This window comes from Mytilus californianus, unplaced genomic scaffold (genome assembly GCF_021869535.1).
Source record: "Mytilus californianus isolate M0D057914Y unplaced genomic scaffold, xbMytCali1.0.p SCAF_5, whole genome shotgun sequence".
NCBI classification, from domain to species: Eukaryota; Metazoa; Mollusca; class Bivalvia; order Mytilida; family Mytilidae; genus Mytilus; species Mytilus californianus.
This window is the reverse complement of record NW_026262701.1, coordinates 116,588,976-116,719,120: the sequence shown is the minus strand read 5'-3', so window position 1 is coordinate 116,719,120 and position 130,145 is coordinate 116,588,976. Positions and strand designations below refer to the sequence as shown.

The 130,145-nt window shown below is 32.8% G+C and overlaps 1 protein-coding gene across 9 annotated transcripts; it reads right to left on the bottom strand.

Annotated features, from left to right (window-relative positions):
* Positions 1–10,825: 10,825 nt before the first annotated feature.
* On the bottom strand, positions 10,826–116,457 carry LOC127700776 (kinesin-like protein KIF15). 9 transcript variants are annotated; one of them, XM_052204427.1, is made up of 7 exons: positions 116,399–116,451; positions 111,771–111,860; positions 106,104–106,337; positions 100,674–101,758; positions 17,515–17,681; positions 16,233–16,557; positions 10,826–12,992 (listed from the first exon to the last, which is right to left on the bottom strand). In XM_052204427.1, exons 3-7 carry the CDS (start codon positions 106,313–106,315, stop codon positions 12,799–12,801), a joined length of 1,983 nt encoding a protein of 660 aa, XP_052060387.1. In that variant the 5' UTR covers positions 106,316–106,337; positions 111,771–111,860; positions 116,399–116,451; the 3' UTR covers positions 10,826–12,798. The 9 variants fall into 9 exon arrangements, 6 of the variants coding, with proteins under 6 accessions (XP_052060387.1, XP_052060388.1, XP_052060385.1 ...); XM_052204428.1 differs by lacking the exon at positions 100,674–101,758 and adding an exon at positions 24,850–25,934; XM_052204425.1 differs by lacking the exons at positions 100,674–101,758; positions 106,104–106,337; positions 111,771–111,860; positions 116,399–116,451 and adding exons at positions 24,850–25,934; positions 27,275–27,524; positions 45,167–45,269; positions 55,989–56,024.
* Positions 116,458–130,145: the final 13,688 nt, after the last annotated feature.

The window sequence follows — 130,145 nt, the reverse complement described above, 5'->3', positions numbered from 1 at the left end:
CATGTTGATTTTAAGTCCTGGATATTAAATGTAAATAGAAACGAAAATATAAAATTAAATGAATTTTAAAACACATAGAAATAAAGTCTAAATTTTCAAAATTGAGAATTTTATATTAAAGTCCAAAATATTAAACTGAAGCTGCATTTTCCCTAGTCACAGTAATAGAAAATGAGGTCAAGGTCAAATAAAACCGGCCAGACTGACATGTACATCATAAAATATTTCCATATACCAAATATGGTTGACCTTTTGCATATAGTATTAGAAAAAAAGACCAAAACTCAAAAATTTAACACTGACCACTGAACCATGATAAATGAGGTCAAGGTCAGAAGACACCTGCCAGCTAGACATGTACACCTTACAATCATTCCATACACCAAATATAGTAGACCTATTGCATACAGTATAAGAAAAACAGACCAAAACACAAGAACTTAACACTGATCAATGAACCGTGAAAATGAGGTCAAGGTCAAATGAAACCTGCGCGACTGCATATAGATCATAAAATATTTCCATACACCAAAAATAGTTGACCTATTGAATATAGTATTAGAAAAAAAGAACAAAACTAAAGAACTTAACATTGACCACTGAACCATGAAAATGAGGTCAAGGTCAGATGACACCTGCCAGCTAGACATGTACACCTTACAATCATTCCATACACCAAATATAGTAGACCTATTGCATACAGTACAAGAAAAACAGACCAAAACACAAAAAACTTAACTATAACCACTTAACCATGAAAATGAGGTCAAGGTCAGATGACACCTGCCAGTTGGACATGTACACCTTACAGTCCTTCCATACACCGAATATACTAGACCTATTGCTTATAGTATCTGAGATATGGACTTGACCACCAAAACTTAACCTTGTTCACTGATCCATGAAATGAGGTCGAGGTCAAGAGAAAACTGTCTGACAGGCATGAGGACCTTGCAAGGTACGCACATACCAAATATAGTTATCCTATTACTTATAATAAGAGAGAATTTAACATTACAAAAAATCTTAACTTTTTTTTCAAGTAGTCACTGAACCATGAAAATGAGGTCAAGGACACTGGACATGTGACTGACGGAAACTTCGTAACATGAGGCATCCATATACAAAGTATGAAGCATCCAGGTCTTCCACCTTCTAAAATATAAAGCTTTTAAGAAGTTAGCTAACTCTGCCGGATCACTATCCCTATGTCGAGCTTTCTGCAACAAAAGTTGTAGGCTCGACAAAAAATTAGGTCAATGCAAATTGACATATGACAGATGGAAACTTCATTAAACAAGGCATCTGCATACAAGGTATGAAGCATCCAGGTCTTATGAACCTTCTGAAATATATAGCTTTAAACTAAAAGTTGACGACTTTGCCGCCGCCGGATAGTAATCCCTATTTCTAGATTTTTACGACTTTCGTAGCAGGCGAGACAAAAATGAGGACAAGGTTATGAGAACATATCAAATTGAAATGTACACCATACAAAGTTCCAATCTTATTATTTTACATTAATAAATATTTAAACATTCTTGGGCAGTCTTTTGACCATATCAAGAATGAGAACAAGTTAGTGTGAAATGAACATAAATCTGCATTGGTATAAGATAAACATACTGCTTTAGATTTTGCTCTTGGACATGCAACTTGGAGCACATATCAACCAAACCAGACCATCTTTTGATTAACTCTCAGCTGACAATTGTTTGCTCTGAAGCCTCGAAGCAACAGAAGTATGCGACGACTAAAGAAGTGGATATAAATACAGGCATTGATGAGCAAGAATACAAACAAGAGGCTCACAATGCTTGTTTCCCTAACCTGGTATTTCTTCATAAAATCGATACAATACAATTCTTGGACTAATGTATATTGGTCCCAGATCTATTACAGTTTTTAAGATGTAAGGTGAAAAGTAAAACATTAAAATTAATAAAAAAAAACAAAAAAACAATCAATTAACTCCCTATAAGGTTTATTATAGGTACCCCATATTTAAGAACTTTTTCTTTTGTTATCTAAAAATTCTCTATCTTCTATAGTGTCTGCAAAAAACACCAAATGGAGTAAAATCTTAATTCAAGTGCAAAAAAACTACTACCAGGAATCAACTGATGTTTTTGGTCCTGTTGACTCATTGGTAGATCATGTCCTGGTGCTCATTTTTGTTATTTATATTTTCTGTATCTGATATAGTTACAACACAAAACAAGAGTGCACACGCTGAAATGTCTCGCCTTCTTTACTAATCATTTATATTATGTTGATAGTCCTAAATATAAAGCTTTATTACAACTGTCACATAAACTTAACATTAACCAAGTAAACTAAACATTGACCAATGAACCATGAAAATGAGGTCAAGGTCAGATGAACCATGCTAGGCAGGCATGTACAGCTAACAATTCTTCCATACAACAAATAGAGTTGACCTATTGCTTATAGTTTAAGAAAAACAGACCAAAACACAAAAACTTAACACTGAGCAATGAACCTTGAAAATGAGGTCAAGGTCAAATAAAACCTGCGTGACTGCCAAATAGATCATAAAATATTTCTATACACCAAATATAGTTGAACTATTGCATATAGTATAAGAAAAAAAGACCAAAACTCAAAAACTTAACTTTGACCACTGAACCATGAAAATAAGGTCAAGGTCAGATGACACCTGCCCGCTAGACATGTACACCTTACAATCATTCCATACACCAAATAAAGTAGACCTATGGCATACAGTATAAGAAAAACAGACCAAAACACAAAAACTTAACTATAACCACTGAACCATGAAAATGAGGTCAAGGTCAGATGACACCTGCCAGTTGGACATGTACACCTTACAGTCCTTCCATACACCGAATATACTAGACCTATTGCTTATAGTATCTGAGATATGGACTTGACCACCAAAACTTAACCTTGTTCACTGATCCATGAAATGAGGTCAAGGTCAAGTGAAAACTGTCTGACGGGCATGAGGACCTTGCAAGGTACGCACATACCAAATATAGTTGAACTATTGCACATAGTATTAGAAAAAAAGACCAAAACTCAAAAACTTAACTTTGACCACTGAACCATGAAAATGAGGTCAAGGTCAAATGACACCTGCCCGCTAGACATGTACACCTTACAATTATTCCATACACCAAATATAGTAGACCTATGGCATACAGTATAAGAAAAACAGACCAAAACACAAAAACTTAACTATAACCACTGAACCATGAAAATGAGGTCAAGGTCAGATGACACCTGCCAGTTGGACATGTACACCTTACAGTCCTTCCATACACCGAATATACTAGACCTATTGCTTATACTATCTGAGATATGGACTTGACCACCAAAACTTAACCTTGTTCACTGATCCATGAAATGAGGTCGAGGTCAAGTGAAAACTGTCTGACGGGCATGAGGACCTTGCAAGGTACGCACATACCAAATATAGTTATCTTATTACTTATAATAAGAGAGAATCTAACATTACAAAAAATCTTAACTTTTTTTTCAAGTAGTCACTGAACCATGAAAATGAGGTCAAGGACATTGGACATGTGACTGACGGAAACTTCGTAACATGAGGCATCCATATACAAAGTATGAAGCCTCCAGACCTTCCACCTTCTAAAATATAAAGCTTTTAAGAAGTTAGCTAACGCTGCCGCCGCCGCAGCCGTAGCCGCCGCCGGATCGCTATCCCTATGTCGAGCTTTCTGCGACAAAAGTCGCAGGCTCGACAAAAATGGGTAAAAATCTTCATTTAAGGTAATTACTCCTATTAGAAGTCAACTGATCATTTCTGCTACAAACAATTTCTATATATCTACCATAGTTTCTGCAAAATAAAACAACACAAAATGGGTAAAAATCATCATTAAAAGGTTGTAACTCCCAATCAAAAGTCGAAAAATAATTTCGTCCATTTGACTTATTTGGCGATCTTAATGTGATGATCGTTTTCGCTACAAATAGTTTCTCTCTATAGCGTCCTTAACTAAAACACCAAAAAAGCTAAAAGAAGACAATCCAGGGCAATAACTTCTGTAAGAAGTCAATTGATGACTTCAGCCATGCTGATTAATTGTAGATTTTCAAATCGTGCTGGTCATTTTTGCTTTTTTACAATTTCTCTCCATCTATTATCATGATTATAGATTTCAAGATTATAGCAAAAGTTTCAAAAATAACTAAAAATCTGCATTTGAGGGCAATAACTTCTATAAGGAGTTGTCTGACAGTTTTGATCTATTTGCACACACAGTAAATCTTGACATATCAAACATTTATGCATCTGCAAGATTTTCTCTATCAATAACAGTTTTCAAAATTACAGAAAATATTTGCATTTTTTAGCTCTTGACCAACAGTTGGTATGAGTTTTTCTCATTGTGGAAGGCTGTACACTAGTGACCTAAAATTGCTTTTATCTTTGTCATTTGAACTCTGCTGGATACAGTTGTCTCATTGGCAATCATACCACATCTTCTTATTTTCATATAGGAGATAACTTGGTTTGGTAACAACGTTTCTGCTATGAATTGTTTAAATTCTAATGTTTAAGGAAAAAAATTAAACAAGAATATATTCCCCACTCGCACTGTCACACTTCCTTGTTCTGTGAACCTTGAAATCTAGTCAAAACCTTAATGTCATATAATTCAACAATTTCATACCATACTGACCATGTGTACTAAGTTTCAAGGAAATGAGATTACAGCTTCAATGTAAAACTACATTAACCAAATATTTCAACCCGAAAATGTACTGGTTTCACACTATAATATTTCTATGTTCAGTGAACAATAAAATTGGGATCAAAACGGTAATCTAGTATATAAGTTTAAAAAGTTCATATCATGAACATGTGTACTACCGGTAAGTTTCAAGTTGCTGTGACAACAGCTTCATGATTCATGATTCTTGACATACCAACAGAATAATGGATGGACGAAATATCAGACAGCGACAAGGAGTTTTAATCAGCAAAAATCAGTTAAGCTAAAACTTGATAAATGGAGTACCTGACTTTCTTTCAACATTGTTTCGAATGATAGGTGAAACAAACATACACAAATAACTAAATTTAATGGTAATCATACAAACATAAAACATAAGACATAAGACATCAGACAAATAAAACAATATAAATAAGCTGCCTATAAGTTTTAAATGGGAAGACTGTTGAGACATCTTTGATGAAGACAACATCAGATAATTATTATGCTTCATTTATATATTAGAATGCATTTCAAAGTGAATGATTGTCACTTTTTGGCAAGATGGAAGACAAGTTTATAGTTACTGAGGAGGGTAGACAAGTCACTGTAGGTGAAAGACAAGATAATATTCACTGTAAACTACCCTGTATATTAAAATAAAATTTTGAAATTTTGTCATGTTATCCATTGATATTAAGATAAGAATGTCTCTGTAATTTTTTAAATAGTACTTTTGACATACAAAAAGTAGAGTGCAATCCTGCTTGGCATATAAGATTGGACATTTTCTTGTCAGCTTACAACATCCATTTTTTCAATAAACATGATGAAATGAAAGAGATATCAGCCTGAAGTATGTTTAACCCCGCCATATTCTTTATGTGCCTGTCCCAAGTCAGGAGCCTGTAATTCAGCGGTTGTCATTGGTTCATGTCTGTCTTATTTGTTTTTTTTTCGTAAATTGTTTTGTTATAAATTAGGCCTTTAGTTTTCTCAATTGAATTGTTTCATATTTTTCATGTCAGAGTCTTTTATAGCTGACCATACAGTATAGGCTTTTCTCATTGTTGAAGGCCGTATGGTTGCCTATAATTACTTACATCCACTTCATTTGAACTTTGGTGGATAGTTGTCTCATAGGCAATCATACCACATCTTCTTATTTTCATATTGGTTTGTTTAATACTTCATATATCTAAACATGCTAAAAATTACAAAACAAAAGCCCAAACTTAAATTAAGTTTTTCTGTTTTTATCATTAATGATAACTGTACCATTATATACTGAAGTTAAGTGGAATCCTGGGACTGTTTTAAATGGCTGTTGCAGATTCAAAGTAAAAATAGACACCAGTATAAATGAATAAACAAATAAACACAATTACCACTTCTTCTTGTGGGTACAAAAGCAATCAATATACTAAGGGATATATAAAATAATTAAAAAAAAAGTCTTGTAAACATTAATAACTAATTAGGTATAAATATAAAATGTAAAAAAATCATGGCACATAAAAGATAACATCTGGTTTGTTACAATAATTTGATTGAAGCTCTTTATGCTGTAGATGCAAGTTATTTACATAGGTTAGACATTAACAGACCTAATTCTGAATATTGATCTGAACATTTGGGTCTGCATATTTTTTCATGAATTTTAATCATGGTTGAAGCATTTTAAGCTTCATTTTTTTTTCTTCTTCAAACTGTTAATTTTTTTACAATTAAGCCTGTACCTATTCTTGTATTTGCCAAGAAAAGGAGACACTTGCACACATGCGTAATGCGTAATGAATATCGTCATGTTCGGCTCAAAGTTCTGTTCTTACGAAATGAAATAGAAAGCTTTTATTTAAGGATATAAATTATCAATAGCCTTTGATGAAAAGTTGTTTCATAATAAAGTCAATGGTCTGTTCTTGGTCTGACAATATTTTCTGTCAGCAGTCAACACAGGACAAAATGATAAGCGATCATTAAACTGATATCCTCAGGAGCATAAATAAGTTATTCATGAGCCCTGTGGATTATCATACAATACTGAGCGGCAGTTTCATTACCAGACAAGAATTGCAATCAAATTTATAACCTTTGTAATAAAAAAATACAATTTTTAACAAAAGGGCTTTGATTTGTAAAAATAAATAATTGGAACTAGCAAAAAATTAAAATAGATATTCCATCCAAATAAATTCTGATAATAATAATTCAGTATAATTATTATTTCCAAGAGGCATAACTCTTTTAATAATTATTGATTGGCACTGTTTTTTTTTAATAACTTGTCCAAGATATTGCTGATATAACACAATGATATTAGTTTCATAAAAATCCGGCAAGAATTGTACACATGAGAGCGCTAACCATGCAATTTTACAAATAATTAATATTTCCAAGTGACTCTTAAAATTGTTGATCGGCACTGATTTTCAAACTTCTCTGAGATATTGCTGATATAAACCTATGATATAAGACGGCTGGATGCCTGGTTTTTCTATATCCGTGCAAGGCGTCACGCTAGGGACAATAAAAAGGTCTTTAGTAAATATGTATTTTATTGTCAGTATTATCCTTTTTAATTTCTCAAGTGTTTTTTGTTTGTTTCATAAAGAGTTTTGGTTTTTGGTAGTCTCTGTTAAATTGATTAAACACCCTGAAGATATTCCTCACAATTTAGTGTGCCTGATGTATTGTATATATACAAGACAATATGTGTAACTCTAGATATCTTCAGTTTTAGCTTCATGGTGTTGTTGTTAAACACAGACCCCACAACTTTCATTAATATTTATATCCTCTAAGTCAGTAATATGTATCAAGATATATAAATGATCAAAATGAGACTAAGCTCAGGAGATTCGATAGCAACAAGTTTATCAGGTCCCGACTTGCCTAGCTTGGTATAATGATTGAAATTTCAAACTATCAGCAAATAGGAAGTAGCTGTACGTCAGATCTAAAAATTGCTTTCACAATTTAGCTCAACATTATCAAGCTCCAGACCAAATATACAGTAATTTGTTTTCCATAGAAAAGGAATGACAAACAGTGGCAAGCAGTTACTAGGTATGCATTCACCAAAGGCATGTAAAAAATAATAATTTTTTTAACACTTTTACCATGTATATGTATAACTAAAAATTTAGCTCTATTCAATGTAAATGAACAGTGTTACTAGACAGTTTAAAAAAGGTGACATGAATAGAAAAACATCATAAACAAACATTCCATAAAACAAACACAAAAGTATGTACAAATTCGAAAGTCTAACAATATACATCTTCTATCAGAAATCAACATAAAAACTCATAACAGACAAAACAAGAAAGAAAATAGTTAACATACCTTTAAACCCTGTAAATCGAAAAATGAAACTCCATCAAAACACTCTATATTTCCAATTAGAAGCTACAATGAGTATGTTGCACTCACCAATATTCTAAGCAAAACATTTGTCTAAACAAGGAATTATTTGAATCTGGAATCATAGACTAATTCATTTTGAATTCTGGAAAATTAATAAGAAATGTATAACGAAAACTAACATAAATAAATAGGGTGCATGGCTAATGGGGGTAAGTTAGTTCATATTATAGGATTAAACGCCTTTTAAAAGGAATTTATTGGTGTATAAACTCGACCAATTCACTCACAAACAAATAAAAGTCTGAAGGACTTTTATGATATGTTTGTGAGTGACTTGGTACAGTTTATACACCAATAAATTCCTTTAAATAGGCATTTAATCCTTATAACTCTTTAAAATTGGAGATAAGGAATTTATTTTTCCACACTCGTAACCTCTATCACACGTAAATTGTATATTTGTGTCATTGAATAGGCCTGGCGCATGAATATATATGTTGGTTCTTCTTCTTCTTCTTCTTCCGCCGCTTTTAAATTTGAACTTGTCCGCACCCGTTCTCCATAACCACTTGTCAGATTAACTTTGGGTTTCACAATATGTTAGACTAACATGTCTAGTGGTGCAATCAGGGTTTTGTTTGTACAATGGGGTTTATAAAGGGGTACTTTGAGGGGCAAAAAGAAAGGAGAGTTTTACTATAGAACCCTATGGGATTTTATTTTTTAAAATTTTCAAATGATTATAAATTGAAAACTGTTTGTGATAGACACAATATTTTTAATTGAAAATGTTCTAAATGGTAAAGCACATTAAATGAAATACAGGGTTAGACCCCAGGGGTCACCCCCACCCCCTGCCATTTAAGAAAGTTCTAATATCTTGTAAATGGTCGAGATCCCCACCCCTAAACCATATATATTCTGGTTTGTCATGCGAAGATGGTTTGAATGATATACAGGGTTAGTCCCAAGGGGTCATCCTGACCCCCTGCCATTTGAGAAAATTCTAATATCTTGTAAATGGTCGAGATCCCCACCCTTAAACCATATATATTCTGGTTTGTCATGATAAAGCACATCAAATGAAAAACAGGGTTAGTCCCCAGGGGTCACCCCCACCCCCTGCCATTAAAGAAAGTTCTAATATCTTGTAAATGGTCGAGATCCCCACCCCTAAACCATATATATTCTGGTTTGTCATGATAAAGCACATCAAATGAAATACAGGGTTAGTCCCCAGGGGTCACCCCCACCCCCTGCCATTTAAGAAAGTTCTAATATCTTGTAAGTGGTCAAGATCCCCACCCCTAAACCATATATATTCTGGTTTGTCATGCAAAGATGGTTTGAATGATATACAGAGTTAGTCCCCAGGGGTCATCGCGACCCCCTGCCATTTGAGAAAGTTCTAATATCTTGTAAATGGTCGAGATCCCCACCCCTAAACCATATATATTCTGGTTTGTCATGATAAAGCACATCAAATGAAATACAGGGTTAGTCCCCAGGGGTCACCCCCACCCCTTGCCATTTAAGAAAGTTCTAATATCTTGTAAGTGGTCAAGATCCCCACCCCTAAACCATATATATTCTGGTTTGTCATGCTAAGATGGTTTGAATGATAAACAGGGTTAGTCCACAGGGGTCACCCCCACCCCCTGCCATTTAAGAAAGTTCTAATATCTTGTAAATGGTCGAGATCCCCACCCCTAAACCATATATATTCTGGCTTGTCATGCTAAGATGGTTTGAATGATATACAGGGTTAGTCCCCAGGGGTCATCCCGACCCCTGTTATTATAGAAAGTTCTAATATCTTGTAAATGGTCAAGATCCCCACCCCTAAGCCATATATATTCCTGTACATCATGTCTCGAACATTTGAATGACGTATACGGTCAGTCCCCAGGGGTTCCCCCAACCCCCAATGTTCTAATATCTTGTAAATGGTCGAGATCCCCACCCCTAAACCATACATATTCTGGTTTTTCATGCCAAGATGATTTGAATGATATACAGGGTTAGTCCCCAGCCATCACTAATTGGAATTACGAATTATGAGAGCTTCGTTTGGGAGACTTCGTAACAGCATCCTGTTACAATCATTTCTTGTTTTTTGGTGATATATATACATTATACATATAGACCCATATTGAGACCTATTTTTTTTTTTTTTTTTTTTTTTAACATTAACAAATTCTTTATTGCACTAGTATCTAGTTGTTAACAACTGCCCTATATAGTACAACCATTATATTTAGGTTTATCCCTGTGTGTTAATCGTCAAATGAACCAGGGGATTGACTTGACGAAATTATATATTCTTCATTGTTAGAATAGTTTACCTTTGCATTTTACATTCATTTTGCGGATATCTGTTTTCTCCGTTTACGGTTTGTTATTTACAGTGATTTATTTATAAACCCTACAACACGTACGTGACTTTCCATTGGAAAAATTTTGTCTATCATATTCTATCAAGGTAAGTTTCTAATATAATTAGTGTGCCACTATGATTAAGATGACTTAATGTATGATGTTCTTCTATGTGTATATATATATATATGTATTTGAAATGTCTTCAATCTTTGATATTATTCTAAATAACGTTCAATGAAACGAAAGTAGATATTTCAACATGTTTGATTTCTTCAAAATTGAAAATAATATAGGATTAAACGCCTTTTTAAAGGAATTTATTAATGTATAAACTCGTCCAATTCACTCACAAACAAATAAAAGTCCGAAGGACTTTTATGATATGTTTGTGAGTGACTTGGTACAGTTTATACACCAATAAATTCCTTTAAATAGGCATTTAATCCTTATAACTCTTTAAAATTGGAGATAAGGAATTTATTTTTCCACACTCGTAACCTCTATCACACATTAATTGTATATTTGTGTCATTGAATAGCCCTGGCGCATGAATATATTTGTTGGTTAACGCAAAAATATGTACTCCATGAAATTTGCAATCTGATAAAAAAATAAACTACAAAAACTCTTATTATCATTCAAACGAATGTTGTGTTTATTATTTAATTTAACGATTAACGCGAAGTGAAAATAAATTTTGTTAACATTGATCCTGATTGTGTCATTATCGCCGCCATCTTGTTTACATTGGTTACAAAAAGAAGTTCGGTCATGCAATGTCGTCTATCGAAAAATATACAACGTAAAGAACAATTACCTGAAGTCCTCTCAACCAACCATATCAACATATTCCCTAATATGCAAATCATATAAGAATTATACTGATTTATCAGTGAAAGTAAAATTGACCTTAGCCATGCACACCTATTTAGTTGGGTTAGTTTTCATCATACATTTCTCATCAATTTTCCAGAATTCAAAATTATTCCAGATTCAAATAATTTCTCGTTTCTAGATTAAAACAAATGCATCACAGCAATCATATCATGGTAAATATCACAGGGATCATTTTGGTCAAATAAGAAAATATTTTGCTGAGCAGTAATTGATTTCATGAATTTCCCATACAGTCAAAAGAAAATTCTCTTTGCTATGGTAGCCATATTGAATTTAGGCATAATCTCTTATTGAAATTCTGAGTATATAAGTTGAATCATATATTTCATAAAAATCTATGGACGGTCAGGAGATCAACAAACATACCATATTATGACATATGGTTATCATTTCTTTGTTGGCATCTAACTTTGTCTATGTCAAGGTAGCACAATATTTTAAAAGGAGTATATGAAAGCCCCGTGAATTATCATTGATGTAAAATTTAACGATTTTGGATTCACTAATAGTTTGATTTTTCTTTTCATTGGTTTTCTTACTGTTATTGGGGCTTCATATTATATTATATCAAATTATAAATTACTTAGTACTGTGTCACTCACCTTGGTCTATGTGCATATTCAACAAAAGACACTCTCTAATATTGTAGACGAGAATAGAATTCATGACAAAAATCTCTGTTTTGTTGATCTTGTAGTGCTAATCATTTGGTCTGTTTAGTTTCTCTCTATCTTCTTTAGTTTTTGCTCAAAACACAAAAGAGGGTAAAAAAAATTCTCATTAAAGGGCAATCACTCCTATTAAGTGACAGTCTACAGTCGGTCATTGGACACATTTTTGAAACTACCGTAGATACCCCAATGATGATTGTGGCCAAGTTTGGTTAAATTTGGTCCAGTAGTTTCAAAGATAAAGATTTTTGTAAAAGTTAACGGACGACGACGCACGCCAAGTGATGAGAAAAGCTCACTTGGTTCTCTGGGCCAGGTGAGCTAAAAAGGAAAGGTCAGATTATTGAATCCAACATTGATATTTTTTTTTGTATAAACAATATCTTGTTAGCGCTCTTTGAATACATATGTAATTCTTTCATCATTGAAAGTTCTGAACACATAAATTTTTTTCAACATAACTGTCTGCACTACATTTGTACCTTCTCTCCTTGTGAAACAGTGAACTCCTCATAAAACATTATACAGTAACAGTTATATGTCTCTCTGCTCCAGTTGTTCAAGTATAAAATGTTCTGAAACTTGTTTATCTGGATTGAATGTTATCATCAGTGACTTTGCTCCTTCATCATCTACCATACATGTAATATAAATATTTCACCTCAAATCAAGCATTTAAATGCTGGTGTAACAAACTGAGGGCAGATACTTCATCAACAAAATTTACGCAACAGGTTGCAGCTATGATCTAATTAAGCAATAGCCTGTGCTACCTTCTCTCGCTGTGTGATGGTGAACTTCTCGTGGCATGTAATAACTCTATTTCTCTGCTCAAGTTGTTTGAGCTCAAAATGTTCCGCTACTGTAGTTAACTGTGGATTGTACAGACACCCTGCCATTAGTGTTTCTGATCCTTCATCACCAACGTATATCACAAACACATCGGCTGTAAACAAAATTCAGTAAAATCAATAAAATATGATTAAAGAAGATGTGAGGTAAATGTCTATCAGAGAGCAAACCAAAGACCATGAATGAAACATGTGCAGCACCTGTATAGGAGTAGGGATTCACTGAGATATAGTGAAACCTTTGTCATAAATTTCATAATAATCCTATAAGGATGGAGACTTGAGATCACTTACATTGCAATTTTCCATATAATTTATATTTCCAAGGGGCATAACTCCTTTCAAAGTAGTTGTTTGGAACTAATCTTCAAATTTTACGGAGACATTGCTGATATAAACCTGATATAAATTTCATAAAAATCTGAGAATGGTAAGCATGAGAGCTCTTGCAAGACTGGACAGACTGATACCCAGTAATTCTATTATACTCTCACCACGTTTTAGGGGAACAGTAAAATCTTCTATGGGTGTTAGTTTTCAGAGCCATATGTTACTTATAATTACAAAATAAAAATATTATAGGCAATTATTATTCCCTGACCCTGTTGAGAGATATCAAATGTCATGTATGTTGGACTCAAAAGATAACTGAAAACGATGAGGCAGAAAATCAAAGACCATGAAGTTTAGCCCACAGATCTTTTTGTTTGTGTAATAGACTGTTCAAACAAATACAGTTCATGTTAATATTCAATCCTTTTTTACAATATTAAAAATTCCACGCCCTGGATATACAGAAGATGGTCAAAGTTTTCTGTTAAAATGAAAGAAATCATTCTGATAAATCTACTGTTTCCACAAATATGTCACTTTTTGTGACGTTGATCCATTCATGTGACGCACAGTTTATATATCGTTTGTGGTGTCCTGGTGTGCTGTCGTAAATTCATGGGAGGTGTCCGTTGTTATTCTGCAGTTTACATGTTGCAATGTACTATTTTATCATTTATATATGTATTTCTCTGTGCTGAGTGTTCTTGCGTTTGTTTGTACTGTATTCCTGTCACGTAGTGTAATTTTAACATTGCCATATAAGCGGGAGGTTTGGCTAGCCATAAAACCAGGTTCAACCCACCATTTTTTCTTAAAATGTCCTGAGAATATGGCAGTTGTTATCTTAAGTCCGTTTCTATGTATGTTGGTGTTTGCTTTTGTTGTTCCCCTCTTATAGTTGATGTGTTTCCCTTGGTTTCAGTTTGTTTTTGCTTAATCGAATTATGACTATTGAACAGCGGTATACTACTGTTGCCTTCTTTATCCATTTGAATGGTAACTAATATATCATTAATCAGATTTTAAAAATGGTTAATATCTAATTTGATATACATTATAATTATCAATACCATAGCTTTTTTGTTTTTAATAAGAGCAAAAATTACTCATATAAGAGGTCATCTTTGGATAAAACCAATTAACACCAATGTGAAATATTTGCTCAATGTTGAAGGCCCTAAGGTGACCTATATTTGTTAACTTATGTCATTTGGTCTCTGGTAGATTGTTGTCTCATTGACAATCATACCACATCTTCTTATTTTTACACGTATGGCTGACAAAATATTTAAAAGCTGTTAACATTATATCAGTATCTAACCTACCTCCAATTTTACGACAGGCCCGTTCTGTTAATATTATATCAGTATCTGACCTACCTCCCATTTAACGACAGGCCCGTTCTGTTAACATTATATCAGAATCTAACATACCTCCCATTTTATGGCAGGCCTGTTCTGTTAACATTATATCAGTATCTGACCTACCTCCCATTTTACGACAGGCCCGTTCTGTTAACATTATATCAGTATCTGACCTACCTCCCATTTTACGACTAGCCCGTTCTGTTAACATTATATCAGTATCTGACCTACCTCCCATTTTACGACAGGCCTGTACTGTTAACATTATATCAGTATCTGACCTACCTCCCATTTTACGACAGGCCCGTTCTGTTAACATTATATCAGTATCTAACCTACCTCCCACTTTAAGACAGGCCTGTACTGTTAACATTATATCAGTACCTAAGCTACCTCCCATTTTAAGACAGGCCTGTACTGTTAACATTATATCAGTATCTGACCTACCTCCCACTTTAAGACAGGCCTGTACTGTTAACATTATATCAGTACCTAAGCTACCTCCCATTTTAAGACAGGCCTGTACTGTTAACATTATATCAGTATCTGACCTACCTCCCATTTTACGACAGGCCCGTTCTGTTAACATTATATCAGTATCTAACCTACCTCCCACTTTAAGACAGGCCTGTACTGTTAACATTATATCAGTACCTAAGCTACCTCCCATTTTAAGACAGGCCCCTTCTGTTAACATTATATCAGTATCTAACCTACCTCCCATTTTACAACAGGCCCGTTCTGTTAACATTATATCAGTATCTAACCTACCTCCCATTTTACGACAGGCCTGTTCTGTTAACATTATATCAGTATCTAAGCTACCTCCCATTTTAAGACAGGCCCCTTCTGTTACCATTATATCAGTATCTAACCTACCTCCCATTTTACGACAGGCCCGTTCTGTTAACATTATATCAGTATCTAACCTACCTCCCATTTCACGACAGGTCCGTTCTGTTAACATTATATCAGTATCTAAGCTACCTCCCATTTTACGACAGGCCCGTTCTGTTAACATTATATCAGTATCTAACCTACCTCCCATTTTACGACAGGCCCGTTCTGTTAACATTATATCAGTATCTAACCTACCTCCCATTTTACGACAGGCCCGTTCTGTTAACATTATATCAGTATCTAACCTACTTCCCATTTTACGACAGGCCCGTACTGTTAACATTATATCAGTATCTAACCTACCTCCCATTTTACGACAGGCCCGTACTGTTAACATTATATCAGTATCTAACCTACCTCCTATTTTACGACAGGCCCGTTCTGTTAACATTATATCAGTATCTTACCTACCTCCCATTTTACAACAGGCCCGTTCTGTTAACATTATATCAGTATCTAACCTACCTCCCATTTTACGACAGGCCCTTACTGTTAACATTATATCAGTATCTAAACCTACCTCCTATTTTACGACAGGCCCGTTCTGTTAACATTATATCAGTATCTAACCTACCTCCTATTTTACGACAGGCCTGTTCTGTTAACATTATATCAGTATCAAACCTACCTCCCATTTTACAGCAGGCCCGTTCTGTTAACATTATATCAGTACATCTAACCTACCTCCCTTTTTACGACTAGCCCGTTCTGTTAACATTATATCAGTATCTAACCTACCTCCGATTTTACGACAGGCCTGTACTGTTAATAGTTTGATATCTTCTTCATCTTCACCTGGGGTCTCTAAAATCACATCTTTTTGATTGTGGTCCACAAATACCAATAGGACTTTACAGCGGGGTATATTCAACACACTTTTATCATTGGTTACCACGAAATCTGCTTCGTCCATTTTTTTAATCCTCAGTCGACCCTCCACACTAGGTCTTGTTATTCTTCTATGTTTGTTGTGTGTTTCTTGACTGAAACTAATTACACAGAACTTGTTCCCAAGTTCCTCTGGTTGTGTTCTCTTTATTTGCTCAACAATACTAAGTGACTCCTGAAAATGATATTTTTGACTATTATGGCTCTTAGCATGAAAAGTTAAAACATTCTGCTCCTGATTTGAATTCATATGATATCAGGATGATCAGTTTTAAAATCTTCGGATCTTTATTGTCAACAATAAGTAAAACCCATACCACATAAACTGTTGACACAGAGATATGTCTTGCCTATAGGCATAAAATTCAGTAAAAGACAATCTGATGGACAGCAACATTGCTTATTATTAATTCAGTCACTGGACCATGATCTAGTGGGCAGGGCCACAAAATGGTCGACAAACTGAGATGTACTGACAGTGATGTTACTTTAGAGAAAATATCTCTGTTTATTGTAAGTAATTCCTATCAATATAACTTAAACAAATAAACTTAACATTGAAAACTGCTAATTAATTCAAAGTTACTGGACCAAGTTCTAGGGGCAGGGCGTCAAAATAGTCATAAAACTGATGCGACTGATAGTAATGCAACTTCATACAAAACATCATTGATCTAATTACAAGTAGATCCTATCAAACTAACTAATGCAGAATACTTAACATTGAAAATTGCTAATCAATTCAAAGTCAAGTGGACCCCGTCTTAGAGAGCAGGGCCTCAAAATAGTTGTCAAACTGATATGTACTGATAGTAATGCAACTTTCTATTAAATATCAATGATCTATCACAAGCACTTCCTATCAAACTAACTTAAGCAGAAAACTTAATAATTGTTGAAGCTGGAGCTGTCGCTGAAAAAAGCAATCCCTATGTCGAGCTTTCCGCAACTTAAAAGGCATCAAAATGACCTGATATTGTAGCACATTTGTAACAACATTCACATAAATGTCTGGTGATTTATCAATTTGTTGACTTCTTCTGGCCAAATAAGGCTTTCATTCTTATGTTTTCTTTTTGCACCTGTCAGTGAGTGTTATTTATCTTATAAGATATAAAAATAGTGTACTCACATATTGCAAAGATGGTTTATCCTTGTTTTCTGTTAGATATTGTATTTTTTTATCCATTTCATCAATCTTGTTCTTTCTGTTGTAAAACTGACCACCACATATGGACAAAACAAGTAGGACAAAAACAACAGCCATTCTCTGTACCAGTACCCATTTGTCTTCAATATCTAAATGAAAACGTATTCATAAATTTAAATACACATTTTTCTGAATTATCATGATTATAATGAAACGCATTATAGACAACTCAAGGCAAATCAGCAAATATTGATTATTCACACAATAAGGAGCTTGTGTCTCTAATGTGTGCATCTTCAACAACAGACACTTTTAATAAAGAGCTGTGCCATGAGCACATGATATGCCAATCGCTTTTTCAACAAATTAAGTTCCATTACTCCTCAATGTCATATCAGAAATTTATTAAAAAAAACTTATGGGAGCTTATCTTAATAGATATAAACCAGTCACTAAAGTTTCATGAAAACTGCTAAAAGCATTTTTGAGTTATTGTCCAAAAACGGGAAAATCCCCCCCCCCCCCCCCCCCCCCCACACTTTTTTTTATGAATAAAATCCAAAACTCGGAAACATAAATCTAAGATTTATAAAAATTAAAAAAGTGCTTACATCAATAGATATTAACAATTACCCAAAGTTTCATCTAAATTGGTTAAAGCGCTTTTGAGTTATCGTCTAACATGATGATGAGGGACAGACAGACAACGGTTTACTATAAACAGGTGTATAAAAAGCAAATTGAGATAAAAAAGAAAAAAAAAGGAATTTAATGAGAGAATTTTTGCATATATATATAGATTCTACCACTGCATCGAGTGTGATACGATATTTATCCACTCAAGACAGTAAAATTTTCAAATTTAAAACGCGAGGCTCGCCGAGCGTTTTAAATATTTAAAATTTAACTGTCGAGAGTGGATAAATATCGTATTACACGAGATTTGGTGGTGGAATCTGTTTCTCTAATGATTTTCTAACAATATGCAGGCAAATTTATTCCTTCTTTTCAAATGATCTGCAAAAAGATGTGTTCTTTCTATGTGACGTCATCAGACATGGTCGCCTTTTTTCATGCCGTCACAGTAGGAAATTCAGAGGAAAGCAAGAAAATTCGACGTCATAATCGGATTTTAACCAATGATGAACTGAGATCAAACGAACCACACGTTGATTAAATTTTTTTTATACAATGGGTGCAGAAAGGGATAAATTGACGAAGAATTAGAGAAATATATATATCTTGATTTCATATTATGAGTAAGACTTTGTTGAAGCAATGATGTGAAAAATTGGTTGGTTTCTAAGAATTTTCTATTTTATTTTTTTCAAAAAAAGATGTTCCTCATCCGTCAGTATTAAACAGCTGCCCAAAAAGCACATGACACTCTCTTGTACATATTGAAAAGGTTGCAAGAATAAATTGGGATATTTCGAAGACATTTAATCATTAGGAAATAAAAAGACTCTGTAATAAAAACGTTCATGACTGAGGACACCCTCTTATTAAATCAAACAGTTTGTTATGTTTACAAATTCCAACAATAATGTAACGTTTATACTAAATCCACTTATTATAAGCAGCACAGGGATGCATGCTTAAGAGCCCCTGCTAGTACAACTATTCTGACATTTCAGGGAAAATACAAATGGGAGACTATTTATATTTTGTTATTTTGCAACACTTTGAATTTATGATAACTATAATTTTGTGAAATAAATAAATATATATATATATACGAAATTACACAACTATTTGTATTTTAAGTAAAATTTGAATATGTTATCTTTTCCATGCCAAATGGTCAATTAAAGAGCTTGAAATTATCATATTCATAGCCCATTATTGTTATTTAAATTAATTGCACCAGTTAAATGATCACACGTGCAGAAATGAATTGTGGGATGTTGTTATGTAGTTAATAAACTGTTATCACAGAGATATGTGTCGCCTTTTTGTAATTTTGATAATGCAAATGTTGATATTAAAATAGCAATACTTTAACATGTAAGTTATGCAAATACTCAATGTCAATGAACCATGACTGAAGGTACATGGCTAAACAATCTCCATGGAATGAGATGTGCAAATGCTAATACAACTGCATACCAAATACCATTGACTTATTATAAGTCGTTCCCTTTAAACAGACCTAAACACAAACATTAGCTTGTAAACTATGTAAAAGTTTCAAAGTCAATGGACCATTATCAGGGGTTGGGCTATATAATCTCCATGGAAACGATACTTGCAAATGCCAATAAATTTGCATACCAAATATCATTGACTTACATGACTTAACATTAGCAGTTCATCTTAAACTATCTAATCACAAACTAATACATGTAAACTAAGCAAAAGTTTCAAAGTAAATAGACCATGACTGAGGGGGCGGGGCCAAATATTCTCCATGGAAATGAGATGTGCTAATGCTTATACAACTGAACACAAATTAACATTGGCCTACCACTAATGGTTCCCCTTGAACTGACCTAATCACAAACTTATACATGTTAACTTAGCAAAATTTTCAAAGTCTATAGACCATGACCAAGGGGGCGGAGCCAAATAATTTCCATGAAAATGAGATATGCCAATGCTTATACAACTGCATACCAAATATCATTGACCTACCACTAGTGGTTCCCCATAAATTGACCTAATCACAAACTAATACATGTAAACTTAGCAAAATTTTCAAAGTCTATAGACCATGACTAAGGGGGCGGAGCCAAATAATCTCCATGGAAATGATATATGCCAATGCTTATACAACTGAATACCAAATATCATTTACCTACCGCTAGTGGTTCCCCATAAATTGACCTAATCACAAACTAATACATCATGTACATGTAAACTATGAAAAGTTTCAGAGTCAATAGACCTTGACTGAGGGGCGGGGCCAAATAATCTCCATGGTAATGAGATGTTCCAATGCTAATACAACTGATTACTAAATATCATTGACCTACCACTAGTGGTTCACCATGAACTAGACCTTATCACAAACTAATACATTGTTGACATCACCGCCGCCGGAAACAGCATAACTATGTCTCGCTTTTTGACTCCGTCAAGGCGAGACAAAAATGTGAAGGAGACTAATGGTGGTGAGTAAAAAATTATTGAATCTAAATGTATGTATGAAATTATAATGTTCATCTTTAATTTAATAACGCATAATTAATTATCTAGCAGAAAAAGTTTGTAATGTTTGAACATAAGTCATCACTTAATTAACGTCTAATACATGAAAGCAAAAACTTGATTTTAGTGTTTAACCATATCAAATATATATGAACTTGACAGTTGATATTTGACAACGTTCCTATATTTCTAAATTAATCATTTTGTAGTTTCAAACTAATACACCATTTATAGTATCAATAATTTCTGTGTTTTACACCACCTTTCATATTCATACTCAGGATATCCCAAGTCAAAGTGGACAGCAGTTCTTAAGCAGTTTATTAGCATTCACAGTTCTTACTTGACAGCTGTTCTTTAGCAGTTCATTAGCATTCACAGTTGCCAAATTCAAGGCAATGGTTAATTTGCATATAGGCATTCAAATAGCATTCCATAGCAGTTTCTTAGCAGTTTATTCAGCCTTCACAGTTATTTAGCAGTTATTTTTGACGAAAAATTTAAATGAGATACCCCAAAACTGCTATTTTCTCTGAATATTCATGAGAACTGCTATAATAACAGCTATCAATAATGAATATTCATATAAACTGCTAAGTTGCTCATCCTAATATGGTTTTCTAAACTGCTAATAACTGCTATGGAATGCTATCAGATCTGCCAAAAGTTGGAATACAAAGGTACATGTACATGAATATACAGTGTATAAGATATGAATGCAAAAATAAAATTCTAATATTTTAAGTCTTGTTGAAATTTCAAAAAGTTGTAGTAACTTATATTTGTAACTGTAGCAGACTGCAATCAAATGACGCTATTTTAATCCAATCACAGACTTGTTAAGGGGCTGTAAGCATGTTTGTGAGTACTGTACCTGGCATTAGACCCCTTATTAATTATGTCAGTAGCCGAATAATAGGAACGGTTAAGAATGCACTTTAAATATCAGTGCTTATAAAAATGAACTTATTCAATAAGAGTGGTACTAGAGACTATTAATTACCATGACTAAGTGATTTTCAGATTAAAAGTTATTCTTTTTAATTATTCTTTAATTACCAAATGTATACTACTAATTTGAAGCCTCTCTCTATATATATTGTATGTGGACCAAAAGACAACAGTTATCTCCTCTTTTTAATTTCTTAATACATGTAATATATTATGTTTCCACTTTCTGAAACAAACTTAAGAAACATATATTAACTTCATTAAATAGACTGTTTGGTCAATATTAACCAATCAGCTATAAAGTTTGCAGCCTAGGTTTCCCTGATATTCCCTCCCCCTTTTTTCAACTCTTGAATATATTTGTTATTTGTTTTTTTTTACAAAATTATATCAAAATATTCTTCTTTTTTTTTTTTTCAAATAACATCTTGCACTGTAAGTTTATGCTAGTATTTTATCACAATCCTGTAAACCAGATATTCTATGTGAATAAACAACTATCCCCCTTTTTTTGGGCTTTCTGTATGATTTCTGTTTTCCTCTACAAAGTTAGTCATAAAATATATTGTCACATGCGTTAAACTATACTTCAACTTACTGTAGTGCAGGTGTGTGAAAGTATTCCATTTAGCAAAAATATTAAACTTTATAATTGACAAAAATACAGTTTTTCACCAGCAAGTATTTACACACAGCTTGGAGCCAAAATGCACATTTGAAAATGATCAAATAATCTTCAAATAAAGGTTTACTTTCAAGCTGAAAACACAGCCAGATTCAAGCATTTTTGTAACAAAGATTAAAACCAAAACTGCTATCAAACTGCTATCGAACTGCTGTCATAACTGTTGTCCAATTGACAAATTGACAGCAGTTTAAGAAGGTATTCAAACTGCTAAGATGAATGCTAAGAAATGGTGAAATAAAGCAGTTTTTCAAACTGCTATTAGATGGACTGCTATGAACAGCTAAAAGACTGCTAAAAATATGAAGAACTGGTAAATAACAGCTAAAAAACAGCTAATGATAGCAGTTCAATTTGACTTGGGATTCTTTTCTGTTTTTTGTAAATTGGTAATTTTTGACCAGTACAAAATTCCAATTATAAATAAAATGCTTCGCTGAGCGCAGCTGGATACGACCGCAGAGGCCCAACCCTGAACAGTTGGGGCAAAAATGGACACAATATTCGCGCTTGATACAGGTCTGAATTTGGATTGTAATTAAATATTTGACACATAATAGGTTTCTGACACCGAATAACTGTAGTCAAAGAACTTAGAATTGTTTATATGATTTGAATTTATATTCAATTTTTTGCTTTTGTGCAATACACTATGCTGTTGCGAAATTGACCCCCCCCCCCTTTTTTTTTTTGCTTTTGAGAAATACACTATGCTGTTGTGTATTGACCCCCCCCCCAAAAAAAAAGAAATAATATTTTAAGAAATTTTCTTTTTAATTTCTGAAATCTGAGATGAAAAAAATTGCCCCCCCCCCCTAAATTTTTTTTCACCTCCCCCTTTTCCAAAAAAAAATTCTTTCCCTCAAGATATGGTCATAATCTAAATTCAAATTTCCAATGGAGTTTGCAAACATAATTACCAATTTAAATACATCATAAAAGTCTTAAAATAGAAAAAAAATTCCCCCAACCCCCAAATTTTTTGAACCCCCTTATGATTCATCACCCCTAAACTCAATCCCAGCCATCCCTTTGTGGTATGGTATCTTGCAGTACAATTTCAGAAGGATCCATACACTTGAACACAAGTTATGTCTGGAAACTAGAAAAATGCTTGTTTTTTGGCCCCAAATTCCTAAAAGTTTAGGGCAATTACCCCCAAACTCAAACCCAGCTTTCCCTTTGTGATATGGAACCTTGTAGTACAATTTCATGAAGATCCATACACTTACAAACAAGTTATTGTCCTGAAACTAGAAAAATGCTGTTTTTTGCCCCTTTTGGCCCCTAATTCCTAAAATTTTGAGGCAATTACCCCCAAAATCAATCCCAGCCTTCCCTTTGTGGTATGGTACCTTGCAGTACAATTTCAGAGAGATCCATACACTTGAACACAAGTTATTGTCTGGAAACTAGAAAAATGCTTATTTTTGGCTCCTTTTTCCTAAACGTTTAGGGCAATTACCCCCAAACTCAATTCCAGCTTTCCCTTTGTGATATGGAACCTTGTAGTACAATTTTAGAAAGATCCATACACTTACACACAAGTTATCGTCTGGAAGTTCAAAAATGCTTATTTTTGGCCCCTTTTGGCTCCTAATTCCTTAACTGTTGGTACCATAACTCCCAAAATCAATCCCAACCTTCCTTTTGTGGTATTGAACCTTATGGTAAAATTTCATAGAGATCCATTCACTTAAACTAAAGTTATTGTGCTAAAACCAATGTGTCTTCGGAAGACGACTACGACGCCAACGTCAAACCAATATATGACCGCAAAAATATAAAAGTTTCACTTTCAATCCAAATTTATTGCAACTAATTTACAGTGAGCAAAAAGATGGAGTAATGTTTCTCTTTCTTCACAGTGGCAAATACCATTTTATTTCTATCATTTTTTATAGCCTATCTTCTGTATAAAAAATATTGCATAGTAGCTTCCATTGAAATTGTGTTGCTTTTCTATTAGCAAAATTTTTGTGAACACAGTTCCAAATAAGTTCCCATGGCAACTCAAATTTTAATACAGTTCACATTATAGTTTTGTACAATCATGACTAGAGAAACAACAAAGAAATAATGAATATTTTTTAAAAGTAATTTCTTTTCTTCTATGATTTCATTATTTTTTGTAAAATGGATAGAGTTTTAACTTTGAAAGGTTTATACTAATTAGACACATTTTAGAGGGGATGTTATTTTCAAATTTTAATACATTAATAGTGTGAATGTTGCTTTGATAGACTCAGCTCTGATACATGTACATGTATATATCCAATTTCTTTTTAATATTGATAAGACGATTGAATATCCCAACTGAGGCTCTTAGTCTAAAACATTTCGTATTTACATCTCAGATATCATTTACCATTTTAATCCCACTTTCGAAAAAATTTGCATCATATAATGAATTCCCCATAACCTTAAAATTTGTTTATTTCAATATGATTTCAGCAACTTAGTCCTCATTCTGGTGGAAGTTGAAATAAAACCCTAGTTTTTTTAACTAGATTGTCAGTCAATCCACCTACCAATACTTAATATTCCTATAGTTTCATTCAAGGTCTGTACTCTGTCTGGTATTTTTGAGATGGAAGGAAATTCTTTTTGATATTTTTCAATCTCTTTAACATGTTTTATTAGATCTTTTTCTAAATGACTGACTGACTGCTGTGCCTCATCTAATTTAGAATCCATCATCTTAATTTCTCCCTGTTTTTCTTGTACAGTTTTCAATAACAGCTTTAAGTTGTCAAACCTTTTTGATTCTGTGCTTAAGTCACCATTGAAGGTAGACATATTAGTAATTAAAATTTCCATTTCTTTTTCTAATACTTTAAAGGAACTGTTTAAGAAAGTCTCATTTCTAATAATTAATTCCATCCTTTCAGCTGTTTCTTTACATTTGTCCATTTGTTCACTACAGTTAGCAATTACAGTTCCTAAGACAACAAAGGAATCATTTAGTTTTCTAGAGCTCACATTTAACTGCTGAGTAACTTCTTTTAACTGTGCCACTTCTTCTGTATTTGTATCTAACAAATTACTTTCCTCCGTCAACTTAGTTCCAAATTCCTGTAACTTTTGACTGAACCGGTTGTGTTCTTGCTGTAAAAATGATGAATCTTTGCTTATTTTTTCCATTTGGGTATTCATCATTGTTATTCTATCTGCTTTGAAAGTGAGATCATCTTTTAAAGAGAGACAGTTTTCAGCCGACTTTCTTACAATCTCAATATCTCCCTGAATTGCCCTAACATTTTCTTGTTCTGACTTAACAGTTTCAATCTCTTCAACTAAAATATTTAAATCAGACTTTTCCTTTTTTAATGTTTCATTCATTTTTGTTAAGTTCTTTCCGAGCACTTCAACATCATTTCTTATTAATCCAACTGACATTAGAATATCATCCTTTTCATTATTAGCATTTTTTATTCTGTCCTCAATTTTTGCCATTGTTTTAATTGATTCTGAGTAAGTCTGTGTGTCACCAAAAAGGAAAGAAAACTTTTCATCTGATACATTATCTAACTGATTAATTTTTTCCAGCAAACTTTGAGTGTTGGACTGTAATGTATCAACTTTTATGTACAAGAAAACATTAAATACCAATAATCTGAAATTAAAGAAATGAAATAATAGTAATATTTCTTTTTCAGAATAAACATGATAAATCATGATAAATATGATAAAACTGTTTAACCTAAAACCATTTACAGCATTAAGATCACTTGCATGATAATTACTACCATGACTACCTGGACTATATTTCATTTTCTAGGTATATTCATTTCTTTTTATTTAAATAAACTGTTGAAACCAGTTTAGCTAGATAATCTACACGTTGATCTAAGTTTTGCCAATGCTAATAGCCTAATACATGCAACTGCATACCATGTATCATTGACTAATCAACAGCTGTTCTAAAACTAAACTTTTAAACAGGGGAAATGTTCAAAGTCATCAGACCATGACTGGGATTGGGCCAAACAATTTTCATAGATATAAGATATGCCAATGCTAGTACAACTGCATAGCTAATATAATTCACTTACCATCAGTGATTCCCCTTAAACTGACCAAATTATAAACCTTTACGTTTAATCTAAGTGAATGTTTCATGAACAGACCATGACTGATGGGATGAGGCCAAAATATCTCCCTAGATTTAATCTGTCAGAACAAAAGTTCCAAAGTCAATAGACCATGACAAGAGGATGGGGACAAAGAATCTTCATGAAAATGAGATGTGCTAATGCTCATTCAACAGCATGCCAAATACCATGTTCATATCTTTTATTTGGAAAAATAAACGCAATTTGCCGTTATGGAAAAGGAAAAACTACAATCAATCCTTACTTAGGGATTCTTTATTTGCTACACCAATTGTTGGAGACGTCCTTACATTGGTAGCATTTAACTAGCACATGTTTCTAAATAGACTTTTTTTTATAAGTATATCACAGACGACACAAAGGTGAACAACTAGATGAAATTTCTAAACAATTTTATGATACCTATCAATTAATAATGTACATTTCATTAGGAAGTATCATTTGCTTTTTTTTCTCTCTCATTTTCCTATTACATGTACCTTCTGTTATGTGTTTTTTTTTTCTATCTACATATAAATACTTTATTGTAACACAGTCAACCATGTTCGTCAAAGTTTCATATAATTACTCGCCAAAACGTAATACTAAAAATAAATTAAGGACTGAAAGTATATATACATAATATTTATGTTATATGAATTTAAGGCGCAATTACTACACAAGTAAGCCGCCTACCAAAACCAATAACAACAACAACATGTTCATATCTTTAAATAGTAACAAATAGAAGACAGCTTTATTAACGTTATGTTAACTACATGAAAACATTTTTTATGCAGTTGATTAACACTCAACATATAAATATTCTTTATATTTTATATATACATTAAAGTATAATTACCCTAATAGCAAAACTAACAATAAAGAGTTTTTATTTAACCGCTTTAGATCTGGAATATTTATCACTGAGGATTTTGAAGCTGGGTTTAACTGTGATCGACGAGGGGGTCTCTGTGGCATATACTCTGAACATGTTGTACTTGATGATCCAAGACCTTCATCCTGTGAATCAAAGTCAGAATATTCAGGATATATATATTCTTTTTCTTTTCTCCTACGTGGTGGCATTTTTGACACATTTCCCAAAATTTCTAAAATTAAAAACACAATAACAATTGAACAGCAGTAGTATTAAAATCTTTTGTTTCAAATCAAGATTGATGCTAATCGTACGAAACTAAATAGATTTGGTATAAAGGGCAATAACTCCTTAAGGGGTCAATTGACTATTTTGGTCATGCTGACTTATTTGTAGATCTTACTTTGCTGAACATTATTACTATTTACAGTTTATCTCTATCATGTCTATCTATAATAATATTCAAGATAATAACCAAAATCTGAAAAATTTCCTTAAAATCACCAATTCAGGCGCAGCAACCCAACAACTGGTTGTCTGATTTGTCTGAAAATTTCAGAGCAGATAGATCTTAACCTGATGAACATTTTTATCCCGTCAGATTTGCTCTAAATGATTTAGTTTAAGAGATATAAGCCAAAATCTGCATTTTACCATTATGTTCTATTTTTAGCCATGTCGGCCATGTTGGTTGGTAGGCAGGGTCATCAGACACATTTTTTAAACTAGATATCCTAATGATGATTGTGGCCAAGTTTGGTTAAATTTGTCTACCAGTTATTTAGTTTTAGAGGAGAAAATTTTTGTAAAAGATACAAAAATTTACCAAAAATTGTTAAAATTGACTGTAAAGGGCAATAACTTAAGGGGTCAGTTGACCATTTTTGTCATGTTGACTTATTTGTAGATCTTACTTTGCTGTACATTATTGCTGTTTACAGTTTATTTCTTATCTATAATAATATTGAAAATAATAACCAAAAACTGCAAAATTTTCTTAAAATAACCAATTCAGGGGCAGCAACCCAACAACGAAAATTTCAGGGCAGATAGATCTTGACCTGATGAATAATTTGACCCCGTCAGATTTGCTCTAAATGCTTTGGTTTCCCAGATATAAGCCAAAATCTACATTTTACCCACAGCGGCCATCTTGGTTAGCGGGCCGAGTCATCAGACACATTTTTTAAACTACATACCCCAATGATGATTGTGGCCAAGTTTGGTTTAATTTGGTCCAGTAGTTTTAGAGGAGAAGATTTTTGTAAAAGTTAACGACCATGACAGATGCCAAGTTATGAGAAAAGCTCACTTGGCCTTTTAGGCCAGGTGAGCTAAAAAGGAAATAACTTTAGACATGTGATAGAAAATTAATAGGTTATTTTATTAGGGGAAATTAATCTCCAGAAATAAAAGAATGTTTTTTGTTCATTTTCATCATCATGATAATAGCAATTTAGTGGAACTAAAGTCTTATAGGATTGTAAGTATGCTTAATTTATTACCAGAAGGAGATTTAGGGGGTTCAAGGCCCCCCGCCCTTTTTCAAAATCCTGGATCTGCATCTGATTACCTTGCACTTTGTTGACTTGCCTGGTTTTCTATAGCAGTTGGTTAAAATGTCTGATCATTGAAGAATTTATTGTTGACTGTGTGAGTCAGTTGTTATGTACAATTCTACAAGAACTTGTGTCACTGTAATTGTTACTGCTGAATATTAAATCCTGTATAAAATAAAATTTGATATTTAGACCTTTACAACAGTGTAACATTAACATCAACAATGGATGAAGATGGGTAGGCTTTAGGAGTTTTGTGTAAACAATTTTGAAATTTTGCTATGAGAATAAATTCCTTTAGTACCAACCTCAATTATTTTTTTTTTCTACTGGCTGTATACGTCATTGAATCATGCAAATAAATATATACATTGTATATTAGCAACTATATATTCCAGAGATATTCAGGAAAAAAATATCAACAAAATAGATTGATATGCAGCAAAGATTATCACTCATGAATTTAAGTCACTAAGCAAATTCAAACGGACCTGAAATATTTAATTTGAATATAACAAAAGGCTGTGCATGTATGTAGAACAAGAGTGCCCACGCCGAAATGTCTCGCCTGTTTTACTGACCATTGATTTTATATTGAAAGTCTTAAAGATAAAGGTTTTACTACAAGTACATGTATCACATATGCATAAACCTAACATTTTTTTAAGATCCATGACAATGAGGTCAAGGTCAGATAAAAACTGTCACAGACATGTACACCTTACAATTATTCTATACACCAAATATAGTAATATAAGTTGACCCATTCCTTTTGTTATTGAAAAACAGACCAAAACACAAAAACTAAGTGTTAACCAATGAACAATGGAAATGAGGTCAAGGTCAGATGATACCGGCTAGACAGACATGTGCACCTTACAATCATTCCATACACTAAATATAATTGACCTATTGCTTATAGTACTTGAAAAACAGACCAAAACACAAAAACTTAACATTGGCCAATGGTCCATTAAAATGAGGTCAAGGTCAGATGAAACCAGCTAGACAGACATGTACACCTTACAATCATTCCATACACCAAATAAGTTGACCTGGTGCTTATAGTACTTGAATAAGAGTGCAAACGCTGAAATGTCTCGCCTACTATACTGACCATTGATTTTATGTTGATAGTCCTACATATGAAGTTTTACTACAAGTATCACATTAACATTTATGATCCAAGAAAATGAGGTCAAGGTCAGATAAACCAAGACAGAAATACATGTACATCTTTAATACAATCATTCCATACACAGAATATAGATGACCTATTGCTTATAGTATAAAAGAAACAGACCAAACCATGGAAATTCTATATTGACCAATGAATCATGAAAATGAGGTGAAGGTCAGATGATACCTGCCAGACAGACATATACACGTTACAATCATTCCATACACCAAATATAGTTGACCTATTGCTTAAAGTTTAAGATAAACTGTTATCACATAGATATGTCTCGCATATTTGTAATTTTGATAATGCAAATGTTGAAATTAAAATAGCAATACTTTAACATGTAAGTTATGCAAATATTCAAAGTCAATGAACCATGACTGAAGGTACATGGCTAAACAATCTCCATGGAATGAGATGTGCCAATGCTAATACAACTGCATACCAAATACCATTGACTTATTATAAGTCGTTCCCTTTAAACAAACCTAAACACAAACATAAACTTGTCAACTATGTAAAAGTTTCAAAGTCAATGAACCATGATCAGGGGTTGGGCTATATAATCTCCATGGAAACGATACTTGCAAATGCCAATAAATTTGCATACCAAATATCATTGACTTAACATTAGCAGTTCATCTTAAACTGATCTAATCACAAACTAATACATGTAAACTAAGCAAAAGTTTCAAAGTCAATAGACCATGACTGAGGGGGCGGGGCCAAATATTCTCCATGGAAATGAGATGTGCTAATGCTTATACAACTGAACACAAATTAACATTGGCATACCACTAATGGTTCCCCTTGAACTGACCTAATCACAAACTAATACATGTTAACTTAGCAAAATTTTCAAAGTCTATAGACCATGACTAAGGGGGCGGAGCCAAATAATCTCCATGGAAATGAGATATGCCAATGCTTATACAACTGCATACCAAATATCACTGACCTACCACTAGTGGTTCCCCATAAGTTTACCTAATTACAAACTAATACATGTAAACTATGAAAAGTTTCAAAGTCAATAGACCTTGACTGAGGGGGCGGGGCCAAATAATCTCCATGGTAATGAGATGTGCCAATGCTAATAAAACTGCATACCAAATATCATTGAACTAGTGGTTCACCATGAACTAGACCTAATCACAAACTAATATTTTGTTGACGCCACCTCCGCCGGAAACAGCATACCTATGTCTCGCTTTTTGACTCCGTCAAGGCGAGACAAAAAATGCTGTTTAATCAGTCAAAGATATAACTCTATAGGGTTATTACAGAAAATAACTTGTGTGTGTTATTACAGATACTTTCATGAGTTGTCTACTCTTTATTCCTTAAATTTTCTAAATCTGTAATAACATATGTTTGTTATTTGTAAAATTATTTCATTTATAGTGGGCTCTAGGGAACTCTTGAGACTTTGCGCAGAAACTAAATGCAAAGCCTTGATAACTAATTTTTTAATTAAATTAATTCATTTTTGATTAACCATAGTAAATCAATGAGACGAGGCTATTAAGGGATAAACTTAGCTGTGATAACAAGGCTAGGTTATTAAAGGAATGTAACTTATTATATAAGACACTTGGGAATTACTGAGAAACTTGCGCAGAACCTCATTACATGCTCTGGTCATTATTTCTTACAATAAATTAAAATACATTGTAATTAAGCATGATGTATGTCTGAGCAAATGCTTTGAAGTGATATAGAGAAGCTGTGATAACACCCTTTAGTTATTACAGGCATATTTTTTCTGTAATAACATATAGGTGTACTATGCAAAATTGGCAAACTATGAACTGTTATATCCTTCAATAGTTAAGTATACATATAGACAAAAGTAATATCAATAGAACTTTTATACATTTTAACTAAACTAATGATGTATATATTCCCTTTGAAACATGTAACATACATATGTTATCACAGTTCTTTGATTTTTTAGTCCACAATAACAAATGTATGTTATTTTTCTGTAATAACCGGTACCTATAGAGTTATATCCCTGACTGTTAATCGACATGAAAAAAAATTGCCTAATTGTACAACTTGGTTTGGTCAGCCAGTTTTTCAACATGGAGGTACCCCGCGTAGTCTTTTTCTTCTCTTAGATGACGGTTATGCCATGATGCAATACGTGGATTTCGAATTGTTTATGATTTTCTGATTCCATTTTCTCGATGTAAAAATTTGCGATTGGACCACGAGTTGATAGTCATGTCATTAGCTCAGGTCATAAGTGTCAGCTTGGGGTATTCGTACCCAAACAGTTATCACACAAAGGGCAATTAACACCTATTTATAATTAATCACTCTTAATATTGCCTCTATTGTCCAACTTGAAGGTATTACAATTAAAGGTGATATAATTTTTATGATCACAAGCGGTAATTAGATGAAAGTCAATAAAATGCTTTGCTAAGCGCAGCTGGATACGACCGCAGAGGTCCAACCCTGAATGGTTGGGGCAAAAATGGACACAATATTCCACTTGATACAGGTCTGAATTTGGATTGTAATTAAATATTTGACACATAATAGGTTTCTGACACCAAATAACTGTAGTCAGAGAACTTAGAATTGGTAATATGATTTGAATTCATATTCAATTTTTTGCTTTTGTGCAATACACTATGCTGTTGCGAAATTGACCCCCCCCTTTTTTTTGCTTTTGTGAAATACACTATGCTGTTGTGTATTGACCCCCCCCCCCCCCCAAAAAAGAAATAATATTTTAAGAAATTTTCTTTTTAATTTCTGAAATCTGAAATGGAAATAAAAAAATTGCCCCCACAACTTCTTTTTTACCCCCTTCCCCCCTAAATTTTTTTTTCACCCCCCCCCCTTTTCCAAAAAAAAAATTCTTTCCCTCTTACCCTCAAGATATGGTCATAATCTCAATTCAAATTTCCAATGGAGTTTGCAACCATCATTACCAATTTAAATACATCATAAAAGTCTTAAAATAGAAAAAAATCCCCCCCCCCCCCCCCAATTTTTTAAACCCCCTTATGATTCATCACCCCCAAACTCGATCCCAGCCTTCCCTTTGTGGTATGGTACCTTGCAGTACAATTTCAGAGAGATTCATACGCTTGAACATAAGTTATTGTCTGGAAACTAGAAAAATGCTTGTTTTTTGGCCCCAAATTCCTAAACTTTTAGGGCAATTACCCCCAAACTCAAACCCAGCTTTCCCTTTGTGATATGGAACCTTGTAGTACAATTTCATAAAGATCCATACACTTACACACAAGTTATTGTCTGGAAACTAGAAAAATGCTTGTTTTTGCCCCTTTTTGGCCCCTAATTCCTAAAATTTTGAGGCAATTACCCCCAAAATCAATCCCAGCCTTCCCTTTGTGGTATGGTACCTTGCAGTACAATTTCAGAGAGATCCATGCACTTGAACACAAGTTATTGTCATGTAACTAGAAAAATGCTTGTTTTTTGCCCCTTATTCCTAACATTTTGAGGCAATTACCCCCAAAATAAATCCCAGCATTCTCTTTGTGACATGGAACCTTATGGTACAATGTCAGAGAGATCCATACACTAACACACAAGTTATTGTCGGGAAGTTACAAAAATGCTTAGTTTTGGCCCCTTTTTCCTTAACTGTTGGAACCATAACCCCCAAAATCAATCCCCACCTTCCTTTTGTGGTATTGAACCTTATGGTAAAATTTCATAGAGATCCATTCACTTAAACTAAAGTTATTGTGTGAAAACCAATGTGTCTTCGGACAACGACGACATACCAATATACGGCCGCAAAATTTTTTTGCGGTCGTATAAAAATTAGGACATCGATTTTGCAGCAATGTATATATCTTTACGGAGACAAAAAAAAATCAAAGCACGAAAGCGCTGTAAAGGCAGTTAATTACAGGTTGTGTGTATTTTAAGTCCAGTTATATCATTATCTTGCATAGTACAGTGTACTTATCAGAGGTGGCTTTCAGTATTTAAGATTTAGAGTTCTCTAATGATATTGAATAAGTTTTATGAATGTCATATTCTGAGCACTATATGAAGGCGATTGTTCTCACTTGTTTATGAACTAGTGCATTATGTCCAGTTTGTACCTTTTTTATCTATGTTTATAGTCAAATTAGTTATCAAAGGTACCAGGATTATAATTTAATACGCCAGACGTGTGTTTCGTCTACATAAGACTCATCAGTGACGTTCAGATCAAAATAGTAACAAAGCCAAACAAGTACAAAGTTGAAGAGCATTGAAGACCCAAAATTCCAAAAAGTTGTGCCAAATACGGCTAAGGTAATCTATTCCTTGGATAAGAAAATCCTTAGTTTTTTCATTGGCAATCATAACACATCTCCTTATTTATATAATGATCTATATTCAACGACCTCAGGTACAAAAAAAATGTATGTAACTAAACTACAGTGATCTGGAAGGATTTTTTGTCTATGGGCCCAGGGCCCCGCAAAAATAAATTCAATGGGCCATTTTTAGAATTAATGGGCCATGTTGTCAAATGAGTGGGCCATTCGTTTACAATAAAAAAAGTGTATATTTCACTGTACTTACAAGTATGATTCTAATTAATATCATGGATATTGTTCTTGTGATTTTGTAGTTTCAATTTCAATGAATATACAATAACTTCTTCCAAACCGGGGAATATTTACGATAACCTTTATTTACAATGTTAAAACTGGTACTGTTCCCTTGTTCATTGTCATGTTTTTTTTACATTAAATTTCGGTCTTTGTCGATACCATACTTATTCCAGACGTTCTGTAGTACAGGACGTTTCTGGCATTTCCTCTGCACTTGTATTATTATTACTTCATCACGATGACAAGAATAACAGTAGAGAGGAACGTTAATTGATAAGACACAACAACAATTCGCTGAAGGCATGTTTACAAAATGTCAAAACGAGCCAAAGACCAAAAAAATTGACAAGGACAGTTAAGCCCCTTTTATGGAGACAAATACTATGCTATTCATAAAAAGGCTTTTGAATTTTTCAATCGAAATAATAGCAAGCTTACTTAAAAGATTATAATTAGAGAAGAATTCTCGCCTGTACTAGCCAATTTCCACAAATTTAAAGTTGTTTATAAAAAAATTATATCATGAATGATGGTTAATTACTTTTTTTGGGTAATCAGTCATACCGTATGTTGCTATTATTACCATAGGAAAACACCCGAGACATCCCAAAAATATATAGGTGCTCCTATAATTGGAGTAAACACTACACAGTTGTGTACGCACACATGGCGGCACAATATACGATCGGAAATCCATTTGACGATATCTCAACGTTTCAAAACGAAGTGAAAAATATCATGCGCCACGCGGGCGCTTACATTTGTCACTCTATGCGCCATTTCTGGTCGATAAGCGCAATTGGCGCAAGGCGCACGTCCTTCCCGATCACTGAAACTATGATGGGAAACCTTTGACTTCTTTCTTTATATAAACTTTTGATTTGGTACCATAGAACTATGTAGAGTAAATGTACATTGCAACATGTCAACTCTTTCAAATCCAAGCAAAATTATATTTCCAAGCATAAAGTAATTTATGAATGAAATAAAATGCTCCGCTGGGGTGCAGCTTGATACGACCGCAGAGGTCGAACCCTGAACAGTTGGGGCAAGTATGAACACAACATTCAAGCTTGATTCAGCACTGAATTTGGATTGTAATTAAATATTTGACACAGCATAGGTTTCTGACACAGAATGAAAGTGGTCTAAGATACTTAAAAAAATTAAATTTACCTATTCAAACCATATCATTATTATTTGCTTTTATATATAAATCAGAAATAACCAATTTAAAATGGAAAATTTTAAAGAAAAAAAAGGAAAAAGAATCCCCCCCAAATTTTTTGAACCCCCTTATGATTCATCACCCCAAAACTCAATCCCAGCCTTCCCTTTGTGGTATGGTACCTTGCAGTACAATTTCAGAAAGATCCATACACTTGAACACATGTTATTGTCTGGAAACTAGAAAAATGCTTGTTTTTTGGCCCCTTTTTGGTCCCAAATTCCTAAAGGTTTAGGGCAATTACCCCCAAACTCGATCCCAGCCTTCCCTTTGTGATATGGAACCTTGTAGAACAATTTTAGAGAGATTCATACGCTTGAACATAAGTTATTGTCTGGAAACTAGAAAAATGCTTGTTTTTTGGCCCCAAATTCCTAAACTTTTAGGGCAATTACCCCCAAACTCAAACCCAGCTTTCCCTTTGTGATATGGAACCTTGTAGTACAATTTCATAAAGATCCATACACTTACACACAAGTTATTGTCTGGAAACTAGAAAAATGCTTGTTTTTTGCCCCTTATTCCTAACATTTTGAGGCAATTACCCCAAAAATAAATCCCAGCATTCTCTTTGTGATATGGAACCTTATGGTACAATGTCAGAGAGATCCATACACTAACACACAAGTTATTGTCGGGAAGTTACAAAAATGCTTAGTTTTGGCCCCTTTTTCCTTAACTGTTGGAACCATAACCCCCAAAATCAATCCCCACCTTCCTTTTGTGGTATTGAACCTTATGGTAAAATTTCATAGAGATCCATTCACTTAAACTAAAGTTATTGTGTGAAAACCAATGTGTCTTCGGACAACGACGACATACCAATATACGGCCGCAAAATTTTTTTGCGGTCGTATAAAAATTAGGACATCGATTTTGCAGCAATGTATATATCTTTACGGAGACAAAAAAAAATCAAAGCACGAAAGCGCTGTAAAGGCAGTTAATTACAGGTTGTGTGTATTTTAAGTCCAGTTATATCATTATCTTGCATAGTACAGTGTACTTATCAGAGGTGGCTTTCAGTATTTAAGATTTAGAGTTCTCTAATGATATTGAATAAGTTTTATGAATGTCATATTCTGAGCACTATATGAAGGCGATTGTTCTCACTTGTTTATGAACTAGTGCATTATGTCCAGTTTGTACCTTTTTTATCTATGTTTATAGTCAAATTAGTTATCAAAGGTACCAGGATTATAATTTAATACGCCAGACGTGTGTTTCGTCTACATAAGACTCATCAGTGACGTTCAGATCAAAATAGTAACAAAGCCAAACAAGTACAAAGTTGAAGAGCATTGAAGACCCAAAATTCCAAAAAGTTGTGCCAAATACGGCTAAGGTAATCTATTCCTTGGATAAGAAAATCCTTAGTTTTTTCATTGGCAATCATAACACATCTCCTTATTTATATAATGATCTATATTCAACGACCTCAGGTACAAAAAAAATGTATGTAACTAAACTACAGTGATCTGGAAGGATTTTTTCTCTATGGGCCCAGGGCCCCGCAAAAATAAATTCAATGGGCCATTTTTAGAATTAATGGGCCATGTTGTCAAATGAGTGGGCCATTCGTTTACAATAAAAAAAGTGTATATTTCACTGTACTTACAAGTATGATTCTAATTAATATCATGGATATTGTTCTTGTGATTTTGTAGTTTCAATTTCAATGAATATACAATAACTTCTTCCAAACCGGGGAATATTTACGATAACCTTTATTTACAATGTTAAATCTGGTACTGTTCCCTTGTTCATTGTCATGTTTTTTTTACATTAAATTTCGGTCTTTGTCGATACCATACTTATTCCAGACGTTCTGTAGTACAGGACGTTTCTGGCATTTCCTCTGCACTTGTATTATTATTACTTCATCACGATGACAAGAATAACAGTAGAGAGGAACGTTAATTGATAAGACACAACAACAATTCGCTGAAGGCATGTTTACAAAATGTCAAAACGAGCCAAAGACCAAAAAAATTGACAAGGACAGTTAAGCCCCTTTTATGGAGACAAATACTATGCTATTCATAAAAAGGCTTTTGAATTTTTCAATCGAAATAATAGCAAGCTTACTTAAAAGATTATAATTAGAGAAGAATTCTCGCCTGTACTAGCCAATTTCCACAAATTTAAAGTTGTTTATAAAAAAATTATATCATGAATGATGGTTAATTACGTTTTTTGGGTAATCAGTCATACCGTATGTTGCTATTATTACCATAGGAAAACACCCGAGACGTCCCAAAAATATATAGGTGCTCCTATAATTGGAGTAAACACTACACAGTTGTGTACGCACACATGGCGGCACAATATACGATCGGAAATCCATTTGACGATATCTCAACGTTTCAAAACGAAGTGAAAAATATCATGCGCCACGCAGGCGCTTACATTTGTCACTCTATGCGCCATTTCTGGTCGATAAGCGCAATTGGCGCAAGGCGCACGTCCTTCCCGATCACTGAAACTATGATGGGAAACCTTTGACTTCTTTCTTTATATAAACTTTTGATTTGGTACCATAGAACTATGTAGAGTAAATGTACATTGCAACATGTCAACTCTTTCAACTCCAAGCAAAATTATATTTCCAAGCATAAAGTAATTTATGAATGAAATAAAATGCTCCGCTGGGATGCAGCTTGATACGACCGCAGAGGTCGAACCCTGAACAGTTGGGGCAAGTATGAACACAACATTCAAGCTTGATTCAGCACTGAATTTTTGGATTGTAATTAAATATTTGACACAGCATAGGTTTCTGACACAGAATGAAAGTGGTCTAAGATACTTAAAAAAATTAAATTTACCTATTCAAACCATATCATTATTATTTGCTTTTATATATAAATCAGAAATAACCAATTTAAAATGGAAAATTTTAAAGAAAAAAAAGGAAAAAGAATCCCCCCCAAATTTTTTGAACCCCCTTATGATTCATCACCCCAAAACTCAATCCCAGCCTTCCCTTTGTGGTATGGTACCTTGCAGTACAATTTCAGAAAGATCCATACACTTGAACACATGTTATTGTCTGGAAACTAGAAAAATGCTTGTTTTTTGGCCCCTTTTTGGTCCCAAATTCCTAAACGTTTAGGGCAATTACCCCCAAACTCAAACCCAGCTTTCCCTTTGTGATATGGAACCTTGTAGAACAATTTCATAAAGATCCATACACTTACACACAAGTTATTGCCATGAAACTAGAAAAATGCTTGTTTTTTGCCCCTTTTTGGCCCCTAATTCCTAAAATTTGGAGGCAATTACCCCCAAAATCAATCCCAGCATTCCCTTTGTGATATGGAACCATGTGAAACAATGTCAGAGAGATCCATAGACTTACACACAAGTTATTGTCATGAAACTAGAAAAATGCTTGTTTTTTGCCCCTTTTTGGCCCCTAATTCCTAAAATTTGGAGGCAATTACCCCCAAAATCAATCCCAGCATTCCCTTTGTGGTATGGTACCTTGCAGTACAATTTCAGAGAGATCCATACACTTGAGCACAAGTTATTGTCTGGAAACTAGAAAAATGCTTGTTTTTGGCCCCTTATTCCTAAACTTTTTGGGCAATTACCCCCAAACTCAATTCCAGCTTTCCCTTTGTGATATGGAACCTTGTAGTACAATTTCATAAAGATCCATACACTTACACACAAGTTATTGCCATGAAACTAGAAAATGCTTGTTTTTTGCCCCTTTTTGGCCCCTAATTCCTAAAATTTGGAGGCAATTACCCCCAAATTCAATCCCAGCATTCCCTTTGCGATATGGAACCTTGTGATACAATGTCAGAGAGATCCATAGACTTGCACACAAGTTATTGTCATGAAACTAGAAAAATGCTTGTTTTTTGCCCCTTTTTGGCCCCTAATTCCTAAAATTTGGAGGCAATTACCCCCAAAAATCAATCCCAGCATTCCCTTTGTGATATGGAACCTTGTGGTACAATGTCAGAGAGATCCATACACTTACACACAAGTTATGTCTGGAAGATACAAAAATGCTTATTTTTGGCCCCTTTTTGGCCCCTAATTCCCGAACTGTTGGTACCATAACCCCCAAAATCAATCCCCACTTTCCCTTTGTGGTATTGAACCTTATTTTAAAATTTCATTGAGATCCATTTACTTAAACTAAAGTTAGAGTGCGAAAACTAATGTGTCTTCGGACGACGACGACGCCAACGTCATACCAATATACGACCACAAAAATTTTTTTGCGGTCGTATAAGAAGGAGTTCCTAATTAAGAAATAAACTGATTCGCTGAGCGCAGCTGGATACACCCGCAGAGGTACTACCCTGAACAGCTGGGGCAAAAATGGACACAATATTCAAGCTTGATACAGGTCTGAATTTGGATTGTAATTAAATATTTGACATATTATAGTTTCTGAATAAATGTAGTCAATGAACTTGAAATCGGTTATATGAATTGAATTTATATTCAATTAAAGATTTCTTGCTGTTGTGCAATACACTGTGCTGTTGTGCAATACTTAATAAATCTGTTGCCAGACTATTCTGTTGAAGAATCAAGGATTTGTATAGTAAGATATCCTTTGGGTGCCCCTGAGTGGGAGTACCCTGAATGACCCCCCATGTAGTTTAATTTTGATTTATTTATTATTAAACGTTTAATTAAATTGTTTTCACTTGGAGTATACTGCCAAAGTTCAAAACTGACAAACAGCATTTGAGATTTTTGCTGGTCGAAACACTGCCAGTCAAATTTGCTTTACTAAAATGGGTGACCTGATCAGTTTAAAAGTGTGACTGTGTGTCTCTTTTGTACCCCACCATTCCTCTTGTGCGTGTGTGTGGCTAAAAATGGGGGACCTTGATTTTTTCGTTTGGGACAAAGAATTTGTTCCCATCTTGATTCAAAAACTTATTTAATTTTTTAGAACAACCAGACACTTTTTTATTCAAAATTGAGTGTTGTATTTCATAATTTTATATCAAAACTAAATATTTGTTATACTTCCCTCCTGATATTTTTCTCAAGAAATCATAGAACAAAAATTTTTTTAGATCTTAATTATGCATGTCTGTGTAAGATCCATTTCATAAGACCAATGATTTCTAAAGAAATCATAGATGGGACCCTTTATAAATACAGAATTTTCTATTATTCCCGGAGTAGATAATAATTTTCTTTTAATCTTTGGGAAATTATCCGATTTGTTTTTATGTCAAATTATTAAATTTTAATAAAATGAAGATTTTTTATTTTGATCTAATGACAAACTTTTTAAATTGTAGTGGCATGGTCATTCAACTGATAAGTGGCTGATTACAGGTAAAGCAGTAATTTTCCATATGACAGTCGTGTGGCCTGGGTTGTGTATAACTTATTTGGAATACCTTAATTTTCTGGGGAACATCCTGTCCACATGTAATACTTAATATATATTGCAACAGATGCCATTACACCAATTTTCTTTGGAAGAATAAGAATACAATAACTTGGCTATATTTATAATTTTTCCATATGTAAAGGGGCATAACTCTAGAACAGTTAATGTGACACCACCAAAATTCAAACCTGATTTGTATTTTGTGGTAAAAAGCATTGTGTATAAGTTTCATAACATTTGGTTAAGGCTAACTTAAATTAGAGAACGGAATCGAAAAATTCAGCAATTTTTCCATTTGTAAAGGGGCATATCTCTAGAACAGTTAAAGTGACACCACCAAAATTCAAACTTGATTTGTATTTTATGGTAATAAGCATTGTGTATAAGTTTCATAACATTTGGTTGAGACTAACTTAAGTAAAAGAACGGAAACAAAAAATTCGGCAATTTTTCCATTTGTAAAGGGGCATAACTCTAGAACGGTTAAAGTGACGCCACCAAAATTCAATCTTGATCTGTGTTTTGTGGTAATAAGCATTGTGTTTAAGTTTCATAACATTTTGTTGAGGCAAACTAAAGTTAGAGAACGGAAACCAACTTTGGGAGGTACAGATGGATGGACGTACGTACAGACAGACAAGGGTAAAACTTAATGCTACAGCGGGGGCATAAAAAACAGACCAAAACACAAAAACCATAACATTGAGCAATGAACTGTGAAAATGAGGTCAAGGTCAAATAAAACCTATTAGACTGAGTACTGCATACAGTATTAGAAAAAAAAGACCAAAACACAAAAACTTAACATTGAGCAATGAACTGTGAAAATGAGGTCAAGGTCAAATAAAACCTGCCAGACAGACATGTACATCGTAAAATATTTCTATACACCAAATATAGTTGACCTATTGCATACAGTATTAGAAAAACAGACCAAAACACAAAAACTAATTTATTACCACTGAAAAATGAAAATGAGTTCAAGGTCAGATGACAACTGCCAGTTGGACATGTACACCTTACAATCATTACATACACCAAATATAGTAGACCTATTGCTTATAAGTTATAGTATCTGAGATATGGACTTGACCACCAAAACTTAACCTTGTTCACTGGTCCATGAAATGAGGTCGAGGTCAAGTGAAAACTGTCTGATAGACATGAGGACCTTGCAAGGTACTCACATACCAAATATAGTTGTCCTATTACTCATAAGAGAGAAATTAACATTACAAAAAATCTTAACTTTTTTTTCAAGTAGTCACTGAACCATGAAAATGAGGTCAAGGACAATGGACATTTGACAGACAGAAACTTCATATCATAAGGCATCTATATACAAAGTATGAAGCAGCCAGGTCTTCTTCATTCTGAAATATTAAGCTTTTAAGAAGTTAGCTAAAGCCGCCGCCAGATCACTATCCTTATGTCGAGCTTTCTGTGACAAAAGTCGCAGGCTCAACAAAAACACAAACAAGAGTGCACACACTGAAATGTCTCGCCTTCTTTACTAATCATTGATATTATGTTGATAGTTCTAAATATAAAGCTTTACTACAACTATCACATAAACTTAACATGATCCAAGAAAATGAGGTCAAGGTCATATAAACCAAACAAGAAATACATGTACACCTTACAATCATTCAATACACTAAATATAGTTGACCTATTGCTTATAGTTTATAAGATACAGACTTAACCAAGAAAACTAAACATTGACTAATGAACCATGAAAATGAGGTCAAGGTCAGATGAACCATGCCAGGTAGACATGTACAGCTTGCAATCCTTCCATACAACAAATATAGTTGACCTATTGCTTATAGTAATAGAAAAACAGACCAAAACACAAAAACTTAACACTGAGCTATGAACCGTGAAAATGAGGTCAAATTAAACCAGCCAGACTGACATTTACATCATAAAATATTTCCATACACCAAATATAGTTGACCTATTGCATATAGTATAAGAAAAAAAGACCAAAACTCAAAAATTTAACTATAACCACTGAACCATGAAAATGAGGTCAAGGTCAGATGACACCTGCCAGTTGGACATGTACACCTTACAATCATTCCATACACCAAATATAGTAGATCTATTGCATACAGTATAAGAAAAAGAGACCAAAACACAAAAACTTAACTATAACCACTGAACCATGAAAATGAGGTCAAGGTCAGATGACACCTGCCAGCTGGACATGTACACCTTACAGTCCTTTCATACACCGAATATGCTAAACCTATTGCTTCTAGTATCTGAGATATGGACTTGACCACCAAAACTTAATCGTGTTCACTGATTCATGAAATGAGGTCGAGGTCAAGTGAAAACTGTCTGACGGGCATGAGGACCTTGCAAGGTACGCACATACCAAATATAGTTATCCTATTACTCATTATAAGAGAGAAATTAACATTACAAAAAATCTTAACTTTTTTTTCAAGTAGTCACTGAACCATGAAAATGAGGTCATGGACAATGGACATGTGACAGTCGGAAACTTCGTAACATAAGGCATCTATATACAAAGTATGAAGCATCCAGGTCTTCCACCTTCTAAAATACAAAGCTTTTAAGAACTTAGCTAACGCCGCCGCCGGATCACTATCCCTATGTCGAGCTTTCTGCTACAAAAGTCGCAGGCTCGACAAAAATTAACAATGACCAATGAACCGTAAAAATGAGGTCAAGGTCAGATGAAACCTGCCAGTCTGACATGTACCCCTTACAATCATTCCATACACCACATATAGTTGACCTGCTGCTTGTAGTATCTGAGAAACGGACCTAGACGTTGCAAGGAACCCATATAACAAATATAGTTATCCTATTACTCATAATAAGTGAGAAATTCACATGACAAAAAAACTGTAATTTTTTTTTCAAGCAGTCACTGAACCATGAAAATGAGAACAAGGACAATGGGCATATGACAGACGGAAACTTCGTAACATAAGGTATCTGCATACAAGGTATGAAGCAGCCAGGTCTTCTACCTTCTGAAATATGAATTTTAAAGCTTTATACAAATAGTTTACGCCGCAGCCGGATAGTAATACCTATGTCTCGCAGTCGCAGGCGAAACAAAAATCAAGATCCTGTTCTGAAAATCCTAAATAAAAGAAGAATGTGTCTGAGGACACGAATGCTCCCACTTAAGCTTTGCAATTTTTAAAATTTTAAAAAAAGGGGGCATAACTCTAGAACGGTAAGTGACTCACTGCCCAAATTCGAACTCTGGCTGCTAGTTTTGGTTCTTAGCATTGTGTATGAGTTTCATAAAATTTTGGATGAGGAAAACTTAAATAAGAGTGAGGAAACGACAATGGGATGGATTGATGGAAGGACAGTGAATGGTAACACTTAATGCCCCTGTTGCCTACAGGGGGGCATAAAAATCTTAAATTCTTCCTTGTTTCTCTAAAAACATTTTCCCTTAATTTCTTTACATGCATGACCTGTACAGACATAAGTTTAAAATTGTTATATTCAATTCATACATACACAATATTGTATACCAAGATTTCCTGCCACTATGGCCTGTTCGAAAACCTATCTGTAAATAATGGGGAAATTTAAAAAAAAATTACCATGCCAAGGACTATATGGAACACTCTGAAATTTGTTAATGGAAAGAGTTTTAGGTTAGACATTGTGTGTTGTGTTCAGTTTTTTTTAAATTTTATTTTTATTGATATGCAGCAGAGTTTTAACTTCTTTTGAATGTCAGTATGACAAGCTTTTAATGCATTTTTTTTTCTAAACAAATAATGAAAACAAGACAAATAACATAGTTTATATTATCACTATCAGATTATGAGATAATATCTTTAAAATGTACAGTTTTGGTTTCAAAATAACTTTTTAATTAGTTTGGTTACTGAAATAGACAAACTTGATTTTCTTACCTTTAATTTTCTATTGTTTCCCCTACATCAGTTCTTAGCCTTTCTATTTGTGATTTTTTTTCACTGTAGCTTTTTGATCCATTACTCTCTGTCAATAAGTAATCTGGAATGTAACAAAATTGTACAAAATGTATTACAAATATACTATTAGCCAGAAGCCATATCTTTTTCATGATTAAAGGAAAAGGGGGATAATTCATTAATCATATATCATGCAACTTTCACCAAGTCTAAATTCAATTTGTTATACTACCTATCATGCCTATAGACTATAGAAAAAAATCGCATTCTAAACAAATTGAGTTTTCGCTTGTTTTTAGCCTTGTGTTAATCATTGATAACTATAATCTAACAGCCAGGGGAAATAATTATAAAGTACCAATGAATTTCTATTTACAATGTACTGGTACAGAAAAATAATATTCGAGATAGAGTTATCTCCCATCTCCTCCAAGTCATTTTTTCTTCTTGTCTTGAATTTCTCTTCACTGTTTGTCTTTTATATTTATCTTTTTTTTATTCTGACATGAAAGCATAATTTTATGGACATTAATGAAATACTCATTTATTTGTTTTTTATATATTCAAAATACTGCTTATTAGAATCAAAAGCCTTCAGGGAGCAATTTTTAAAGGTATTGTGCAGTTACTAAACATCTATCCATGGTAGATTTCTTAATCAACTTGGAAAAAAAGGTTGAACTCTAATTCATAAAATAGTAAGCAAACAAGAAATACAGCTTTCATGCATGTTTTTATACATCAAATCTTATGAATTTCATCGGCTGTGATGGGCTCTTTAACTGACTATTACATAAAAATCATGCAGCTTTATGTAAATACAAATACATAAATGGGCATGCAAATACAATGAAAACATATCATACATGATTTCTGAATCTCCAAGGTCAATGAGGTAAGCAAATCTGTGTGTACTGACTAGCGGTACCCCCAATCACTAAAATACCGGTATATTATTAAAGTACTGTACTATTGTACTTCAATGGCATTTATAAAATTTTCAGAAATAGCCCTAAGCACTCTTACCGGTCTATATTTTCCTTTTTCTAGTACAGTATTATTTTCATGAATAGGTGCAACTTCAGCTTCCTTAAGACTGTCATAGAAGGTTGATGGTGATATGAAGATGTTTACAATGTGAGCAAAGGGGTTTTACGATATCGGGTTTGGCAAAATGAAGTAATTTAGGTGAAATACAATCTATTCCAGTAGCTTTTAAGTATGCATAATTTCTTAACAAAATCTAGGAAAAAGAAAAGCTGTTATCAGCTAAATTATCTCTTAGTAAAAATTTTTTTTAATATAAATGGCCAAAATACATGGGTGGTCATCATCAACCTTTATTTCATTGTTTCCAATATATTTGGCAACATTTACAAAATAATCATTAAATATTTCACAAACCTCTAGTCCACTTGTTTTGTTATTGTTGAGGGACATTTTCCATTCTCAGAATTTGACAGACATTCTTTTGCTATTGTCATAATTTGACAGACGTTCATTTTTTTTTAACAGACGTAAAGAAATAAAATAAATGGTCAAAATTATATTCACTTTTGACAAATTTGGCTGGACTTCAAACAATCTTAAATTAAATGGAATGTACAAATTATGGAGAATGAAAAAAAAAGGTTAGTCAAAATATAACGATCGCAAAAAAAATCTGTCATATTTGACGATTGCAATAACAAATTATTGTCCATGTGTGCTTTCAAGTCAAATTTTGCGAGTCTACTGGTGTTTGTTTCTTTAAAATAGGTACAGGATGATGTGCGTAAAATAATAGCTTACTAGAACTGTTAGAAATTATATTTTCAATTTAACACGTTTCAATCGTCAATGACCCGTCATGCTTTTAGTTGTGTGACATATACTAGAAGAGATCAAAGCTGCAAAAATGTTATGATCGCGACAAAAGACATTGAAACTTCAGAAAGGCAAAGTTGAATCTTGCTAACGTCACTGTCGTCAGTCATAAACTTTGACAGAAAAAACAATAGCAAAAATAATTTCCGTTAATGAATATACTGCCAAGGAAAATATATGTTTCAATTGATGCTAATTTAGTCTTTTTGGTTGTTTATTTTTATAACATGAATCAGCACAAACAGTAATTTATAAATAACCATCTTTTCACTGTTATTCTAAAAAATTGCTAACCCCAAATTGGCTGACAGAACGATTGTTTTGAAATGATTGATTTTCAAATCAGGCATGGGGTAATCGAAATCAGCTGTAATTGATTATATTTTGCAATGTTATCCCATGTAATCAGTAATCATGCAATTTCTGATTACAAGTAATCGTTCGATCACAATGTAAAAAACAGGTGTAATCATGATTACTTTTAGATTACTTTAAGATTACATTCATATGATTACTTGCTGATTACAAATTTTGTATATGAAAATAGTTTTTGAAAGACAATATATTAACAAGAATATGTGAAGCATGAATGAAAAATTATCAAACTATTATTCACTATGATGGATTGTTTTTTTGTTTAATGTGATTAATCATATCATCTATATAACAAGTTTAGTATAACCAAGTTGGGCATGTAGAATGAAAATGTGTGATTTATTTTGTTAACAGTTTACTGAAGGAATTTACCTTTCTAAATGTTTCATTGTGAGACTGAGTTCTTGTGATACAAGAATATGCTTTGAAAGCATTTTGTGTTCCTTGATGAAACACTTTGATATTAACTCCAATTAAAGTTTACACAATATTTTGGTATAATTACATGGATATTCAATAGCATAGAACAGTTAGTTCCAATTTGACTTTGATGGTGGATATAAATGATCCCACTTAATTAATAATGGTATTTAGAACCAACTTTTATTTTTTTACAATTTGTATAAATTTGGTTTTCCATAAATATCTTGATCTGTGTTGTCTGCTATATGGTCGGGTTGTTGTCTCTTTGACACATTCCCCATTTCCGTTCTCAATTTTATTTCTAACTATATCAAGTATTGAAGTTTTTCAAACAATTATATACATAACGAAAATAAATTACTTATAACTTTATTGATATTGCAAGTAAGACAATTAAAAGGGAGAGAAAAGGACACTTATCTATGCTATCAAACTTTACACATGTTACACTGCTCCTAGTCGTCTGAATTCTTAATAAGATGAATAAATTGAGGATATATATATATGAAAAACAAGTTTTCACCAAAAGTAGCTTTTTCCTGAGGATAAAAAGTTTATAAGATATTCTTTAATATTACAATAAACAATGTAATCATAGGTAATCCCAAGTAATCATGATTACTTTAAAGAAAAGTAATCTAATGTAATCGATTACAATTTAAAGTAATCGACCCCATCCCTGTTTCAAATTTGACAAACTGAGATATCTTTGAATTCTACTTCGTCAAAATTATCTTCCCATTACGCCACCTAATTTTTATAATCCTTTAAATGGAAGCCATTGTAGTGTTGACATGTTGTCAATTGAGCTCTTGAAAACCGATAAATTTATCCACATAGCATCACAACGATCCTTATATAGTGATAATATACATCATAACATGCCAGTTGTATTTTAAAAGACAAATGTATCTACTAGCTATTGAGCATCATTTAATGTACTTTATGCATTTGGTCAACTTAAAACTATTGTCTGATTGGTTCAACCGTTGTCAGGGGGAATTTACAAAAGTTCAAAAATATTTTAAAAAATTCTAATTAAATATTTAAGGAAGGGCAGACTAGAAATTTTCAGAGGTTGAATACTAATTACCCTAGATAACACACACAAACTAGAGGCTCTAAAGAGCCTGTGTCGCTCACCTTGGTATATGTGCATATTAAACAAAGGACAAAGATGGATTCATGACAAAATTGTGTTTTGGTGATGGTTATGTGTTTGTAGATCTTACTTTACTGAACATTCTTGCTGCTTACAATTATCTCTATCTATGATGAACTTGGCCCAGTAGTTACAGTGGAAAATATTTTGTAAAAATTTACAAAAATTTACAAAAGGAGTAGGTCCGGTAAGGGCCGATTTTGGCCTCAAATTTCAGATTCATCTGATGAAATATTTTGGACACTTTTTAAACACTCAAGTGTCTACTTTAGTAGATTCAATTAGTTTATCTGAAAGATTTGGGCCGATTTAGTCACCAAAGACGCTCAAATGCAGGCTTAAATATTAAAAATCTCTCAATTATGCCATAATATGTCACTTTTCAGATAGTTTTTGTCAAAAATGAAAGTGGCCGCATTCGTGTTCATCCTCGACCTTTATATATGATATGTATTATCATCAAATACAACTTACATTTAAATATTAAGAATGAACACGAATGCGGCCACTTCCATTTAAGACGAAAACCGTCTAAAAATTAACTCAAATGCTAAAATGGTGAAGATTTCAGTAATTTAGCATGACTTAATGATGCTAGTACCCGATACATGTGCATTGTATTGTCAAAAACAGCCCATATTTATGTAACAGAAGTATTCTTCTTTCCAATAAATAGCTAAAAGTTTACATTTTAACAACTTTGTAAAACTGCTATATTTTGGGGCCAAAAAGGGGCCTTACTGGACCTACTCCTTTATGAAAAAATTGTAAAAAATTGACTATAAAGGGCAATAACTCCTTAAGGGGTCAATTGACAATTTTGGTCATGTTGACTTATTTGTAGATCTTACTTTGCTGTACATTATTGCTGTTTACAGTTTATCTCTATCTATAATAATATTCAAGATAATAACCAAAAGCTGCAAAATTTTCTTAAAATTACCAATTCAGGGGCAGCAACCCAACAACATGTTGCCTGATTGGTCTGAAAATTTCAGGGCAGATAGATCAACCTGATAATCAGTTTTACCCTATGTCAGATTTACTCTAAATGCTTTGGTTTCAGAGATATAAGCCAAAATCTACATTTTACCCCTATGTTCTATTTTTAGCCATGTCGGCCATCTTGGTTTGCGGGCGGAGTCATCGGACACATTTTTTTAACTATATACCCTAAGGATGATTGTGGACAAGTTTGGATAAATTTGTCTTAGTAGTTTCAGAGGAGAAGATTTTTGTAAAAGATTACAAAAATTTACGAAAAATGGTTAAAAATTGACTATAAAGGGCAATAACTCCTTAAGGGGTCAACTGACCATTTTGGTCAAGTTTGACTTAATTGTAGATCTTACTTTGCTGAACATTATTGCTGTTTACAGTTTATCTCTATCTATAATAATATTCAAGATAGTAACCAAAAACGGCAAAATTTCCTTAAAATTACCAATTCAGGGGCAGCAACCAAACAACGATTTGCCTGATTGGTCTGAAAATTTCAGGGCAGATAGATCTTGACCTGATAATCAGTTTTACCCTATGTCAGATTTGCTCTAAATGCTTTGGTTTCAGAGATATAAGCCAAAATCTACATTTTATCCCTATGTTCTATTTTTAGCCATGGCGGCCATCTTGGTTGGTTCGCCGGGTCACCGGACACATTTTTAAAACTAGATACCCCAATGATGATTGTGGCCAAGTAGTTTCAGAGGAGAAGATTTTTGTAAAAGTTAACGACGGACGCCAAGTGATGAGAAAAGCTCACTTGGCCCTTTGGGCCAGGTGAGCTAAAAATGAAGTTTTTTTGAAGTCAGAGTTCTCAAAATGTGGTGGTCCTAGGGATTTGACCACCACATTTCTGGGAAGGACCAACACAATTTTGGTAATTTGCAATAGAAATGATAGTGAGGACCTGCAGATTTTCTTCAAGGACCACCAGGTGAAAAAATATTTCGAGAACTCTGCATTGAAGTTATGCATTTTTAAGATCCACTTGAAAAGTCTGTCGTCAAGTACTTTTAGTAAAAATTTGTTATTCAACACACCTACTCTGTTATTATGACTCATTAGAAAGGTATTACACTTGACCCATATATTTCATTTTTTAGTACTGTAAATTTTTAATATTATTATATCAACCTAGAGCCTAAATATATAAAAATAATAGAATCTGAAGCGAGATGATATATCAAATATTTTTCTTTTATACGTTTTCAAGACAGAATAGTCAATTAAAGTGCGCCTGAACATAAAAAGGTGTACTTGACTTTCTCTTTTGGATGAAATTATTGCCCATTTTGGGGATTTTTTCCCAAAAAACTGTTGCCTGGGGCAGAGATGCAAATTAATGCTTTAAAAAGATCAATCTATTATCTTTCTTTGGAGTTTTTTTAGGCGGAATTTATGCTTATGCACAAAAAGATCCACATGTTTTTGCACCTACCACAATCGACTGTTTTGTGAAAATTTGTCTATAATTTAAATGTTTACAAATATCTCGAAGCTCCATACCATAATTTAAGTAAAACACATACATAAGATGCATAAAATCCTAAATTAGGCACATTCATTAAACTTTTAAAGCCCATAGCAACAGATGTAAACAATTCAAATTTACCAACTGGGCTTTTTTTACCTTCTCTAACAAAGAGTTCCATTTCTTTTGTTTAATTTCAACTGGGTTTCCGCCTGATCCAGTTGATAAAAAGAACCGTAATTGATTTGTTATGTGAAGAAATATACTTTAAACGTGAATAGACAATAGGTTACAGACAGGTGTACACTACAATGTAGGCTTCAAATATGACACATTAAATTACGGTAGCCCAAGTCAATCAAATTTGTTACAATTGCAACATAATTTTTAAAAAATGTGTCTAATAAATGGCAAATAATAACTCATAATATATCCTTTTTTAATTTATTTATTATTGTTATATTTTTCACAAACAAATACCCAAATATGCCGGGGAGGTTCTGGAATTGTACATTAATTGATTCCAGCCCATTTACATATTTGACGCATACTGGTGCACTTTTAAATGGAAGATGTTATATATCAAATAATTGGGACAAACATATTTTAAATTAATTGAGTGAATTTTTACATGATCATTTGCCTTTAACTTTATCTAAATACTTACCTAAGATATGAAAAGGGGGCCTTCTAATGTATTTTAATGTTATTTTGTTGCTTTTTCATACCTTTACAATCCTATAGCCATGGTACAATTGATTGTTTTGTTTTAAATTGTGGACAAAATTGCTCTTTCAAAATTTCCATTTGGGAGCTTTCATGGGGGAAATCCCCCGCAAATAGTGACAGTTGGCAGGTATGCAATTAAAAAGTGATTGTTGCCTGACGTCAAAAGGTGATTCGGAGTAGATCTAAGGTCATTCGGAGTCAAAATATAGCTAAATACCAAAAGTGTAAATCAGGCCTGGGGTAATGGTAACTTGTAATTGTAATGCATTGTAATTTGTAATGCACATTTTCTGCATTACAATTACATGTAATGTAATGATTACTTTAGTTAGCTTTAGTGTAATGCCTCCATTACTGTACATTACTTTTCATTACAAATTGGTAAAATACATGAAATTGAAGAATATAGTAAAATAAAAATATAATATTAACAAAAACAAAAGAAAGTATTGAATAAAACTATTGTCACAGTTAATTACTGTATTAAATCATTATAGATAGTTTGAGATTTTGCAAGGACAACATGGAAAATAATATATTAGACCAATTTGATTTACCACCTGACACTGATAAAATTTCATAATTCTATACACACCTTACATGTATTTCAATGAAAGATTGAATATGTCAATCAACATTTTTACACCAAACTGTTGTTTGGGTCCAGTCTGTGTTGTTATTTCACCTAATTAATATCAAAATGTTTTTATTGCAATCAAATCTTCTCAACTTATGTTTGTCCTCACAGAGCCCTTAGGCATTTAACAAGATAATCCTTTAATGACAAATTATTATATCCCTTTGAAATCCCTTTATGATGTCTTAACACTACAAACCAGTAAAAGTCTGAAATGGCCTATATCTGTACTCGACTGTACTGATTTTTACTCGACCAGTCTGAATTAGTCTGAAATTTACTTGATAATACTCGACTGTAGTCTGAACCATACTTAACAGTCTGAACTTGTACTCGACCCTTACTCGACCAGATTTATACGTGTCTGAACCATGCTCGACCTTGTCTGAACCATGCTGGACCTAGTCTGAACCATACTCGACCTAGTCTGAACCATAGGCATACTCGACCTAGTCTGAACCATACTCGACCAAGTCTTAACCAACATAGACCCATTTTTTGTGTCTATCTATTGTATTTCATCAATTTAGGAATTGTTTTTAACAACAGCTATTTCCCCTGGCTAGAAATTTGAACAACAATTTGAAATTAAAAATGTATTCAATATAGCATTGAAACCACAGTTTCACAATAAACATAATATATAACTTCATCACCATAATCATATTCTCGGACTACCACGGTTGAAAGTGAAAGTAGTGATTTGGCAGCAGTAAAAGTAGTCTTAAATCTTAAATTTAATATATATGTATATTTTAATGGAATAATGGTGCTTTAAAAGGTGTTGACATTTGAATTAATGCGGTGCTTTATCTTAAATTTTATTTAAATTTTCATTTTACATTTATTGATCAATTAAATTATCTATATCAGTCACGTGGTATCTGACATTTGATCAACAAAAGCACCGCCTGAGCCTGAGGGCTCTTAAAACCTCCCTCGCATGTCTTGTTACAAATATATCCAACTGTTCATTATTTTGTTCTTTTTTAATAGAATTATATAGACGTAGAATACCTTATCTTATTTGTTCTTCACTGGGTTAAACTGGTGCAGTTGCTATATGTCTTGAATTTACCGCCTATTTTTTAAACAGGACTCCAGTTTATAAACTGGAATCTACTTGCATTTTTAATACGAACACAGTTTGTAGTGAGTCAGCCGAGAACCAGTCTATAGTATAGGATAATAGTTCAGTTCAGTTTCTTGTATATTCCTCCATTAATTGTGGAGCACTACCCATAGGGTATAATTGTAGCAACTTTATACACCTTAAAACATAAGGAAACATTTAATTATGTACCATCTTACTACTTTATGACTTAATAGGACCTAAATTAATTTTTTGCAAAGTTTTAAGATATCAAGTACATTTAAAGAATAATGATAAGATCCCAAATAAGGTAATTTTAAACTGTGAAGGAAAACTTATGTATATATGTTACATCAGTGTTCTAAACCCCAACCCTTTTACATAAGTCTTATAAAATAACCTTTTCATTAGTAATTATGATGAACGTATAGCACCTTTAACTAACAATTATAAGAAAGTTTAATTTAAGACTACTTAGATTCTAAATTCTTATTTGTAAATATATCCAGTTCTTAATTAACTTGTTCTTACACCTCAGCACATTATGAATATTATTTTTAAAATTTTATGATGACAATCCTATGAATTAATTATAATATTGATTATTTAGTAATTATTATTGCCTAAATTCAGTCATCTGTACATAATTAAATGTTTCCTTATGTTTTAAGGTGTATATAGTTGCTACAATTATACCCTATGGTATAATTTATAATGTATTTTAATGTTATTATGTTGCTTCTTCATACCTTTACAATCCTATAGCCATGGTACAATTGATTGTTTTGTTTTAAATTGTGGACAAAATTGCTCTTTCAAAATTTCCATTTGGGAGCTTTCATGGGGGAAATCCCCCGCAAATAGTGACAGTTGGCAGGTATGCAATTAAAAAGTGATTGTTGCCTGACGTCAAAAGGTGATTCGGAGTAGATCTAAGGTCATTCGGAGTCAAAATATAGCTAAATACCAAAAGTGTAAATCAGGCCTGGGGTAATGGTAACTTGTAATTGTAATGCATTGTAATTTGTAATGCACATTTTCTGCATTACAATTACATGTAATGTAATGATTACTTTAGTTAGCTTTAGTGTAATGCCTCCATTACTGTACATTACTTTTCATTACAAATTGGTAAAATACATGAAATTGAAGAATATAGTAAAATAAAAATAAAATATTAACAAAAACAAAAGAAAGTATTGAATAAAACTATTGTCACAGTTAATTACTGTATTAAATCATTATAGATAGTTTGAGATTTTGCAAGGACAACATGGAAAATAATATATTAGACCAATTTGATTTACCACCTGACACTGATAAAATTTCATAATTCTATACACACCTTACATGTATTTCAATGAAAGATTGAATATGTCAATCAACATTTTTGCACCAAACTGTTGTTTGGGTCCTGTCTGTGTTGTTATTTCACCTAATTAATATCAAAATGTTTTTATTGCAATCAAATCTTCTCAACTTATGTTTGTCCTCACAGAGCCCTTAGGCATTTAACAAGATAATCCTTTAATGACAAATTATTATATCCCTTTGAAATCCCTTTATGATGTCTTAACACTACAAACCAGTAAAAGTCTGAAATGGCCTATATCTGTACTCGACTGTACTGATTTTTACTCGACCAGTCTGAATTGGTCTGAAATTTACTTGATAATACTCGACTGTAGTCTGAACCATACTTAACAGTCAGAACTTGTACTCGACCCTTACTCGACCAGATTTATACGCGTCTGAACCATGCTCGACCTTGTCTGAACCATGCTGGACCTAGTCTGAACCATACTCGACCTAGTCTGAACCATAGGCATACTCGACCTAGTCTGAACCATACTCGACCAAGTCTTAACCAACATAGACCCATTTTTTGTGTCTATCTATTGTATTTCATCAATTTAGGAACTGTTTTTAACAACAGCTATTTCCCCTGGCTAGAAATTTGAACAACAATTTGAAATTAAAAATGTATTCAATATAGCATTGAAACCACAGTTTCACAATAAACATAATATATAACTTCATCACCATATTCATATTCTCGGACTACCACGGTTGAAAGTGAAAGTAGTGATTTGGCAGCAGTAAAAGTAGTCTTAAATCTTAAATTTAATATATATGTATATTTTAATGGAATAATGGTGCTTTAAAAGGTGTTGACATTTGAATTAATGCGGTGCTTTATCTTAAATTTTATTTACATTTTCATTTTACATTTATTGATCAATTAAATTATCTATATCAGTCACGTGGTATCAAATCAAATCAAATCAAATCAAATAATTTTATTGGTGTAAATTCCAATACAGGAATGATACCAGCTGACATTTACAAAATACAAATACAAAAACAGACAAAAATAAACAAACAAAAAACAAATATACAGAGATATGTTTTCTCAATGATAAGAGAAACATATTTTATATCTACATTGCGTGGAGGTGTTATTCATACTATATTATCACTTCAAGTTATTACAATAAGCTTTAATACTACAACAGTTCTTAACAACATTATGTTTGCTTTAAATGAATGTTCGAATCATACATATCGCTTATTCCAGCTACACATACAGTACAAATGTCAGTATCATTACTTTTCAAAATGAAACTAAATTTATCTTGTTCAGACATATTGACAAAAGATGGAACTATATCACTTAAATTACAAAAGAGTATATTTTTATTAAATTCTAACGCTTTACATTTAATGAGGAAATGGAATTCATCTTCAATTCCATCCTTGCAAAGTGGACAAATTCTCTGTTCTAAAGGTGTTCTAGTATATCTACCAACTTCTATTAGTAATTTGCTATTACTAATTCTAATTTTTACCATTTTAGAAATAACATTTTTGTTAAGGTCCAGTAGGAGATATTTTTCTAATTCGTAATTATTTTTAACTTTGCGATACGTTCTTAGTTTATTACCATGACTATCTTTATTAGAGTCACAAAAAAGAGCTTGTTTCCTGGATTTTATGAATTCCTCCTCTAATTTCTTCTGAACTGAAAAAAGTAATTTTGTCTTTGACATAGTATTTTGATTTTCCCAAACATGCTGAAAACCAAGTTTACCTAATAACACTTTTATTTTACTACAAAAACCATTAGACATGTTAAAGTTTTCACTGTATGCTTTCTTTACCATACTCTCGCTATTCATATTAATGATATGAATCCAGAAATTAATTGTATTTTTAAGGGCTGACAATGAAAGTGGGAATAAACCTAATTCAGCAAGTACAGCATTATTCACAGCACCTTTATTTACACCCAATAAAAATTTAGCAAATTTGATTTGAATCTTATTTGGACTAAAGTTTGCATAGTTTGACTCGATGGTAGTATTTTGTTTCACTAAACTAACGGTAGCCCAAACTTCACTGCTATATAATAAAATAGGTTTAACACATGAATCAAAAAGCTTTAAATGTGGTAGTAAATTCATCTTTTCAGAATATAATAATTTTCTAATACAAAAAATAGCTTTGCTAGCCTTTTTAGATAACTGATCAATTGCTGTAGTAAAAGATCCAGATGGTTTAAAAATTATACCTAGATACTTGTATTCATCAGTCAGCTCTAGTAGTTTTCCATTATAATAGAAATTGTGTTTTTTAATAATTTTTCCTGTTTTATTGAATATTATAATCTTTGTTTTATTAAGATTGACAAATAGATTCCATTTATCACAAAACATATTTAATTTATCTAAAGCATTTTGCAGGCCAGATGCAGATTCTGATATTACTACTAGATCGACTGCATAAAGAAGACAAGACACTTGTTTATCATCTAGGCATGCTGGATCACATTTGTGGTCAAACGTTTCAACCAGTTCATTTATATACAATGAAAATAATGTAGGGCTCAATAAACAACCCTGTTTTAATCCTTCACATGAGGGAAATGTTTGTGTTAGTCCCTCTTTTAATTTTACAGAGAAAGAGACATCTTTGTACATATCTTTTAAAATATTAAAAAAAGACCCTTTTATATTATATTTTAGTAATTTATGAAAAAGGCCATCTCTATTGATTGTGTCAAACGCTTTTCTTAGATCTACAAAACAAGTGTATAGATGTTTAGATTTTTTGAAGGTCTTGTCAATCAGAGTTTTTAATGTTGAAATGTGATCACTTGTTCTGCTATTTTTCCTAAAGCCTATTTGCTCCTTGTGTAATATATTGTTAGTTTCAAGGAAGTTCTCTAACCTGGTAGATAATATCTTTAAGAAAAATTTACCTAAACAGCTAGAAAGAGCTATACCCCTGTAGTTGGAAGGATCATTAAAACACCCTCCTTTAAATATAGGCTTAATGATGTTTTCTCTCCATATAGAAGGAAAGATTCCACTTTTAAAGATCAAATTAAAAATCAACACATATGTTTTAACTTATTTACCACATGACACTCTAATCATTTCGTTTGTTATACCATCACAACCAGCAGATTTTTTTAACTTTAAGTCTTTTACAACCTTTAACACCTCCTCCGCAGTAAAACTATTATCATTTAAACAATCATTATTACAATCAATACTACTAACGTTTTCATCAAAATTATTACAATGTTGAAAATTCATTAAATTTTTAAAGTACTTCAACCATTCATCATGTGAAATATTGGAGCTAGGGTCTTCCTTCGCTTTGTCCTTTAATAAATTTACAGATTTCCAAAATTCCGAAGGATTGTTCTCGGATAGGTCAAGTATATTTTTTAGTATTTTATTTTTATAGACCCTATGTTTTTTACGTACAAGCTTGTTGAAGTTTTTTCTCTCTGTAAAAATTTTTAGTCTCAAACTAGAATCCCAAGGATTCCTACCTAAAGTTCTACAGAGAGCTTTTATATGCCTATATTTAACATCACAGTCTTTGTCAACCCATGGTTTTTTAATTTTCCTTCTTTTTTGTTTATTATGCAGTTTTGATTCAAATCTGTTATCTAGGGTTGCTGCTCCCTTTAGTAATTGATTAAAATCAGAAACCACGTCATCCACTTCTGATGTGCTGTTATCAGCATTCTCACTTGCTATCAGTTTTTCGGCTTTTGTACAAATATTATAAAAACTATCATAATTTAAGTTTTCAATAAATTTTTGCTCTCGTATTGGAGACCATCTTATGACTGGTGGCAATTTCCGAAGATTACATATGTCCTGTTTAGGACCCATTATATTACTACAAAAAATGTTTACGGTTATTTGACAGTGATCTGAATTATTTGGATGAAAGTCTTCAATTCTAAAGTTCATTATATTTGATAGGAATGTTGAACTACAGATACAATAATCATCTATTGAGGTTCCATTGTAACTATGATAAGTTACTTTCCCTATAGAGTCTCCTAATGTACGTCCATTTAAAATACGTAATTGGGAGCTAGTACACATTTCTATGATACTTTTTCCATAACTATTTGTACGTTGTGGAATTTGAGTATTTTGTTTAATTTGTACATTATCCGCAATGTAGTTAGGTGGAAGAAAATCTTCCAAAGGGTCATTTAGTTCATCGCATATAAAATCTATTTCTTTTGATTCAATATGAGCATTCAGATCTCCCATTATCATGACTTCACCTACTGAGTTAAAATTAGAAATATCAGTCTCAAGTTTTTCAAATATTTCTTTATCCATACCAGTTCTTAATGTATATGATGAATTAGAGGGTGATATGTACACAAAACAAATATAAAGATCACGTTTAAGACCAAAGTAGGTGTGGTCTAATTTAAACCATAGCATGTCATTCAGAGATTTATCAACTAATTTCACACCACCTATTATTGTTCTTTTTACAAATACAGCTAAACCCCCTCTTTTTCTACTACTTTCAGTAGATCTACAATTTACAAAACATTTATATCCTTCAAGGTATAAAACATCATTAGAAAAAGTATGAGTTTCTGATAGAAATACAATATCTGACTTAATGTTTTCTCTGAAATTTTGTTCATTTAACTTGCTCGTTTTATAACCATTAATATTTCTATAAAGTCCATGTACATTCCATGAACTTACAGACACACATTTGGGTATTTTAATTGTCATAATATTTTATTTTCTTTTGAACTTATCTATGGGATCCTTAATCACACAAATGAAAAAAGATAAAAAGAGTAATATTAATCAACATATAAAATATTAAATATAAACCTTTTAGTTCTTAGCAGAATAAAATAAAATAAAATACGGATTCTAACAAAATATAATAATACTGATTAAAGGGAAGTAACTCTAACTTTCCTTTGACTAGAATGAAGTAAAAAAGTATATAAGTTATTTATCCTTGTTAACCGCTAAGAACACTCAAGAGTGCTGATGCTAGTGAATTCATCAGATTGTTATTAGACTGATATTGAGCACTCTTCGGATTTTGAAACACATTTCCTCGATGTGTGTTGTGACTAGGTCTTTGATATGAAGACTTATTTGGATATGCACGGTTCTGATGTTGACGGTCATAGCTCTGTCTCTTTGGCATTTGTGAGTTGTTAATATTGATGGAATCATCACGGGAGAAGATTGTTCGTCTTAAATTACTGGCAAGTACCTTCACTCCTTGGTCTCTGGATAGTTTTGTGTCATTCCAATATAGTTGGTGTAGTATTTTGCCTTGCCTTAAAATAAACATTTAATTATGTACCATCTTACTACTTTATGACTTAATAGGACCTAAATTAATTTTTTGCAAAGTTTTAAGATATCAAGTTCATTTAAAGAATAATGATAAGATCCCAAATAAGGTAATTTTAAACTGTGAAGGAAAACTTATGTATATATGTTACATCAGTGTTCTAAACCCCAACCCTTTTACATAAGTCTTATAAAATAACCTTTTCATTAGTAATTATGATGAACGTATAGCACCTTTAACTAATAATTATCTGACATTTGATCAACAAAAGCACCGCCTGAGCCTGAGGGCTCTTAAAACCTCTCTCGCATGTCTTGTTACAAATATATCCAACTGTTCATTATTTTGTTCTTTTTTAATAGAATTATATAGACGTAAAACATAAGGAAACATTTAATTATGTACCATCTTACTACTTTATGACTTAATAGGACCTAAATTAATTTTTTGCAAAGTTTTAAGATATCAAGTTCATTTAAAGAATAATGATAAGATCCCAAATAAGGTAATTTTAAACTGTGAAGGAAAACTTATGTATATATGTAACACTCAGAATCGTGTCCTTCCCCCCAAACGTGTCCGATTCCCCCAAACGTGTCCACATGACGTCACTGAACTGCAAAACATGTCTAAATGTAAAAGAGCGCCAAAGCGTGTCGTTTGTATAAACGCCCAAACGTGTCCATTTTTTAATGAACACCCAAACGTGCCCAATCCCCAAAACGTGTCCATATCAAGCTTCATTTTTTTTCTTTTACTGGAACTATCATTCGTGTCCATATTATAAATACGTAGGTTATTTGGTTATTGCTTTTTCATTAACGTATACTCATTTTATCATTTCATTATAAAATAGAAATAAATTACTTTAGGTCTTTTTTAAAACGTCACTATAACCTGGGTAAAAGCGGGGGCGTCCGTTCGGCTATGTTGGATGTAAATGTAAGCAGCCATGCTCAGTTAATTTGTAGATATTAAATCAGATACCTGGTGTAGGGGGACATTCTCTGCGCATTAAAACCTTTGTAGCAATTCACTCTTTCTTGGTGCCATCAGTTGTATTTTGGAAGGCAAAATTTTTTTTTAAATTTCCGCAACTTTTATTTAAAGCGGCCTCTATTACATAACGGAGATTTAAGAAGTTTCTTACTGAAGTCATAAAAAAATCGATCTTTACTCGCTCTCAAATTTTTTTAGATTAAAATCCCAACTAGTGTTAATTCCCGGTATGATAATAAAACCTATCTACAGTATTTATTGTTAACATGATGTCGTTCAAATAATGCATGAAATATTTGTTACTGGTCGTTATGTCTCTTGTTCGTGTGTCTTTAGTGATGCTCGAAACCGAAAATTAAAAAAAAGGCCTGAAAACCAGTTTGTATCAGAACTGTTGAAACAAGGGAAGTCAATTCTATAATTGAAAGCCCGCCGTGTAATATTCGCCGACAAGAATGATATAAAAAGGCATATATCGGAGTTTAATAGTACAAAATAATTCATTTAGTAAACGATTAATTCAACTGTATTAAAATTATTTGTATGTTCGCTCTACATATGCATGAAATAATTGCAACTGGACAATAAGCAATTTCATTCAAAAGTTAATTTATATGTTACAGATCAAATTTACAATTATGATAATCATTAACAACCGGCATTGAACAAACAAATGATAATAAATGACCACTTCATCAACTGTGTCCCCCATCATAGAATTGCCGTAAACGTTTTTGATGTCATTTGTACATGTATGAGCGCTAAAAGACGTGAGACGTTCTGGCGTTTAACAGTGGACACGTTTTGGCGAATAACAATTATCGGACACGTTTGGGGGTTATGAAATCGGACACGTTTTGGGCAATGTTGAATATAACGGACACGTTTGGGGAGAATGGACACGTTTGGGGGAATCGGACACGTTTGGGGGGATGGACACGTTTGGGAGTGTTACATATATGTTACATCAGTGTTCTAAACCCCAACCCTTTTACATAAGTCTTATAAAATAACCTTTTCATTAGTAATTATGATGAACGTATAGCACCTTTAACTAACAATTATAAGAAAGTTTAATTTAAGACTACTTAAATTCTAAATTCTTATTTGTAAATATATCCAGTTCTTAATTAACTTGTTCTTACACCTCAGCACATTATGAATATTATTTTTAAAATTTTATGATGACAATCCTATGAATTAATTATAATATTGATTATTTAGTAATTATTATTGCCTAAATTCAGTCATCTGTACATAATTAAATGTTTCCTTATGTTTTAAGGTGTATATAGTTGCTACAATTATACCTATGGGTAGTGCTCCACAATTAATGGAGGAATATACAAGAAACTGAACTGAACTGATTATTATCCTATAGACTGGTTCTCGGCTGACTCACTACAAACTTTGTTCGTATTAAAAATGCAAGTAGATTCCAGTTTATAAACTGGAGTCCTGTTTAAAAAATAGGCGGTAAATTCAAGACATATAGCAACTGCACCAGTTTACCCCAGTGAAGAATAAATAAGATAAGGTATTCTGCGTCTATATAATTCTATTAAAAAAAAACAAAATAATTAACAGTTGGATATATTTGTAACAAGACATGCGAGAGAAGTTTTAAGAGCCCTCAGGCTCAGGCGGTGCTTTTGTTGATCAAATGTCAGATACCACATGACTGATATAGATAATTTAATTGATCAATAAATGTAAAATGAAAATTTAAATAAAATTTAAGATAAAGCACCGCATTAATTCAAATGTCAACACCTTTTAAAGCACCATTATTCCATTAAAATATACATATATATTAAAATTAAGATTTAAGACTACTTTTACTGCTGCCAAATCACTACTTTCACTTTCAACCGTGGTAGTCCGAGAATATGAATATGGTGATGAAGTTATATTATGTTTATTGTGAAACTTTGGTTTCAATGCTATATTGAATACATTTTTAATTACAAATTGTTGCGGTTCAAATTTCTAGCCAGGGGAAATAGCTGTTGTTAAAAACAGTTCCTAAATTGATGAAATACAATAGATAGACACCAAAAATAGGTCTAGGTTGGTTAAGACTTGGTCGAGTATGGTTCAGACTAGGTCGAGTATGCCTGTGGTTCAGACTAGGTCGAGTATGGTTCAGACTAGGTCCAGCATGGTTCAGACAAGGTCGAGCATGGTTCAGACGCGTATAAATCTGGTCGAGTAATGGTCGAGTACAAGTTCAGACTGTTAAGTATGGTTCAGACTACAGTCGAGTATTATCAAGTAAATTTCAGACCAATTCAGACTGGTCGAGTAAAAATCAGTACAGTCGAGTACAGATGTAGACCATTTCAGACTTTTACTGGTTTGTAGTGTTAAGACATCATAAAGGGATTTCAAAGGGATATATTAATTTGTCATTAAAGGATTATCTTGTTAAATGCCTAAGGGCTCTGTGAGGACAAACATAAGTTGAGAAGATTTGATTGCAATAAAAACATTTTGATATTAATTAGGTGAAATAACAACACAGACAGGACCCAAACAACAGTTTGGTGTAAAAATGTTGATTGACATATTCAATCTTTCATTGAAATACATGTAAGGTGTGTAAAGAATTATGAAATTTTATCAGTGTCAGGTGGTAAATCAAATTGGTCTAATATATTATTTTCCATGTTGTCCTTGCTAAATCTCAAACTATCTATAATGATTTAATACAGTAATTAACTGTGACAATAGTTTCATTCAATACTTTCTTTTGTTTTTGTTAATATTTTATTTTTATTTTACTATATTCTTCAATTTCATGTATTTTACCAATTTGTAATGAAAAGTAATGTACAGTAATGGAGGCATTACACTAAAGCTAACTAAAGTAATCATTATATTACTTGTAATTGTAATGCAGAAAATGTGCATTACAAATTACTTTGCATTACATAAAAAAAATGTAATATTACAATGCATTACAATTACAAATTACCATTACCCCAGGCCTGATTTACACTTTTGGTATTTAGCTATATTTTGACTCCGAATGACCTTAGATCTACTCCGAATCACCTTTTGACGTCAGGCAACAATCACTTTTTAATTGCATACCTGCCAACTGTCACTATTTGCGGGGGATTTCCCCCACGAAAGCTCCCACGGCAAATGGAAATTTTGAAAGAGCAATTTTGTCCACAATTTAAAACAAAACAATCAATTGTACCATGGCTATAGGATTGCAAAGGTATGAAAAAGCAACAAAATAACATTAAAATACATTAGAAGGCCCCCTTTTCATATCTTAGGTAAGTATTTAGATAAAGTTAAAGGCAAATGATCACTAGATTTCAAGTTGTATTTTGATAGAGTTTTTTCCACTCTGTTGATAAAGTCTTTTCCTCTTTGGTCTGAGAATGCTATTTGTCGACGCAGAATTTCACATTCTATGGTTCCTGAATTTCGAACAATATTCATGAAGAAGGTAAGTAGATCTAAGTAGATTTTTGTCTAATGTGATGGCAATAGGTTCTGCTCCTACCAGGGTATAGACAGCCATATTTGCTGTATTATTTGGAAGCCCTTGAATTTGTCGGAGGATTTTTCTCTCTGCCAGTTCTAGCATATCCTTTTCTTTTGCAAGTAAGTTCATCACCTCAAGTCCGTAGATGCTTCTTGGTACTGCATATGTTCTCCATAGCTTGTATGCGACCATGGGTGAGAATCCCCTTCTGACATGTAAACCAGCTCCGAGAAGGCTGTATATTGTTGCCCTGCCGGTTCTAATTCTTTCTGATATATTTGCCCGGTTTTGCTTGTTTCTTTTGATACCTAGATGTTTGGTTTCATTGGTTATATTGATGTCATCGTCTTCGAATTGCAGTGTTGATATGTTTGCGCCTTTTGCATTGTATAAAACAGCTTCAGATTTAGTTGGATTGATTTTAACTAGATCTCTGCTTGTATAGTGCTGTACTATGTCTAATATTCTTTGTGCGTCTGCATTACTATTTGCCAGGACAGCAATGTCATCGGCACATGTGGGTGCAGGGACTTGTATATCACCAATACATGCTCCAAGTCCACTTTTTAAAATGCTATCCAGTATGACGTTGTTGTAGCATTTATATAGCGTGCTCCGTGTTGAAGGCCGTACCTTGACCTATAATGGTTTACTTTTATAAATTGTAACTTGGATGGAGAGTTGTCTCATTGGCACTCATACCACATCTTCCTATATCTAATTGTAGATAGTTTTGCACCTTGTTGAATTCTTTGTAACACCATTACATCTTCTGTACATTGACCTTCCCATTTAACCTTAATGCTCATGCCTTTATACAAGTTTCTCAGTAGTATCCAGAGTTTTCCTTTTATTCCATAATGGTGCAGCTTGTTGAATAGTATTTCATGGTTTAGTTTGTCAAATGCTTTTTCTGCATCAAGAGTTATTAAAATCATCAGTATCTTTAATTTCTTACTTTTTTTATCGATTGCTTCTGATGTGAGGAAAGCTGCGCATAGTGATGACACTCCTTCTGTAAAGCCTCTTTGCAAGGAGTTTTGTATGTTATTAAATACAGAGTCAACTCTATCCTTCAGTATACTTTGTAATATTTTTGCAAAGGTTTTAGTCACAGTTATTCCTCTATAGCTAGATGGTAATGTTTTGTCTTTTTCTTTCTTTAGGATTGGGTTAAGAATCCCTGTTTTTAGGAAGATTGGTACATCCAGATATGTTAAAATTAAATTTAGCAAATGTACTATAAAGGGGGTTAACTTATTCATCCCATATTTGTAGTGTTCTGCCGAAATTCCATCCTCATCCGGTGCTTTTCCTGCTTTAAGTTTTTCTATAGCTTTATTAACCTCCTTTACATTGACCAATGCCTTGACCTTTTCCCCTTTCTATGGATTCTATTATATTGTTTTGTATTTCTACAAGCTCTAGCTTTTCAGTGTCAAAATTTTCCTCTAATGTTGGCGTAGCTAGTTGTTGGAAATGTTCTTGCCAAATGTTCATTATGCTTGGTCCATCTTCTGCAGTCTTTTTATTCAGTTTCAGTATCTTGGTGTTAGTAAGTGGTGTTTTTCTTTGCATGTTGATAAGCTCGTAAAAATGTTTTGTGTCTGCATTTGAAGCTTTCATAATTTTTCCCGCTGTTGATTCTCTCTGAGAGGCATAAGCTTGTCTTTGTGCTTTTCGAAGTATTATTTTTGCAGCTGTCATTTTGATTTTGAGCTGGTTACTTCTTTCTTGAGGTGCTCCATATTGCCTCCATACTTTATATGCATTTTTTGATTGCTTTGATGCCTTTTCTATTTGTTCATTCCATATCGCCTTTCCCTTTGATTTGGTTTGGTTTTTCTTCTATACTTAGGGATTTCCGCTTCTCCGGCTTTATGTAGCGATTTTCTAGATTTCTTATAGTTGCTCAATGATTCCTTTTGATTTTTGCTTGAGGTTTGGTAGATCTTTATTGATGATTTCCTTATAAATCTGATGGTCACAGTCAGTCCATTTAGTTTTTGCTATGATAGTTGTTGCTTTTTCCCTTACTTTTTCAGTTGGCTATTCAGTGTCAGATAACAGGTACATGGTCCGAGGTATTCTCTGGGTCAGTATCTAGGACATCAATTTGTCTGATTTTATTTATTATTTCCGAGTTACTTTTGAAGAGGAAGTAATCAATTTGTCCTTTCGATTTACCATTCTGGTGATAAAATGTTTCTTTTAATGGGCATTTCTCAGTATTTCCTATACATTTTTCCTTGCAGAAAGTCTGTAGAATTTTATCATGAGGTGTAGAGCTTCTATGGAGTGACCCGTTCATGTCTCCAGATACTATAATTTCGTGTGTATCTTTATATTTCTCTTTCATTTCATTAATTTGAGCCAAAGTGTCTTAGTATTCGATATCTGCATTTTTGTTATCTGATGGCATATATACATTTATAAGACATATTGGTTTGTCTCCTTGTTGAATATGTATGGCTTGTATTCTATTTCCACCATCTATCAGTTCCTTTATATTTTTATTAATTTCTTTTTTCCAGATTATGGCTACTCCACCATATCCCCTTTTCATTGATACGTTGAGATCAGGGTCGTCATTATCATCAACGCTTTTAGCTATTTATCCGCTATTTTCAGCAATTTCAGCTATGATTTTCTTTTCCGCATTGAAAAGCCAGTGTTTTTGAATGCATAACACCTGTACATCCCTTAACAAGTTTTTGATATAGAGAGCGTTTGACTTCACATTTTGTACATTGAGTGTACCTATAATGATATCCTCCCTTTTATCTTGTTTGATCGGCCGCTGCCTAAAAAATGATTTGGTTTCTTTCTATTCCCATCTTCTTTTGTTTCTAGATTGTCAGCCTGAACTAGTCCCTTTAGATGCCTAGGACCACCAACATTAGCCCCCCTTTGAGAGGGAAACTTCTGATGGCAGTCCGCTTCCAGTGGGGCGTCCCCTCTAGAAGCCGTTGTTATTAGACCAGTTCTGGACGTGACTTCTACTTGATGGTTTACTTCTGTATGCGTTTTATTTCATCATTTTTCGCGGTAGTCAAAGCAGCTGAATTTGTTAGATTGATGTTCATTCTAGCTTCTTCTGTTGGTTCTTTGTCTATTTGGTTGATATTATCAGCCTGATTTGTTTGTTGTTGTAGTTGATTTTGTCTTTCAATTTCTTCTGCCTGACTTTGTTTAGCTATTACTGGCATGCTTGTTCTTTGGTCATAGAATCTTTTATTGATGTTTCTTTGACTTTGTTCCTTTCTGTTTGTCTGTTGATGACTATATCCTTGGTGGTAATTTATATTTTGTGGTATAGGTTGTGGAGCTATCCTATATTGCTGTCTGTATAAATGTGCATTTTGTATCATGTTAGTGTTGATACTGCCAGTTGGTATACCTCTATAGCCAGTGTAATGGTAGCTGCTTTGGCCATTTGCAGGTATAGCCTGTATTCTGCTATTGTGGTACATTGGCGCTTGTATATGGCCATGATTTATTCTGCTCTGCTCTGATGGTATCTGGCTATAGTGTGGAGGTGCCAAATGATTCATGAAAAGTGGATTGGCTTGATTAGGAATCCTGGATGGCTGATTTGTTAGCTGTACGGCAGTAGGCTGATCACTCATTTGGTGTTGGTTTGTGTTCCTAGTATTATCCATATTCTGGTTATAAGGATAATATTCATGAACTCCTGGTCTTTGCAACATTCTTAGTTCTTTCTGTAGTTCCATTATTTGCAGTTTATTTCTTAATTTATTCATTTCCATTTGATGTTTAATTCTTAGGTCTCTATTTTCTATTTCTAGCCTGAAGTTGTTCAGCATCATATCTACTTTGTTTATAGTCTGCTCCTGCGATTTGTTGCTACAGTTACAATTTGGCTGATAGGATAGGATTTTAAATTACCTTTGTCAATGGTGCTTTCTTCTGTTTGCATCCTAAGTAGATTTATTGTATTTCTATAGTCTCTATTGGTATCTTCCATTATGATTAGTCTTGCTCTGCAATGTGCTAATTGATCTTCCAGCTGTTGAGTAGTTTCATTTATATTTTTGCACTTATATTGCCTTTTCGGTTTTGCTTTCATATTTTTTGGCTCATCTACATTTTGTATTTGTTCATTTCTGCCATTCTGTAACATTTGGTTAGGCTGTTTGTATGTAGCCATTTTGTTCATTTCTAATTCTTCTGTGTTTGCATTTCCTGCTTCTTCCTTCGTAATGTCATTTCTAGTTGGACTGTCTTTAGATGTATTGTCTGGCACATTTTTAACTATATGGGCCATTTCACTATATTCCTCTGTCGAGCCTTGTTCTTCTAGACTTACTTTTGGTATTGTTTCTTCTGTATCTATAATTGAGTTATTGCTTCTCAGTGATATATTAACCACGTCCATGTCCATAATAGAGTAGCTCCTACATGAATACTGTTCTTCTTCAGTTTGGCTTATCCTTACAGGATCAATGTTTTCACATCTATAATGAAACAGTTGGCCGCATGCAATACAGTCTATGGATATTTCTGGTTGTGCTGTCTGATTGCATATGGCACAGTAGTTATGTATAGTAGACATGTTGATTGCACTTGTATCCTGACTGGGTGTTGGTTCATCTTCTGACCATTCAATTGTTCTATTCCAGTTACTTAGAAGTTCTTCGTCTGTATTTTGTATACATTCTGCCCCTTTGGATACTAGTATTTTATTACTGTGGTTGGTTTTAGGCTGATGAGCTGCATGTTGTTTTTACAAGTGACTCATTCTGTTTTGCTCTTATTTCTATATCGGCTTCAATTCTCTTGATTATGTTTATCTGTTCCTCTATCTGTTTGTTATATATCTTATAGTTCCCTCTTCATTTCATTCTTTCTTTAATATCTTCAATGTGTGTCAGGAAGAGTTCCATACCTTGGCCGTTAACCTCTACCTTTGATGTAGTATGGAATAAATTGATACGATAGAGTTGTCTGTTACTACTTCTATTTCTGACCGAATGTGATGTTCTGATGCATAGCCTTGATTATCATGCTGGTGTTTTGGCAAGAGCTTGTATGTAGAGTGTTGTTCAAAGTATATGTCTATTTCCCCCTTTATAATTTCATAAGCAGCTGCTGATAGCTCTAGGGTGTAGTTTTGATGTTTCTGCTCAATTTGTATGTCCATTGTTCTATTACATGCTTCTAGCTTTTTGTACAAGGCCCTGGTTTTATTGATACTAAAGTTTTAATATTTAGCTGGTGTATAGGGCTGAGGTTTGCTCTTGGTTCTTGCTGATGTTCTAGTCTAGATACTCATTTTTTCACTTTAGATATTTATTTATTTTTTAACGAGGAAGTTCTATGTAGATTAATGTGCATTCAGCGGGGCGGCCCCACTAAAAGCTTGCTCAAATAAGAATTTTCCAGTTAACTATTATATCTTCCGATGTCAGGGTTTAATGAGTATGTAGATATATATCTCTATATTTGTTAGTTATACAATATAGACTAGGGTTATATAAAAGCTGTTATATTTCTATATATGAATGCAATTAAATATGGTTGTTATAAAGTTTATATATATATTATATATATGTATATAGTATTCTATTCTACTGTATTGATGATATCTATCTATAACATTGTGGAGAATTTTGGTCGCTATTCTTCTCATCCAGAGCTTTGCTAATAATGAGTTTGGATGTACACCGTCAGTTTTGTATAGATTAAAGTTGTAGTATTCGTCAGTACCGCCTTTTCTTTTAGATGTTTTTCGAATGTCTAGATACTTGGTACTTCCAAGAAGATGATTCTGATTTAATTTGGTTTTATTTTGGTGATGACAGCCTTAAGTTCAATACATTTTCTTCTTAGATATCGGACGTTTGAATCGTTTTGATTCACAAGAGAGATGTATTTGGTGGTTTTGTTAAGTTCGGTTAAATTACAGGTTCCTAGCCAAATATAAAATGTGATGTTTTTGTGTTGATGACAGATAGATGGTAATTCTTTTTCGGCCCAATCAATAGTTTGCTGTACTTTTTGTCCTTTTTTTGTGATAAATTTTATATTTAGGAAGTCTTCAGTTGTAATAGCTCTTTATGTAGTTGCCTTTACTATCAGATATAATTATGAGTTGGCTTTGGGCTGCTTTATCCTGAATATCTCTCTTATTTACTCTGAAGTATCTGCTTGACTTTACAACTTTAGTCTCAGACATATATCAATCTTTGTGGGAACAGAGTACTAAGTTTTCTTTTATCTTTCAAACACAGAATATTGGTTGAAACACAAGTAAAGTGTGTTTAAAGGTTTGATTAAACTATATATATATGCAATAAAAAATTTAACAAGAAAATAAAATAAAAGAAGGGGGTCTAGATTACAGACTATGCGGTAAAAAATTTAAACTTAACTAGAATAGAAAAAATTATTTAACTGTTCGAGATGATTTTAAAGATGTCTGAATTATTTATTCTAATTATTTATAAGTCACAAAAAGACTTAGACTTACTGTCTGAAAAAATAAAATTTTATATGTCAAAATTCAAATATGGCGCTGGAAATTTAATGGCCGTCCGACAAGGCCTGCAGGAAAAATTAGCTAAAAACACCGTGCAATTTACAAAAATGCCTGAAATTATTAGTTAAAACAAGGTATAGTGACCTATAATATTAAATTGTGAGGATGCAAGTGCAAATAAAGACTTAGAAACTCTCCGTATTTGGATCTGTGATCTGTGCAAAATCTTCGTGCTGCTAAGTTATTTCAAAACCGGAACACAAAAATACACAAGTCAGTTTCGGAAAATCTTTCGGAATTTACTTCATTTGCCCTTTTTTATCTTTTTTATTCGAGCATCTAATGACTCTGTTGACAAAACCAACCATTAGTGGCAAAGCTCTTGGAGGAAAAGATGGCTTACACGCTTTTTAGTTCCTGATAAATTATTTTATTCTCAAGCACGTTTTAAACCGTTTGTTGTAATGCACATGTATATATAGCTGTACAAAAACATTCACCTCATCATCACAATTCGTCATTTTAGTTATAAACATTGTTTTAAATTAGAACTAGGCCTGTTCAAAGTGCGTCTTGCCGCAGGCTATATTTTGCCGCCATCTTGAAAATATATAAACAAAGATATATATCAGTACCTCCCGGGTACTCAAGCACCTCATTTTAGATTTTACTAACAAAATTTTAGTAACTTTTTAATGGCATTCTTCTAAATATACCCCGTGCACTGTACATGTTCCCTTGCAAGTGAGTCTATGCGTCATATCAACAAACCAACATTAACAAATTCGATATGAGTCTTGTAGAAATGAGAAGACGAAGTAATAGGGTTAAATCAAAGAAAATGGTCTACACACCGGTTAAAGCTATAAACAATCAGTGTAAAGGCAATACAAAAACATCAAAGATATATGTTGACTATGAACTGAATAAAAACAAAGCTATGTCAAATAAATAAGAAGCTTCTGAGAGAAATCTTACCGTTGTCCCCGACCGGCGAGTATAAAAGTGGTAACTTAGTATTAACATTCTCTGCGGCAGCATATGAAGAATTCCGAATAGTCACAAAAATGTCCTTCTGAGCTCAGACTTGCATATAAATCAGACAAATACCACTGATAAATCCGGAGCGATTGTCTCGGAATCTCTTAATGTAACAAAATGTAGAAAAAAGATATTTGTACTAAATTTCTACAATTCGACCTCTAGAGTACTTCTGAATGGAGACCAGAATCATATAATTGACTTTGTATCTTCACAACTATCTGACATTCTAATGATTCTAGATCGTAATAAAGACTTTGTGAACTTAAATGCCAAAATTAGAGAGTATATTGTCAGTGCTTCCTTAACAAAAGTAAATGCCAAGAAACAAATATAGACGCAAAGAAACACTGTGACTCAGCACCCTCTGCTTGTTACTCTGACTTGCCCATAACAAGTGGTATCAACTGCATCGATAATGAAAAAAATGAAAACTCAATATGCCCAAGATGTTTATTATTGTGTGAAACTGACTCAAAGGCTGTTAAATGTGACTCGTGCTACCGTTGGGTGCACTATGAGTGTGAAAATATCACTTTAGAAGAGATTAAACATCTAGAAGAAAATATCACAATCGTAAAATTGAGAATGGAAATGGGGAATATGTCAAAGAGACAACAACTCGACCAAAGAGCAGACAACAGCCGAAAGCCACCAATGGGTCTTCAACGCAGCGAGAAAATCCCGCACCCGGAGGTGGTCCTCAACTGGCCCCTAAATAAAATTGTGTACTAGTTCAGTGAAAATGGACGTCACACTAAACTCCAAAACATATAAATGAACTAAAATTAAAAAAACATACAAGACTAACAAAGGCCAAAGGCTCCTGACTTGGGACAGGCGCAAAAATGCTGCGGGGTTAAACATGTTTTGTGAGATCTCAACCCTCTCCCTATACCTCTAGCCAATATAGAATAAAGAAACACATAGCAATACGCACAGTAAAACTCAGTTTAAAAGAAGTCGTGTATATCTGTAAAGGAAGTGAAAAACTTAGAAACGATCACGCAATTACTAATCAGAAGGCACATTCTCCAGAAATCGTTACCAATACAAACTCTGCTCTAAACAATAATGCAAGCAATCAATTAGTGTCAATACAAACCTTACACAATGATACAAGTATGAATATTGCTGATAATAGTAACAAGAAAAGTGATGTAAAATCTATGCTTTCTCCCAATACTCATGTAAAGAGAAATATACCTCTGAAGGTGACTAAAATACTTGCTCAATCAAAAGATAAAAGTCCAGTGAAGGTACAAGCACAAAAACAGTCAAGTCCGACCAAGTGTAACATCCAATATTCTAACTCAATACAAGATGAGCAGATCATCCACTTGAAAACAAAATTAGCTCGTAGTGAAAAACTTTTGAAGAGCCAATTATGTAAACTGGACTCAGAAATGAACACTTTAAAGAAGGAGCTTGCAACAAACAGAGCATACATGGTAAAACTAGAACAGGATATTATATATTGATTTAGAAACCTAGCTTAGAATTCAAAAACAAAATAAATGGTGTTTATACAAGACAGGAAAGCCACAATGATGTTGAATACTCAAGAGACCAAAATGAGGACATACAATCAGTGATAATTTTATGGAAGAAGAACAGATGAAATACTTGATTCACAATCTGGAGCCAGCCTCGATTTGTTAGACAAACAAGGCCAGAAGACTATGTTTGGAAAATCTGTCTAAACGAGCTGACATTATTTTTATGCAAGAGCACTGGGTACATAGCTGGGAAAAGAATAAAATTGAAGGCTTTATGGATAATTTAAACTTTATAAGTCACATAAAATGCTATGATGATGAAATTATTTTGGACCCACTTGAACGTAAACGTGGACATGCTGGGGTAGCCATTTGCTACAAAAAAGATATTGCGAACTGTGTTGAAAAATTAACTGATGGTGGAAATAGAGTAATAGCTATTCGAATAAACTCCGCAAAGCCTGTCATATTAATCTGTGTCTATTTACCAACCCGTGGAAATAAGATCACGAGAGATGGCTACATAGCTGTACTTGATGAGCTGGTTGAAATTATTTTAAAATATAGACAATGATCCGATATATTGATTGGAGGAGATGTAAATGCGTCCTTACATCGTAGTCCTATAAATGTAAGAGATAATGACTTTAAAAATTTTCTACTTGAAAATAAATTGAAAATACCAACTATGTGTCCTGTACAAAATACTTTTTATCATTTTAACAATAGGGATGAATCCCAAATTGACTATTTTATTGAAAACAAGGAGATTGTGGAACTATATATAACATTCAGAGAGAACCTGTTAATACATCCTACCATGACCCTGTAATGGTACTAATTCATAGAGATATGCAGGCTGATAAGACACTTAATGAAAAAGTATATGTTTATAGAATTAAATGGAACAAAATGGATACTTCCGAGTACGAAAAATTGGTTGACATCGAGATGAAAAAGAAGATAAATGAATCTAAGACTTTAACAGTGGGTAATATCAACTCATTTATGTCATCTATATGAAATACAATAGTCTCAACAGCTGAAAAACTGCAGACAAAGAAAAAGAACACTTTTAAAAGGAAACGTGATTGGACTCCTCAAATGTCAAATCTTGCTAAAGAGGCAAATTTCTTTCATTGGAAATGGAAAATGGAGGGTGATAAAAATAGAAATAATGACAATTATAGAAAAATGAGAGCAATAAAGAAAAACCTACATTCTGTCCAGAGAACGCATGAAGTAAATAAGCGTCAAAATAAAATGTCAGAAATAATAACACTAAGTGAAACAAATGATAACAATTTTACACTCTGGTAAAACATCAAAGAAGACAAACGTCCTCGTCTACCTAAATTTTAAAATATAATGACAATGTTGCAGATTGTGATTAAGATATTTCAGAAACATGGGCTGATTATTTCGAAGATCTTGCCACCCCAGTGAACAACCCATGTTTTGATAATGAATATAAGACCCGTGTTGAAAATGACAATAGTTTATTGCATGAAAAGTATTCTACAAATAGAGACCCACTACAGATGATAAATGAAGATGAAGTAATGGACTGCATATTTTCATTTAAAAATGGAAAGGCTCCCGATGAGACGAGAGTTATTAGCGAGCACCTTAAATATGGAGGTCAAAATCTTATATCCATGCTTACAATCCTTGTAAATTTTATATTTCATAATATACATATTCCAACTGTTCTCAAGAATGGCATAACCTGTCCGATTTTTAAAAATGGTGGTAAACCAATAGACAATCATAACTCTTACAGAAAAATCACCGTAACCAATCCTTTAGGACAAATGATAGAAAAACTACATTTATCCAGAAACAGCAAAGCTATTAGTAAAATCCAAAGTATTTAAAAAAAAAAAGGTTTTACCGAAGGAGAGTGTCCAGTGATAGCTGGATTGATTTTGACAGAACTATATTTATTGAGGCTATAGAAAATAACAGAAACATATTTTTTGCCTTAATAGATGCACAAAAAGCATTCGATATAGTTTGGCATGACGGAATGTTCAGAGAAATGTTTAAATGCAATATAGTGGGTGATAACTGGCTCCTATTTAAAGAAGGTGTATGGTCCCCTGCTGCATACAAAATATTTATTTACTCTTTATTAAAAATGTATGAAACTGAACAGCTAGGTGCACGTATAGGCTCAGTTTATTGTGGAGTTCCAACGGTAGCTGATGATGTGACCCTTATCTCAAATGGCCCGTTCGAATTACAATCTATGCTCGATATTCAGATGTTTCATGCAAATAAACTAAGATACATTATTAGTAGTCAAAAATCATGTGTTCTCCAAAGATAAAGCAATAGAACTCATAGTTGGAACATCAACGGTCAAGCTCTGAAAACTCCTTATACTGCAACTCATCTGGGAATTAAGCGAGACAATGGATCAAAAACTGGCACAAAAGAAGTTGTACCCGACAGAATACAAACTGCACGTAAAACTGTCTATGCTCTAATGGGTGCAGGCCTCCATGGCCTTAATGGTATAAATCCAAAAGAGTTTCTTCATCTGCTATATTATTCCAAGATTGTTGTTTGGATTGGATGTGATATGTTTGTCAGCAAAAGATTTTAAAAATCTTAGTACTTATTTCATTAAACTTATGAAACAAATCCAGCATTTACCAGAAAGAACTGCTAATACTAGTACTCTATTGCTACTAGGTCAGATTCCGATTGAAGCAGTTGTTCATAAACGAATGCTGAGTACTTTTAGAAACATTATAGCAAAAAAAAAAAAACTCTGTTGAATATAATATTGCCAATAGACAATTAGCTATAAAAAACAAGGACTTTAAAAGCTGGTTTATAAAAATTGTGGAACTTGCTGACAAGTATGAACTACCATCTCCTCACGAGTTATTAGTCAATCCTCCGTGTAAAAATGAATGGAAAAAACTGGTCTCGAAGGCTGTTAATTTTTTCTGGCAGGACAAACTAAAAACTGACGCCAAAGAAAAATCAACTCTAAAACTACTTAATATTGAGGACACAATTATTGGCAAAACTCATAATATTTGGTTTAGTGGGGGAGCAGAGCCTTTTGCTTTCAAACGTTGTAACATAAAATCCAAACTTGCTTGTCTAACCTACACACTTCAACAAGACAGAGCAAAATTCAGTAGGCAATCCGTGAGTCGAATTGGTCAACTATGTAAGCATGAACCTAAAGATCGTCAACACTTTATAATCAAGTGTAAAGTATTGGAGGAAATTAGGTCTCCGTTCATCGACAAATTGAAATGATATCTTAAAGATATTATTAGTAAAACTCTGTTTGATGAACTATTTCATGAGAGTAACAACTTGCTACAATTAATTATTGACTGCTCAAAGTTTCATTTTTTGTCAACTCAACAACATGTACACATCGAGAAAATTAGTGCTGGACTATGCTTTAGCTTGCACCAAAAGCGTGCATTAATGTTATGATACTGAGGTGGTATAGCTATGATATGGACAAGAAATATATGTGATGACATTTAAGTTGCAGTCTCATCAGAAATGGGAACTGTAACTTTGTAGATATTTTGTTGGTGGGATATGTACAGTGTACAGAGTATTGGTTCAATATTTTTATCTAATTGATTTTATTAGTGCACCGTTGTTATTGTGGCCGTGGATATCTATATACATTTTGTAGTGACAATTCATATGATTCAACAAATTTAATCTACACTGACAAAAGACAACAGTGCCAATGGTTCATCTGACAGAGGTGGCAAATACAGGATAGGTAGAGGTAAAGGTAAAGGATCCCCTTTTTCTAATGCTTTTGTGTTTTGTTTTGTTTTTGAAAATACCTAGGACATAATTCATGTAGTTACAGTATACTATTCCCACAGAGCTCTGCTATTCCCAGGTAAATATTCTGTAATATTTTAACACAGTATATTTTAACTTATTTTCACCAGATCAAGGATTTGTATTGTGAGACTCTGAGGTGAGACTATACAAATCCTTGACCAGATCGAGACATATAATCATACTTATATATATATATATTATGATATCGTATTATTCATATCCAACGGTGACACATCAAAAAAATACCGTGATAGCATTGAACTTGTCTTCCGGAAATTCTCTAAAAACCTAAATATCCCATTCTTGATTCATAGAAAATGTGTAGCGAAAGAGGGCACTGTTCTAGTGATCACAGTATCTAACACGGGGGATTACAGATATATTATCCAGAACGATTATGGGTCGGTTAATAGAACATTAGAAGTTTGGAGTAGAAAGACACAACCGGTCCTTTCAGATATTGCTACACAATACTTAATCGTAATATAAAAAAGAAGATGTGGCATAATTGCAAATGAGACAACTCTTCACAAGAGACCAAATGACACAGAAATTAACAACTATAGGTCACCGTACGGCTTTCAACATTGAGCAAAGCCCATACCGCATAGTCAGCTATGAAATGCCCCGAAATGACAAATGTAAAACAATTCAAACGAGAAAACAAACGGCCTAATTTATGTACACTAAATGAACGAAAAACTAATATGTAACACATCAACAAACGACAACCACTGAATTACAGGCTCCTGACTTAGGACAGGCACATACATACAGAATGTGGCGGGGTTAAACATCTTAGCGGGATCCCAACCCTCCCCTTACCTGGGACAGTGGTGTTACGGTACAACATAAGAACGAACTATAAAAATCAGTTGAAAAAGGCTTAACTCATCAGATGGATACAAATAGAAATACCGTAATTTAACAAAAAACACAGAGTGGACGTGGCCGGGTACTTGTACATCCCAACAACAAAAAGATACTAAGTACAGATCTGAGAGTACTCACAGTTACTGACAGCTAGTTCAAAGCCAATAACAACTAATAAAAAAAAATCATGCATCTAAGACTAAATTATCAATCATTTCACATCTAACATCCAATGGATTTAGTGTAAAGACGTCATTAACAGTCAGAGAAAAAACATGACCTTGTGCAATGCCAAGATACAGGTACCGACAGATTGTAGATCCATGAATGTGCATATGAATATAACAATAATATTTAGTTTGCTTTTAATTTACTGATAACAAAATCAATTTTATACCAATAAAAACAATATTCAAAGATCTAATTACAGTGTTGAATTAGTAACCTTTTAGAATAAGTTTATTTAAAGGATCGATAAGTTTACCAGGATCGTTTCTAAATTTCCGGGCGCGGTAAACAACATCTCCGTAAAAATGAGGATATGCTATCCCGTTTGAAATAAGTTTTCTATAGGTACAACCAAACTTCAAAACCAAATCTTTATATCTATGGAAGAATTTAGTAAAGGTTTTAAGTAATTTGTGGTAACGAAATCCCTGACTTAATAATTTTCCAGTAATACATAGATTACTTTCATTAAAATCGAAAACGTCACAACAGACACGGGCATAGCTTTCTCTTGTCAATACGATATAACGATAACAGTAGTTTACTAGTAATGTTTGACCCTCTGTTATTATTTTCCACTGGTGCTTTAGAAATGGACCCCCTTTATCTAAAGGAGTAAGGGAGCTACCATGGTGGTGGTGGTGGTGGGGGGGGTGGTGGGGGGTGGGGGGGTGGGGGGGTGGGGGGGGGGGGAGGGGGGGGCTTTGATGAAATTTGAAAAAAAAGGGAGGACAGGAGTTTTGAGAAAAAAAAGGCAGAATGAGCAACTTGGCAAAAAAAAAAAAAAAAAGGCAGGATGACAATTTATGTAAAAAAAAGTCACGATAAACTAATAAAAAAAAAAGACAGGACCGAACAGAGTGAAAAATAATAAGGCAGGAGACAGAGATTACAACTTAAAAACAAAAATGCAGGATCAAATTTTTCATCCTAACCCCCCCCCCCCCCCCCCCCCCCCCCACCCCCCCATAAAAATCAAAAGGTAGCTCCGTAAGTTCACGAAGGGTCAACATTGGCCCTAAGATTTTGATGTTTTTTTAATCTTGCCAAAATACAACAAATTTCACATAGAAATAGTTGTGCTATAACTATTTATACAAAATAACTTCTTTTGGGCACATCACATTAGGAATGACGAAGGAAATGAACGCTCACATTTGCTCAAGTATGCATTATTTGTTTTGTAATGTCAATTTTGGTCAAATTTTCAATAATTCTTAATAGTTTTTAACATAATTTACTCCGTCCGCCACCCTAGATCCAGAATGTTTGAGTCTAGGGATTCAATGTCATGATTGCCAACTTTTGGTCACAGAACATTATGGACCCTACGTTGCCGCCATGGGTTTCCTCAAGCTTTTATGTCCGAAAAATGCACAAAATCGTCGTATTTTGACATTATATCCAAAATGTGCTGACTTTGAAGCCTAGAATGTACTCCATCGAAGCGATTTGTTTAACCAAGAAGTAAGGTTTTTGAAATAGATACATTTTAGAATCAAATTATGACCATTTTGAAGTTTTATGATAAAGTTGAAATTCAAGGCCTTATTTGGCCTAAAGTGAACCTTGTCCTTTTCTTCTGTGTTTCAGTTTTTATTTGGAATATCTCATCAGAAGTTTATTGTAATTTCCAATATAATAATAGAGGGTCAAAATTTATTAGCTATTTTTTATTGTAATATTGTTTGATATGAACAGAAATTTTATATGTCTCTGATTTGAACAAAAACACATTTAATAATTGAAAATAATCCTAAATATTATACAATTACTGTCTTTTGATGAGGTAATTGTGGTTTTATTGATTTATATTAGATTATCCTCACTTATTTTCAAGCAAGCATTTGTTAAATGAATTTATAGAATATATTGAAGTTATTGAAACGTGTATTTAAAAAAGGCCATTATTGTTACTTCAGATCGAATCTCTGACAGAGAGAAACATGAAAGCAATATTCTTTTCGATGATCGACCATTGCATATATCTTCTCAAAACCAACCAATAGGCAGATCACCATCAGTGACCAGGTGATGGTATGTAATATAGTAAACCCCTATCGGGAGGGATTATGCTTGATTTTCATATGATGAAGACATAATCTGTCTAATCTTGCAATCAATTTGCCATGTTTAATTGAGGTCTGGAGCTGGCATGTCAGTAACTGCTAGTAGTCATTTGTTAAATTATGTTGATTATTGTCAATTTGTTTAGTTTCTTCTGCTACCTTTTCTAACATCGGACTCGGATTTCTTTTGAACTGAATGTTTTGTCTGTGCGTATTGCTGTGTGTTTGTTTGTTTGGCTAGAGCATAGATATAATAGCCATTTAAAATTGCAAATCACATCTATTTTAACATTTTTGTTCTTATGTTTTTTTTGTAGAATTTGAATCACAAGTTAATATCATTTTTGTTTTGTTTTTGTTAAAGTTTTAAAACATTTCAATATACAGTAATTGTTTAAACTGATATTGAACAAAATTTAAGTAAAAAGGACCAAGAGTTTTACTCCACTCTTTTTAAATTTCAAAAATAAAATACTAAGGTAAATGTGTGCATGAAAAGGTAAAGATATATAAACTTAGTTTAAACAAAATAATATATGTAGATTGTTGAAGTCAATTTTTGTTATTAAAATCATAGCATAATTTTCTCTATGCTCAGCATGCTCATCTTTCAGTAATTTTGTATCTGAAATGTTTAGGGCTGTTCTAATGATTCTCTTTAAGTTGCTTGCAGATACATGTAAGCCTGTCGTGTTCAAATTAACCTGCACTTTACTAGAAACCTTTTGTTTGGGTTATATTTGATGCTAAGTGTGCTGTTGTTACAAACTGTAACATAGTCATGGTTTAGATACTTGTGTATTAACCTTATGTTACACTCCAGCAAATTTGTGTCGAACTCATCTGAGTTACCTGTTGGTGTACCTGTGGAGATTTTTATTTTAGATTTTGACCATCTATCATGTATACTTTGAACAAGATGTTTAGATTCATCTTTAAATTCTGAAATTTTTTTTAAAATTTTTTGTGAATAAATGAATAACAATGCAATCTATAGGTCTTTTACAGTATCATTGCTAAGATTGATATAGCTTTATTTTGTCAGTTTTTATGGACTTCCCCTTTTTGAATTTAACTTGGAGTTCGTTAATTTTGTTATACTTTTATACTTCTGGACATCATCTATATTATAACAAATATGTTTATATACATAACAACCTGTGAACAAAATGTTGGTTTAAACGTTTTGTTACTGTGTCTACAGGAGAGATGTTGACCTTTTCTAATTTCGTCTTCGCCATGTTTGCCTTCATGGTTGTCTCCTGCACTATCTTTGATAAAGATTGTTGATCATCACGGATTGAGGACATAATTTCGTTTAGTTGTTCTGATGGATCATCTGAATTAAATGTGTCGGGTTGCTCTGTTTTAATTCAATTTCAATGTATCAATCTCATTACTAAACTTGACCTGTTTTGACTTGAACTATATTAGTAATGGTTGTCTTTAATTCCTCTCGTTTGTTACTGAGTGTTGTCCTATACCGTTTTATATTGTTAATTTCAGTGACTCTTACATCCTTGTCTCTTTTTGAAGATGGTATTAAATGATGCAGTTAGGGGTTTCTTGAAATCTATTAGCTACTGCATCATATACAAGTAGCCATATCTATAGGATGAGTTTTGACTTGTTTATATGCACCTGTGTTGATAGAAGTTTCATCCCCTTCACACATGCATGAATCAAACGTTTTGGGTACCTGAACACATGCTGGACATGTGAATTTTCTTTTGGAAGGAGTTAAAGTGTAAATATAAAAATAAGGAGATGTAGTATGGTTGCCAATGTGACTACTATCCGCCACAGCTCAAATGAAGTGGATGTATAAGCAATTATAGGCAACCGTACGGCCTTCAACAATGAGAAATACCAATACCGTATAGTCGGCTATAAAAGGCCCCGACATTAAAAATATGAAACAATTCAATTGAGAAAACTAACGGCCTGATTTATATTGAAAAAGTTTACGAAAGGCAAATATGATAAACATGAATCAACGACAAATACTGAATTACAGGTTCCTGACTTGGGACAGGTACATATTGAATGTGGAGGGGTTAATCATGTTTGCGGGCGCCCAACCCCCCCCTCCCTCCCCCTTTAACCTGGGACAGTGGTGTTACAGCACAACATATGAACAAATTATAAAAAAAATAGTTGAAAAGGGCTTTACTCATCAGATCGATACAAATCAGAAAAACAAGTAACAAAAACACAGAACGGACTTGGATTTAGTGTAAAGCCGTCATTAACAGTCAGAGAAAAACATGACTTTGTGCAATGCTAAATTACAGGTATCGACAGATTGTAGAACCGTGAATGTGCATATGTATATAACAATAATATTTAGTTTGGTTTTGATCTACTGATAACAAAATCAATTTTATACCAATAAAAACAATATTCAAAGATCTAATTACAGTGTTGAATTGGTAATTTTTGGAACAAGTTTATTTAACAGATTTATAAGTTTACCTGGATCGTATCTAAATTTCCGGGCTCGGTAAACAACATCACCGTAAAAATTAGGATGTGTTATTCCGTTTGAAATAAGTTTCTTATAGATAGAGCTAAACTTGCAAACCAAATCTTTGTATCTAGGGAAGAATTTAGTAAAGGTTTTAAGTAATTTGTGGTAACGAAATCCCTGACTTCATAATTTACCAGTATTGCATAGATTACGCACATTGAAATCCAAAACGTCACTACAGACACAGGCATAGCGAACGAGTTGGGATATATAAACACCGTAAGACCTCGTAAAGAACAAACGACTGAGGTTGGTCATAACAGTACAGGAATAAGTCTCCTATTAAAGGGGCACAATTGGTGCCCATAGGAATACATACAATCTGTCGATAAACTGTATTGCCGAAACGTACATAAATGTTGTCAAGGAGAAAATGTACAGCTTTGATCATCTCATCACACCTCCCTTAAGTATATCTAGCATATTTAGCTTTCTCAATAGAGAAAAAAAGCTTTATATGAGTTGCAGCAAATACATTTGCAATCAGATATTTCAAACGACCATTTGATTGAATAGGAAACATTTTGTTTGATAAAATTGTATGGAAGTGTAATATAAAGAGTGTTAAAGTCAAAATTGTCAACCGAATCAAAAGGAAAACATGTACTTAAGCAAATTTGAACATTTAAAATTAATCCAATTTGTGCATTTACTGCATTGTAACATATAATCATTTTCCGCTATGTCACATTTTGTGATTTACATTTGTATGTTCAGACATGGTTGTGTCACAATCTAGTTGATCATCTTCTGGCGACTCATCTTCAGTGTTATGACATTCTTTTTCATTGTGGGTTTCTGTTTCAGTTTGCATTTGATTGTCCAAGATAGGTAATAGATGTACTAGTAAATAGTATTCAATTACGGGTTTTATATTTCTGTATACTTTTAAGACACCGATATTTTATAAAGGAATGTATATTGCTCTTTTCATTTATATTTTTTCTAAAATAAGTACCATTACAATAAAGAACCTTATAAAACCAATAATTAAGGGTTTTTATGACACGGGTGCTCCGATAACGAAGGAATTGATTAAGAGAAGAAGAACCTAAAATGACCGAAAAAGAGCATTTTCATATACATGTTACGTTATTTGGACACTGTTAAGCTTTCATTGTTAATTTGATGTGAAAATGTGGACAATGATATCAGTAAAACATGGTTTATCCTCAAGTTTATGAAAATTCTATTATTTATGTTGCTCTGTGGTAGTATATGTCTGTAAAAAGTGATTTCGTTTTTTTTTGGGTGCCACTTTCAAATCTATGTATGAGAAATACGTGGTTTAAGATTTCCTATATGTGGACTGAACTACACAACATATAATGTATATGTGTTTATGTGTTGGAGCATTTTCAGTCTGAAATTTTGTAGAAACATGAACTACAACATAAATTTGCCTAACAGTTTGTTTCATTTATCATGTCAAATGGTTTTGTTCTAAAGTATTCTGTTAGTTGAGAATTTAGATAATACTCACCCCTTCTCGTCCAATGAAAAGTCAGTTTTTTTCCCTCTAATTTTCATAGTATGTGGCTTTCCATGCACTATAAAATGCTATACATGAATGACTTTTCATTGTAGATTAATTATGAAAGTGAACTTTTAAGAACTACACTAACGAGGTGTACAATCCCCTGAGGCATTTTCCTTGGGAAAATAGCCTACTGATTAAAGATGAAAGAGAAAAGAATAAAAAAAAAAACATTTTGAATTTTGCAAATGTTTATACATTTTGTAATGGTACACATATATATAATAAACAAAAAATGAAATGGGGGTAAAGATGTAGGTAAAATAATATTTATTCAATTTATATACCTGACATTCGAGTCAATTTTTTTTTCTTTCAAGAAAACAATGTCAGACGGCTGATATATAAAGCAAAGGATTTTTTTCTCAAAAAACACAATACATGTACATTTATCAATAAAAAGTAAGCATCTAATGTTGAATGGTCTGAATTCAAATATTTATACAGTGAGTTTTATAATTATAAAAAAATGCGGATTTATAAAACATTGTGTACTTTTTAAAATAAAAAATTGAAGATATATAAGTATTAAATTTTACCTGAAGCAGAAGAAAAACTCAAATGTTTGAACAATTTATCCTTTTTGTCCTAACAAACTATGTCAGTGCTATTTCATTCCATCCATTGAAACGATCATTACCTATGTTATACATTCACTTCATTATAAAAAGTGAACTCTTATTTAGGTTTGAACATTACAATGGGAAAGGATAATTTTGTAAGGTCACTCGAAAGTGTGAATATGTTCTAAATTGGTCAGACAATACTTGGTCATGTTTTATGAAGATTTAAAGCCCTCGGCTACGCCTTGGGTTTAAATCTTCATAAAACATGACCAAGTATTATCTTACCTATAAGTAATGGGTTTAAAGCATTGAATTTAGCACGTATGTACTGTCTTATAAAGATATTTTACTGAAATCTTTTTGAAGTACATTATTCTTCAGTTTGTATCGAGGTATGTATCAGTCTGAACAGTTTGTGAAAATCACAGAGGTATTATCATGGGAGAAAATCGATGATTAAATTATGTGAATAAAAGCACATGCTAATGACTATGAATATAAAGGTTTATGGGATGGTAGTCAACATATATTTGGTCCGCCTTACATAATTTCCCCTGGAAACATAGTCATAAACAGTGCTAAAACATCTGTTCTTGTTGGAACACATATGCTATAACCTCTATTCCATTAGGAACAAATCCTGATATATTTGTAACAATCGAAATAACATTACATAATAATTCTTCCGTTTGGAACTTCCATTTCATGACAGGGAATCATCTTTCAATAATCTGTTGATACTAAGTGTCCAGCTGTTAATAAAAGGGAGGTGAAAGATACCAAAGGGATATTAAAAACGACGAAAAGACAGACAACAGTATACGAAACAAAAAATTGAAAACCAAAGACTAAGCAACACTAAACCCTCCACAATCCAGCGGTAAACTCAGGTGCTCCAGAAGGGTAAGCAGAATCCTGCCAATAAATATGGAAGTAAACAGAGGAAACGAAAAAAATATCTGACATGTGTATTCATTCTTTTCTTTGGTATACTACATTTAGGTGCTGAATGTGCAGTCTGTTAGGTCAAACTGGAGGTATTTTAACAGTTTTTATGTTTATATGATAAGTTTTTAATTTCTAATTTCTCAAAAATCATGGGGATGGTCTATTTTTAAAGGGATGATCTTGATATAATATCTTTTGTTGCACATTTTGAATTTTCTATTTTCTTCTAAGGGGGGGGGGCGACCATTTCATTTTCTGGGGCGGGGAGGGGGAGGATTTCGAATATGAATAATTTGGCCTCGTAAAACCTGCAAATAAATAACTTAGTACAAGACAGGGTAAACATGAATATTCTGTAACACAAAATACAGGAAAGAACAGGATTCAATTGTGTACAAAAGAGAAGATAAATGTTCACGCGGCAAAGCCACTGAAAAAAGTTGGCTTTAATTAAAGTTTGATTCGTACTAACTTCATGCTTAATTATTTAATATTTATTGTAGAAATAGCCCGTTTACCTCAAGTTCCATGTACAGTCAAGATATATTATTTTTTGAAGAACAATTTAATGCTCAATAAGGGATGTTTAATGCTTATTAAGAACTTTTTACCTAAAAAAAGGGTCAATTTTTTATAGCATGAAGGAAAACAACATAGATCAGCTGCATTGAAATATCCATAGCTGTAGTACATGTTTAGTAAAGAAGGTTTTTTTCAACAAAAGAGAAGAAAAGTTAAATAAATAATGATGACTTGTAATAATTGACAAGATCATATCATAACTTACTAATAATCTATCAAGTATGAAATAAATTAAATGAGCATATTCAGACGGTCTTATAACTAAGATATGCTATACATTATGACCAAACATCATGATACCATGGAAATTATAAGCATTTGCAACTGTTCTTATGACCACGACTATAATTTGATCAGATATTCATCATGTCGAAACTTCCTCTAAATTATGAGAGCAACCAAACCAAAGATATCAGAATTGTGTTCATACTGCATTAATATTGACGAAAGGAATGAACGATAATATCAAACTCATAACTCTAGCAGCGTGACCATCATGCTCCGATGAATTGAATTCAGAAAAAGAAGAGACATCTGTACATCGTCATATTTCTATGTCACTTTATTTTATGTAAAGACAGCCAACTGAAGGAGGATACAAAGTGATGTTCACAGCTAAACGCTAAAAATCTATAAACAAAATGATACAAAGAATATATATTGTGAACTGAAAAACCATTTACAATAGGATTAAAAAAAACATTTGGTGAAGCATTAGGATTAAACAAGTTCAAATATCAACAAGTTTGATTGAAAGTTATCTACAACAACTAAACTTCCAATTTTCTTACTTTCTGTTTGGAATAACATAGTGCACAACTCTATGATTCAACATTTACTTTCTTTTAAGGGGGTACACCTGTGGTATGGGAGACAACTCCTACAAAGTATTGGAAGTCATTTGAGCATTTTAACCTAGCCGTAATTGAAACAGTGATCAAGAATTTGTGTTGTTTACAATAACATTTGGCTATGAGAATGATGCAAGAGCATCTAAGAAAATTGGACAAGTTTGACTCCACCTAGGATTAAATTTAGGAATTGCATTTTTTTCAAGATTCAAAAATCAAAAGCTGAAAAGTTAGAAAATTAACATTCATACATGAAATGCTTTTGAAAAAAAACTATGTACTGAGGAGTTTTTGGAATAACTCTTGACATCATTTAGATAAAATCTTGAATGGTTTGGAAAAATTGAATTCGAAAAAAATTAATTGAATAATGAAGGTATAAGGTTTTAGTACTAAAAGTAAAATCACAAAAATACTGAACTCCGAGGAAAATTCAAAAAGGAAAGTCCCTAATCAAATGGCAAAATCAAAAGCTCAAACACATCAAACGAATGGATTACAACTGTCATATTCCTGACTTGGTACAGGCATTTTCCTATGTAGAAAATACTAGTAGTGGATTGAACCTGGTTTTATAGCTTTTATACTAAGCTATTGGTTGATAGGCTGTACTTAATAGTATGTCATTGGTTTTCAAATACAAATGGCAATATTCTATAAGATATGATCTGAACATCCATCCTAGTACAATCTAATGCTAACGAATAACCTACTTTAGCACAAAATTAGTACTTAGATAGTGACAGACTGTCAAAACATCCAATGTAGCGTCAACTCATCCGTTGACAAAGGGGCCTCGGTGGCTGAATGGTCTAAGTAGTCGTACTACTGGTTCACTAGCCTGTCAACACTGAGGTTGTGAGTTCGAATCCCGCACGTGCGCTCGACTCCAATCTTAAGGTTCATGTGAACCCTTTAGCTAAAATGGATGCATTTTCACATCAAAATCTAAAGAGTACTGAAAAACCTATGTATCTGGAAAAAATTTAAGGCATAGCATGCTCTAGATAAATCAAATTCAGATACATTTTTTGTTTTAGAAAATCAAAAACTTAACTGGATTTTGCAGTGCCCTTTTTTCATTCCTCCAGAAGGTTCCAAAATAAAAAAATTTTTGAAAAGAGGTTTGAGAAGTTCCCCACAGGTAATTATTGAAGTGAACTGTATTGATTGACATAGCCAATAGAGGGACAATAGATACCTGATAATAATTGGTGATTTAAACTATGTACCTGAGTGGACCATATCAAGTTAAATTCAACTGTTAGTTAATTCTATCATCTTTTACTGGGACGAAAAAAGGTACACAGTAAAATCCAGTTAAGTTTTAAATTTTCTAAAACATAAAATGCATTTGAATTTTGTTAATCTAGGGCATGCTGTGCCTTAAAACTTTTCCAGATGCACAGGTTAGTCTTTGAGGTGAAAACACAGCCATTTTATCCAAAGGGTCCACATGAATCTAAATTGACAAGGATTGTCAGTTTTTCTACAGTAGGCCAAATTGTTTGAAAATTTGGTAAATTTCAAATGGTCAAATTCAATGAAAGTCTGTGATTTTTAAAGTTAATAAACAATTATTGTTTCGGCAATTATTTGCAGAAATTAAATGATATTTTTTTTTCTGGCAAAGTTTGGAAAATAAATATGTTATCTAAAATGGCCAGCATTTTCGACTTACATCCAAGCTATACATGTTGCCATGACATTTCAGATTTATTTAAAAGTATGTTTCTATTACACATTTTAACAGTCCTGGTTATTCCTGATGAGAACATGTGCAAAAACACACAATAATGTATGCTTACTAGTGTTATCGACAAAATTGGTCATATTCAATATACCATAAACAAAAAATGCAATGGTGTATTTCAACAGCACTTTGGCATATGAGGCATGGACAACTACTCTTTCAGCGGTGTAAATATAAAAAAGTTAAACGAGAGGAAAATGTTTTGGGTTCCAAGGCCTACCTCCTTGAAAGGGCATTAGCTGTCAAATTAATATTCACCGATTTGACTCAAATTCTCATTATTTATTTATAATCTACTAAAACGTATATCCAACTTACAAAAAGCCTAAAATGAGCAATCAACAATGCATTGACTCGATAATGTGTATCAGGATTTCGTGTGTATTTTAGTCTAGACGCCATCTGCATCTAATTAACCACAGAGGTGACCTCCGAGGACTGCCGACAGTCATATAACCCGATATAAACAATAATATTGATATGAATAAATATCGGACACGTGCAATTGGATTTTTGTAGGTCTGTTTGATTTCATATTATAGGTTAAACAATTATGTTAAACGTCGTTTTTACCTGTATGATAATGAGTTTTTGTGGATTTAAACAGTCAACCAAATGGTTTACCCTTGTTTCATTTTAAATGTTGATATTCTTTTCCTTCTAATAGATGAGCACGCCTAGTTCATGCGTAACCCATCTCTATCTAAGGAGTGAAATAGAAGGTCACATGAATACGGATTCAATGAGGTCGAATTATTCACTTGCAAGTGATTAATTCACCAGCGATGTTTCTTAGCTTATTTTGACACAACTGAACCAAACTGGCTGCTAAAAGCGAACTATTATTTCACTATTTCATTTTCATTAAATTAATGATTGAACAAAAAAAATCATATTTTAATTGTTTTTATATCTCGTAGCTTATGCCCCTTTGAATTGTATTTAAATTGGTGTCCTTTACATACATGTATGTTTTTGCATTACTCAATCGCACATTTATATCATACTGATTAGAATAAGTAAGTCATAGAAACAACAAAACAACAACAATAAAGAAACACTTCTCTGTCTTCAACAGTGTGTGAACTGATCAAACTAAGCAATAGCCTGAGCTACTTTCTCTCGCTGTGTGATGGTGAGCTTCTCATGGCATGTAATAACTCGGTTTCTCTGCTCAAGTTGTTTGAGCTCAAAATGTTCCGCTACTGTAGCCAACTGTTTGTTGTAAAGACATCCTGCCATCAGCGATTCTGATCCTTCATCACCTACATATATCACAAACACATCAGCTGAAAAATATTTAGTAAACTCATTAAATTATGATGAAAGAAGATGTGGGGGTACATCTCAATGAGACAGCAAACCAACAACCATAAAATTGAAAATGTGCAGTACATACAGAGGAGTAGTGATTCACTGAAATGCAGCGAATTCCAGTTATTTTCACTAACCATTTGAAATACAGTACTATGAAGGACACTTACAGTGTGAATGATATTTAAACATGATTTCTATTTTTGCAGAAAACCCATAATGGACTCAATTTTTTCTTCCTTTATTTACCATTTAGGAAGAATAGGGGCCGATAAACAAATGATGTAAACATAAAAATGGCAAACATTGAGAAAATATTTCATTATAAAGCTAATCACAAAATTGGTCAATCCTGAAATATTGCATATTATTCATGTTGTGTTTTTTAAAGTATATGTCAATGAGACGGACACCTAAATATACAACATTACGTAAACTACTGACAGCAATGTCACGTTTGTATGTAATTTTGGATATCGAAATGCAAATGTTGAAATTAAAATAGCAATACTTTGAAATGTAAAATATGCAAAATATTCAAAGTCAATGAACCATGACAGAAGGTTCCCCTTTAACAAGCATTATCACAGACTTAAACATTTAAACTAAAGCAATTGTTAAAAAAGTCAATAGAGTCGGTGGGACCAATCAATAGCCATTGAAATGAAATGCGCCACTGGTGAGCAAGTTTTGTTTTAATTTGTCCAGTTTGTTTACTCATTCCTGCCAGTTTTGTATTTAAAAACCAACTGGCACTATATATAACGTGATTGAAAACCAAAAAAGAAATAGATCCAGTGAGAACAAGCACTGCAATATTCACATGTACATGTACTGAACCATTCTGGATGCCTATAGTAAAAGACTTATTGCTGAGCAAAAATGTGAAAGTAACTTTAAACAATCAGAATAATATTTTCCTTGACATCAAACCCTCCCGTATTTACTTTCTGAAATATATTATCCCAGTTTGGGTCACATCTGTTCTCTGTGTGGATGATGTATCAAGGTTAGATATTTGAAAGTGTAATAACAACATGTTTATAAAGTTTTCTTTGAATTAATGACATTGACCGTGTAAGAAGAAAAAAATGCAATGTCATAATCATGATAATATGATGATGAGGATAATGATGGATAGCTTCTAAACGTCAAATGGCAAACTAAATACATATTCAGGACGAAAACATGTTAATATGATATGATTAAAAACTAAAGAAAAAAACCGACAGGCTGAGCAGATTTTTAACATGTTAGTTCACAAGGAAACAGTCCACAGGACTACATATCACCTTACCCGTACACACTATTCTGGCTCCGAACCAACCAGTCTTTGCTCTTACCCCTAGAAGCAACACATACCCATTTCGATCTCCAAAATCAGGAAATAAAATAAGAATTAACCTAAAATATGTTTAATCATCTTCTTTTCCTGGCTTTCTAATAAATAAAGCTTACTGTTTGTGTCATACAAGTGCATATGTATGTAATCAATATCTTCCATAGATTCAATTTTCAATAGTTAAAATAGTGAAATATAATTTGTTTTTAGTATCATTTCTGAAACTATAGACATTTATCTATCAAATGATAAAAATCATTTAAAGTGCATGTTTTCCTATATCTACCAATTTAATTTATATTTAATGTATAAAAATATAAATTTAAGCATATTCAGTTATTGGGGCAGGCAAAATTCCACCCTTAAGGCAGAAAGTTCTGCCTTTGAATTGTCTGTTTGAGAATTCTGAGTAAAACAATTTCCATATGTTTAAATAGTGATATCAAAGAGAGGTGAACGATACCAAAAGGGACATTCAAACTCATAAATCGAAAATAAACTGACAACGCCATGGCAGACTCGAACTAATGAAGGAGAAAAAAAAAGATCAATAAGTTTTACCAACAGATTTTTTTTGTTTATGTGATACATGGTGATAAACTGTTCACCTAAATACAGCTCATATTATATTCAATCTTTTTCGAAATATTAAACTAGAGGCTGTGTCGCTCACCTGATATTTTTGTTTACAATTGATGCATGAAATAATGCAACCATTATACTTTTGCTTTAGTTTCAGAGATATAAGCCAAAAACTGCATTTTACCCCTATGTTCTATTTTTAGCCATGTCGGCCATGTTGGTTGGTAGGCGGGGTCATCGATCACATTTTGTAAACAAGATACCCTAATGATGATTGTTGCCAATTTTGTTAAACTTGTTTCAATAGTTTCAGAGGAGAAGATTTTTGTAAAAGATTAAAAAAAAAAAAAAAAAAAAAATGAATAACTCCTTAAGGGGTCAATTGACCATTTTGGTCATGTTGACTTATTTGTAGATCTTACCTTGCTGTACATTATTGCTGTTTACAGTTTTTCTCTATCTATAATAATATTCAAGATAATAACCAAAACTGCAAATTTTTCTTAAAATTACCAATTCAGGGGCAGCAACCCAACAATGGGTTGTCTGATTTGTCTGAAATTTCAGGGCTAAAAAGCTATGGTCAAAGTGTTCGGTTAACATTTTGTTAGTATCTGACCTACCTCCCATTTTACGGCAGGCTTGTACTGTTAATAACTTGATATCTTCTTCATCTTCACCTGGGGTCTCTAAAATCACATCCTTTTGATTGTGATCCACAAACACCAATAAGACTTTACAGGTAGGTATATTCAACACACTTTGATTACTGGTTACAACGAAATCTGCTTCGTCCATTTTTTTAATCCTAAGTCGACCCTCCACACTTGGTTTGGTGATTCTTCTATGTTTGTTGTGTGTTTTTTGACTGAAACTAATTACACAGAACTTGTTCTCAAGATTCTCTTGTTGTTTTCTCTTTATCTGGTCAACAATACTTAGAGACTCCTGAAAATGACATTTTTGACTATTGGTCTTAGTATGAAAAATCCAAACATTCAGCTTCTTATTTGATACCATATGCTATCAGCATGATCAGTTTTAAAATCTTGTTAATTTTAATCACAACTATGTAGAAACACAAATAAATAAGAATTTATTGGTAGCCCCCTACTTGGCTGGCACAGAAAAATGTTCAGTAGCCGAGACTGAAATTAAGGGATTTAAGTTATTTGGCCCTTCTAATTTGAATCACTGCCAAAGGATAAATGTGATCAAGTTTAATTACAATTGGAACAGCGGTTTTAGAAGAGAACATTTTATAAAATGTATACCCACACAGATCATGCACACCTAAAGAGATGCTTACAAAGGGACTCTTGGCATGTATGTGAGACAAAATGAAATAACCTTGTATTGTGGCACATTTGTATAACACATCTGATCCTTCCCTATTAACACTCCAAAAATTCACATACATATATGGTGATTTATAAATTCGTTGACATCTTTTTGCCTAGTAAGGATTACTTTCTTATGTTTTCTTTTCTTTTCACAAAGACCATGCAGACCTAAATTGATAAGAAATGCTTTTAATGTTTTTTTTTTCTTTTCACACAGACCATGCAGACCTAAATTTGAAATAAATGCTTACAAAGGGACTTTTGGCAGGTTAGCCAAAATGAAATAACCTGGTATTGTAGTACATATGTATAACACATCTGATCCACCCCCATCAATACTAAAGACATTCTCATAAATGCATGGTGATTTATCAATTCGTTGACATCTTTTGGCATAATAAGGCTCTTATGTTTTCTTTTCGCGCCCGTCAGCGAGAGTTATTCATCGTATAAGAAACAAATATAGTGTACTCACATACTTTAAAGATGGCTTATCCTTGTTTTCTGTTAGTTATTTTATTTTTTTATCCATTTCATCTATCATGTTCTTTCTGTTGTAAAACTGACCACTACATATGGACAAAACAAGTAGGACAAAAACAACAATCATTCTCTGTACCAGTACCCATTTGTCTTCAATATCTAAAAATAAAATGTATTCATAAATTAAAATACACATTTTTCTGAATTATCATGAAAGACATAATAAACATTTACAACTCAAGGCAAGTCAACAAACATTGATTATTCACAGAAAAAAAGCCTTCGTCATTAACACGGATATATGTGCATCTTCAACAACAGCCACGTTCAGCTCTTTAACTGTTTCGCTTCATATAAATCATAGTTTTTCAAATATTCGGCTTTGAGCGTTCCTGATGAAGGTAAATCCAGAAAAGCGCTTCCGACGCATGAAATTTATAATGTGTTTTCATTTTTTTTTAAAAAGCCAGGTGAGATAATAGGTCACCATACGGCTTTCAACAATGAGCAAAACCCATACCCCATAGTCAGCTATAAAAGGCCCAGAAATGACAAATGTAAAACAAGAAAACTAACAGCCTAATTTATGTACAAAATAATTAACGAAAACCAAATATAATACATAGCAACAAACGACAACCACTGGATTACAAGCTCACTTGTGACAAGCACATAATGTGGCGAGGTTAAGCTAGTTAGATGGCGTCAAACCCTCCCCTAACCTGAGACAGTGGTGCAACAGCACAACACAAGAACACACTATACAAAACAATAAACGAAAAACAAATACGATAAACAGCAACAAACAACAACCACCACTCAATTACAACAGCGGTATACTACTGTTGCCTTTATTCCTGACTTGGGACAGGCACATATAGAATGTGGCGGGATTAAACTAGTTTGAAGGCGCCGACCCCCCCATCCCCCCTAACCTGGGACAGTACAACACAAGAACAAACTATAAAAATCAGTTGGAAAAGGTTTAACTCATCAGATGGATTACAAATAGAAATAGATCTAACAAAAACAGAGTGGATGTGGCAGGGTACTTATACATCCCCACAACAAAAAGAAGATGTGGTATGATTGCCAATGAGACAACTCTCCACAAGAGACCAAATGACAAAGAAATTAACAACTATAGGTCACCGTACAGCCTTCAACAATGAGCAAAGCCCATACCGCACAGTCAGCTATAAAAGATCCCGAAATGACAATGTAAAACAATTCAAACGAGAAAAATAACGGCCTAATTTATGTACAAAAAATGAACGAAAAACAAATATGTAACACTTAAACAAACGACAACCACTGAATTACAGGCTCCTGACTTGGGACAGGCACATAAATACAGAATGTGGCGGGGTTAAACATGTTAGCGGGAACACAACCCTCCCCCTAACCTGGGACAGTGGTGTAACAGTACAACAAAAGAACAAACTATAAAAATCAGTTGAAAGAGGCTTAACTCATCAGATGGATAAAAATACAAATACTACAAATACAAGTGGACGTGGCCGGGTACTTGTAAATCCAAACAACAAAAAGACACTATGTACAGATCTGAGAGTACTCGCAGTTATTGACAGCTAGTTCAAACCCAATAACAACTAATAACAAACTTCATGGCTCTAAGACTAAAATATCAATCAGTACACATCAAACATCCAATGGATTTAGTGTAAAGACGTCATTAACAGTCAGAGAAACACATGACCTTGTGCAATGCCAAGATACAGGTATCGACAGATTGTAGAGCCATGAATATGCATATGTATGTAAAAATAATATTTAGTTTGATTTTAATTTACGAAATCAATATTAATACCAATAAAAACAATATTCAATGTGCTCATTTTCAAACTGGTCCGAGACAGTGTTGAAGCAAACCTTTGATGTGTAAATTTCATAAAAATCTGAAAATAAATGGATATACAAATAAGGAGATGAGGTATGATTGCCAATGAGAGATTGCTTTCAAGATAAGACAGATACATGCACAGACAAACAGTTACTAATTCTATGTCCAACACTTAACATTGTGGGGAGAGACAAAAAAGGAGATACAAGGTGAACAACAATTATCTATATAAAATATTTCAAAGAAAAATTAAAAAAAAATATCATGTATATGCTGACCACCTGTTTTAAATATCAACTTAGGTGTCACGTTTCCATATCAAATCACATTTCCTTTGTTTTTTTATTTCAGCAACTTAGTCCTCATTCTGCTGGAAAAAAAACTAGATTGGCAGTCAATCCACCTACCTATACTTAAGGTTTCTATAGTTTTATTCAAGGTCTGTAGTCTGTCTGGAATTTTTGAGATGGACAGAAATTCATTTTGATATTTTTCAATCTCTTCAGCATGTCTTATTAGATCTTTTTCTAAATAACTGACTGACTGCTTTGTTTGATCTAATTTAACATTCATCGTTTTAATTTCTCCCAGTTTCTCCTGTACAGTTTCCACTAACAGTTTTAAGTTGCCTAACCTTTTTGATTCTGTGCTTAAGTCACCTTTGACGGTAGAAATATTAGTAATTAAAATTTCCATTTCTTTTTCTAATATTTTAAAGAAACTGTTTCAGAAAGTCTCCTTTCTAATAATTACTTTCATCCTGTCAGCTGTTTCTTTACATTTGTCCATTTGTTCACTACAGTTAGCAATTACAGTTCCAAAGACAACAAAGGAATCATTAAGTTTTATAGAGTTCACATTTAACTGCTGAGTATCTTCTTTTAACTGTGCCATTTCTTCTGTATTTGTATCTAACAAATTACTTTCCTCCGTCAACTTAGTTCGAAATTCCTGTAACTAATACATGTTAACTTAGCAAAATTTTCAAAGTCTATAGACCATGACTAAGGGGGCGGAGCCAAATAATCTCCCTGGAAATGATATATGCCAATGCTTATACAACTGCATACCAAATATCATTGACCTACCACTAGTGGTTCCCCATAAATTGACCTAATCACAAACGAATACATGTAAACTTACTACCATGACTAAGGGGGCGGAGCCAAATAATCTCCATGGGAATAAGATGTGCCAATGCTAATACAACTGCATACCAAATATCATTGACCTACCACTAGCGGTTCACCATGAACTAGACATTATCACAAACTAATACATTGTTGTCGCCGTCGCCGCCGGAAACAGCATACCTGTCTCGCTTTTTGACTCCGTCAAGGCGAGACAAAAATGTGAAAGGAGACTAATGGTGGTGAGTAAAAAATTATTGAATCTACATGTATGTACGAATTTATAATGTTCATCTTTAATTAAATAACGCATCATTAATTATCTAGCAGAAAAAGTTTGTAATGTTTGAACATAAGTCATCACTTAATTTACGTCTAATACATGAAAGCAAAAACTTGACAGTTGATATTTGACAATATTCCTATATTTCTAAATCATTTTGTAGTTTCAAACTAGTACACCATGTATAGTATCAATAATCTCTGTGTTTTACACCACCTTTCATATTCATACTCAGGAGGATATTCTTTTCTGTTTTTTGTAAATTGGTAATATTTTGACCAGTACAAAATTCCAATTATAAATAAAATGCTTCGCTGAGCGCAGCTGTATACGACCGCAGAGGTCCAACCCTGAACAGTTGGGGCAAAAATGGACACAATATTCGCGCTTGATTCAGGTCTGAATTTGGATTGTAATTAAATATTTGACACATAATAGGTTTCTGACACCGAATAACTGTAGTCAAAGAACTTAGAATTGGTTATATGATTTGAATTGATATTCAATTTTTTGTTTTTGTGCAATACACTATGCTGTTTCGATATTGACCCCCCCCCCCCCCCCCCCCCCATTTTTTTTGCAAAAAGAAATAATATTTGAAGAAATTTTCTTTTTAATGTCTGAAATCTGAAATGAAAAAAAAAATTGCCCCCCACAATTTCTTTTTTACCCCCCCTCCCCCCTTTTTTTTATTTCCTCCCCCCCTTTTCCAAAAAAAATTCTTTCCCTCAAGATTTGGTCATAATCTCAATTCAAATTTCCAATGGAGTTTGCAACCATAATTACCAATTTAAATACATCATAAAAGTCTTAAAATAGAAAAAAAGATCCCCCACCCCCCAAATTTTTTGATCCCCTTATGATTCATCCCCCCAAACTCAATCCCAGCCATCCCTTTGTGGTATGGTATCTTGCAGTACAATTTCAGAGAGATCCATACACTTGAACACAAGTTATTGTCTGGAAACTAGAAAGATGCTTGTTTTTTGGCCCCTTTTGGCCCCAAATTCCTAAAAGTTTAGGGTAATTACCCCCAAACTCAAACCCAGCTTTCCCTTTGTGATGTGGAACCTTGTAGTACAATTTCATAAACATCCATACACTTACACACAAGTTATTGTCCTGAAACTAGAAAAATGCTTGTTTTGGGCCCCTTTTGGCCCCTAATTCCTAAAATTTTGAGGCAATTACCCCCAAAATCAATCCCAGCCTTTCCTTTGTGGTATATGACCTTGCAGTACAATTTCAGAGAGATCCATACACTTGGACACAAGTTATTGTCTGGAAACTAGAATAAATGCTTATTTTTTGGCCCCTTATTCCTAAACGTTTAGAGCAATTACCCCCAAACTCAATTCCAGCTTTCCCTTTGTGAAATGGAACCTTGTAGTACAATTTTAGAAAGATCCATACATTTACACACAAGTTATTGTCTGGAAGTTCAAAAATGCTTATTTTTTGCCCCTAATTCCTTAACTGTTGAAACCATAACCACCAAAATCAATCCCAACCTTCCTTTTGTGGTATTGAACCTTATGGTTAAATTTCATAGAGATCCATTCACTTCAACTAAAGCTATTGTGCGAAAACCAATGTGTCTTCAGAAGACGACTACGACGACGCCAATGTCATACCAATATAAGACTGCAAAATTTTTTTGCGGTGGTATAAAAATTTCAATCCAAATTTATTGCAACTAATTTACAGTGAGCAAAAAGATGGAGTAATGTTTCTCTTTCTTGACAGTGGCAAATACCATTTTATTTCTATCATTTTTTATAGCCTATCTTCTGTATAAAAAATATTGCATAGTAGCTTCCATTGAAAATTATGTTGCTTTTCTATTAGCAATTTTTTTGTGAACACAGTTCCAAATAAGTATGGCAACTCAGATAAAAATACAGTTCACATTATAGTTTCGTACAATCATGACGAGAAACAACAAAGAAATAATGAATATTTTTTAAAAGTAATTTCTTTTCTTCTATAATTTTATTATTTTTTGTAAAATGGAGTTTTAACTTTGAAAGGTTTATACTAATTAGACATTTTAGAGGGGATGTTATTTTCTAATTTTAATACATTAATAGTGTGAATGTTGCTTTGATAGACTCAGCTCTGATACATGTAAATGCATACATCCAATTTCTTTTATTGATAAGACGATTGAATATCCCAACTGAGGCTCTTAGTCTAAAACATTTCGTATTTACATCTCAGATATCATTTACCATTTTAATCCCACTTTTCGAAAAAATTTGCATAATATAATGAATTCCCGGGGACCCCATAAGCTTAAAATTTGTTTATTTCAATATGATTTCAGCAACTTAGTCCTCATTCTGGTGGAAGTTGAAATAAAATCCTAGTTTTTTTTAACTAGATTGTCAGTCAATCCACCTACCAATACTTAATATTCCTATAGTTTCATTCAAGGTCTGTACTCTGTCTGGTATTTTTGAGATGGAAGGAAATTCTTTTTGATATTTTTCAGTCTCTTCAGCATGTTTTATTAGATCTTTTTCTAAATGACTGACTGACTGCTGTGCCTCATCTAATTTGGCATCCATCATCTTAATTTCTCCCTGTTTTTCTTGTACAGTTTTCAATAACAGCTTTAAGTTGCCTAACCTTTTTGATTCTGTGCTTAAGTCACCATTGACGGTAGAAATATTAGTAATTAAAATTTCCATTTCTTTTTCTAATATTTTAAAGGAACTGTTTAAGAAAGTCTCATTTCTAATAATTACTTTCATCCTTTCAGCTGTTTCTTTACATTTGTCCATTTGTTCACTACAGTTAGCAATTACAGTTCCTAAGACAACAAAGGAATCATTAAGTTTTCTAGAGTTCACATTTAACTGCTGAGTAACTTCTTTTAACTGTGCCACTTCTTCTGTATTTGTATCTAACAAATTACTTTCCTCCGTCAACTTAGTTCCAAATTCCTGTAACTTTTGACTGAATCGGTTGTGTTCTTGCTGTAAAAATGATGAATCTTTGCTTAATTTTTCCATTTGGGTATTCATCTTTGATATTTTATCTGCTTTTAAAGTGAGATCATCTTTTAAAGTGAGACAGTTTTCAGCCGACTTTCTTACAATCTCAATATCTCCCTGAATTGCCCTAACATTTTCTTGTTCTGACTTAACAGTTTCAATCTCTTCAACTAAAATATTTAAATCAGACTTTTCCTTGTTTAATGTTTCATTCATTTTTGTTAAGTTCTTTCCGAGCACTTCAACATCATTTCTTATTGATCCAACTGACATTAGAATATCATCCTTTTCATTATTAGCATTTTTTATTCTGTCCTCAATTTTTGCCATTGTTTTAATTGATTCTGAGTAAGTCTGTGTGTCACCAAAAAGGAAAGAAAACTTTTCATCTGATACATTCTCTAACTGATTGATTTTTTCCAGCAAACTTTGAGTGTTGGACTGTAATGTATCAACTTTTATGTACAAGAAAACATTAAATACCAATAATCTGAAATTAAAGAAATGAAATAATAGTAATATTTCTTTTTCAGAATAAACATGATAAATCATGATAAATATGATAAAACTGTTCAACCTAAATTAGTATATAAAATTTCCACTTTTTTTCAACATTTTAAAGGAACTGTTTAAGTAGGTCTCATCCTCAAATACTACTTTCATCCTATCAGCTGTTTACACTTTTCTACTTGTTCACTGCAATTAGCAACTACAGTTCCTAAGACAACCAATGAACTATCTAGTTTTCTAGAGTTCACATCTAAATGCTGAGTAACTTCTTTTAACTGCGCAACTTCTTTGAAATTGGTATCCAACATATATTTTCCCTCTGTCAACATAGTATTAACTTTCTGTAAAGTTTGATTGAGCTGATTGTGTTTTTGATGTATAAATGATGAATCTTTGTTTAATTTTTTCATTACGGTATTCTTCTTTGTTATTCTGTCTGCTTTGAAAGTGAGATCATCTTTTAAAGTGAGACAGTTTTCAGCGGACCTTCTTATAATCTCTATATCTCCTTGCATTGCCTTTACATTTTCATGTTCTGTCTCAACAGTTTCAATCTCTTTAACTAAAACGTTTAAATTAGACTTTTCCTTTTTTAATGTTACATTCGTTGTTGTTATATTCTTTTCAACCCCTTAAATATTGTTTCCTATTGACCTAATTGACAGAAAAATATCATCTATTTCATTATTGGCTTTTTTTATTCTATCCTCTATTTTTTCCATTATTTTAATTGATTCTGAGTAAGTCTGCGTGTCACCAAAAAGGAAAGAAAACTTTTCATCTGATACTTTCTCTAACTGATTGATTTTTTTCCAGCAAACTTTGAGTGTTGGACTGTAATGTATAAACTTGTTTGTACAAGAAAACAATAAATACCAATAATCTGAAATTAGAACAATTAATATGTGAGGATGCAACTAAATATATTTTCCGAAACCCCATGATTGAGGGAAAAAACTTAACTAACAATTTAAACCCCAATAAGAAAATAACACAAGGGTTAACCTTTTAGCAAGACAAAAACTGTTTAAAGCCAGTGAATCTTGTCATTTCACTTTCTCGTTTGAATATGTAAACTCTGCAAGATCTGTACACCAAATCATACAGTTGTTCATATTGTCAATTATATTTTGAGAAGTGGCTGTGGACAAACATGTTTTCCCGTACATGGACATAGATGTTAAGATACTTCAATAGCTCTCATTTGTTTTTAGACGAAACGCGCGTCTGGCTTACACAATTTTAATCCTGGTATCTATGATGAGGTTATTTACAACCACTGGATCGATGCCACTGCTGGTGGAGATTTCCATTTGTGAGGATTTTATCACTAACCCAGTAGTCAGTACTTCTGTGCTGATATCAATTATCATCGATATGGTCATAATTATGAATTAACTGTTTACAAAACATATAGTTTTTCTAAATGCTAAAGATGTTCTACCCTAGGAATAGATTACCTTATCTGTATTAGGCAAAATTTCTCGGAATTTTGGATTCTCAATGCTCGTCGTACTTTATTTGGTCTTTTAAACTTTTTTTTATTCGAGCGTCACTGATGAGTCTTTTGTAGACGAAACGCGCGTCTTGCATACAAAAGTTTAAGTCTGGTATCTATGATGAATGTATTTACTCAGTTCAAGTTTACTAAGAAAACATGATAAAAATTAAAATCTATTTCATCAGATATTGTCCCGTTCTTTTGACTGACGTTTTTATAGATTTTGTATCTTGAAGTATTAAAGGATATTGTACAATAACTAAACTAAAGCAAAAAATTCACAACATTATTCACTAAATATTTATTACCTATAGTTTTTTATGCTTTTTATTTCATAAAGTTACATATATTTTCAAAACATTATTTTAAAGCCATTGATGATTGAATTTTAGCAAAATACACAGAATTTTCTAAAGTAAAGGACATATAGATATAAGAAGATGTGGTATGAGTGCCAATGAGACAACTCTCCATCCAAGTCAAAATTTATAAAAGTAAACCATTATAGGTCAAAGTACGGTCTTCAACACGGAGCCTTGGCTCACACCGAACAGCAAGCTATAAAGGGCCCCAAAAATTACTAGTGTAAAACCATTCAAACGGGAAACCAACGGTCTAATCTATATAAAAAACGAGAAACGAGAAACACTTATGAACCACATCAACAAACGACAACTACTGAACATCAGATTCCTGACTTAGGACAGGTGCAAACAATTGCAGCGGGTTTAAACGGTTTAATGGTACCAAACCTTCACCCTTATCTGAAACAATAGTGTAACATCACAACATAGAAAGACACACTATAAAATATCAATTGAAATGGCTTAACTCAATCAAAAGACATATTAACACCAGTGAACATACACTGAACAAATAAATTTGATCTATGATACAATGTAAATACAAAATAAATAAACTAAGGGAAGAATAATTAAAGTAACATGTTATACCGCTGTGAAATGTTAAACAATTTAAGAAAAACAATATGCTCGAACAAAAATATCAGCCATTTGCAATTACTTTAAACACAGGTAAATGAAAATAATTTTGTTGTTAGGTATACATGTACAGTTCAAATGGAGAAATATTTTTACAAAATAAATAATTTTGGTGTTCATAGTACGAAGAAGAGAAAATTTATAGTAATACCAAACACTTATCAAAGCTGGTATATAGACAGATATAACCCTGAATAAGTAAACATTAAATAACAAAAAAGCATTACAATTAGTATCAACAGGTCAAATAAACAAGAAAGTACAATTTGAGAGAACTCGCAGTTACTGACAGCTAGTTAAAAGCCAAAAGTATGCATTATTAACATTTTACTAATAATTTCTGCCAGCGAATCGATAAATATAGATAATAGATGGTTCTTAAAACGAGAAAAGGTTTCTCTGCTTCAATCTCATCAAAGGATGATAGCCCTCAGGTGAGATGTAGCCAAGGAACCTCCCTGAGATTAGAAGCCCATGTATCTGTGTATCCTTATTTTCCTATGAAGTATCAATGAAATCAAAGTCTTATGACATCATTCATATTCGACTGAGAAAAACTCAAAATATTCGCAGGGATGGGGTAATTGAACAAAGTAATTGTAATTGACTCTTCTTAATTAAAATTTCTCATGTAACTGAATGTAATGTGTAATTGAGTCTTTTTTTCAATTACATGTCATTGTAATTTAATTACTTAAGATTCGAAAAAAGGTGTGTGATTCCAATTACTTTTCAATTACATCCATGATTAACCATACTAATGGTAAATAAATAGTACCTGAAGAATGTATGTTTCGATAAATTAATTGAAATATGTACAGATATCTTTTTCTAATGTTAAAATCACCAATCAGTAGTAATATTGTTAATATAGCACTATCTAGACATGTAGAAATAATAGAAATTTTTGTTTGCTAGCATAAACATGTTAAAACCCAAACCATGAATACATTGAGATATTAATATAAACTCCTTTGATACTATATAGCTACCTACTCCATTTTTCATTCTAGGTATATCAAAATAAAGAGATGTGTTATGACTGCCAATGAGACAACTATCCACAAAAGTTCAAATGAAGTGGATGTAAACAATTATAGGCAACCATACGGCCTTCATCAATAAGAAAACCAATACCATAAAATCGGCTCTAAAAGGCCCAGACATGAAAAATATGAAACAATTAAATTGAGAAAAATAACGGCTTATTCATAACAATCAATTTACGACAAACCAATATGACAGACATGAACCAACGACAACCACTGAACTATAGGCTCCTGACTTGGGACAGACACATAAAGAATGTGGCGCTGTTAAACATGATTGAAGGCGCCAACCCTCTCTTATCCTAGGACAGTGGTGTATCAGTACAACATAAAAACATATTATAAAAATCAGTTAGAAAAGGGCTTAACTCATTAGATAAATATTATATATATCATATTCATTTATTTTTACTTTGTCTTTTTAAATAAACTATTGAAGCAATACAAGATGGGCCAGTTAACAGTTATTGATATGAGTTTTGCCAAGCTAAAACAACTGCATACCAAATATAGTTGACTAACCATTAGTGGTTTCCCATAAAATGACCTAATTACACATTTTAACAAATTGTTAACTCCGCCACTGGAAACAGCAGGCCTACGTCTCACCTTTGCAACTTTTTTTTTCTAACTAGAACCTGCGGGTAGAGTACCACTGTTAAATAAAAGGGAATTTTTGTATTTGCTTCACTAATGTTAACTTCATGAACAAAATAGAATAATTAACACCCAATGATTAAATATTTTGTTCATATATCATTTAAGTATAATTACCCTAATAGCAAAACTAACAATAAAGAGTCTTTAATTAACCGCTTTAGATCTGGAATATTTGCGGATTTTGAAGCTGGGTTTACATGTAACTGTGATCGACGAGGGGGCCTCTGTGGCAGATACTGTGAAGTTGTTGTAATTGATGATCCAAGATCTTCATCCTGTGATTCAACGTCAGAATACTGTTTTTCTTTTCTCCTATGTGTTGGCATTCTCGAAATTAATTCTAAATTTCTAAAATTAAAAACACAATAATAATTGTACAGCAGTAGTATTCAAATTTGCCACTTCAAATCATGATTGATACTAGTTTCAAACTACAATGTAAATTTATTTGAATACTTAATATGCCTTAAGTTTGCATGCCTTGGTAACCCTTTGACTTGACTGAGGAAAATTGACTTGTTCTACGGTTGAATAGAAACTAATACAATATATTTTTTCTTAAATGTCCTGAATAACTGTTGATGTATATATACATGATAAACATAGATTCAAAGTTCATTAAACAAAATGGGTAATCATACATATGTTGAGAATAATGAGGTTCAAATTGAACGATTTTACAATAAATCTATAAGGTAAATCACTCTTTAGTAAATAAGAAAATACGAAAATATAAAAGATATATGATAGACAATTATTAGTTTTTTACGGGACTTATTATCTCTAGAATAAAATAATGTTGTTGATTTGAAAGTAAGTTTTAGTTGTTTTGTCATTAATTTTAGGTAATTAATTTTTGCAAGCCTTAACCTAATCCTAACGCTAACTCTTAGCACTAACAAATGAGCAAGTCAACTGGTCGATAGGTCAACAGATAGATTGACAGGTCAGCAAATCAACAGGTCAGGACAAACATCAATTATTCTTTATATCAATTCATTAAATATTTTACAATTACGATTTTGTATTTGATAACAGTTCAAAATATTAGAACGACAACAATTTTACAGGTCGACAGGACAAATATCAACTATTTTATATATCAACTGGTTTCATATTTTCAAAATGTATTTGACAAGCCTAAACCTAACCCTTACGCGAACTTATACCACTAACCTTACCCCTTACCCTAACCTTACCCCTTACCCTTACCTAAACTCCAGCCCGGAACCAAAACATTAAACCTATCCCATAACCCTTACCCTTACAAAAATACAAACCCTTAACCCCGTACATTGATGAAATCCCTATCCCATACCTTTTAATCCTAACCATGTCCTCTAAACTATAACCCGTACTCCTAACCATTATCCTAACCTAATCCTGACCCTAATCCTTACAGTAACCGTAACCCTAACTTATGCCTTAATCTAAACATTCGGTTTTACACGGGAAACTCCACACTAAAATTTACGACAAAAGGGACGATTTTTCGTCCCTTATTGTTAATTTTCCCTTTTTGGATGGTGATGTTTCTTTGGCACCATCTTACGGTGTTTATATTAAATTTTATTTCAAAACTCGTTCGCTATGTCTGTGTCTGTTTTGACGTTTTTGATTTTAACGAACGTAATCTATGTATTACTGGTAAATTATTAAGCCAGGAATTTAGTTACCACAAATTACTTAAAACTTTTACTTAATTCTTCCACAGATATAAAGATTTAGTTTTGAAGTTTGGTTGTACCTGTAGAAAACTTATTTCAAACGGAATTGCACATACTAATTTTTACTGCAATATTGTTTACCGTGCCCGGAAATTTAGAAACATGAGAAACTATCCTGGTAAACTTATCGCTCCTTTAAATAAACTTATTCTAAAAGGTTACCAATTCACAAAAATGATTCAATACTATAATAAGATCATTAAATATTGTTTTTATTGGTACTAATATTGATTTTGTTATCAGTAAATTAAAAGCAAACTAAATATTATTGTTATATACATATACACATTCATGGATCTACATTCTGTCGATACCTGTATCTTGGCATTTCACAAGGTCATGTTTTTCTCTGACTGTTTATGACGTCTTTACACTAAATCCATTGGATGTTGGATGTGTACGGATTGATAATTTAGTCTGAGATGCATGATTTATTTTATTAGTTGTAAGTGGCTTTGAACTAGCTGTCAGTAACAGCGAGTACTCTCAGATCTGTACTTAGTGTCTTTTTGTAATTTGGATGTACAAGTACCCGGCCACGTCCACTTGTATTTGTAGTATTTGTATTTTTTTCCATCTGATGAGTAAAGCCTCTTTGAACTGATTTTTATAGTTCGTTCTTATGTTGTACTGTTACACCACTGTCCCAGGTTAGGGAGAGGGTTGGGATCCCGCTAACATGTTTAACCCCGCCACATTCTATATGTGCCTGTCCCAAGACAGGAGCCTGTAATTGAGTGGTTGTTGCTGTTGATCATATGCGTAATTTGTTTATTGTTTTGTACAGTTGTTGTAGTGTTTTGTTGCAGCACTGACCCAGGATTAGGGGGAGGGTTGGGATCCCGCTAACATGTTTAACCCCGCCACATTCTGTATGTATGTGCCTGTCCCAAGTCAGGAGCCTGTAATTCAGTGGTTGTCGTTTGTTTATGTTTTACATGTTTGTTATTCGTTCATTTTTTGTACATAAATTAGGCCGTTAGTTTTCTCGTTTGAATTGTTTTACATTGTCATTTCGGGACCTTTTATAGCTGACTGTGCGGTATGGGCTTTGCTCATTGTTGAAGGCCGTACGGTGACCTATAGTTGTTAATTTCTGTGTCATTTGGTCTCTTGTGGAGATTTGTCTCATTGACAATCATACCACATCTTTTTTTTTATATTAACCTTTAGTCCTAACCTAACCTTAACCCCTTAGGCTCAACCAAGCCCTTTTCAAAACCCTAACCCTAAACTTTAACCTTACCCTTTCTTGCATCTTACTGTTATCCTAAACTTACCATAACCCTTAATCCAGTTAACCTGTCAATCTGTCGACATATCGAACTTTCGACATGTCGACCAGTTAACTTGATGACCTGAGCCTTATTCTAACCCTCACCTAAACTATAGCCTTGAACCCTAACCTTAAACCTATCCCATTATCCTAACCCTACCAATAATCCAAACCCTGACCCTGTACCTTAATCAAATCCCTATCCCATACCCTTTAATCCTAACCATTTCCCTGAAATGTAACTATAACCCGTACCCCTGACTCATAACCTAACATTAACCCTTATCCAGGATGTCCTTACCGTAAGCGAAATCATAACCTAAGCCTTAATCTAAACCTTAACTTTAACTCTAACCCTAATCTTAAACCCTTTCCCTAACCCAAGCCCTTTACAAAACACTAACCTTATCCCTTTCTTACACCTGACTCTAATCCCAAACTTACCATAATCCTTAATCTAGTTAACCTGTCAACCTGTCGACCAGACAACTTATCGACCTGTCGACGAGTTAATCTGTCGATCTGTCGACCTGATAACTAGTCTACATAACAATCTGTCTAATTTTAGTCTGAACCGAATCCCTCAATAACTTTCTCGACATGATAAAAGAACAAATAAGAACCGAATCACTCCTCTAAAAATTTTTATCCTACAATACCGTATTTCATACTTTTTTTTGTAACGTGTTTATTGGCAAAACTACATATATAAACAATCATAGTATATGGTATACTCACGGTAATAAGTCCATAGTACAGCAGCAAAATCAAGACAAATACATATAGTTGGTTTTTTGAATCATTTGAGAAACTTATAAATAAACAGTAATGATAAAAAACCTAGGCAGTCTGGAATGGGAAGATATTTTTATTACTTAAAACGTATTACTTGTATAATTATTCTATTAGTTGGAGCCATGGGTTCCAGCAAGATTACGCTCTTTGCAATGCTTTATTTTTATAAAATATTATTTTTTCTTTAAGATAATTTTGTAAAGCTGCAATATTTACTTATAAAAATAAGATGTGGTATGATTGCCAATGAGACAATTGTCCACCAGAGACCAAATGACACAGAAATTAACAACTATAGGTCACCGTATGACCTTCAACAATGAGCAAAGACCATACCGCATAGTCAGCTATAAGAGGCCCCCAAATGACGAATATAAAACAAATCAAACGAGAAAATTAACGGCCTAATTTATGTGCAAAATAATGTCCACTTTGCATTTTTGTTCTGTATATATACATGATATATACTATTTAGTTAAAAATATTATGAGATTTCTTATGTAACTTTTTTCCGTCTTTTCTAATATCTCAAATAAGACTATGTATAAATTGAGTGGAAGTTCAATTTGGACTTTAGTATATATCCATCTATTAAGTTCTTCCCATACGTCAAATACTTTTGGACATGTCCAGAATATGTGTTCTATGGTTTCTATTGAGTTCGTACAGAAAGTACATTTATTGTTTTTGTAGACGTATAACTTTAATTTTGTAGAGAAATTCAGTTGACCCCAAAATTCTGTGAGTGATCCTGTATTGGAGCCACTGTAATTTTGTTATGTATAATGGCATTCTATACACTATATTCCAGATAATATTATGTCTATTTAGGATTAAGGACCTCTTTTCCTGTGATGTGATATTTGTTATTTTATCTTTTAAAATATTGTACATGTCTTTTGACCCTTTTGTAGATTTAAAAAAATATTGTAATAGTAACTGGCATAATTGGCCCATAAAGCTTAAAAATCTGATTACAAGACTATTCATGTAAGAATAAACTGCTGAAATTACACCCTGGTATATAAGAAACTTGGTATCAATATTATATGTTTTTTAAATTCCTGCCAGTTCATTAAATGTCCATTATTATTAATTAGATCATTAATTAACCAAACTCCCTTTTCAGTCCATTTTCTTGTACAGAGGGGCTTGATTACCAATATTAATTTGTTTATTATTCCAAATATTAGATGTGATAAAATCATATTCGTTCTTAACAGCTACTTTAGTTTGGAGTTCAGCCCAAGCATTAAAAACCTCCTGCTAAAAGGGATTTTTACATGTGTTCTTGGGCCTACATAGAGCAGTTAATTTTATTTTATTTTTTCCGAATAAGTCAGTAACTTACAATAATTATTAGTCTGTTTAATGATTCTTCTTATCCGAGTTAATTTTAATCCTTTTATATATACTGTTTTAAGTTTAACATGTTAAGTCCACCCAATTCATATATTTGAGAAATTGCTTCTCATTTAATTTTGTCAGGATTACCATCCCAAATGAAAGAAAATAAATTATTAATAAATTGGTTAAGTAACCCATTGTTAAGATTTGTTAATGTTAAAAATAAGTGATTAAGCTTTGAGATTATAAGACCTTTAATTATAGTAATTTTTCCAATTGGAGATAAGTATTTGTTTAACCAACTATTTATTGTTCTCTCTATCTCGTTAAGTTTGGGTCCATAATTTAGTGTTTCCATTTCTTGTAAATAAACCAAATATTTAATACCCAGGAGCGTAAATCTGTTGGAACCCCACTCCAATTCCTACTTTACACACATTGTATCTGGGATATATTTCTTTTCCTAATCCATACTACCTTTGTTTTTTCTAAATTCATCATTTAGACCAGACAATTCAGCATATAATTCTAAAACACAAAGAGATGCATCTAAGGATTCTGGTGAACGATCTAAAATAAGTGTGGTGTCATCAGCATATTGTGATATCAAAAATTATGAGTCTTCAATTGTAATACCTTTAATATTTTAGTTTTTTCTAAGTAGTATTCCTAAAATCTCAGCTAAAGGTTCTCCTTGTCTGAAACCTCTCGGAATTTAAAAAAAATCTGAAAGAAAATTATTCTTTGTTACTGCTGATTTGATATTTGTATAAAAAGTTTTTACCCATTGTTTTATAGAATTTTCAAAGTTGAAGAAATCAAGAACCTGTTCTATGAAAATCCAGGAGATAGAATCGAGACTTTTTTCAAAATCAATGAGAAGGAGAATGCCTGGGATATCATTTTCTTCAGTGTAGTGTAGTAAATCATATATCAATCTGGTATTTTCCCCAATAAATCTACCAGGTATAAATCCTGTCTGGTCGTTATTAATTTAAATTGATAAAACAGATTTTATTCTTTCTGCAATGCAACTTGATGCTAATTTATAAACAGTTTTTAAAAGACTGATTGGACGTCAATTTTTCATGTATTGCTTTGGTTTGTCACCTTTTGGGATGCAAGTAATAGTACCTTTATTTGGGTAATAGACATTTCACCTTGATTATAACCATATTTTATTGATCTATTTCATACTTGATCTTTAAATTCAATATGATTATCTGCCCTTGATTTTAAAAGGATTTTTTTCTGAAAATTTTAAATACAATTAACGACATTGAATATTATAATCGAAAATTAGTGACACATTTGATTTTAAAAGATTCGTGACAGTTTATTGGTGAAGTTACTGAAATTAATATGAGAGACTTTAATCCTAAAATCATACTAAACAGTATAACTAAAAGACCGAATTCAAAAAGCGGGGAAGTTCATAAAAACTGACCAAGTCAAACGCTATTAACCATTACCGTTCCGACTGCCAAAAAACTATCATATTGAATTTCCTGACTTGGTACAGACATTTTTCGAAGAAAATGGTGGGTTAAACCTGGTTTTCACTCACTTGAAATTCACGTGAATTTCACCTCAAACGAACTTATACGTAAAACTCAAATGCACTGTTTCACGTTAATCTCATGTGATATTCACGTGAACTTCATGTGAAATTCACGTGAGCAAATAGTAAAATAACAAAAACACCGAACTCCAAGGAAAATTCAAAACGGAAAGTCCCTTATCAAATTATCAAAATCAAAAGCTCAAACACATCAAACGAATGTATAACAACTGTCATATTCCTGACTCACGGCTGTCATTTGGAATAAGTAACGATGGTCAAGTATTGCGATTGGATCGTGAAAGATCTGGTATAGGATTATGAAAGAAATCTTATGGACATGCATCTTCAGTAAATAATCTAATTTAATGAATAATAATGAAAAATAAAACTGTCTGTCAAAATGGTTCAACATTATGATCTGTATCCGAGCAAAAAACCAAGGTTTAAAAGTAACCCGTTTTTACAAAACTACAGAAGGCAGATTACTACTCGAAATTTCAAAGAAACATAAATGTAAACAAACATGATTTTTTTTCCATATTTTAAATGCATCAACTACTTTTTCTCTCCAAAATATCGTTCCATATTACTGTTTAAAATGGTTCTCAAAGTTATCTATACTATTGAATGAGAAGACCTCATTTTGTGTGTCGCTTCTCTTCCTTCCACATTAAATCAATCATCATGCTTTTATGTCCTGTAGGTACCATGCATAGTCGCATTTGTCATCCTCGCTTATTAATATTTCGTTTGGGGTTTTTTGGGAGAAAAACGAAAATAAAGACGTCCGGATATTGTTTCCGACTTTTAAGTCATAGATAAGACATCCGTTCAGGACTAAAACTTTCACATTATTTTCATAGGTACAAGGGGACAGGACAATTATTTTCGCGTTTTTTTCTATACTATGATCAAACATACATGTATACAATATAAATACAGTGTATTTGCTATTTGCTATCAATTCCAAGTTTAATTCCATGGTTTGATAATAAATACCAGATAAACTGTATTTATATAGTATATGTTATTATGTATGTTCATAGTGTACAGAAAAAAACGCTAATATAATTGAAATTAACAGAAAACAACAAAAAAATAACGGACTTTGGAAAAAGGGGGAGGGCTAAAAAAATTGTACTGTCCTCAAGTACCTTTGACTTTTGATAGCTTTCCTGAAATACTCCAGTCATAAAATCTTTTACAAAAATTCATCCTACAACAGTTTACATACCATCAACAACGCTCTAAATGCCCGCGATTTCGCGGGTGTGTTCTAGTTTAATCTAAGTTGAATCAGAAACTTTGTAAAAATGGAAATATTTGTATAAATTCGCAAGATGAAAGATCGGGTACGGATTTTTGATGATGGTGAAAAAGATCGTGAACGATCTGTGGTCGCTTTTTTGTTATCGCAAAAATCCACTAAAACAATCAAATCATTTTTTAAACACATGATTATATATATTTGTAATTGTAATAGCAAAAGATCAAATTTGCATGACTTATTCCGCTTCACTTTTGTTTGCAAATAGGGCTATGATAGTTTAATGCCATGGGATCTGATTAATTTATTATACCACACCGACTAGTTGCCTTATAACAATATAAGTCCGTCTGTCCGTCCTGCAAAAGTTTTATGCCGTATGAAAAGTAAAGATTGTCTCATCTGATGTCTGTTAATTCTTATGCACAGTCTTATCTATAAAACGAAGACCCTTGTTGACTTTTGTATATAAAATTGGAACAAAACCTTGTTTAAAAAATTCGCAGGTAAACAACTGTCATACTCCAATGGTGGAATAATCCTGGTTTTCTAGCTAGTAAAAACGCCGCCTTGCATGACAGTTGTTTAATGTTCCATAATATTGCCAAATTAGGTGAGCACCCTAAACAGACATAATTGGTTACCGTGGCTATAACTGGGTTCCATCAGTCAAAACTGTGTAAACATACATAGAAAACATTCAACACAACTGAATTGAACATTCAAATATACTTATAATTAAATCAAACAAAGACGCCAACAGAAAAAGTCTTTGTAGTTGATAAAACAATCAGATATATACACTTTCACCGTAAAATATCACCAGACCCCCTATCGCTTCACTAATTCGTGGATGCATTTAGCATTATAAATACATAGATATTTACTTTTCGATAATTTACGCTGCTGGAGGTCTTATTATTTTAGATGCCTAGTTATCATTTACTCTTAAATGACAACAGGTCTCAACATTAAAAGTATTGTGTGAAAAAATAAAAGATATTTTAGGAGAAATTAAAATAGGAACTCATATTCTAAGCTTAACAAATTTAGCATGGGGATATAAAATTGAACAGGAAGAATACTATGAAGTAAACTACGTCTTAACAATAATCACATACGCAATTTATAAGGCATACTACATTTCTGAACAAAGATCAAAACCTGTCAATACTTTTTGCATTTTCAAATCCAAATTTCTAGAAATTTTCGAAATGGAGTTTAAACGGCGGGATAAACTTAATATTCTTTGCAGTGTTGCAAAAATTTTAAGTGCTTTGTAACTAGATTTAAGGTACGTTTATGTTTATTTTTTTTATGTTATAGATTTATGTAATATTATTATCACTTTGACATTTATAGAATAGAACCATATAATTATATGGTATAGGTGTATAAGCTGACATTTGTGTTTAGATAGATATATATATATATATATGTAAACTTATGCACGGGAGAGTGTATGCGTAAATTGTTTTGTACAAAACAAATAGCAATTAACATGTAATGTATAAAAAGAGTTTTCTCCCTTTACTTTACGCAATAAAAATCACTGATTCCGTGCATAATGGTCATGGGTCACGATGTTTTGTAATATCGCCCAAATGAAATTAGCAAAGGACACAAAGCCGTTTTCTAAATTAGCAATATATCTTCATAATTCTTATATGATTTGCATAATAGGGAATATGTTGATATGATTGTTTGAGAGGACTTCCGGTAATTGTTCTTGACGTTGTTTATTTTTCGATAGACGACGTTGACCGAACTTCTTTTCGTAACCAATGTAAACAAGATGGCGGCGATAATGACACAATTCGGATCGACGTTAACAAAATTCATTTTCACTTCGCGTTAATCGTTAAATTAAATAATAAACACAAAACATTCGTTTGAATGATAATAAGAGTTTTTGTAGTTTATTTTTTTATCAGATTGCAAATTTCATGGCGTACATATTTTTGCGTTAACCAACAAATATATTCATGCGCCAGGCCTATTCAATGACACCAATATACAATTTACGTGTGATAGAGGTTACGAGTGTGGAAAAACAAATTCCTTATCTCCAATTTTAAAGAATTATAAGGATCAAACGCCTTTTTAAAGGAATTTATTGGTGTATAAACTGTACCAAGTCACTCACAAACATATCATAAAAGTCCTCCGGACTTTTATTTGTTTGTGAGTGAATTGGACTAGTTTATACATTAATAAATTCCTTTAAAAAGGCGTTTAATCCTATATTATTTTCAATTTTGAAGAAATCAAACATGTTGAAATATCTACTTTCGTTTCATTGAACGTTATTAAGAATAATATCAAAGATTGAAGACATTTCAAATACATATATATATATATATACACATAGAAGAACATCATACATTAAGTCATCTTAATCATAGTGGCACACTAATTATATTAGAAACTTACCTTGATAGAATATGATAGACACATTTTTTTCCAATGGAAAGTCACGTACGTGTTGTAGGTGGCACGGTAGTATTTCCTGGCCCATAAGGGATACTGATAGACTTTTTAAACTTTTCACCACTTTCTAGCACTGCCCAAAATTCTATGTACACAGTTTACTGAAGTACTTTCATTATAATTTTCAGAAATGAATTTAAATATGTATCATGACCGTTTACTTTTTTTGCTATCTTTAAAAACCTAAGGCCACTAGTGCTTTTAGGTCTTTTATCATGCAGTGAATACAAAATTTAAAAAAATTCTCAAAAATTCATTTTCACCTGTATGTAAAATTATTTCATATTTTTCTACACCTGGTTCATCCCTCAGTTTGGGAAAATATGTTCAGTTGATACTGTATTTTTTTGTCCAATCACACTGTTCAAATACATTGACTTAGGTAGGGTACACAAAAGAGCAACCTAAATTCCGGAATGCAAATACTACCGTGCTACCTTAACCAAGACATCACAAACTTGAAACCAGTCATAACACCTATGATGCATAGACTTCTTACTAGGAAACATATTACAATAAAGAATACTAGTCTGCACTTATTCCTTACCCCAAAAAATTTAAAGATTATACCCCTACCCCAGCTGGCAGATTTTACCTTTTTTTTCATCCTGCCATTTTTACTTAAGGAGTGAACAAAACCCAAATATATGATGTTTCAAATCAACACAGAAGTAAAACATGATGATTCAGGAGGAATTATTGGATTGCCAACTCTATTTATAGTTAATCTGACTGAAAGAAACAGTTTAAGCACCAAATCATGAAAAATGATAGTAAAGTCCATTCCACATTTTACAGCATGCCTTACATTCCTTTAAGCATTTCCAGATCATGAAGGCAATTTAACAAGATTCTTTAGATGGCAGTTAACTATTATTCTAAAGTCTTTTTGACAATACATGTACTAGAATATATCTCTAAGATGACTGTTTGTCTATTTCTCATGTATGTATTAAGTTAAATTATGTCCCCTTAAATAATCAATTTACCTTTATTGTGTATTTCAGGGTCAGAAAATCAAAACAATTCATCATATTTGCATGGAAAATGAATAAACTATTTAATCTTGCTGATATACAATCTTAATCACATTCTTTGTCCAAATAATTGTCTTGTCAATGTAAAGAAACCCCTAATACTATCTCTATTTCAGCTAAATATGAGGGCTAAATGAATAAGTAAGGACCCCTAAACCACTTACTGGTTCCAAAAAAGCTCACACTGGTGCCATGTTACCACAGAACTACAAATTAAACCTAAAGAAAACTAGTATAGCTGTACTTGTGTGGAAAAAAATAAAAATTATGCACTTTACTTATTTCGGTGAAAATTATAGGACGTACAGACAACTAAAATATGTCGCGTCTCAAATTCCAGTTGTTGCACATGTGTCAGACACTGCGAAAAGTTAAAGCAAACATTTATTATTAAAAATGTACTGCAAGTTACATAAAAAATAATCAAATTTTACTTTTTAGGTAAATTTTTACATTTTTACCCACAGATCAGGCAAAATTTGCTGAATCAGCAATTTTCACTCCCAGGGGTGGACTTTAAGGGCTGTTTTTATTCTAGTTGCCCTTAATCAACTTTTTATTGATAAACTTACAAATTGTATAGGTGAAAAAAGGACCTCTATTGATTTATTGTAAACATATATATTCCAGTTAAGGTGGCACGGTAGTATTTCCTGGCCCATAAGGGATACTGATAGACTTTTTAAACTTTTCACCACTTTCTAGCACTGCCCAAAATTCTATGTACACAGTTTACTGAAGTACTTTCATTATAATTTTCAGAAATGAATTTAAATATGTATCATGACCGTTTACTTTTTTTGCTATCTTTAAAAACCTAAGGCCACTAGTGCTTTTAGGTCTTTTATCATGCAGTGAATACAAAATTTAAAAAAATTCTCAAAAATTCATTTTCACCTGTATGTAAAATTATTTCATATTTTTCTACACCTGGTTCATCCCTCAGTTTGGGAAAATATGTTCAGTTGATACTGTATTTTTTGTCCAATCACACTGTTCAAATACATTGACTTAGGTAGGGTACACAAAAGAGCAACCTAAATTCCGGAATGCAAATACTACCGTGCTACCTGTAGGGTTTATAAATAAATCACTGTAAATAACAAACCGTAAACGGAGAAAACAGATATCCGCAAAATGAATGTAAAATGCAAAGGTAAACTATTCTAACAATGAAGAATATATAATTTCGTCAAGTGAATCCCCTGGTTCATTTGACGATTAACACACAGGGATAAATCTAAATATAATGGTTGTACTATATAGGGCAGTTGTTAACAACTAGATACTAGTGCAATAAAGAATTTGTTAATGTTAAAAAAAAAAAAAAAAAAAAAAAAAAAATAGGTCTCAATATGGGTCTATATGTATAATGTATATATATCACCAAAAAACAAGAAATGATTGTAACAGGATGCTGTTACGAAGTCTCCCAAACGAAGCTCCCATAATTCGTAATTCCCATGAGTGATGCCTGGGGACTAACCCTGTATATCATTCAAATCATCTTGGCATGACAAACCAGAATATGTATGGTTTAGGGGTGGGGATCTCGACCATTTACAAGATATTAGAACATTGGGGGTTGGGGGAACCCCTGGGGACTGATCGTATACGTCATTCAAATGTTCGAGACATGATGTACAGGAATATATATGGTTTAGGGGTAGGGATCTCGACCATTTACAAGATATTTGAACTTTCTATAATGGCAGGGGTCGGGATGACTCCTGGGGACTAACCCTGTATATCATTCAAACCATCTTGGTATGACAAACCAGAATATATATGGTTTAGGAGTGGGGATCTTGACCACTTACAAGATATTAGAACTTTCTTAAATGGAAGGGGGTGGGGGTGACCCCTGTGGACTAACCCTGTATATCATTCAAACCATCTTTGCACGACAAACCAGAATATATATGGTTTAGGGGTGGGGATCTTGACCACTTACAAGATATTAGAACTTTTTTAAATGGCAGGGGGTGGGGGTGACCCCTGGGGACTAACCCTGTATTTCATTTGATGTGCTTTATCATGACAAACCAGAATATATATGGTTTAGGGGTGGGGATCTCGACCATTTACAAGATATTAGAACTTTGTCAAATGGCAAGGGGTCGGGATGACCCCTGGGGACTAACCCTGTATATCATTCAAACCATCTTAGCATGACAAACCAGAATATATATGGTTTAGTGGTGGGGATCTTGACCACTTACAAGATATTAGAACTTTCTTAAATGGCAGGGGGTGGGGGTGACCCCTGGGGACTAACCCTGTATTTCATTTGATGTGCTTTATCATGACAAACCAGTATATATATGGTTTAGGAGTGGGGATCTTGACCACTTACAAGATATTAGAACTTTCTTAAATGGCAGGGGGTGGGGGTGACCCCTGGGGACTAACCCTGTATTTCATTTGATGTGCTTTATCATGACAAACCAGAATATATATGGTTTAGGGGTGGGGATCTCGACCATTTACAAGATATTAGAATTTTCTCAAATGGCAGGGGGTCAGGATGACCCCTGGGGACTAACCCTGTATATCATTCAAACCATCTTCGCATGACAAACCAGAATATATATGGTTTAGGGGTGGGGATCTCGACCATTTACAAGATATTAGAACTTTCTTAAATGGCAGGGGGTGGGGGTGACCCCTGGGGACTAACCGTGTATTTCATTTAATGTGCTTTACCATTTAGAACATTTTCAATTAAAAAGATTGTGTCTATCACAAACAGTTTTCAATTCATAATCATTTGAAAATTTAAAAAAATAAAATCCCATAGGGTTCTATAGTAAAACCCTCCTTTCTTTTTGCCCCTCAAAGTACCCCTTTATAAACCCATTTGCACAAACAAAACCCTGATTGCACCACTAGACATGTTAGTCTAACATATTGTGAAACCCTAAGTTAATCTGACAAGTGGTTTTGGAGAACGGGTGCGGACAAGTTCAAATTTAAAAGCGGCGGAAGAAGAAGAAGAAGAAGAAGAAGAAGAAGAAGAAGAAGAAGAAGAAGAAGAAGAAGAAGAAGAAGAAGAAGAAGAATAATAAGATCTGAGCAAAACCAATAAGTCTTCCCAAACTTCGTTTGGGAGACCTAATGAAAGCATTAATTTACAAATTAATGCGTTGCCTGATCTTTCACGATCAATTTTGATTAAAAATCAACAAAAATGTACTTTTTCAAAAATATTATGAACTTTTTTCAAGTAATAACATACTTTTGTTTCACTGGACACAAAAGATTAAGTTTCAAATACATCATAATATATTGGATTGTGACCATTATAGATACATAACGTGATGTTTTCTTAATGATCCTCATAGAATTGTAGAATTGTGTGTCGCCTTTTATGTTTTATGTTTAAAAGTACTTCATTTTTGCTTTAACTTAATGGACAATATTGTTAAGGAAGTTGAATCATTTTGACAGACATATTTCTTTTTTCTGATTTGTTCCACCTTTTGAAAATACAGCATATTTGTTCACTGATTTTGAAGTAGAAATACGCTTCAAAAATGGTGATAGGCATCGTTAGTTATTCTTTTCGTGTGACTTGGTACAGGCAAACTTTGTCGCTGTAAAAGTATGAAAAATAATGTAAAGGAAAATGTACGAATGAAATTATATAAGTAACTGTGAATATCATTTTCATTTATTCATCAAGTGAATTATTACTTTTCACTAATACCAATACTTATAGAATTTCACATCTGAAATGATATTTGTTATAAATTTCACTTTAAATCCAAGCCAGAGAATAGCAATGTACAACGTCAGCTTTTCAATACTCTACTATTTCATAATAAATTAATATAAATAATACTTATAATTACTCATATAATCTCACTCTTACATTTTTTTTTTACTTTTACATTATTTTGCACATCTTTAGTGTGAATTTAGGGATTAAAGTGTCACATATTAATTTCCGTCACTTCACAAATAGATCGGTCACAAATCTTTTAAAATCAAATGTCACTAAGGCCGTGTTCACCCCAAAAGTCGCGTACTGTTAGCATGTTGACAATTAGTTTCATGTAATGAACACTGGTTTCACATCAAATGTTTCTCATCTGTACACCGGTTTTAACTACCTGCACATGAGAATTGTTCACATCAGTAAACAACATGTACACGTAATTTACATGGACATTACACAGGATTGAATCGAATATTTCGCATTTGTATCAGCTATGCGCAGACCTATTCATAATTTTATCTTTTTTTCAATTAAATTGTGAAAACTCTATTTTTTTTCCTAAGAAAAAATTATATTTGTTTCATGAGGGAAGTGAAAAAAATCGTTTGTTTCCATTGAACATTAAGGGTGGAGGATTCAACATGGGAAACACACTTTCTTTGTTTTTTTTTTTATCAAAGTTCTAACAAAAATGGTTTTTCTCATGAAGATAAATAGTCTGTACCTAAATAAAATCGTTCTATTGATTTGGAGAACTTTGAGAGTTCTAAAGATGTCACGATTATGCAGACTAAAGCTGCATAACAATAAGCGAAAAAAGGATGATGAAAGTGATTGATTGGTTGATTATTGGTTGCTTAACATCCAATGGTAAATATTTCATACATGTCCAGGACAAGAACAAATTTACAATAATTACAAAAGGTGTGTCCTGTATTAGAAGCCGTACGGGATGAAGATCTGGGAAATTTGAATAGCCATATGCAAATAAGAGTATATTGGACATGGAGAATTATGCCTGGCAACAAACCACCTACGGACCCCTCAAAAATTTGTTGCAAGTGTTCCCAACGTGCAGAGAGCGTGGCATTCTCTCTACACGAGGCATCGGATTTAGTTGGCTGCGTACTTGTACATCTCGCACAGCTAAACGGAGGCCTCACTTTGGCAAGAATTTTACTGCCGATCGGAAGACGACCTTGGTGACCATATTTTTATTTACCAGTCACCATTGGGATGATTTTGGAAATGAATATCCTTGACTGGTAATTATTTTTAAAAATAACCTTGTCTAAGACACGTAAAAATTAATATTTTGTCTACAAAATGCAGGACTGCAAAAAATAGTTGTGTACAACAAGTGTAAAATTATTATTCCATCAGCAACCCCCTCCCCCCACATTTCCTCCCACTGAAAATCAAATGGTCCACTAATGCTATTCAAGTTCAATCATGTTTAAACTGAGCAATTATTTAGTTTTTGTCATATAAATAAGTAGATAACTTAATTCATAATATTATCATAATCACTTTTATTCAAGATATGTTACTTCCTTAAAATAATCATAATAAAATACACGTTATTAATATCTAGTTTTTTGTACACTTAACCCACACAAGGCCTACATTGAGTATCGACTGCATGTGGTCAAAACCTGAATTAAACTACGTGTAAAAATGGTTTTTTTTTGCTAAAGTTAAGTTTTAGTGTTGAGTTCACTTACACTAAATCGAGTTTAGCTCAATGTAAACACGACCTAATGTTCGATTATAACGTTTGCTTTGTCTGTACATGTAAATTGATAAATTTATAAATCACATTTTTTGTAAAAAATCCAATTTTTAAACAAAATCATATAATAGAAATAAAAGTCGAAATTAGCCTGGTGACATAAGATTCCTACTTAAATGTTCATGAATGTTAAGGTAATCTGTCTCAATTGTTGTTACTAGGATGAAAGAAATGTCGTTGATTATATATGTCCTGTTGATGATTCCATGGTTGCTGCTGTTGAAGTCCATATTACAGTTTTATCATCTTCTCCATTTTTTTTCTATTATATTACTCGATTTCTTCTTTTCAACTAATTTCTGACTCTGTATATAATTCTACGGTCTTTAGCAATTAGTTGCAATCAAGTTGTATTTCTAGATATGGTGGATGGTTCAACACAGTATCATTATAAACTTCATTGTTTTACTTTTAATCTAAGTAATGTTGTTTTCATGTAGAATTACATTCAGTTATTATCCTTAAGTATACACCCCTTAACAGTTCATTTTGCCAATGCTAATTATGGATATTAAGGTTTTTGTTGTAGCTTTAAATTTTGCAGTTCTTTGTGTAATTTTTTTTTTGTATCACACCTACCTGTGATCTTTAAAAAAATCTGTTATCTTTCCCACATTGTTTTCAGATGTTCTTTGAGATGGCACCTTCTTAAACTTTCTTACTATGCTGATATTAAAATTCTTTACTGTCGATAATTGCCTTCTTTCATCTTTTTTTTATTTATTCTGTCTAATTCAATCTTAACTGGATTGTGTCTAAAACACTTAGAAATGATGTATTCCGGATGTTTGTAAATGGCAATAACTGCATTTATTGTTTTGTGACATATGTTGTTTTGCATCGTGCTCGATCCCTCTCTATTTTCTTCTAACTTTGTGCCATGCTATTTTTTGTTGTTTGGTGGTCTTTCATTTTAACTGATAGTACGCGAGTAAAACGCATTCTAACGTAATATCCCTTTTTCCACATTTGAAAGAATTTTGATTTTTGCAAAACTTACTCTTCTATGCAATGGTCCATATTTTGCACATATGGTCTTTGACTATGAAAGATCCATAATCTCTACTGAGGTCTTAAATTAATTTCCATTGTCAGTTGTTGCTTAAAATAGAGAAAATAACCTTCTTACTGTAAAACGTACCTGGTATCGATGTTGAGCTAAGGCGTAAACCTGCCTCGTGTCCGTCATCATATGAAATAAAGGGGGCTGTTTGCACAAAATGACACAAAAATGAAGTTTCTTTCATTTAGAGCGCTAAAATCATCCTTCATATTTGCAAAAACTCAAGTGGAATTGTAAGATAATGTATGCAACAGCGAGAGTGTTCTAACAGAAAAGTACACACTTACAGACGAAGACTTGCTTTGCAATGAAAACAAATTGTCAGTGATGGTTTTACTCACATAAAAAGACCAGAGTAAACAGACACTATAGGTGACAATATTAGTAGTCAATGAAGTTATAAAAACATTTAACATGTACAGAAAATATTCATCTTTTCAGGATCGTAACGGAATCGGAAAATAAAAGAACAGATATTCCAGATTATGACTTGGAGTTACATCCTACTGATTGTTCTCACCCTGACGTCATAAGAAATGGAAATGAAGACGTACACAATCCTATATAATTGCATTCAACACGATTAATAATGAGAACATTTACCAGAACAAATGTCCATTAGCAGAAAAGAAAAGGAGAAAAGAACGTATGTGCAACAGTTCATAACTCATTTAGAGGAAAGAAGAACACAGAGAACACAAAACTATAGGAAAGGATTATTATAGTTAAGTAAAACCATAAAATGCATTAAAGAGTAAAGAATTGTTGGAGAGAGAAAAGTGGATAAGACGAAGAAAAGTTATATATAAAAAAGCTATAAATAGAACGACTAAAGAATACAATACAGGATCACGCGATAAATTGTATAAACTTTAGACAAGAATGTAGCGGTCCACAAACGGTAGGGAATGGAATTAATTCATAAAAGATTTTATGAATATGATATTTTTAAAATAAGTGTATATTTGTTTCTATTAATAAAAAGTGCTGAATTAATATTTTTGAATATGTGGGTAATTCCTGGTTTTTTTATGTTCAATATTACTTAGTGTGTACTTTCGGTATTTAAGAATATGACATTGAACATGTTGAATTGAAATCTTTGTTTGTGATACTAAATCGAAAAGGAAATGTTTATAATAATTTGCATTGATTGCATACATACGTTTATCGCATTTAAAAAAATATTCAATGTCAGCATTCATGCAGTTAAATAACATATGTTAATTGATTGACATACTTATTTAAAACCCTTATATTTTTTGTCCACGTTAGTATCTTACCTCAAACGAGAAATATTATAGACTTCTTGTTCAGCGATTACAAGATAGAGTATCAAATCTATTTTAATAATAATTAAAAAAAAAAACATTAGCATTATACAATATCTTGTAAATTCATCATCATTGGACTATACCATAAAAGAGCGTACCATAGCAACTAGGAGTGTTAATCCATAAAACATGTAAACAAAAATATATCATTTGTATAAAATATAAACAATGGTATTTAAAGACCATTAAGACATCCATAATACATTATTCAACTTAGAATCATCAAATGCCAAAAAGTTTTAATTGAAATTTCATTCTAATTCAAGTTTACGATATAGTATAAATATTCATTAACATTTCAAATCGAAAGCAAGCAGAATAATGTCTGAATTAAAAGTCATAACAATGCTTAGAATTGAGTTTTTAGCATTGCGGCTTCTATATGAAATGTATCTTATTAATAATAGAATGTTGTAGATGAGCTTTTCCCTTCTTTATATGACAGCCATTAGCAAATTGAAATCCTGATCGTACCTCCCCTATTTAGGAGATCGATCACCTAGCTGACACAGTTTTGAAATAAGGACGAAACGAAAGCACATGAACCGTAATCATAGCGAAACTACTCGGGGAGAAACGACCTTGGGTTCGGCCGCTGAGCAACACTTCAAATTGCATAGAACTTCAGAGGAGGTATATATATATAGTGTTGTTAAAGGTCTTTTTTATAATAAAAATGGGGTATATATTTATATATATTACTATTTACAGAACGACCTTTTGATAACAAAGAGAGGGGGAGGTTGACAGATTATGAAAATTATAATTCTTGCTCCCATAAAAGAGAGGCGAGAGATACCACAGGAACATTCAAACTCATGAGTCGAAAATAAACTGACAACGCAGTGGTAAAAAAAAGACCAAAAGAAAAATAACAGTATACAAAACACAACATAGAAAACTAAAGACTGAGCAACACGAACCCAACCAGAAACAAGGGATAATCTCAGGTGCTCTGGAAGGGTAAGCAGATTCTTCTTCACATATGGCACCCGTCATGTTGCTCACGTAAGTACAAAATCGATGATAAGTCTAATTCGATAGGTCACATTCGGGAAAAGGGTGACGGGATGGTGGTGACGATGATTGGAACATACCCGTCGTCATATGTGAAAGAGATATTCCATCTCGTGACGGCGTCCGTAAAATTTTCGAAGGGATGATTTCAACTTCACTACTTGGATTTCTTGGTTTCATAGCATCCTTGTGAGCAGCAACATTCTATCAAGGAAAGCATGATAGGAAACGCAAGCCTTGTAATATCGTATCAACTAGGCGATATATACTAAATATGCAGACTCTGCTGCAATGTTGCTACATAGAAATGGAATATTCACGATTGGAAAGCTGCAATAATCTCTTTTGTCGCACAGTTTTGTTCTTAACCGACCACCACTGTCAATTTTTAGATATGAAGTTGGATATGAAAATTCTAGCATATCACAAATGAAAATAGATATTCTTGCCAAACATATTCAAATATTTTGAAGTTGTATTTAGTAAATCATAATTATGGCCATAAAAATCTGGAAAAAAATGTAAATGCTATAACGTTGTTAATTTGGTGATAACATATGACGAAATGGCCAAGTGTAAAAATTTAAAATGGTAATCACCAATTGCATCATAAGTGATGTATTTATGACGTCATAAATGATTTGTTTGCATTATTTGGCAAAGTTTAGGACAGTTTCTGAATAATTAACTGCCCCAAAACACCGCCCAACCTATCAATCACCTCCAACCAAATATGTTTGGTGAAACATATTTTATATTAAAAAATGGTGTTAGAAATGGACTTAAATGAAATCTATTCCTATAAAGGCTGAAAAATTTATAAATAAACAGCAGTTTTGCTTTGTTTAAACTCGTCGTCAAAATTTTTAACATTTGGACAATCATGCCCCCTTTTCTTAGAACCGAGGTACACCATAGGTTTTTATGGCATATAATGCTAGGATATTTTCCTATTTCAAAACAATTAAAATTCTAGACTTAATTTGACAGTTTCCTATCATAAAGGTAAATTACTTTACCCTCCGGGACTAACTGTCCACCAGTAGCGGTATCGACCAAGTTTTGGTATAACTTTAATGGTCCTAGTACTACAGCACCAGATGAGAACACTTTAACTCGACGGGTAAAATACGTGCTGACTGGTAAGTCTGTTTTTACCTCACGTGCATTTTTTTGAAGCCATATAAACGAAAGGACAATGGTAGTCAAGGACTAAGGCTATAGTTTGTTAACTATATCGTATGTATGTATTCATGTTCGTTCTCTGTATTGTTCTGAACTTCATTCTTATTCCCGCTATTAATCGAGTTACACTTAAGATCTCAATGTGAACCAGAACTGAAAATATACATTTCGATTTATCCAAATTTAAAAACACAACTTTACCAGATTTTTTAAATGGATTTCGTTGGAGTCTGTATGGTAAATTGTACCTCTACCAAATTTTAATTTCATTGTAGGAAACAATTTTAATGTTTTATTAAAAAAATTGTTTGATAAAACAAAGTTTAGGTCCCAAAACTTGTATCTAAACGCAAAAATGAAATGACCAGAATGGAGCAAAACTTTTACTATTAGATTTATTCAAGCTTACTTTTTTTTGTTCTATGCTTCAATGAACTTCCTCAGAGTTTAGATTTTGTCAAAGCAATATGCAATAAACCTAAAATGAGTAATGAAATAATTATGTGCTCAAAAACCTGAACGTGGAATGAAAGGACCGGTGAATAACAAATTTTCAAATTGTTGTTTTTCCGATGTCACAATGCTTATGTAACTTTGTCACAGTCAGGATCGACTGAAATTCTTCTGTTTTATTTATTGAAATTTAAAACTTTTGTTGAATTTTTCAACGACTTTTCTTCAAGTTCGGATTTTGTTTGAAAAGACTGTTCAATATTTTATGAATATGCCTTTTTTCTATTAAAAAAATATGTTTTGGTGATACAAAGACGACTTCTCCGGAATCTAAAGATCTAAGACCGCGAAAACATGTAGTAAGTTAAGATACAGTGTGGTAAAAAGTATAACAAAAATACCGCACACCAAGGTAAATTCAAAAAGAGGATCTCCATAAAAACTGACAAAATCAAACGTTATCAACCAACGTAAAGTGATATTTTATGAGATTTTGTTTCGGTTCAATACACAAACAAGAAAGTAGCTCAGAGTTATGACTTCCTTATCCACTCGGTCACTGACTAAAAATATCAAGTAATAACAATAAATCATTTTAAAGATGCCTTATAATTGAAAAACAATATAGTAATAACATACTAAGCTAAGAATAACTAGGGAACTACTAACTTTTCCAATACATCGATAAAAACAGTATGACATAATGCATTCCACCAAGTTTTGAGATAGAAGCATCCAATTCTGTATTTATCTTGAAAATTGATAGTACGAATAAATAACTCTTAATTCATATTTCATGCATTAGTTCATATTAGGACTAATATGTTGATAACTGCTAAATATCAAATTTAAATGATTATTTAAAAAGAGTTTCAATATATTGAAACGATATGTTGAAGAAAACTTTTCTCCTTGAATAATGAAGTACCTGGACTTTCTTTCGATGCTGGTAAAAAAGTATAACAAAAATACCGAACTCAAAGGCAAGTTTATAAAGGGGAAGGCCATAAAAACTGACAACATCAAACGCTATCAATCAACGGAACAAGTGAAAAACAACTGCCATATTCCGATACAATGAAAGGTGAAACAAATTTATACAAATAACTAAATGTTATAGCAATAAACAAACTTATGGTACAAGACAAATTAAACAATAAAAATAAACTGCCTTCAAAATTTATAATTAAAGAATTTTAAGACATCTGCAAAAAGGACAACACATAATATCAATACAGGGTTCTTCATAACAAACTGTGAACGTTATATATTTTTAACCTTTACTGTTTAGTCCATTTTTGGTATTTACTTTAGGCGTGGCTAGGTATTTATACATCACGCCATTGTGTTATTGTGCTGTAGTCATTTTTGTATTCTTGTCTTTCATTTTTGCTTACGTACTTTGTCTATATGCCATTTTGTTTTTCTTTGTTGAAATAGTTATTTGTTTTTATAGTGATTAAGATTATAACACAATGTTGACTGTTGTTTCCCAATTTTTAACTTTTTACCTATTATGTCTGTTTATTTTGTTCACACATTGCTGTCAATATAATGGAATTCTATATGACTGTCATACAAGTGAGAGGTTTAGCTAGCTATAAAATCAGGTTTAATCCACCATTTTCTATATAAGGAAATGCTTGTACCAAGTCAGGAATATGACAGTTGTTTTTCATTCGTTTGATGTGTTTGAGCTTTTGATTTTGCCATTTGATAAGGGACTTTCTGTTTTAATTTTCCTTGGAGTTCAGTTTTTTTGTTATTTTACTTTTTAAATATTACTGTTTACTAATTAATTTTTGCGATTACAAAAAATACAAGCTTATGAATTATCGCGATTGTGTAAAACTCATATACAATAGCATTCAATTCAAGCGATATTGTCATCTTGCACGACGAAAAACTATTTGATCGTCTTTGTTTAATTTTTTAGAAATGCAAACTAAAAAAGAAATATGATAGCTATGAAAATTTTCCGTAACAAATTTGGTACTACAGAGTTTTACGATTAACGCCTGAAATAAAACTACATAACTTAATCGGTCACTTTTGTCAATACGATGTGTATTAGTCTCAATTTACCAA

Coding starts and splice junctions, on each gene's coding strand:
- LOC127700776 (XM_052204425.1), bottom strand. CDS start 27,501: ATGCCACCACGTAGGAGAAAAGAAAAAGAATATATATATCCTGAATAT. Junction 17,682..24,849: donor TATAGGAATATTAAGTATTG/GTAGGTGGATTG, acceptor GTTTTCATTTAG/ATATTGAAGACAAATGGGTA. Junction 12,993..16,232: donor GGCCTGTCGTAAAATCGGAG/GTAGGTTAGATA, acceptor TTTTGTTTACAG/CCGATGTGTTTGTGATATAC.